This window comes from Furipterus horrens, unplaced genomic scaffold (genome assembly GCF_987537825.1).
Source record: "Furipterus horrens unplaced genomic scaffold, mFurHor1.1.pri manual_scaffold_16, whole genome shotgun sequence".
Taxonomy (NCBI): Eukaryota; Metazoa; Chordata; class Mammalia; order Chiroptera; family Furipteridae; genus Furipterus; species Furipterus horrens.
Genome location: NW_028327186.1, coordinates 6,819,890 through 6,964,068, shown reverse-complemented (window position 1 = coordinate 6,964,068; position 144,179 = coordinate 6,819,890). Strand labels below are relative to the sequence as shown.

Sequence of the window (144,179 nt, the reverse complement as noted above, 5' to 3'; positions counted from 1 at the left end):
GTAGGCTCTCCTTCACTGCTTTGCTACCAGCCACACTGCTTGGAGGAAGGACCAGGGGACTGTATTTATAGGACCAAAGGATTCTATCAAACAGAGCACATTCCTTAAGCCCATGACTGAAGTTTCTTCCTTAAGAATCTAGAAAAGGAAGCAGCACACTGAGTGAAATGGGACTCACCTGGTTAATAGACTCATGACAATTCTTCATTTTTAAGATTTCATTAAATGGTCTGATCTGTGCTAGTCTTCCTACTCTCCAATTAAAATCAAAAAACACAGCAAAAGCCTGTGTGTATATACTGCCTGGAAATGTGTCCTTCAGTGAGGCTGTCATTTCAGGCAGCAAATCCTGTCATTTGCACGATCCCGGCCCCCTTTGTCCCCCGAGGCTCAGCCTGTGAGAAGCTGGACTAAGAGCAGCCTGAGGCCAGCCTTTACTTATCTCAGTGAATTCCTGTCCCGAGGTTGGCCAGCCTCTTTTAGTATTTCTCCTACGAGGAGGTGGGCATAGCGTATTTTAAATAACCCATACGAGAAGCAAATAACACAATTCACTTTCCTTCATTCCTTATCTTCTCTCAAACTCACCTGAAATAAGAGGTTTTGTTTTATTTTAAAACATGAAAAGGTCCATGCGTGCAGAGATTTATTTCCTTAACACCTCTCATCTTTATAAAGAAAAACTGCCTCTGTACAGGATATATAAGTGAAGAAAAACACCTTAAAAAGAAAGAGGGATTAGCTTTAATCCACGGTACATGCAGGTTTTTTAGAAAACACTTTGCTCCTGTGACTCTATAGGAGGGTCAGAGGTGAGAATTTTTTTTATCCTTGAGAAGAGGGTAACCTATCAGTGACACTGGGTGTGTCTAAGGGACCAGGAGGGGGGTCTCGGAGATGCAACTGGGCCTCCTTCATTTTGCAACTGCTCCGTCCCTTCCCGTCACTGCAGCGGCCTTGAGTTTGCCCAGGACACAGCCTCAGTTTACAGGACTTGCTCAGGGAGGGGCGAGGCTTGACTGTGCAGACGGCCGTCCTGCTCTGGCTTGTGCGGGCGTAAGGCAAGCACCGCTCCACAGGGCCCGTGGTTCTCCTTGTCCTTCCTGGCCACGGAGCATGGCGCAGCCAGAGCGCAGAACAGAGGACCACACCTGCCTTCTAAACCCCATGCTCCCCGTACTCGAGAAGAAATACCCCAGCAAGATCCAAAATTTAACCTTAACAATCCTGGCACGTTCCGGTGTGATGGTTAACGTCACCGGTGACATCCTGTGGGGGTCCTGGACCCTCTAGACACGCCAACAGGATGTGGAAATAAAGGTGCTCCACCTCGCCGTACCTTTCCAGAAAAAGAGGCCCCGTTCTAACCAAAAGAAAAACAGCAGGCCATCGTGTGTACGGTACACCTGGCCAAGACTCCTTAAAATTGTCAACATCATGAGCAACAAGGAAACTCCCAGAGCAGAGGAGACTGGAGAGACCTAACAGTGATATAATGTGGGACCCTGGGCTGGGTCCTGGAACCAAAAGAGTCCAGGAATGGAAAAAGTGATGAACTTGAAATAAAATCTGGACTTTAGGTGACAGTAGATACCAGTGCCAGCTTCGTAACTGGGACCAATGTCCCATGGTGTTTTAGGACATCAGCGACGGGGAGCCTGGGTGCTATCTGTCCCCTTCATCACACCCTAACTTCCCTGGGGGGCAGTGTTTTATAGGTTGGGTAGTAGTCTTTGGAATCATTAAATATGAATATAAATAACTCCCAGCTTTCCAGCTCAGTAGCAGAGACACAAGAACATTTCTCTAAGGGACGTTTTAGTAATAACAGTAGGCACTAAGGATTAGTCTCGCTAGGTGGCTAGGAGGACTTCATAGCGTTCAGCACCGTGACAGCGCGTAGGTGCCTGATAGTTGTTCATCTTTTCTCATTAAGGTGCAGAGAAAAAGACGTGCTCCCACGGAAAACTGTGCGCGGTCTAGAACAGAACCGTCCAGGCTGTCTGATTTTAGCCTCTCTCTGCCCTTGAACTAGAACTTGGTAAATTTTAGATGATTGAGAGCGACGCAAAAATAATTCTTGTGTATATTACGCAAATGGAACAAGTTTCCCGTCCACCACCGGAAAAGGCGGTTTTGCATCCATTTGCAAGTTAGCTTCAACCTTTTGGAACTCCTTGGGTGGGGGAGTCATTCAGAGAGTCCACCGGGTGATGCCTGAGCTGGACCCAGGCAGTCAGACTCTCCTTCCCCACCTCCCTGTCCTTGGAATGCAGCTTCTGCCCTCTGGCCCCACGCTGGGAGTCATTTCTGCTTCCGAGGATGCAGCCTTGACAGGACAGTGGGTTGCCGAGTTAAGACCTGCAGTTAAACTCTTAATTAAGATGCTGGTGGGGGGCGGGGGGAGGGGCAGGGGGCTACGCCCAGGGCAGACCTCAGTGAGTTGTTATTTCCTGCTTGTTAAACCTGCCACCCGCCAGTCTAGGATGGCCCGCCTCTTCCTTTGGTCTGGGCTTGTCCTCCACGTACCACGTATGGGGACAAGTGCACTAATACCCACAAAAATGTGTGTGTGTGTGTGTGTGTGAGTTTTGTTTTCTTTTTCTTCTCTTATTGAACTGACAGTAACATCTTAGTAGGGTCCCCTCATTAATAACGAGTAAAATAAAATCTCTGCCAGGGGTTCATCTTACATGTGTGTATGGTGGCCATGATTTGACCACGTTTGGAAAATTATCCTTTAATAAGAACATGCATATTGTTTCCTCCGTCTTTGGGTTCCTTAGGCCTACGCGGATATAAGATGCGTAGTCAGTGGTCAACAAGCTGAACTGCTGCCGGGTTTCAAATGTGTGGGCAGAGAGAGAGGAGAAACCTTGCCATCTGAGATGAAATCCGGCCAAGACGTGGACTCCCTAAGGAACCGCTTCCTAGAGCTGTAGGGAAGGGTGACAGTCTGGTGTAATGCCAGTCCTCTCCTGCGGGGGGCAGCCGGGGCCTGATCCATGAAGGCCAGACCCCGCTGGTCTCTGCTCAGGAGGAGATGCGCTCCTTGGTGGCCACACAGCCCGCAGCCGTCTGCCATTGAAGGGACGCTGCGTTTCAGGGAAGCGTTCCAGGAGGCTTATCAGGAGCCGCGGGAAACTTTAAAGCAAACCTGCTCGCCTCCCAAATGGCCAAAGAGCTCACGCTCCCCCCAAAGGCCTATGAAGAGCGAAGCATTCCCCCCCAAAGTGAGCCTTCACTAACGCACGGACTGCTGCATGTCCAACAACTGCAGGGACAGTGACGTCTTCAGAGAGGTGTGACTTTCAGCTACACGCAGCACGCCCTCCGATTACACTGGGCCCACCTGACTTATTCTTTATCCTCAGACTTCCTGATTTTCCCGTCCTGATGGTCTGTAGTTCTGCCAAGCCAATTTAAATTCCACTGTTCATCCATTGCTTCCCTTTTCATGGTTAATTTCCACCCTTTCGACGTCCAGTCACATTTTTCCTGGTGCTGATGGTTCTGCCACGTTTCATCATTGAGTGACCTTGGAAGTTTCCGGCTACCTGGGGACGCAGCCTCCTGAAGCACACCTTGCTAAAACGTGCCCTTCAGAGCCACAGGCAAGGTGAGCAGGCCACAGGACAGCGGCCCCACTGGCATTACAGACGCTGGCCCTCTGGGCCTCTTCCTGACTCCCAACTCACAGAGAGACGCTTCAACAGCCCTGAAGTTCATGTCCGGTACTTCAAGAGTTTGTTCAGGTGAAGGAACAGGATCGGGGACTTGCTTGAGTCTCAAGAAAAGTGATCAGTTTTCATTACTTGGGGAGAAAGATAAGAGTCTAAGAAATGAAGCTTTAAGACACAGAGCCACAGAATGTTTTCACCTCCTACATCAGTGTGTGACTTGGATTCCTTTCTCCTCTTTTTTGAATCCCTGAGCATGTGTTACTGATGGATGTGCCTGGCAGAGCACACCACTGGGCAGTCTGAGGCTGTGGTTTTCAAATGAGAGGTCCTGGACATAGAGCCACATTCTGCTAATTCATCAATGTCACCAAACACCATCAGGAGGAAGGAGACAGGTCACAAGCCATTCAGAGGGCGGGTGCAGAGATCGTTGTACCAAGTTCGAGATCATGCCCAAATAGTAGTCTGCCATTGAGCGAATCGGCTGAGAAACTCTTCCCTTTAAATGATCTAACATATATTGTGTATTTAACTGAGTAGGGTCTTAGCTTTCCCATTCTTCATTTAAAAAATCAACCTAATAGGAAGTTCAAATGGAGCGAAGTTATTTTTTAAAAGAATAAGTCCTTTATAAAATGTATAATTTCCAGTATAGTTGTTTCCCAATAAGAAAAAAAAAAGATTGAGCACCTGTATACTGGAAATTAAGACAGTCATTTAAATTTAAAGCCACATTCCTTAGTAGCATTTTATTTTTATGTTGAGTGTACATTTTCTTAGGAAGTACCAACAATAGTCATTATAAAGATGTGCCTAAAAAAATCTATAAAACAGCTAATTGTCTAGCATGCCAGCTCAAAAATATTATTATTATGTGCTTAATAAAGCCTCACGTGCTTCCTGACTGATTTTCAGTCCATTAATTAGTGATTCTGTACTTTCTCTGTAGGTCATCATTATAGCCAGTAATTGGAGGCTGGATGAATTCACTTATTCGAATTATATGTCCCAGGCAGTCACAAATATATAGGCTAGAGACTTGAAGTCCAAAATTAGTTAATGTCTTCAACCCAGAGTGCTGTTATTATTTCTGCTTATGCACCTATATTTTAATTTTCTGATCATTTGAGTGAACAATGTATGGAAATCCCACTAAGCGGGCCTGGCTTCACTCTTCAAATGAACCTTCTCCTGCCGGTTGGGGTGCGTTCCCCCCAAGGACTGTCACTGAGGTTTTACCTCTGGTCTCCTTCCTCAGCCTGGGGCTGCGTGCAGTCTGGGTTCCTGCTTGTTTGTTGCCTTGTGTATTTGCCACCTGGTCTCCTGTCCCCACTCTGTATGGCACTGGCTGGGCCCTGCAAATGCCGCTGTGAGATTGTTGTCCTTCCTTGGATGCTCTCTGGTGCTTGCTTGTTTCCAAGTCTTTTCCCTTCACCAAAGTGTGAGCCCCGGGAGGGCAGGAGCTGCCCTAATTCCAGTGTTGACCTTAGAGCTCAGCCGCTTGTTGATTGGGAGACAAAGTGGCCACCTGGCTTCCGGCAACCTGCATTGTTTTGCCAGCACAGAATTCCCAGCGATAGGGGTAATGCCTGGAGGCGGGCATGCCCTCTGCAGTTTGTGAGCCTCTATTTTCTCCTACGTGGTCCCGGTCACACACTCATGTCACAAGCGTGGCCACTGCCGGCGTCCTCATTTGTGGCCTGAGCTGTATAGCTGCTTCGTAGAGTTGTGTGAATCAGTGTGTCAATAAATAGATATCTTAGTGCACAGAGAACTGGTCATTATCCTAAGATTCTAGTCCTGAAAATTCCTTTCATTTCATCGCAGACGTAGGAAAACGAGGCCGTGAAACACAATTCTGTTGCACACTGGACAAAAAAGCATTTCTGAATATTGGACAGAGGTAGGCCACTGGGAGATCATGTCAGCAGTCAAAGAAGAGACAGAAGCCAAGTCACTCATGTTATTTGCAGAAGCCAGAGGGTGCAAACCAACCAGCTTGCCCCGGGAAAGCCTAGATTGGCATTCCTGAGCCACTGAAAACTTCTGCCCGGGCCATGTTACAACAGAGAACAGGATTTTAAAACAATGGCCCTGACCAACATCCCCACTGAGCATGCAACAGCCCGTTTCCCAAGGCTGATCCTAAGGTGTCCCTCACCATGGCCAATGACAACATGCGCATGTGCAATCCAACCAAGGCGATTCTGCGTGGGGCCGTGGCCACGCTGGACAGGCTGAAACACTCCTTTGCACCGGTTGGATCTGGGGGAAGGGTTAGCCATTAGCTAAGTGGGTGGAATGCACGTCACCAGACACAGTGTTGGTGATTAGCAAGTGCCCCTGAGCAAGGTTAAGCTTCCCCTCAACAAGTAAATTCGGATTTGCTTCACCTACCTGATGAGCAGGAAACTACGTCTTTTAAGATTTAGCCTCCCTGTCTCTAATAATTTTCATGTTTTAAATGCAACTATTACCAGATGTTCACCCCAGCCATTGAATTCTTACCCATAAAAGCTATCCTGTCCATAAAAGTGTAACTCTGAGCAACTTACTGTGAACATTTCCAGCTAATTAGCTGATGTTCAATATATGCCCAGGCATGTGAAATAATTTGTTACATGGGATTATAATGAAGACACTGAAATTCTGGTGTTGGTTTCCAAAGAAAGGCTTTAAAGTAAGTTTTCTTTCCAAGTGATTAGAACGTAAAACTCGTTTCCTTTAAGGCAGCTCTTTTGTTCAAGAAACTGAAACCCTACCAACCACCTGCAGGAAAGCCCACAGCTAGTTAAATGGCAGAGTTTGGTTTGGACTGAGTCACTACACCCAATGTCTCCTTTCCTGCTCTGAAAAGGGGATTTGCTTGCTATCATCTCTCATGACAATGATATGATGGGAAAAAACGTGAATAAATATAACCACAAAAACTCTCTGCACTAACAACAAAAGGCATGCAACTGTCTCGGTGCCATTAATTAACACAGTACAAATGCTTCTTTATAACGCCCACCCTCTGGACAATGGACTCCATTTTGTCTGAACCATTCCCACTGGTTTCACACCCTGGTAGGTCTAGATCTATATATTTCCATTTCAGTTGTTTCCCTGCTTCAGTTTGTTTTGGCCCAGAAATGACATGAAGTGCCAGTGAAGGAAAATGGGAGGGATGCTAGGTGCCAAGGCCCACGCCACCGTCAGCAGGGCTCGGAAAGCTTTCTTGTGGGCATTCAAGGGCCCTGGACTCACAGCCTTGCGCTCTCCGATCAGAACCGGCTGGACTGACTCATGGCCGGCTCTGGCGGGATGACACGGGCAGGCCTGTCCTGGTTCCCTAGGAGCAGAGAACAGTCGAGGCCTTCTGTTTTATCAGAGAACCCTCTGCAAGCTGTGCCCGGGCCAAGATTCTGGGTGACTGCAGCCTTTGTAATCCCTCCCATGTAAATAGCTGGGGCCCATTCAGACAGGCACGGTGACATTGCTAGCATGCCTCCACCGCTGCTTGAGTGTGTGACAGGCAGCCTCCGCTGGGACAGCAAAGGGGCACCCCGGATCCACAGGAGGCATGCCTGGCACTGAAACCTCAAAGAACAGGTGAAATTTAAATGAGATCGCCATGCAGCCATGTCACATGTGCTCCAGCACGTAAAAGCAATGGTAGCTGGTAGGTCACTAACACAGGTATGGAGAGAGTGAGGGCCCACCCTCAATCACCACAGTGACCATAGAGCTGGTTTTCAGAGGCCAGTGACCTTGTTGCTTATGTCCATTCAGAAGGCAAGACAGAGAAGACCACCTACTACAAACGCACGTTTTGTTTTTTAAAAAGTAATGATTAAGACCCCACTGGCAGTGTCTGTTCAAAGCTTCATCCCAAACCTAAGTCCAGAAATTCAATGTCAGGACATTTACCAGCCACTCAGGGGCCCAGCCGCCGTTCTGAGTGCTGCCTGTGGTTTTTGCAGGGAAGTTACATTAAAGCAACGGCCCTAGTCCACGATTCCTCGAGGGGCTGAAACATACTAGGAAGAGGCAGGTAACATGTTTGGAAGATTAAAGAAAAAAACCCTGAAGCTGCACAGGGGAGCGTCGGGTGGCAGGGGAAGGACCCGCGACCTTAGCGCTCCTTTCTGTGATGTTTCACTTTCTGTAACATCGAATGGTTGAAAAATACTGTTAGTCAATGTTGACTTGCGGTTGAAACCACAGAACAGGAACTTCGCTGTGGCGGGAGTTAGAAGGAAAAAGGCTTTTTTTTTTTTTTTTTTTTTTTTTTTTGTGGGTTCACATACTATTTTAATTCCCGTTTGTTAGTCAGCTTTAAAGGGACGCTCGCTGTTTCTCCATGCGGCTCTTCCTCTCTCGTCCTTGACACTGGACTTTCTTTTCCCGGGTTCCCCCCTGCTCCGGTTGTTTCCTGCTTTTCCTCCTCTTAAAGCAGGAATACTGCGAACCGTCCCACCGATCCCTGGGAACTGAAACACGACCACGTTGGCTGCCGCCTGCACCCTCAGCGCCCGTTCCGCGGGCTGCCCGGCGCGCGCACCCCTCGCCAGGGGCGGGAGGTGACGATGGAGCCTCGCCTGCTCTCTTACCCCGGATCCTTCCGGGACCCATGGGGGCAAAGGCGCCCTTCCCTGAGGGTCAGCGAAGACATGCTCTTAGGCCATTTGAAGTTGGCGAGCCACACTCGCCTTCCTTCCCGATTGTGAACTAAAACGCGAGCGAACTCAGCTCCCCGGGCACCGCTGGCCCTTTCGGGCGCGTCTTCCTTTTCCCCGGGAGCCCGCCCTGGCTAAGAGGAGCTGTAATAACCTCGACCCCTTGGCCCAGCGAGGCTCCCGGCCCCTAGCGGCCCCGGCTTCCTGCACCGGCCGGAGGTACTGCGGCCGCGCCCACTCTTTAAGGTCCCGGTAGCCTCTCCAAGGTGACGCACGGCGCCGCGTCCTCCCCTGGAAGGCGGAGCCCGCGCGCCGGGCCGAGGAAGTGGGGCGGCCCCTGGCCATGCCCCCGCCCCTAGGCGTCTGAGCTGCTCCCGGCGCCCGCGAGCGGTGGCGACATTGGCTGTAGGTCCCACGCACGTGAGCGGCGGCGGCGGTCCCCTTCGCAGCCCCTGCGACGCGGCCTCGGACAGGTGAGGGCGGTGCCGGGCTCACCTGGCAGTGCGCGCGGGCGCGCACCGGGGTCGCTACCTGCGCTCTCCTGCGGGGGGTTGGGGGGGCTTCTGCTCTCAACCGCAGTGGGGAGTTGAGGACCGGGACCGGGGAGGGAAGTCGCGGGAGCTGTTCCCCGGGAGTTGCTTGTTCGGGGGTCGGACTGTGCTGAGGACGGGAGGCTGAGACCCGAGGAGTGCGGGGCTGGGAGCGCACGGGAGGGGAGGGACGACCTGCTCCTAATTTCTTTGCGTTTGGTAGGACACGTTGGGTCTCCTCGGGGCGCGCTGGAGCTAGCCACGGCCTCTCCCGGGACTCCGTGCGGAGGTCACTTCCTCACTTGGGTGGGATCTGATGCGGTCCCTTCGTGGAGACCCGGAGATTTCCACTTTGCTCAGCGCCGCGAGAGCAGAAAGCCTTACGGTTGCGTAGGTCCAGTGTCTCGTCACATTAAAAAAGAAAAAAAAAAGGTGATGGTGGTGAAATTGAGAAGAAATTGCTTCCGCAATTAGTTCCTCTGCGCACTGCCCATTGTTAAGCCAGTAAGTGCGCCAAGGGCTTTTACCTGTGGTCGCGTTTCTCTAAACTGGGTTAGAACCTCCGAACGCCCTTCTGTGCTGTGTCTGGGGGCTTCAGCCGCGCCCAGGTCCGTACCTGAGTGGGCTCCGAAAGAGACCCCTGCAGCGTCCACTTACAGTTACCAAAGGGCTTACCAGGGAACCTTGGCACCCCGGAAAACCCGCCGCAGTGACACCCTGAATCCCGAACGGGGCTATGCATTATGATTCCATTAGCATTACTTTCCCCTGGGCTCAGCAGCCTTCAGGTGAACAAATATTTAACGTGCGCCTGGGAAGGGGGAACCTCCGGGCGAGCCGCGCTGGTGTGCGCAGGTGTGGACACAAAGGCGGGTTTCAGGGCCCTTGTTCCTCGCTGGTAGGTGTTGAAAGGGAGACCAGTGGCCCATTGTGCTTCTGCTTCCGCCTCTCCTCTGTAATCTCTGGTAATAAGCATTTAAGGGCAGGAGGAAGGATCTCAGGAGAGCGTCAGGAGCCTGGTCTGTCATTCACAGCAGGGAGGCCTTTCCAAACCGCCCTTAAGATAAGGTTGCTAAGAATCAACTCTTTGCCCCGTGCTGGAGCTAAGCACTTAATCTCCTTGCATAAATATGCCAAGTAGATGGAGAAATCGGGGCAGGGAAGAATCTGGCGCTTTGTTCAAGGTACCGGGCGGACCTGGGAATTGAATGTGAATATTTCTGACGGAAGAAGCCGAACTTCTTCACTATTCTGTGCTGCCACGAGACTGTGAATCTGGAAGATTTCACGGAAATAAGAATTTAAATTTACGTTCATAAACCACCCACACCCCGGGCGTTGAAGTAACTGTCATGAATAAAATGAGCGCTGTTTTTATTCTACTTGTGGGGCTCCACTCTGACCAATCTGGGACAAGAAGACGAACAGCTATTTTTAAAATAGAAAACTTCTGTGTTTTTCTTAACATATTTTTAAGGGCCTCATATCCAAGTGAGACAGATTAAACTATGTATGCCTTGTGTATCATACATTGAAGGCACAGCTAATTTTCATATTCTTCACGTGCTTTATAGAATTCACCTTGATTTATGTAATTTACATGAATCAGCTTGATTTCTTCCCATAGCTTCCAGGTGAATAGAGGACAGACAGTGTGATCACCTAGAAAGGACTTTGTGTGTGTGTATAAATCTATAATCGTATGTGAAGAAATATAGCTAATATTTATTGCAAAAGATGCACTGTATCTTTTTTTCCTTAAATCTGTCTCTGGAAGTGTAAAGTACTGCATCGTATTTGGAAAGAAATCCTAAAATTCCTAATTTAGTCTTCGAGTAAAGGAACCATAACAACTCAACTGACAATTTCTTTAAGTGGGTGTAAACCACAAAAGTGATTTTCATATTAACATTATTATACTGTATGGGATGAAAATGAAAAAAGTGCTTCGGATTTTAATTAATATTTCCTGACAGAACCCTTGCCTTTTCAAACCTTCCTTATGGTCATTGGTGACTACTTGCAAAAATTGGGGGGCTTTTGTATTTAAACAAGCATAAGGAATTGAGGGAAGTGTTTCTCGCTGAAGCACGTCCGGATGTCTGTGTTGGGAGGATCAGACAGGATATTCCGCCTGGATCTTGCCTTTGACCGTGACCTTGAGGACATACCTGAAAGTCTCCTTCAGAAGCATTTGAAATCCTGCCTAGAAGGTGTTGATAAAGGTGTAGTTGGGCTGGGTGAAGATGCTGTCATTGGGGGGCAGGTGGGTGATGGATTGAAGAGAACCCCAGAAAAGCCAGAGGGCCAAGGAGCGGAGTATATAGGATGTGAAGCGAGTGGCTCCAGATTTGGTAAGACCGGAAAGGTGAACCCCTCAAACGAATACAAAAATACCATTGAATGTAAACTGCAATTGAAAAACATTTTTTAAAAAGGTGAGCAAATTTGGAATCTTCTCGAAGAATAATACAAGGTTAGTGCTAAAAGCCAATACGTATCGAGAATGAGAAAAAGAAATGACAGCAATTTGCTGGCCAATTCCGCCTCTGCTGAGATCTTCCTGCGCAATTTGCGAGAAAGGGCTCACGAAGCTCGGCTTCCTGATTGCGGCCCGGCTTCCCCTGTCCCCGAGAGCACTCGCCATATCCAGCAGCGTGTCGCACCCATAGGACCCATGCCAGCGAGAGGCCAGGTGCGGAGCTCCACTCCCTTTAAAGACTGAAAGGAGCAGTTGTGGCTGGGAGCCAAAGGACTCGGGGTCCACTGAACACAGAAGAGCCTTCCAGCTGGGGTGGGGGAGGGCCTGGGCTCGAGGGGGCTTGTGCAGTGATGGGTCTGAGCCAGAGGCCCCCGAGCTGGCCTCCAGCGCGCTTGGCTCTCCAGGGATGCCTTGGTTCTCCCAACTTCCATTCATTCTCCGTTTATTGAGGGCTAACTAGGTCTTCGGCTCTGATACATAGAAGTCTGAATTCTAAGAAGCCTTCCAGATGCTTCTGGAGCTACAGCTTGTGAAGTATGTACGGCTCATAGTATTTAGGGGAACGGGGGGCAGGGGCTCCCTTGGGGAGGAAGGAAGGAAGGGGTAAAGGTTCGTACACGGGCTGCTATATCATTGTTCTGTTGTAGTTATAGTTCATATGACCATCACTGACAGTGACTGGGCCAGGCATTGTGGTGAGAATGATGGATTCTTAACACAGTCCTACCAGGCACAGCTATTATCACGTCCATTTCAGTGTGAGGAAACCAAGGCAGAGAGACAGGAAGAGAACTGTCCTAGGATTTAAGGGCAGGCACCACCCCCCCCCCCCCACACACACACACAGCCCCCAGCCTTCAAGATGTCATTGTGGGACAGGCCAGGAAGGCTGGCCCCAGGCTGCTTGGAATGGTCTTATGAAACCAGCAGAGTTAACTGCTGACCACTGGAGAGGAAGGATGTTATTGTCACTCATTCCCACTGCAAATTTTTCAAGTTTCACAAGCAAATGGACGCGATTGCACACACCGGGTTGCATAACAGTGTTGCCTCTCTTCCTGTGTGACTGTGGGCTTGCCTGGATTTCCCCAGTGGGTGGCAGAGGAAGGTGGCCTTGTTTCAGAATGCTGGGGCTTGGCTTCTCTCAGAAGGGCCTGCCCCCTTCCCAGGCCATAGACTTGGAGATACCAGTGTGTCTGGCCAGTATGTCTTGAAGAAACAGTTGTCACCCACAATTCTGGGCGTCTGTCACAGAATAGCCCCATGACGTCAGGCAGTACGAGTAAGAATATACAGCTGTAGACACGAGTGTGTTCATCAGTGTGGGAAAGACGGCTTGCCTTTGGGTGTGAGACTCTGGTCACTGTGACTTGATTTCTCCTTCAGTGACAGATGTGTAGGCCAGCTGTCTCATCCCTGCGTCATTTGTTCACGGGGTCATCTGTTGCTTGCCTCATTGTGCCAAGTGTCGCCGTTAGGCACCCGAAAGTAGCACAGGTGGGGACAGACAGCCGTGATCCCTACAGCCAGGGAAACGCTCGCTCAGCAGTGTTCTGGGTGACTGGCATTCGAGGCCCTGATTCTGGCCGTGAGTCGGCGGGAGAGGAGTTGAGAAACTACCGTAGTTCGGCAGCCAGCTTCTAGGACAGTGGTTCTCAGCCTTCCTGGTGCCGCGACCCTTTAATACAGCTCCTCATGTGTGGTGACCCCCAACCATAAAATTATTTTCGTTGCTACTTCATAGCTGTCATTTTGCTTCTGTTATGAATCGGAATGTAAATATCTGATATGCAGGATGTATTTTCAAGGTTACAAATTGAACGTAATTAAAGCATAGTGATGAATCACAAAAACAATATGTAATTATATATGTGTTTTCTGATGGTCTTAGGTGTCCCCTGTGAAAGGGTCGTTCAACCCCCAAAGGGGTCGTGACCCACAGGTTGAGAACCGCTGCTCTAGGGCTTGGCTGAGGGCGGCAGGGAGGCAGAGGTGTGGAAGGATTTGAGAGCCATCTGGTAGATGGCAGAGGTGACCAAGCCGATGTGGGGGTGCGGGGAGAGGGAATGAGGTTTGCACCTTGGACCCCTGGGTTGGTGGCAGTAACACACGTCAGGACTAGAGGAGAAGACTGTTTTTAGAGAATCATAATGAGCATTGTGGACACTATGAGTTGAAATGTCTGGACGACCCCAGGGTAGAGGTTTGGGGTGCCCTGTTGGCTAGGATAAGAGTGCCGTCCAGGGAAGAGGCTGGCAATGCAGAGGTTTGAGAGAACCGGTCCTCGGGTGCTCACTGAATGTCAGCTGGCTGAGTAACACAGCAGACTTGACAACGGAATAATGGGATGGATTGAAAAGTACCAACAGCTGACGAACGCCGCCTCTCAAGGACCGTAGGTAGGTCACAGAGGAAATGTGGACATTTCTCCTGGCCAGGCAGCAGAGGAACGAGTTTAACGGGATGGGAAAGGTGCAAAGGTTCACTTCCACTCATTCTTCACAGGGAGGAGACGGGTCCTCCTCTCCCTTTGGCCTTCCATTTCTTTGAGAGCCTGAGTTCTCCACGTGCAGAAGCAAACCAGAGCAGGCCGGGGCCAGGACAGTGACAAGGGGCTTGTTGGAAGCTGGCCTGCAGGATTTGAGCCCACATCATTGTCCCAAGGTCAGATGCTTACCATCTACCCTCTCAGTGTATTGCCTTTTATTAAAAACACTCAAGTATGATTTACGTCCGCCGCAAGTGAGTCCTCTTCTTTAATACGTGGTTGACCATGGTTGCTTTTGAGGACCTGAAAGGTTAGGATAGCCTGTTTCAACCTTGCCTATCGAAGCTGCGTGTCTGTGTGGCTGTGACCACGTTCACATCCTAGTTGCGACCTGGGTGACTGCATCAAACAAAAAAGCGAGCCACCAAGAAAACTGAAACCAAACTGAAAACAAACACAAATAATGATTGTGTAATGATTCTCTCTTTTTTTTTTTTTTTTTTTTTTTTTTTGGTGGTGGTGTTTGGGGAACTAGTCTTAGCATTACGTAAGATGTGGGGGGTTAGTGTGAGAACTGAGGTAATATGTCAGAACAGAACACTGAATGACTTGAATTACAATAGCCGATATCACTGTGATCATCGTTGTGCCTAATGTAGAAGATACGACGTGTACAAAGTTAGCTTTGTAGCCTGGAAACGACCTTTGGGGTCCGTCCTTACACTCCTGACGTCCCCTCTCGAACCCGCTGGGCCTCCGAGGTGCTGCAGGCTAGCCCGCCGCCATGTGGCCCTTCGGTCACCCAGCCTGTCCCTAAATGCATCTGCTGTTCCTTCTCTTACAGTGACGCGCTCCTCTGGAATGCTGCCTGTCTGTGGTTGGAACACAGAAGCCTCTCCTTCTCTTTACCTCCGCTGCGCTCCTTGCCTTCCCTCTGGGGTCTGTTAGGCCCTTTTCTTCCTCCCAAGTGTATTTCGGGAACTCAGAAGGAGCCCTCTGCGGCAGCTGCCTTCAGTGTCTCAGGCCTGTCTAAACAGGCAGGGTTCCGCTGGCATGGCTTTTGTTCCCTTCCGTGTCACGTGAGCCGGCACAGAGGCAGGCAGCTGCAGCCAGGAGTGGGAGAGGGGGTCTTAGGAAGCCCCCCGTGTTAATACTGAACCAGAGGACATGCAGAACCGAGAAGGTCTATGGTGAATTGTTTTTAAATATCATGAACTATTTCTGTTGCCAAAAAAAAGAAAAGTTTGAACACATGGGAATGGGCCTGGTCATGCGATAACAGATAGGTATTCAGTTACTTACAAACCACGAGCTTTCCAGCTTCCAGCCTGTGTCAGTGTCAAGCTCGATCCCCGTGAGCTCCTAAGTCACCAATTTATTCCTGAGCCTCTCAGGAACGCCGCTGGGTCAAAGTCACCCCCGTTTTATAGAAAGGAGCGCTGAGGCTCAGAGAAGTGGGGTAACTTGGGCAGGGTCACCTGGTTGAATGGGGTTTTACTTTTTCTTCCCCTGGCCTTTCATTCCAAGCCATCTAGCATCCAACGTTAACCTTCCTGCTTTGCCTTGCTTCCCAGCGAAGGTATTTAACGACAAGACAGGACCATCTCCAAGGCTCATTCCAACTAAGATTCCAGGGATGTCTCTGAGTGCCGGGGCTGGGAGTGGCTGCTCTGTGCACTCCAGGGTTGAAACCCTTCATTGCAGTGGTAATAAACTCTTAAGGCCTCATGGTTGTCTATCTTAATAGAACCTAATGATTCTTCATCTTAAAAAACTCACCGGGCAGTATTTTAGTTCAGTGAAGAGATTTGTTGGGATGGTTCTGATCACTCCAAGCCTCCTCCTCGCTGATCTTCCATGAAATGAGTTGCAGACCGCGTGGCCTGAGAGATGATGGAAAATTGGGGAAGTTCACTTGGGAATGATCAGTTTAAGCCGCTAAGTGCTAGAGTCCACATCCTTGAGTTGTCTCTGCCATTGGTGAAATCCGAGTGGTGGCGGGGAATTGGTACCACCTTTTTAGAAGATAGATGGCTTTAATATTGATTCTTACCTTCTTTGCCTTTTCATTTGAGAGACACTGCTCTACTGGAATACCTAACGGATACTAACGTGCGCTGACGTCCTGCTGATAGTGAGGTGACCCCTTTGCGTGTTTTGCGACAAAAAGGCTTGTGATCTGGGCAAATTGAATGCTTCACCGAGAAGCCTAGAAATAGATTTTTCAAATAAGCCATCTTTCACACGAGCATAGGAAATATTCATTTATCTATTTAAAAAAAAAATCTTTTCTTAACTCACAGGCAAGGAAAGACTGCGTGTGTGGGCGGGGGGGAGTGTGCCATTTTTATCCATTTACAGCAGTTTTCCTCGTTTGATTCGGACATTCGGATCAGTTCAGAGATGACTGAATGCACACAAGTCACTTTCTCATGAATGTATCCTGACAGCCTGGTCTGTTGCCCCTTCTTGGTCGTGACATGCTGGGCTTCACCGGCTACGTCCAGGATTAAAAAGTGTCTCAGTTTACTGAAATGTACGTGTTGCTGGGGAGAGAGGAAAGAGGCTGCGTCTTTGGACCTGGACAGTCAGGCCCAGTTCTAGGGTCCTTCAGTTCTCGCTCAATAGATCAGTTATATGGCTGTCACCCTGCGGGGCAGTTCAAGGGCTTCATTGTCAACTTGTTGACCTTGATTTTGTACGAATGATAAGAGGAGTGGATAAGAGGGGAAAAGCAGAGGGAAAATGCAGGCAGATAAACCATGCTCCCTCCTCACCATGGTTACGCCGGCCTCTAATCCGGCGGTGTGGGGACTGGTCACCGGGACTGATTGAGCATTTTGTAGCCGGTGCATGAAGCTGCTCACACACCTTATCACGGAGCAGTGACTAGAGTACCCCATGCTATTTAGTGAATAATTAAATGTTTGTTAAAGAACTTAGCTGTGAGAATTTTTGGTGGGTGAAATATACTGGTCTCTAGACAGGCTTGGAGTTTTGGTAAATACAGGGTGAGGCCAAAGTCGGTTCACAGTTGTTCGCATGGAGAATAATACAATAATTCAGGAACAGCAATACAAGAATAAACTGTGTTTTGTGTACTCACAACTGTAAGCCTACTTTTGCATCCCCCCCCCTTGTATTCAGTGATAGAAGGCAGGGGAGGGACTTGCCCTCTGAATTTATTCATTCATTCCATCAGAACTCCCCTGCTGTGTGCCAGGTGGTGTTCTAAGTGCTGGCGTGAACCAGGCACATAGAGTCCCAACTTCTCAGAGGACTTCTTGTGGGGGGCTGGGGCGGGAGGGGGGTTGGGGGGACCAAGTGAAAAAGCTAATGAGATGATTTGGACGGTGAAGGCTATAATGACTGTCAGGTGTGACAAGAGACGATGGTGCAGAAGTGCAGCTTTATACGAGAGGATCAGGGTCAAGGTCAAGGTCAAGGCAGTCAGTATCAGGGGTAGATAAGGCTCGATAAGGAAGTATGTTTGACCTGGGACCTGAAAGAACCCGGTGTTTGACCTGCGGGAAGAACAGATTATATAGCTAACACTCCCAGACAAAAACAAACACGGAACCCCCAGACCTTTACCCCAAATGCTTCTGGCACCCATTTCTCCTTGCTTGGGGGCTGCAGCCTGCTCCTTCATTCCGGCATGGCTGTCAGACCTGGTGAGACGGCCTGTCCCCGGGAGGGTGCTTTCTGTAGGCCCCTGAGCCTCCCTCCCTCCACACAACCCACGTCCACTGAGCTTTGCACCTAAAAGCGCTCCTTCTGTTTTCTCTCCAATTATACTGTCCGGGTAGCTGAGCACAGAGGTCGCTGTGACTTCCCTTTCATGCCCCCAACATGTGTAATTCTCCTTGATGGTTTCGGTGTTCTGTAAACGACACACGGGCCTGTCATAGTCTGCCTGGGTCAAGACACCTGCTGGAAATGAGCGCTTCCTCTTCTTCTCAACTCTGGGTTATTTTTAGCCTTTTTCTATCACGTATGAAGTTTGAATCGTTTGGTGTATTTATGGAAAATGAAAAAACGCAGCCAACGAGGCTTTGCAAAGCTGCAAGTATCCGAATCAATAGCTCTTGTTCTCCGTCAGTGGGCCCCTGCCCGCCAGTTATAACCTCCGACGCAGTGGCTGGAGCAGCTTCTGTGCGTTTCTTGTTGATCAGCTCTGCATTAACAGTACAGTTTGGCCCCTTCAGAATACAAAGACATGGTTATACAGAGCTTTACTAGAAAGCAGAGATATACTGAATAAAATGCAGAACCCAGACCTAGATGCTACTGAAGCCCTTGTGTAGAAAGAGGCTTAGAAAGACTGTTCTCCCTCAGGAAGCTTCTGTTCTGTACAAAGACAGTAACCATGAGAGCGGTTTCTTTGCAAATCAGAAGTGTAGCAACTTAATAATAAAACAGGTTAACGCGGTCTGGTGTGACTCCCTGGACCATGCCTGAACCACGGGGGTGCAGTGACTGCATTTTTTTTTTTTTTTGAAGAACTTACTTGTAGAATATTAGCGCTGCACCCTGTGTACACGGGCTTGTCTCTATTGGCTGCTGGACACGCACTCACTGGCTCTTCCATTTTTTGAGTTGCCAAGGCCTCCCTGAGTGGATTGTTCCAAGGAAAGCCCAAGAACACTCTAGGCCCTTTGACAGGATCTGTGGAAAGCCCAAGAACACTCTAGGCCCTTTGACAGGATCTGTGTTTCTGAGAGGAAGGCCGAGACGGAGCTGGCACGTGACTGGAGGAGAGCCCCAGCTCCTCCTCCAAAGCGCAGAGCAGAGCCTCCTGCTCGTGACGACGTGCTTCCCACCCAGCCGCAGGGTCCGTGGCCATAGCAGCTCTCAGGCAGCTGCGAAAATTGATCTGAGCTGGCCATCAGAAATCTAGTTTGTATCCAAGAATATTTTGGATTGGATTTTTCCTTTCTGTTGGAGGAAAGCATACACAGACACAAAATATCACTGCACGCATTACTTTTATGTTTATGGATATTTATGACCCAAACACATTATGTCTGAAAGGAAATAAAATGAAATATTTAGCAAAAAAAAAAAAAAAAAAAAGAAAGAAAAGCAACTGTTCTTTCTTGGAAAATCTGGCCATTAAAATGTTTCCCATGTTCCCTTATATTCTTGTCTATATGTATGCATTATTTTATAGAGCTATAAACATCGTTCAGGTACCATTTTGCGTTTCTGTCATACATTGTTTTCCAGGGGGCTCTAGAGTATCGGAAAATTAAGTTTTAACGGCTGCATTAATGGAGTGTGTGTATCTCTACAGATAATACCTCGCTGAGACAGCGTGCAGTCTGTGGCGCACTTCCTGGTCTTGCAGTGCTTTTATAGTTTACACGAACCCGATCGTCACCTTGGGCAAACTGCGAGACATTCTATTCTTCGCCTGTGATCATGGGGTAATTTAATATTTCGCATGGTGAGCATGTATTGGGAGTTAGTACAGAAGCCTGTGGGCCGTGTGTTTGTGTCTGGATTTTTCTTTAAAATACTCTAAATCTAAAAGGAAAATCACCGGGCTCTCCGAAGAACTAACACCGCGGAAAACCCCTCAAAACAAATTTATCTAGCTTAATTTATGCCTCCCTATGGAGACCGAGAGGTGTGCATTTTTCTTTTTATTAGCGCAGGGAGGGCCTTTGCATTGGTGACGGGAGCTCCACGAGGTGGAATCACTCCAAGGACCATCATAAAGTCAAGAGAAAAGTGACCTGAAATGATACATCTGGGTTTTTATGCTTATTTATAGAATTCAGAATGAAGGGGCAAAGATAGCAAATCGACAGCATAGCGCTGCAAATTTAGTACAAAAATGATCTGTTCCGGGGAGAAAAAAGCTGTCTCCCTTGTATCATCTGAATTGGTGTCAAGTATTTATAGAATGAGAAGCAGTAGAAAATGTCCCCGTAGTCAAAATTCCAGCAAGTATCTAATCCAAACGAGAAGCAATGCATCGATATTTGTATAATGACATACAAAACATGGCTATGGAAATCGATTTGAAAAGAGTGGCCCTTGGGTGACTTTTGTTTGATTGATACTCATGGGTGTACAAATATCTCTTTAAGTTCCTGCTTTCACTTTCTGGGGCATCTACACCCAGAAGTATGATGGCTGAAATATATAGTTATCCCATGTTTAATTTTTGTGAGGAGCCATTACCATGTTTTCCATAATGGCTGCATCTTTTTGCATTTCCACTCCAGCAGCAGTGCACAAGGATTCCAAGTTCTCCAGATCCTCACCAACACATTTTTTAAATAGTGGCCATCCTAAAGGGTGTCAGGTGGTATCTCGTTGTGGTTTTGATTTGTATTTTCCTAATGATCAATGGTGTTGAGTGTGATTTCTTCCTAAAAGTTTGCAAGTACAAGACATGAGCTTTTGGAATACCATTTACAAATGTTGCCTGGAGAGTCAAAATATCTAGATTCTAGCCATGTATTTACCCTAAGTAGCCATGTGACCTTCAGTTCCTCTTAACAAATGTAAACTAGGTCTCTGCTAAGAGTCGATGGCTGCACTGGGTGCCACAGAGAAGAGAAATATAAACCACTTTTTTTTTTTATTCGTATCTCTTGTTTAAATTTTTTTTTTTTTGAAAGTAAAAAAAGAGTTTATGTATTTTCTAATTCTAAACCTTTAAACCTGTAATCTAAGCTTGTAAATGTAATCCAGAGTCTCTTTAGACTAGGTAGGATTACCTGCCATCACAATAAGACATGAAAACTAAAAAACATAGGGGAAAGGCAATTGTGATTTTTTTTTTTCAGGGGGTCTGTGATTAAAATATGAGTCTTACATATTTACTTTTATTTTATGAGTTTGCTTTTGAAAATTTAACCTTTTTTACCCAGATGAGACTGTTTATTATATGTTCACTGGCAGAAGATTACAGAGTAGCTCTCTCCTCTTCACAGCAAAGCTTCTTAAAAGGGTATCTCTTGTCATATCTTGTTTTCCTGCTTCCTCACATCCCTGAATCCTGACTGCTGGGTCTCTACTGCCCTCCCAATAGCCAAAAACAATGGATGAGCCTTAGCCTTCTTCAGGCAGCTTCTCTGGAGGATTTGAAATGATTGCTCCCTCGTTGAAACTTGTTGCTCCTCAGCTTTCTTGATCTTACCCCCTGGTCCTCCTTCATTCTCCTGCTGCCCATCAGGAAGCCTTAGACACCTGCCTTTGCCTCAACCTACCTTCCCAACACATATCATCACTAGATTACATAATGCACCTCATCTCCATTCTGGGAGCTATTTCCTTGTCTAGGCTCTTAACCATGATAAGGTGATAAATCTTGTATGTATCCCATTAGGGGCTCATTCATAACAGCTCCCTGGGCTGTATTGGGATGGCTTTGTTATCTCTCTCCTACTGAACCTTGAGATCCTCAGGAGAAGGGATGTTGTGTATTTTATTCCTTGAGCTAATACCTAGGGGGGAAAAAAGTCATACCTGTATTGCTATTTATAAGGATGTTAACCACACAAAAACATGAGCAGCACAAAAGTCCCTTGACTTTTCATGTCATAGATCTAGTTCGATTACAATATTCCTACACTTGCAACCATAAACGTCCAAGGGTGGAAAATGAAAGCATTCTCAGCAGCTTAAAAAAATAATCTGGGACTGTTATAGCTCACTGGTAGGCTGAAATCAACTTCTGCTTGAACATGGTTCTTATGGTCCAAAGGACACTGTTCACTGTCACCTTCAGTGACTCAGGTTTCAAACTTGACTCCAGTTTCAAACTGTATAAATCAAGGTGGCTCGCGTGTGCAGAGAGGATCGGGCAGTGGAGGGTGACGTGATAGAAAGCCGTGGACGCTTCGATGGCAGGTTGGTAAAAACAGATGCTTTCTTCATAGCATTTCGATGTTCCTGTAATTATTCTCATTGCTTCTGCGTTTCATTGGCACTTACTCTACAGAATATTTAAATCCCATTAATATTTAATTAGCCTTTGTAATCTTCTATACTGTTTCCCCCTCTAATGCAGCAATAATTATGTCATGCAAACAGTGTCATTCTGGGTTTTTTAAAGAGAGATTGGGTGATCTCCAGCTCGGGATGGACATGTAGATTAAGGCATAAGCACAGGATTTGTGGTTAGAAGCTGCCTCAATTCCTGACGTGTTAGAGTGTCCAGAGTAATTTTTGACATAGGGTAGAAATTAAATACAGCCTTTCCCCACGTCTACTGAATGCATACCGGTTTCTGTTAATGACATATTTAACTTGGTCCTGAAGCTGTTCTCCTGCCCAGTACGGGGGTCCTTTCAGACAGAATTGGAAGTCCCAGTCAGTACTTGGAAAAATTCGCATGGTGTTACTGAGATTGGGAGGCGATTATAATGTTAGTAAGTGGCTTTCGGGAAGGCAAACTGCCTCAGGGATTGGTGTCCCTTCTGGGGGTGTGATTCCCAGCTAAGCGAAGGACCTTTATGAAAGGAAGGGTAACTTTCTTTTGTTCTCCCTTCCTGAGTGGCTACTGTGAGAAGGATACAGGCCTCGGTAGTTGCAGCAGTGCAGTCGGGCCTCTTCAGTGAAATCTGAATAGCCAGAAAGCTAACAACCAGAAAGCAGATAGCACATTGAAGAACCTTTGATCATCCCCTCACCCTTAGCTGGTCTTGCTCTTCCGACTCTTGCTCCCTGGGGGACACATCCTCCTCTGCAGCCAACGGGATCCTTAAAATACGCAGCAAAGCAGATCCATCTTCTGACCAGACTTCCCCTCCCCATTCCTCCTGCTGCCACGGCTACCCAGCTGTCTTAAAGTAAAACCTCAAGTCTGTGCTTGTCCCAGCTCCTCCTCCAACCGCATCCCTTCCTCCTGCCCACTGGATCACACAGGTGTGGCTATATGGACCACTTTGCTGTTCCCACGGTCCAGGGAGCATGCTCTGGCTGGGCGTGCTCGGCGTGGACTCTTTTCTCTGTCTGGAGTCCTTTTGCCCAACTAGCTGGTATTTCCCCCTTCTTGTCACCTAGGTCTCTTCTCCTGTGATGACTGTTCCTCTTTGCGATGGCTGTTTGTCCCTCTGCACACATATATATCCCCTTTGGAACACAAGCCTCAAGAGGGCATGGCCCCTGTGCGATCTGGCTGCCGAATGGGAGACTATTACAGGAGGTCCCCCTGGCTTGGTAGGCTGATCCCGGGAGTTCATTCACGAGAGGAACTCGCAGAGTTTGTGATGAATCGGCCTGACGCAGCCTTGTCCCCATGCATTTTGCAGCGGCAGCACTGTGTGCACTAACTGCCGTGACCTGGGAGCGCTGAAAAGAAAAGCCATTTTGTTTCTAGAAACATTGCCACTTAAAGGATATTTATGGTCATTTCTGCAGAGTGACCTTCCGTTGCGCTGCCGTCTCCTGAGCGTTCCTGGTCCCCGCGTGTTATTGACGATGACACAGCCAAACCAAGGCTTCAGGTTCACCAGATAAATGGGTTCATCTTCATGTTCTGAGTTTGGGTTCCTGCTCTAATTATGAGTGATTCCTGGCTCAGAGGAGATGCAAATCTCTTCTTTCCCTACCTTTGCCTCGTCACCTGGGTGCCCAGAAAGTCCTCTGTGTCTGCTCTTGAAAATGCAAATTCAGGGAGCGGGGACTGGCGGAAGCACAAGGAAGCGTAATGTAGTTTGTACATACCAGCGTAAACCCGAGACGTAGGAGATCATTTGCTGAATGAATGCTTAATGAGGTCCCCAGGAGAAGCCCCCTGCAGCGGAGGTGACAGCACCATGTTTACCGAAAACCCCATTTCCATCATGTTTGCAAACCAGCATCTTGCCTATTCCAGCGGGTCTGGTTCGTATTATACGCTCTGCCTGGTACTTCTTTCTGGAAGAGGAGACACAGTTCTGAAAACATTCATTGCCTGAAGGGGAAACGCAAATTCTTTTCGTGGTAGTGCCGGTTATTTATATTTTTATTTTTCATCAGATTAAAGGGTGTAATTGTTCGGGTGTTTCTGAAGTGTTTTCTCTCTTCTTTTTTCATACTGCGTCCTGCCAACAGGCACACCCAGCATAAGTTTACATGTTTACTCATACATTATGCACGTGTACTGTGGTGCCGATATTACATACATTATTAAACGGACACAAAAATGGAAATCGAAAGGACACCTCAGAGCAGTCTGAATGGAAGTTCTAGTATTTGCATCCCCCATGGTGTCCTGGCCACTCCTTGGCACCCGCTCAGTCCGCTCTGGGGACACGCTCCCCCAGCCTGGAGCACCTCGTGGGTTTGCGGGGTCTCGATGCCAATGCACCGTGACACGGTGCCTGTGCTCAGCTCAGGGAGGCCGGAGGGAGTATGATTTGCCGAACAGGCCCACGGAATGCTTCGTTTTCCACCTTCACGGCAAGATGCCTGGTGGGGCGTCTTGGTCCGGAAGCAGAGACTGGTGTTCTCTGTCTCTTTCTGTGGCTCTTCTGTCACGTCTGTGGCTACTGCCGCTTTCTAAACCTCATCCGGAATTTCCGAATTCAAAAACCTCCGAAAATGGGAAGCTTTCTTTCCTTCTTTCTTTTTTCTTTTTTCTTTTGTGTACCTGCCCTGATTTGGCCCCTTGTACCCAGATTGTCATTTAAACCTCGACACCTACTGGATGGAGCGACAGGTGGGACAGGAGGTGACGGCTGTCTAACCCTTCTGCAGCCCAGTCCCCTTTGCGCGGCAGGATAGTTACCTGCTCCCGTTTCCATATGTGGAGCAACGATCCTTCTGATCTAACCCGTTCTTTATCTTCTCAGCTCCTCCGTTCCCCGTTGCCTATCCGCCCGCTAGGCCGTTGGCTTTCTCTCAGGAGCATATGTACCTGTAGACGAGACTCCCCAAAGCCTTGCTGGACTGGTATTTATATCTTTGTTGTTTTCTTGGAACGAATCCATGCCAGGGTCAGTGTTTACCATTACGCATAACTTTGGACGGAGCATCCCATTTAAACCAGCGTGGTCCCTGTGAGATTGCATTGCTTTGTTATTAGGAAAGAATGTTTATTTCAGGGATTTTGAAAAAACATAATTTCTTATAGGTATCAATTAGCTAAATTAGATGAATATTTAATTACTCTTGGGAAACTAATAAGCCCTTATTTTATTTTCTTCCCCTCTACCATCATCAGACATTTTAATCCAGGAATATAGTCCTCTGTATTCTTTTTCTCTGGGTAATTTAGCTTCTTTTAAAAGATAGAAAGTAAATGATCCTTAACGGTCATTTGCTTGAAGTCATATAAAAATATTGTAGTGCTATTAGGTAGCAATAAGTGAAACTTTATAATATTCTTATTGTATAATTACCATTAAATACATTATTTCATGACACTTTATATTTGCTGAGGTTCATTTGAAAAGAATTGTTTGGAGATTGCAGTTTTCATTTGTGCTTCGTGTGTGTGTGTGAGAGAGAGATTTTATTGGGTACCACCCACAAAACATAGTTGCACATACATGCAGTCTTTTTTTTTTTTTAAGCTCCTTAGGACATGAACTGTGTCTTGGAGATGACTAGGAAATTGCTGGTTAGCATATTGGCCAGTATCGTTTATCAAGATCAGGGGTCTACAAAAAATCGCTTTTCATTTTAACTTTATTTGTTAAAGCCGATCCGACAAGGACTGCAAGATTTATGGCGAGTGATGGGTAGCAGGTTTATTTGGTATGCACTTAAAATATTCCTTGCTCTTCAAAGCATACTTCAGAAGGTTTGTATTATGTTCTTCAGTTGCAGGATGAATTGGGATTATAACTCCTACATGCGGGAAAAAGTTCTAGGTTATTATTTCTTCTTTGTGGTACAGCATGGACTCCTGACTTCAGTCGTTGTGACCATTGGAATTTTGGCTGAGTTTTTACTTAAAAGCACAGTCTGGCACATAAGCCCACAAGTAAGGAACTCCATTATCCATATTCAACTTCCCTTTTTATTTTTCTTAAGGGTTTTATTATGCACCACCAACAGAACAAAACTCTCCGAAAAAAAGTTAAGGGATTAACGTGAAAAGTTCTCAGGTATGAAAAGGTGAGCATGAGGTCATGTTAAAACAAACTACGAAGTTAGGGACGTACAAGCTCTCCATTTGGCCTTGAGGGCCAACCAGTCCGAAAGAAGAAAAGCTTGATTCCCACTCTCTTTGAGGTAAAAGCAATTGGTTGTGAAGTGCGCAGCTCCTTTTGGAACGGAGTAATTTTTATACTTATTTCTTCATAGGATACCTTGATATTCAGATGCCTGTTAGGTTGAATTATAATGTGTTCGTGCCTATGTGTGTCTGTCATTCAACCTGTAGTCTTGGAGGCTGTGCATTATCTCATTGCCCTTCAGATCTGCAGATCTAGCAACAAGGCACTAACTCTGCTGAGGATTCCTTGCTTCTCATGATGTGATTGCCAACACACTCATCTCTCCAAGAACTGTGTGCCTTCTCTCCTGATTGTATCAGGGACCATGCATGCAGAGTTCCCAGTGCAGAAGAAGGCGCTGGGTGTTCTCTGACGATTGTGAAGGCAGCAGAGATGCATAAAGGAACCGAGCACAGTGGGGCTTATCAAAAGGGGCACATAGGCCTGTGGGGGCGTTATGGCTGGGTTCATAGAGCCTTAGTCCCCATCCCTTAATTTGTGCTCCGCTATTATTAAATAATTTTAAACATACCCCATTTGTCTGCATTACCTGGAGATTGCATGTACATGGTCAGAACCAGGATAATAGGTCCCTTATAATTTGCATTAAGACAACAGTGTTGAAAAGAAAGGGTGACTGGTATAAAAGGATTGTGGAGGTAGTTGCATAGCTCAGAAAAATAAAAATTAGCATTCAGTTACACACGTGAAATGGGTCAATTTTAGGTTCCATAAGTTATGCATTAATGAAGATTTAAAAGGGAAGGATGAGGTGGAGATGGAATGAACAGTATATATGTAAACATTTAAAAACCTGTTATAAGTATTAAAAACCTTTTGTTCTTGTCCAATTTATTAGTAATCAGATACTCATTATTACTAAGGCAGTGTGATGAACCACGTCCTCATTAATACTTTTAATGACTTGTGTTTTTTAAGCCCGTCTAGGACTATAATCCCCGCTCTTGAATACTTTGCTCCTTTTTCATTATTAAGGATTATCTTTGGTCTGTAGTTTCTTTGCCAGACTCTCTTTCAGTGAAACCAGATAACATCTTTAAATCTCTTCAGCCAGGCATGCGGGCACACACACATGCACCCTCATATACACACACGCGTGTGCACACACATGCACGCTCTCCCTCTCCCGGAGGACAGCACCCCTGGGTGACCCTGCACGCACGTGGCCTGGGACCCGCCTCGCTGTGCTGTGCAGCTTCCATTTTGCCCTTCGAGGAGCTGAAAACAGCTTGTGCTTGGCTGAGGAGTTCCCTTCGCTGGCTTTCTGTTTCTTCATTAGCAGCTCTTACTGTGGCTTGTGTCTATTCTGGTGACTTGTTTGTATTTTTGTCGCAATTCTTTTTTATCCATCCCCTCCTCCAACATATATGCTCCCCGACTTCAGGGTCTTTGTTTTATAGGGTCAGCCTTGAGAAAAGTTACTATTTTTTAAAAAGGTGCATATATGAAATCATTTTGTTTACAGATGTTATTGGTAGTTTTTTTTTTTTTTTTTTTTTTAGAACCTTACAGAGGCATAGTTGCCGGCTTTTCAGTTCCGAATCAGGGATGAGTTGGCAGAACAGTTATTAATATTGTTGTTTAAGCTATTAGTATAGAAACGTCAACATTTCCAGCTACCTTGCTCTATCAATCTATAGATAGATAGATAGATAGATAGATAGATAGATAGATAGATAGATAGATTTTATACTTTGTTTCTTCAAAATGATTCTTCCATCCCTTCTAATTGAGGAAAAGCATGACCCTTTTATTTTTAGATGGGACCGTCTTAAGGGGCATCATGATGTGATTATCTTTGAGTATGTGTTTGGAAACCTGGTGCAGGTCTCCAGAGGCCGTCAGTAAAATGATCTATCGCACATTAGAATTCTTGAGTTTTCCTGTCTGCTTGGAGGAGGTGTGATTTTTCTTTGGCTGGACAATAGGCGTTTGCTTGGGAAATGCTCCAGAAGAGCACTTTGTAAAAGGGGCTTCTGACTTGGTGTTTTGAAAGTAGAGGAATAATAAACGGTATGAGATGCTTATTTGAAACATAGGTATTTGCATGTAAAATTTCCCTTGTGCTTTTGGCAGGTGCACCCGTTTCTCTGAATGATTTTGCTTTGTATTGAAAAACGTGGCTTAATTTAGTGGCTCACGGATAGACTATTGGACATGCTCTGTCGTGCACAGCAGAAATTGTGTAGGGAGCTACGTGTAAGGTTTTTGTTGTTCTATGCTAACATGTCTAACTTTTCCACTGCATTCCATCACCTAAAATAGCGTCGGCAGTCTGCAGGTGGAATAAGATTTTTACTGCAAGTTAAGAGCTTCCCCTCTCTGTTGGGGGAAGTCCTAAAGATACTTCACACATTCTGTTTCTGCAGGTAATTGCTGGCCAAGGAAACCCTTGAATGTGTCGGTAATGTCAGGGCAGGGCATTTGAGGTCTGGCAGTTGCTTCCTAATGTAGGAGCTGGTTAAGAGCCCTGTGTGAGCGGCTTACTGGGGGGGCCGTTACGTGCGATTATGCGAAGACGTGAGTTGCCTTCTCTTCTAGTTGGTGTGTGTTGATGGGCTTGTTTATTGCACTGTGGCTGGTTTTCAAAACTTGGGTCTGTAGTTGCATGGCAGGTAATAAATATTCTGATGAAGGGATCAAGAAAGTATGTGTGTGTGTGTGTGTGTGTGTGTGTGTGTGTTGGCAAGTGGTCGGTAGCAATTTAGTCAAGGAGTTATTGGTTGAGCACTGCCATCAGAGAAGCTGATGTCTGCAGCATTTAGAGGATGGCATTTGTCTGACTTAAACCACCATCACATCCCGTCAACGTGACCAACCAACTTCCCTCTTCTCCTTGGGGCCCCATTGTGTGAAAGTCCTCTCATCTGTTGCCTCCATTTCTTCTTGTCCCCCTCCCTTCTGGACCTGTTTCAGCCAGGCTTCCTACCCCCTGAGGCCCCCCAAACCAGTCATACCGAGATTACCAGCAGTCTCTCCTGTGCTGTACTGGTGGGCTCCGGACTGCTGGTAACTAACCTGTGGGAGCGTGGGAGGTTCTTGACCACTTCCTCTGCAAAGCGGCCTTCCTTTGTCTTCTGGCTTTTGAGTTCTGTTTGTCATAAGGTGACATCATACCTTCCCCATTCCCCACCCTTACGGCCTCTGGTTTTTCTTTTTCTTCTCCTTTGCAAGTTTTTCGCGCTCCAACAGAGCATCCCGTGCTGGGGTCCCTGAAAGCTCAGTTTTATCCTCCTCTTGGCAGTCTGGTCATCACCATGCCTCCAATTATCATCTGCATGCCCCCCTTCCAAAGTCTGTCTCTAGCCCTGACCCCCTCTCTCTCAGCCTCGCTATCCCGTGCCCTGATGCCAACTTGGTTTCTCCACGTGAGCTTCTCAGACACCAAGAAGCCAGCACCGAGTTCAGAAAACCCCTTACAATCCGGCCTTCTGAGGGGATGGCCCTAGAGCTCTTCAACTGGGCTGGGCTCAGTCCTGGCGTTTCCCTCTTTCTCCCTCTCTTGACGGAGTTCTGTCAACCAGGACATAGATCTCGCCAAGCACAGGCAGTCACTTCCAGCTAACGGCCATACAGCTGCAGAATGAACTGTCAACTGTGCGTAAAGAAAGCCTCCAACTGCGGAGGAATGAAAACCTAGGACATTTTCTTCTGACTTAAGCCTTAGGAATTAAGCCAGAGGTTCAAACACAAAGATAAGAAAATCCCACATGGTTTAGAAATTAAGCACTAGACTTCCAAAAACTCCTCTGTGTCCGGAACAACTCAAAATGGGACGTAGGAAATATTTTTAATTGAATGGCCATGAAACTGTGACATCACATTTGCACGAAAGGAGGACGTGGAGAAAAGGACCACATGAGCCTGTCACTGAAGAGCTCAAATACACGTAACAATAGCTTACCCCGTCGTTACTTGCAGACCTCTGTTCTCTTTTGCATTTCTTATCCAGATAGTGGTTGCGGTCCAAGGTCAATCAGAGACATTTCGGGCTGGCATTTAAAAGGTTTGCTCTTTTCCCGTTTGGCCCATTGGTAGCAACTGGCTGGGGAGGGCATCTGGTCTAAAACCATAAAAATGGAAACTTGCATGAGGCTCCTTGGCTTGGGGCCGTTTCCTGTAAAGAACTTGTCCTGCCCTTCGTGGTTTGAAGAAGCAGGATGTTTCTTTTCCTTCAATAAATGAAAGCCGGGCAGCGTAGATTTCTTGTTTTTTCAAAAAGAGATTCTGCTTCGAGTGGAGAACAGAATCCTTGTATGGTGTTGGTGGGAATATAAATTGGTGTAGTTATTAAAAACTGTAAGGAGTTTATTCAAAACATTAAAAAGTAGATCTGAGCCCTGGCTGCTGTGGCTCAGTGGATTGAGTGTCATCCTGCGAACCAAGTGTCGCCGGTTCGATCCCCAGTCAGGGCACATGACTAGGTTGCACGTCAGGTCCCCAGTTGGGGGCACGTGAGAGGCAACCACACAGTGATGTTTCTCTCCCTCTCTTTTCTCCTCCCCCCCCCCTAAAAACAGATAAATAAATAAATAAATAAATTGGGGAAAAAAAAGTAGATCTGTCATATATTCCAGATATCATCCTATTTCCAAAGGAAATGAAATCAGTATCTCAGAGCAACACCTGCACGCCCTTGTCCATGACAGCATTATTTACAGTAGCCCGGACACAGAAACAGCCTAAGTGCCCATCGAGGGATGGGTGGATAAAGAGTCTGTGGCACCTATACAGGGGAGGGGACAAAAGTAGGTTAGGGTTACGGTTGTTTGTATGGAAAATAATACATTCATAAATAACAAAACAAGAATAAACTCTGTGTTTTGCATACTCACAACTGGAGACTTACTTTTGCCCCGCTCTCTCTGTGTGTGTGTGTGTGTGTGTGTATGCGCACCGTGGAATATTATTTAGCCATAAAAAAGGAAATGCCTTCATTTGCAACCGCCTTTATCAGGCCGGAGGACAAAATGATGAGAACCATAACCCAGAGACAGCACGCTTCCTGTGAATCATTTTTTTTTTCACATGTCAACCTCAGAGTTTCATTCATTGCTGTAACTTTTCCATAACTACTTTAATTTTTTTTAAAAAATCTTTAAAACTCCAGGGCTTTAAATAAGCTTTTCCTGATAGTAGACATGACCAATTGCGTGTTTCAGTCTTGATCACTCACTGGAAACTGCAGTTTTTGAGTCACGTTTTACAATTTGACGGGCCCTGACTCAGAGCAGCTTCATGATCTTTCTTTTTATATTCTGGTTTCCAGGACTCTCCAGCGTCTTCAGAGCAGGCGGTCTCTTTCGCAGAACGACTTCTGGGGTCTTGATGCAGCCATGGATCTGGATAAACCATCTGTGTGGGGCTCATTCAAGCAGCGGACCAGGCCCTTGTTACTCAACCTGAGCAAGAAGAAGGCGAAGAAGAGCCCACACAAACCCCTAGGCTTACGGGAAACACATCACCTGGATCGCCGCCTCAGCCTGTCTGTCCCGGACTTGCTGGAGGCCAAGGCCTTGGCCCCGGAGGGCCGGCCTTACCCTGGGGCCCAGTCTTCCTACACCTCCGTGCCCAGCAGCCTGTCCACGGCCGGGATCGTTCCCAAGAGTAGCAGTAGCTCCCTGAAACAGTCTGAAGAGGACTTGGACTGGAGCCAGGAAGAAGCAGGCCCAGCCCACGGGGCGGATACAGACCCCGAGGAGACCTTCGCCTCTCCTGCCGAGGACAGGAGGGCTTCCAGCAACGGCCTCTTCGACCTACTCCAGAAGGCTCCCCTGGGAGAGGAGGCTCTGGAAGAGCCAGAGGTGAGGCTTGCTTGCTTCTTTTTAATTGCATCGAGTGCCCTTGGAAACTTTGATTAGGAGTTATTTTTGTGGTGAGCTGGGATGGAGAGAGTGTCGTTCTAGAGAATTTAAACGAAGGGAGTATTGATTGCTCTGAGTGTTCCCACCAGTTTTGGGGTTGACCTCTGTGTATTTTTAAACTAGTACAAGAAACCTTTGTAGGACTCTTGAAGCCATTAAGAGCCCTATTGGATGAGTTTTCCTTTTCCCATCTCCTGGCAAAGAAAAGAAGAGCTTAATTTTCCTTCTAAGTTTGCTTAAGCGTGTGTCTGTCTCTCTGTTCCTAGATATCTTTATTTGCCCAGTCCTACCATAGACAAAACATGCATAGTACTGGTCCTAAGAAATGTATGAATGTATGTCCCCTTTGCCTTCCCAAGGGTCTGAACTTCCTTCTATTTCATACATGTGTATATGCACGTGAAGTCATGCACGTGTGTGTTTGCACTTAACCTGTGGCCAACTTCACTTGCATTTATTAAAAAAAAAACAAAACGTAAAGGAAACAAATTCTTATCAGCATGGTGATTTTACAAAGCTTTAGAATTTCAGTGCTAAAACAGCCAGCTATAATTATGGGACAAATCTTATATTTCTCAGAAGAGTTTAGTTTAAATCCAGTCACCAGATTATTAGGTCATGACTTGAGGATTTGTTTCATCAGATTTTAAAAAATTCCTCCATTAATGGCGTTGAAGTAGGTTGCAGTGTTGAGGAACGCGGTTGGTTTTTCTATACTATAGTCAAGGTTAGTGTGATCATTGCATCGAAAGCTGGTCATTCAGCTGGGATTTTTGGTTCTCTTTGGAAACCAAAGCCCATTACTTATGTCGTATATTTCAGTTTAATTGGGGACGGGCATCGTGGCTGTCCTGAGGGTGTGGTTGGTCAGATTCTTTGGGAAGCGATACTGTGTTGAGACATTACTACCCATTCAATGACCTTACTTAACTATTTTTCATTGCCATGAACATTTATGAAATCCTTTCTGTAACAACTTTATGATTTTTTGCTGTATTTACACATTTGAAATATGTCTCCCCCAATCAAGATATAAATTAAGTGACTCATTAAACTAGTTCATTATGAAGGGGGTGACATGTTGAATAATTGACCTACGTGAGTCTTCACTTCTTTTTACGTATTAACTAATGAGAACAAATGAGTGGGCTTCTTGGCTTCGACAGACTTACGCTCTCAAGTTAGAAGTCAGAGTTGGCGATCTAACACAGTTGATCATCAGAAGAAGATACGTATTTCTGTGTGTCCACTGCGCCCTTTGAGAAGCAAGGATAATTACAGTGCTCGGATGGCCTTCTCACCGCCCATAACTGATAATCCCGAATGGAAGGATTGTTACCTCGCCCTCTGCCTGTCCTCTCACCGTGGGGCACGTCCTTCGCTGACGTTTTATTTGGCCGTTGGGGGTTTTAAACAACTCGCTTGGGTGCTAGCTTTCTGTGGATGAGTTGAGCGGTTTAGAAAAGAATCCTGTGGGGATATTTCTAGAAGCTGCTTGGCAACCACAGAGCTGCAGCTTAGGGACCGCAGAGAAGCAAACCGGCAAACCGCAGGGGAGAAGAGACAGCCTGCAGCTTCCCGAATGGAGCGGGTGCGTCGGCTGCTCCCTGCATCAATGCTGTGTTCTTCTACTATTTTTGTTTCATCTCAGAAAATCCTTATTCAGCACCGTGGTGTAACTGAGACGAGTGCGGCCATATTCCCAGGTTCCTTGGAGGGCGTGGCCTCTTTTTCTTTCCCTCCTTCCCTCCCTCCCAACTGTTGAGCACCTACTATGTGCCGATCCTGTTCTCAGCATCAGAAACCCAGCAGTCAAGAAAGCAGACAAAAATCCACTGTCTCCTGGAGATCCTGTTTTGAAAGTGATCCGTTTGACGGAGGACAAATAACGCAGAAAAGGAGCTTGGCAGTGCTGGGGCGGAGGTGTTCCGCTTTTAACAGAACGGTCGGGGAAGGCTTTTTCTGAGATGATAAGATTTAAAGAGAGAGCTACAGGGAAGAGGGAGCAAGTTGCATGCCTCTCTGGTGACAACGCGTTTCTGCAGGGAACACAGCCAGCCTGAAGGCTGCAGGCAGGCAGGACATGCCTGGGGGCGTCTGAGGAAGGGCAAGCAGAGGAGGGGCCGAGGGGCAGTGGGGATGCCAGTTACTTCCGGGGCCGCATCATATCTGCCTTCCCATCCTGCCGGGCGAGTCTGCTGGACTCTAGCGATGACCTGGGATACGGACTGAGCCCGTGGTGCCCACAGGCCGGGCGGAATGGGTACAAAGGGGCTTCATCAGCCAGGTCTCCATCCCTGTCCTGGTGACCGCGTTGGTGGGGAAGGGGCAGTCAGAAAGGGAAGCGCTTGTGTTGCTGACCCCCTTCATGGAGTTTATATTTTTCCTTCTCCTCAAACATGTCCACTCTCTTAATCACAAAACAATAGTGACAATATTAATAATAATAGAATAGCAACACCAATCTAATACCACATACCGCGAGCTAATGTAGAAGGACCTCTGCTAAGTGTGGCATAAATGTTACCACATTTGACTACATCTATTTGGTTCACTCTAAACACAGCCTAGTACAGCATCTGGCCGAGAGAAGGTCCTCTGCAGGTATCCTCTGAATGAATTAATTTTTCTCCTGACACTTGTAAGTATCTCATTGGCCCCTTTTAGAGACGGTCCCAGGTCATGGACTTCAAGTCAGTCTTTCAAGGACTCAAAGCTAGGAAGTAGCAGAGGTGGGATTCAAACCCAGATCTTCCTGACTCCAGAGCTTTGTCTGCTGCTCCGCAGTGCCGCCTCTCGGTATGCCGGGCAAGGTGTCCATGAGTGGAGTGCCCGGTTCCGGGCACAGCTGTGGCCCCGGAAGAAGCGTGGGCACCCAGGGAACTCCGGCGAAAGGCCCTCTTGCTTCCCTTTGGCAGCCATATTAACCTCTTCGCTCCGGCTCCTTTATGTGTAAATTGATGACACTAATCACAGTCCATGGACCCCCTTGCAAGAAGTTAATAAAAGCGTATATTTGTAAATCATCAAGTTGTAAACAGATGTTAAGGGAGCCGTTACTTTTTAAAGTATCTACTGCTAAGAAGCATGAAAAAATTCATGGGTAAATATTACTAACTACGGAAAGAAAAGTTGATGATACTGGGTGTTGGCACACTTTTCCTTAAAGGGCAGATAACATGCATCTCCAGCTTTGTAGCCCGTCAGGACTCTCAGCTGCAGCTTCTGAACTGGGTGTCGTGGCGGGAAATCAGCCACAGACTATATACATACAAATCGCTGGGGCTGTGTTTTGCCTATAAAAACAAGTGTTGGGCTGTCATTGGCTGACCACTGTTTTATAGCATTACATGCCCGAGTAGGGTGTATGTACACTCACAGGCACACACGTGCACACATGTACACACACGGCTTATGTTTTGTATATTAGATGGTATTCTAGGGAAATCACCGTACGAGAACAATCTTGGGGATAGGGGAAAAGGAAACATGTAATATGATTAATACCCTCCCAAAAAGTTGCATAAAAACTCAAGTATGAGCAGACGCAGCCTGAATTTTTCTGAACAGACATTCCAATTTTGACCTCTAATTGGGTTGTTTTGATTCTTTTTGCTGCCTGCAGGCATTGCTGGATGGTCTGTCTAGACATCTGATTCTCTTTACTCACTTTGTTACTTCCTTTGCCCTGTAGATATTCATGTTCGTGACACAAAGTATTCGTATTCTCAAGGACCTAGATGGCGGTCAAGTCATTAAGTCAGTATATATGTTCCATATCTGGTTTGCTGCCCTCGCATACTTCAATGGAGTCTTTTGTAAAGACTTTCTTTGTAAGTGATCTTCTCAGCCAGCTTTTCACTCTTGCTCAGCTTTCCTGGATGTGGGTTTCTGTCTCTTGCCACTGACATGCAGGCAGCCTCTGGGGAGTTAGCTTGTTTACCATTTGGCTTCCTGTGTGTACTTCATGGTGAGAGCCTTCAGCCAGAGGGGTGGTTGTGTTTGCACAAGATCACATTTAGTGTACACAAAGGGAAAATGTTTATTCACATCCGTGTCTATCTCTTAAGGTCCTTGGTGACGAGGAGAGGATTTTTTTTTTTTTTAATGATCTATCTATTCTATCTCTCCATATCCTGCTGAATTTTAATAAATTTGTATTCTTGCAGTAGGGTATTCTAATCAAAACAGAATGCAAAAAGTATGTATTACCTGCCCATAAGCGTCAGTTTAGCAAAGTAGAATGGAAATCCCAATGCAAACTCACTATCATTAAACACACACCCCCCCCACTTACCGGGAGGGCAGTGAGGAGAGCTGTGCGAGAGATGACTAACTTCCTACCAGTTGTCACTCCAAGATGTCAGTGCTGCGTATCTAAATACAGTTTGCCATAGTAAGGCTGCTTAGCAGCGATGATATTCAGAATTATTTGTCTTCGCCTGATGATGTCCTTGCAAACACTTTGTCTGAAGTTACCAAAACCAGTGCTTCATGGGTAAACAAACTCTGCCACACTCATAGGATGGAATACTACGCAGCAGTGAAAAGGAACAGGCTGTTTACGCAGAAGACACCTTGGATGCATTTCCAGGCCGTTGTGCCGAGGGAGAGGCTCCAGTGTCGGGAATGTGTGTACCGTATGGATCTATTTATAGGATCCTCTGGAAGAGGCGACACTGTCCTGTTGATAACAGATCGCTGGGCACCGTGGGTCAGGGGGTAGGACTGACCACAGTGGGATAGCACGAAGGGGTTTTGGGGTTGACAGAACTGTTCTGGGTCATGATTGTGGTGCTGGTAACACAAAGGCACACGTGGTAAAAGTCACAGTGCTATACCTGCATGCAAGAAACAATTCTATCATGTTTTATTTTTAAGTAAAAAAAAAAAAAAAAGACCCAGGGTGCTCTATTTTGCTTAGTTACAACAGAACATAACCAAAAAACCTTCTAATGATAGTGGCATACCGGGGACTCCTGATGAGAAAAGTATTTACTACCCTGTTTTTAACGAAAACTCACTGATGGGAGTTCCCAGGTTTACAAGGAGGATGACAGTGAGGACCCTGTTCCCCAGCGGGTGAGCCCCGAGGCTTTGCGCCGAGTGTAGGGGGACGTTCAGGTGCGTGTCCCCCAGCGGCCATAACCCGGGCCTCCTGCGCCTGCGTGCGTTTTTGTTCTTCTTTACCGTGACCGCTTCCCTTCCTCGGTGTGTAAATACGGCGTGTGACAGTTACGGTGGCTGGGGGAACCATAACTTTAAGTTCTGTGACTTTTCCGTGCGTAAAACCAGCCATAATGTTGAATTAATGTCATTCCTCACATTTAATCTCCATGTTGTCGGAAGGGGAAGACGTACTGCGTGTTTGAGTAAAAGCTCTGCATTCATTTTTGAGAGCATTGGCGCGCTGGCGGTTATAGGGACTAATTTAGCCACTTAATTAGCGTCATCATCTAGCGCAGCGAGGCTAAGTTGGGAGAACGCAGAGGGCGGGCCAGGCGGAGGGGCACTGCTGTCTGTAGTCACCCAGCCACCGTGGCCCCTGGCTAATAGCCATTCACTCAGAGCAGGAACGCTGATCCCAGCAGCGGTAGTTTTGTGAAATTCCTTCCAGCGGGTTTGGTGAAGTCAAACATCGACTCGTTTAATAAAACTGGAGACACCGATGGGGCTGCGCCGGCTTCAGGGGACCGGACAGCAGAGGGTCGCGTTGGCTGCGCACGTGGAGGCACGGCCGGGCTTTTCCGGTTTCGATGACCAGGCAGAAGAAGAGGAATCGCTCAGCTCCCAGGAAGTAGTGGTGTGTGGCGTCAGAGGCACGGGGACTCTTTGACATTGGAGGCGTTGGATAAGGTTCTGCTTGTCATCATAAAGCGGCCTTTAGACGGTTCTGTCCGGCCACGTGGGTGCCTTGTTACAACAACGCAGATAGGAGATACTAAGGCCCGGGATCAGGGCGTGTTCCGCAAAGGCCCTGCTACCCCCCCATGGAGAGCAAAGGCTCTTTTCCTGGCCGGCCACTGCGGTTCCTCCAGAGCCAGGATGCTCCAGCGACTGAAGAGCCGGGAAGGGTCGCAGGCTCCCAGCTCACCCATGAGCCTGTGTCAGTTCATCTGAGTGAAATGAGATGCGCTCATCGTCCCAGGCATTGGGCCTGGGCCTGGGTGAGAAACAGGCAGATGTGAAGAACTTTGGGGCCTCTCTTCTTCCCAGCGAGGGTGTGGGGGCCCCCCAGCCGACTTGGGGTCTGGGCTCCGTCCTGCCTGGTTGCAGCATTCCGTGCCACCACTGCGTGCGGAGGAGGGAGACCGGAGAGTCCTGTTTGTTTGCAGCCCGGCCCCATCCCTCTCGGGGGCTGAGGAATTGCCCTCCTGCGTGGGAACCCAGGTTCTGCCGCTGCCCGAAGCTCCGTCGGAGACCCAGGCGGGATCTCTGACTTGGGCAGCGACCTCCCTGATGGGAGAGACCAAAGACCACGGTGCCTCCGGCCCCCCCACTCCTACCCCTAAATGTGAGGAGCACCTGCTGGCCTGCTGTTTCGTGCCTCTCACTGCGCCCGTCCCTTTGGAGCGACCCAGCCTTCTTTGGAGAGAGAAGTCGCTTATTTTTCATACAAGAAATCCACGCTGGCCAATGAGGGGGAGAAACCAGAACGTAACCAAAATGCTGGGAGGACACTTGCTCACTTCCCTTCCTCGCCGCAGCAGCCGTTCCCCTTCAGTTCCTGCCCAGAAACCCCCCAACTCCCAGGGCGCCGTGGACCCCGCATTTGTGCGGTTAAACCTGAACCAGTGGAGACGTCTGCTGGGTCCCACGCTCACCACTGAGGCATGCGCGTTTCATCGCCCCATGGGGTCGGTTCCTGAGCCTCCGAGGAACATTTAAATGAGGAAGCTTAGACCCTCTGAGGTCATTTGTGCAGGATACACGTTCCCCACCTTTCGGCTGGTGATCGTCCGTAGGCTACCCTGGTGAAAGTGCGGTTGGAGGAAGACCTTGCAGATCCCGTTTTGAAATGTTCTCTGTGTCATTAAGAAGCTTGGTTCTCTGGTCCCTGAGCTGCCGTCTCTGGGCGATGTCTGGGCGCCAGGCTGGCCCAGCCTGGGAGGGACCCAGCGAGGTGGCCCTGCTGCTCCCGAGAAGCATTTGGTGAGCAGCCTTGGCCTTATCTGTGCCGTGATCAGTGACTCAGACAGCAGAGGCCAGGTGGCCTCCACTGAGTCACCTTTAATTGCCGAGACTTGCCACACAGGCAGGAAGACAGCCCGCACGCCTGAAACCGAGTATGCAGATGACAGGTTCCCAGAGGGAAAGGCCTGCTATAGGATTTTCTTGTAGGCTGATTTTTTTTTAAGGGGTTTTTTTTTTCTTTTTATTACAGAAGCTATGTGGAAGTGGTGATCTCAATGCTTCTATGACATCCCAACATTTTGAAGAACAGTCTGTGAGTGACATTCCTTTAAAACAAATCAACACAGAAGTCAGTCAATATTATAAATACTTCTTACTACCTGCTCAGACCTCGTTTGCCTCATCTATTTCTAAAGAATGCCCAACTATATCCACTTAACAAAGGCAGGCCTTGCCAGTTTTTAGCTGGAAAAGATTAATTCAGTGTCTATTGATTTGTGAGCCCGGGATAGATTCTTCTAAAAATAAAGGGAAGCTATAAAATCGAGTGATATAGCAAAGGAAACAAAGCCATTTTGAAGTACTTTGAAACGTGGATTGGGAAACTTTCAAAAGAAGCCCGTCAGGGCTGACTTAGCCACAGGATCAATGAACTTGAATGTCAAATAGGTGAACAAGACATTATTTCGTCGGTCCTTCCTCTGTGGGATGACGAACATTTGAACGAGTGTGAACCTCTAGTCCCAAACTTCAATTGAATTCACTTAATAAACATCCAGAAATAGCCTTGAATTGGGCATGGTGGCATCTAGACATTGATGAATTTCTGGTGGGGGAAGGGAGCTGTGTTGGGGGGAAGGTGAGACTGTGAGGGTAGGTCTAAGAGACACCACAGTGGGGGCCAGGGAGGGAAAAGGAATATATGTATAAGGGGGGGACATAGACAAAGTGTGTCCCATGGGGACACAGACGAGGGCCAGGTACTGGATGGGCACGCGGGCTCAGTAGGCTGTCAGCTGAGTGGTTACGTACTGAAATGTTTTTCTTACGCATGAAGAAGGTATATGCATGAAGGAGGTGTTCCAGAGCTGATGGGGATCGGTGAGAAGCAGGGAGAAGAGGGGGACATTTGACATCTGAGTTTGGAAGTGTGGACACGTGTGGGTGGGAACCCGCCCCTCAGCTGCCCCTCGGCACAGCGCGGAGCTCCGCCATGAGTGAGAGGGTAAAGAATCCCACCCTCAGTGAATGATGTTGCGGGTGATGCTGGTGCCGGCATGGCGCCTCCCTGGTTCTTCTCGGGCAGTTCACATGGTGACGATATCACCCTGATTGCCTCTGAGTTCCGATAGAACCCCACTGGGGAGCAACGTGAAGAGCACGTTGGGGGGCCCGCGACCACTGACTTTCTTTCTTCCTCTGTGCAGACCCTCGGGGAAGCCGGCGATGGCCTGAGTAACCTCCCCAGCCCTTTCGCCTACCTCCTCACCATCCACCTGAAGGAGGGCCGGAACCTGGTCATCCGAGATCGCTGCGGTAAGGCTGCCAACCTTTTCCTCTCACCTCTTGTACCGAAGCGGCGAGCCCGCCGTTCCTGTCTCAGCCTGATCTGCAGCGGACAGGACCGCAGATCCGAGCTTCTCTAGGAATCAAGGCATTTGCAGCAAATTACTTAAACACACCGAACCTTACTGTCTTGTACTATTACTAAATTAATATAATAATAATAATAATAATAATAATAATGGTAATCATCACCACATGAAGTTGTTTTAAGTGAACTAAAGCTACTGTAATAACTTAATGCTCAGCGTATAGCAGCTGCTCAAGACAGTGTACCACGCTGGTATGTTTATAGCAGACGCATCATAGATGATCCGACAACTTAGCTGGTGATGAAGAAGCCATTGTACACATCAAAAAAGGACCAAAACAAGGTGGTTTATGTGCATTGCTTTGTATCATGCTGTTTTAGGGCCAAAGGAGAGACCAAAGTCTGTGTTCTAGTTCCAACCATAGTCACCTCTTGTCAGGGTTCACACATAGGACAATTTGGCTTTATCTTGTGTAAACCTGATATAATCCAAGTATAAATACAGAGTTTAGGTCGTAAACTGTGCTATTCTAGCACCTGTTTCTTTTATAACCAGTAATGATTATTCCTGTCACTTTCCTTTTATTTATTGGGAGGATTAATCTTGGGATCGACTAAGGAAATACCCCTCTCCCAGCAAGTTCTTTTTCTATATGTTGGGGTGTGTGGCAGGTCTTCTTAAGCTGTGACGGTTAATTTCTGCTTGATTCCCATGAGTATGAGGTTGGTGATCAGGGTAGGTTTGAGGACTCACTGTCGTCGTAGGCAGGGACTGATGCGGCTTATCAGTACAGCACTACTTTCTGTGGGACCCAACCCAGGCTCTGAGTTTTCTCCGACCCAGTCCTTTGGAGCAGTAGTTACCAGACCTGAGCGAGCATCAGAGCAAACCAGCCGGACTTTGAAAATGCGTGTTGCCCACGCCCAGAGTTTCTGATTCAGTAGGTCTGGGGTGGGGCCCCAGAATTTTCATGGCTGACAGTTTTCCAGGTGTTGCTGTCATGTTCAGATAACGAGCCTTCCCTGCGTGCTACGAGCTGTCCAGACGCTGCGTGGAGCTCCGCTTCTTGAGCCATCCCTGGGAGGACGACCTCTTTCTGCTCTCTGTTGGGTGCTGCCTACTGCCTGTCTGTGGGTCTCTGTCCCCGGGTCTCTGTCCCTTTCTTCCTGCCACCTTATTGCCCTTTGCTCTCTTCTTCTCCTCCCCTGTCCCTCATTCCAATGTCTTCCTTTTACTCTTCGTCCTTCCCCATTTCCTTTTCACTCTTCCCTAGGAGTCTGCAAGAGGGACTGTTTTGCATCAGGCAAGACAGACACACACCGGCTTTCAGTCCTTGATCTGGCCTTGTCTGGCAACTCTTGGGCCTCCTGCATTTTGACATTGGTCAACCAGAAGGCGTCTGATATGACCAATCGAGTTTAAGTCCACCTGCTTCATAAGTGGGCTGATGATAGTGGGAGCTGAGCCCTGGCTCACTTTCCCCGCAGAAGGGAATGTGTCTTCGAGCTGCCCTGTGTTCTAGGCCTGAGGTAGGCAGGCCTCTTGTTCTGGGACTAATGCTTAGCTCCCCTGAAATCCTAGCGCATTAATTCCCGGGAAACGGGAGCCCCTTCATTGGCTTCCTGTGTCGTTTCCCTTATTGTTAGGGCAGTTCAGAGCGCCGCGCCCTGCGCTGGGCCCGTGGAAGCCTGTGTGGCCGGCACCCTCTGTTGGCCACTTCGCAGTATTGCAGAAGGGAAAGAAGAGTCCCTGAAGTTCAAGGCCTCATCGCTAGGGCCAGAAACATCACAGCGGCTGTCGCGGGGAAGGCAGAGGGTTGGTACGAGTTTTTAGGCAATGACAACTCCAGACCCGTTCTTCTAGTAAACTGTTCTCCCTCTGCATTCCCAGCGCAGGTAGGCAGCTGACCTTTGCTTTCAGAACACAGTACAGGGAGAATGAATGCATTTATCGGAGGAAGTCATTTTCTTATTTGGAAAGAATGGTTCATACGAAAGATGTGAAGATCTCCCACCAGGGCAAGACATCTGCCATGGAGCAGGTATTTAGTAAATGACTGAACTGCTCCAGAAAGGCTGGAACGTCAGGTACCTCTGGTTTCAGACCTCTTTTCCTTTTTCCTATTTGATAGGCTAGTTTTTACGATTATACGATTATACGTTTTTTCTTTAAAAAGAAAAGATACTCTCGTATCGGACCTAGAGGGAGACATAGTTTCTTTCTTGTAGCGGTCAAGGAAAGAATGTTCAAATCTATAGAAAAGTTTTACAGGAGTTTATTTGAGCCCAAAGTTTGAGGACATGCCAGGAAGCAAAAATCTCAACAGGCTGAAAAAAATGCTCTAGAGAAGGGCAGTTTTGCTGTTTCTTTGATGCATTTAGAATAAGGAGAAGACCTAAGAAATGTGTGGAATCCATCCGCGGTAAGGTTCGGAGTTGGGAGAAAGCAAAGGGCAGACGTCTCGAAGGCTGCACAAGAGGCAGAGTGGAGAAACACATACTTACTTGCCTTACATCGGTGGACCCAGGATAGTCAGTAATTCACATCGATGGCCCGTAGAGATTTATTCAGGGAGCAGGATGACAGTGAGGGTCCTGTGGCCTCGTGTTCTGACGCCTGGGGCTGTGCCTTCCTGGAGTCTGGAAAAGGAAATTACTCTGACCTTCCAACAGTATGTTGTCCTAGATGCGTAAGAGCAAGGACAGGGCTCGCTGAAGGCGAGGGGCTGACCTTTGCTGAGGATGCTACAGCCCTGGGATGTGACTGCCCGCCATGGCCTGCTGAGTTAGGGACTTACGATCAAGCCACTCTGTGTGTTGGCTTTGGTCACTGAGATTTTCAGGCCTGCCATGTGGTCCCCATGGAGCCAGTCAGGCGTGTTATTACACAGAGGTAATCGAGGTATAGGTGGGGTGTTTCTAGAACTCCCTGCTCTGCACGGAAAAGCAGCCATACAGCTTCTCCGCAGGCGGGGTGTGAAGGGCATGGACTGAGGGATCCATCCCTGGCCTTCAGGGTAGCTCTGTCGCGCTCGGACCAGCCTGTCCTCAGTCTCTCCCACTCACCCTGCTGTGTCTAACAAAAACGGTCACTATTTTTTGTGCCGTGATGTGAAGTTATTGGGGAGCCCTGGACAACAGGTGAGGCTCATAGACTCCGAACTCAGACCACCCAGGTTTGAATTCCAGCTCAGGTATCATCTAGGGGTGATTGTGACGATTAGCCTGGTGTGTGTGCTTGGGGGGACGAGGGGACTCGTGAGGAGGACGTGTGTGGGGTGAGGGGTAACATGGTAATATACAATATTTTTGTTTATAATGTTTCTGTTGCAGATAACTTTTCAAGTCTTGCAACTCTGTTCTAGAGAGTTTCTTCCTTTGTTTTCATACCCAGAAAGGCCTTTTCTGTCCTGAGAGAGATGCCCATGAACCTATATTTATTCTCTGTTCTGTGCGGTTTGACATTTTTCATATATCTCTTTGATCTGCTCAAGTTTATTTTGATTCCTGGCCCAGAGTAGGACCTTAGTTTTACCTTTTGCCAAATGGCCATTTAATTAACGAGGACTCAACTTTCCTCTCCCTGATGATTTCAATGCCACTTTAAAATTGCGTATTAAAATGCAGCGCACGTTAGGGCCTGCTTCTTGGATTTCTCTTTGATTCCTACGGGTGTGTTGTTTTGTTCACGGGCCAGTTTTAGGGTATCTCAAGGTCACCATCGCCACTTTATTTCGCAAAAAAACTGGCGTTTGCTTCACATTGGAGTATGATCTCTGAACACCAGATGGCGCGAGATCATTGAATGTGTGAGGAAGCAGCAGAGAAGCATCCAGCCAATGTACCAAAAGATTGTGAGCTCGAACCTCTCCAAAATGCAGACGCTCCTCCTGAAACAAGGCGGTGGTTGGTTTTCCTCCACTCATTGAGTCTTGGCAGCCTGCTTGGGGTTCACAGCAAGCAAGGGGAGCTGGGTTTGAAAACCGGTTCTTTTTATTCCCTTCCTGTTCTGATACATATTGTTGTCAGTCAGCCCTGTTAATCTTAATAGCCGTACATGTGTTCCCACGACTGGGCTCTTTCCTCTGGAGATTTTTGTGGCTGGGTTTTGCTTTGAGACTGGGCATCCTTGTGGGCTGATGAGAAGGTCCCGAAGTTCTGTCGCTTTATGGAGTCAATGACCTCTTCCCGCAGAGGGGTTTATTTCAGTTCCTATGAAGTACCCTGGAGCAAACGTGTCCCGTGTCCCATGTCCGCCACACAAAGCAGATCACCTTGTGCCCGACCCAGGGTTACTGACCTGAATTTAATGAATCGTGGCTTCCAGTTGGGTGAATGGCACTTCTCTGTCGCGGGGGTTTTTATCAGCTGTCCTGTGCCAATAAACTGGTGTCCTGTGTTCCAAATAGTTCTTCCTACTTACTGTGTCTCATTGTGTGTGATGTCGACGCGGTGCGTTCTGCCTGGGGTGGGCGCGTGTTTCACGCGGGGGTGAAATACACAAGGGGTGAATTTATGTATTTCCGGCTTCGTTTTGGTTTTCGCTACAGCCCTGGGCAGCACGTGCCATCCTGCCCTCGCGCCTTAGACACTCGCACCGTGCCAAGTTTGAGGCCGGTCCTGCAGGGATTGGCCGACTGGCTTATTCTCGTCTTACTTCCCTTTCCCCCATAACCCTTTCTCGTTTCTTTCTATTTCTGTATCAAGTTCCTGACTAGGTCAGCCAGGATTGTGGCAAGTGGCAAAACGGGGAGCGAGCCCCGTAGACAGTTACGGAGAAACACTGTTCTGTAGCTGGGAACAAGAAAGAGCGGCTGGAAGCCATTGCCACCGTGCGCAGGAGGAGGGGCCCGGGAGAACCGGGAAGCCCGGCTTGACATTCTGCAAGGCTCGAACCTCCTGTTCTCTTCAGACATATAGATTTTGCTCTACAGAGAAAAACGTCGTTTCTTCTTTCCCATGTGACGGAGGAAAGATCCTCTCTCAGTGTCCGGAATGCCCATGTGGGTTTCGGAAGAGGTCAGTGAGGATGCTGCAAAGCCCTTGGCCGCTCCTTGAGCTGCAAATCCCGCGCTGGTCGCTAGAGGGCAGCAGGGGCTGCTCAGAAATCTCCACTGGCTCCTTCTCTGGAATGAGGTCCGGCTCTCTGATTGTAGCCAGTGGCCAGGAAAGCCTGAGCTGGTGGATCCCACGTCAAAACAGCTCAGGTGTCGTTTGCTTTCTGGCAAAAAGCAACAGTTTGAACTATGTGTGTGTACTGAGAAGATTCTAAATGTACGTGTATGAGACCAAGGAGAAGCAAAAAGTCAACATGCATGCCTTTCATATGTTTCCAAATCCTGTTCATGGAGGATGTGTTTCTCTGCATATAGGTCTGTTTCCCCAAAGACTTGGTAAATAACCGTTGACTTGAATCTGAACTCTTTTAAGCTCTCCTGACAAGAGTTATCAGATATTACAGAATGTGAACTCCGTATAAAAATATGGAGATAATTTCCTTTCATGAACAAACAACTACTCTGAGAAATGAGTTTAATTAGAAAATTCTTCTAGGCGAGGATGACCTTTCGTCGGGAGAGACTGTTATGGTCAGTGTCTTACTGGACAGAAGAGCTTTGCTGATGGCAGATGAATAGGGTCTGTCTATAGGGACTCCGTTTGCATTCAAGAGAGTGGATTTTTAGTTTAAGTGAAGAATGCTATTAAAAAAACTATCATGTAGTAAGTTTTCCTATATATGGATAAATACACGTAAATGACCATTAAACTGGTTTGTAGAAGGATATCTGTGGGCAGGTAAGGAGGCTGCTGTGTTAGTCACTGACGAAAGCAAGTAAAAAGAGACAATATGAAGGCTGATTTTTTGTGTGTGAAAAGTGTGTGTGTGTGTGATGTCTAAGTACTTGTTGACATTAAATTGATAGATGGTGGTCTTTTCCTTTTATTTTTAGTGTACCTTGACTTTCTACTTTTTCTAACATTGCTATGAGTTGTTATATTAGAAAAAGCAAAGAGACGTTATTTGTCATTAGAGCTCAATTACAATTGATTGAATTTGCATATGAGAATGGTTTTTGAGCCGGTCGAGGTGATATTGTTGGTTCTATTTACCGCTGATCCCGTTGCTACTGGCTGTTTTTTTCCCCTTAACACTCTCAATGTGCTAACAGCCTTTCAAGATGATAAATAAAATACCAAGAGGAGAGCACAGTTGTCCAGTAATACAGTTCTTCACCACTCTCCTGGTGATAGATTTGAATTGTCCTGTGTCCTTCTCTCTGGGCTGCCTGTTATTTTCATCAGATTTTACCTGTAAAGTGCTCAGACGTCCTCAGTGAATAACCATAGGATTGTAGTAAAGCGGTAGCCAGGAGTGATGGAGACTTAGTTATTTTTAGTTTTAAAATATCCCTTTCTTTCCAGGACAGCTCAGATGGTTGCACGGAAAGTCTCCCCAGCCAGATGGGATCCTTGTTAGGAGTGTTTAAAATCAGGAATTCCCTATTCAATTTATGAAGAGTGAAGGTCATACAAATTTCACTGGCAATAGCAGGGATATTAGAGAGGCACATTGTCAGTACATACATACTCTCCGGCGGCCAACATAAAAGCGAATAAATATTTAAATATGGCTGTGTCTATGGTTATACACTCTCCCCATTTAACTTCATTGAATAGTAATGCTCAAAATAGGAGCACTTACCATGGGATTTTCTCAGTTCGTGCCGGACCCGCTTTCATGGATGTGTGTGTTGGTTCATTCAGTCTCAGCGAAATTCTTTGGGGTTGGAATTTTCCATCCTGTAGGTGAGGACCGCAGGCATAAGGACGTAAAGTTGCCCAAAGCAATACACTTACTGACAATAAGGTCTGGGGTTTAAACTCACCACGCCCATCTTAGTCCAAAGTCGACTCACTCACTTACCACTGATTTATAACACATCTACTGTGCCTACAAGGTAATTCTGCACATAAATTTGACCTCCCAGCGCTTTGACTTGGAGGAGTTTAGTATTATGTTCAGAGGTGTTCCAAGTCAAATGTTTTCTGTGTTAAAACAATCAGTATTTTACTCTGTAATGTGAAGTTCGAAGTAAGGAGCTGTTCTCTGGTTTTGGTGACATACCCTTTCAGTCCACGGAGCATCTCCTGAGACGGATGTTCCGAGGATCACGCTTGTGAAACTCTGGACTTTTACTTCTTATGGGCGGGGGGCAGCTTTCTTCCAAGTCCTCAATGCCCCGGCACTGCGTTATCTCAGCTACCAGGTTTGCCTGCGTTAGCCCGTCTCTTCTGCCTGCTAAATTATAAGCTGCCGCCAGATTTATATTTCTCAAGCTTGGCTCTGATCGTTTTACTCTTCTGCTCAGAAGCGAACCTGAATTTCCTTCCCTCCGCACACTAAAATAATTCCAGATGGACCAAAGGCCTAAGTGTAAAAAACGAAACTCTACAAAATCTGTGGAAGAAAACAGAGCTGAACTAATTTAAAATCTCAGAGTGAATAAATTTATTCTAAGCAGAATGTTAAACTACAAAACCATACATTTGACTAAAATTTGGTAAATTTGACTAAATAAAAATTAAAATTATTTATTGTAAGAAATACCAAGTTTAAGCAAATTATGAGAAGATGTATAGCCAATGGCTGATTGTCTTAATTAAGGAACCATTCAAATCCATAAGCAAATGATAAACCGTGAACCCACAGAGAAGGGGGAAAAGGATATGAACAAGAATTTTCTTAACAAAGAAACAGAAATGTAGGTCCCTAAAATATAATTTACTCAAATGTTATCAGTAGAGAAAAATGGAGATACCATGTTCCATCTGACATTGGTTTTTGAAAAGGTTTATGACATCCAATATTGGTGAGCATGTAGAGAAAAAAAGTAAAAATAAACATACACTCTTGGTGGGAATATACATTCGACAGACTTTGGAAGAAGAACGTGACAATGTCTGTCAGAACCAGGAAAGGCACATATCAATTTGTCAGGCAGTTCCAGTGTTAAACATTTCTTTTATTTATTTATTTTTTTAAATATTTTATTTATTTTTAGAGAGAGGGGAAGGGAGAGAGAAAGAGAGGGAGAGAAGCATCAATATGTGGCTGTCTCTCACATACCCCCAACTGGGGACCTGGCCCGCTACGCAGGCATGCGCCCTGACTGGGAATCGAACCAGGGACCTTTTGGTTCACAGACCCGCACTCAATCCACAGAGCCACACCAGCCAGGGCTAAACATTTCTTTTAAATGGAACGGCTTACGAACCCAAGATCGTCATACAAGATGCATATGGTAGTAGTGTCTGTACTAATTTAAAAAAAAAGAAAAAGGAAGTGATATAAATGTCTATTATTTGGAGAAGAGGGGTACTGGGCAGAGGAGAGCAAAGGGGGGAAAAATATTGGGACGACTGTAACAACATAATAAAAAAAATGCCCTTTAAGAAAAGTGCACTAACACATTGATAACGCATGCAGTTATTGCATACCAACCAAAAATGAGTGAATCTGTATTGGCATGGGCCGGGCCCCAAGGTACTTTAATTGCGAAAGTCAAAGCACAGAGTCCCGCGTGTATAATGTGATCAAAAGCAGTTCTTGGTGTCCTTTTTCTTTCTTTTCTGTAAAACACCCAAGGAATGGGTACCTGCCAGGCCTGGGGGTAAGGAAAGGTTAAGAGGGCAGAGACTTTATTTTTCATTTCGTACCTTTCAGAGTTGCGTGCCTGCCTTACACTTGTTAAAAAATTAAAAAGAAAGAGGACAGAAGAAACAAAACCACTGTGTATATCTTACAGAACAAAAGCGAAACTCCTTTTTTTGTTGTTGTTATTTTAGGACACTTCGGTCTCTGACTCAAATCTGCCTTTTATGCTTTATTTTTGATTCCATTGTTACCCTTACGTCCTGGATACATTGACATACTTGCCTGGCACCATACGAAGCTCGTCCCTTTGGTCTCGGCCCCCTCCTGCCCTTTCAGTGCCAGCCCTGCCCACTCCGATGACCTGAGCGCTTCTCTGCAGGTCCAGTCACCCACATCCCAGCTCCTGCCTGTCTCGGCCTCCGCTGGCACCACGGCCAGACTGCTGTCCCCTGACCGTGAACGAGCATCGCTTCAAGTCCAATTCTGTTGGGACACTTACCTCTGGGGCTATATTTACAGTCTGCCTGCTGCCTGCCGGGTGCAGGAGAGCAGCATCTGGGGTTAATTTTCCTTTGTCACCCCCTCCTGGTGCCGGGCACTGAACCATGCCCTGTCACCTGTACAGGTTTGGGGCACATGAGCAATGTCAGCAGGCCTGATAGGTAAGGGACCCAGGGGGACTTGATGGTCTCTGGTGTCACCGAGCAGGAGCAGGAACGAGGACTGTCGCACATGTTGTCAGGAGTATAAATTGCTGAGACAGTTTTGGGGGACCGATGAATGGCTGTTAGTCCACCCAAGCCGCGATAGAACCTTAGCGTGTTTGGGATGGAGCGGGAAACATGGCCCGTGATGCCGAAGGCCTTGATACTCCACATGTGTGGTTGGGTCACCCCGTGGGCCCACAGGGCAGAATCGGCCGCGCCCCTCCCCCGAGTACCACCCTGCCTCTTTATTCCAAAGAGCCCCATTGTTTCCGAAGCTCCCAGTGGAAAAGGTCAAAGTCCACCCATTGAGATGTCATCTCGTCATTTGTATAATCTGGGCGTCGTGTTTCTGAGCGGCCGACCTCTTTTCAGAGCCTGCCTAGTTGAGACATCACATCCCTGACAGTAAGACACTTGGGCTCCGAGAGAGAAGTCACCCTGGGCTCCCCCCGCCCCCCCTTCTCAGATTTTCCCGAACAATTAACGCGGTGCTAACTTGACACCCTCTTCCCTTGTTTGGCTGCGGCAGCCCTGGCCCCCTTTCGCTATTAATTCCAGACATTAATATTTGCTTTCACGCAACTGCCGCCATTCACCCGTGAAACAGTTTGAACATTATGGAGCTGTCAGGAGGCCTGGGGATTACCCAGCATGCTTTGCCTGTGAGAAAGTGACAGCACCGGGGCCCGGGCTTGAGATGTTTATTTTGAGAGGACGCTGACAAGCATGAAGCCCTGATCCCAGAGTGGCAATTTCATTTAATTAAAGGCCTCTTTTTATTATAGCATTTCCTCGATTTTTTTTTTTTTTTTTTTTTTTTTTTGTATACATATACATATCAGGATGGTTGTTCAAGTCTGGCCAGGGGCATGGTAGGCGCGTTGCGTCCTCGCTGCTGAGGGTCCCACGCAGTGGCTGTGGACACGCTCGTTTTTACCGTCCCACTCCGAGCTGCCCCTTAACCCGGCATGTGCGCGCGTGTCCCCAAGTTCCAACTGAAGACGGCCGGGCTTCGGCCCCCACGTTGCCAGGCGTACAATGGGAGAGCTGAATACGTATCTGTGTATCTTTGCAGTTTAATGTCTTTGTTTCCAAGGAAGTATACCCAGGAAGGCTCCCCAAAATTTTACCTCGGCTCATCTGTGAAGACTTTTAAATGGTGCGTGATATCTTGCTGGACCGTGAAGTGGTTTTCAGTGAAAAGAGTTGGGAAGTGTATCGCCTTCGTTTTCAGTAATTTTTAGTTCTGCAGAGCTATAAAAAGTAAAAGATTCAAGTAATGACGGTGGGTTTTAACGATTTGGTCCGTGTTAGTACAGAGTAGCCTAATGAATTTTTAATTCAATATTCTTAGACTCTTTGGTCTTGACGTTACTATCAAGAATTCAGTTCGGTACATATGCGGGGTCTGTGCTGGGCTCTGTCCAAGGCACCTGGGATAAGTCAGTGAACAAAACAGACAGTTGATCTTTGTGTACTAATTTGGAGTCCTGTGTTTTACAACCCATTATCCTAGTATACCTCCCCAAATTAGATTTTTCCTTCTTGGTAGCAAAATCAGCTAGCTGCTCCTTTGTGACTTCTTTATTCCTCCTTCACTAGGCAATAATGCACAGGAATGTGTGTGCTAGTCACTTGTGTGTCCCAAGTATGATGGCACATGCTCATGCATGTAACACACGCATCACACATAATCCATGTATTCTGTTTGTAGGCATTTTTTTCCCCCTCTCAGTTGATCTGAAAGTGTGGAGGAGGGTCTGACTGTCATGGCTCTTTTTTCTGCTTTGGACATCGTGGCTGGAGGGACCTTATTCATTTGTTTTGGCGTCTGTTTCAAAGCTCCGCAGGAGGAGCCGGCAGGTCAGGGGTGTCGCCCCGGGGCCAGCCAAGGGCCTGGCTGATGTGGCGTTCAGCTGGCCGGGGTGAAACAGTGTTCCCTGCTTTTCTGCAGGTGGGGAAGGCAGCAAAGAATGGCAACTTTGTCCGTTTAATCTCGACGCCCTGCTTCCAGTCTTAGTCCCCTCGCCCCATCTTTTGAGCTGGTGGTTCCAGAGATTGATTGATTTATTATGATTATATTCTAAAGTACAGGGTTCTGTTGAGTCAGCCATCTGGCCAAATGCTTGAAAACTTTTTTTTTTTTTTTTTTTCCCTTTTCACTGACTCGCTGCCATTCTTCAGAGGGGTGGGCTTCTCCCCAGGACTCCTGACACTCCGGTGCCAGTGGGTTTTATTTCTTGAAGCCTATTTATGCTCCTCCACTCAAGGCAAAGGAGAATCACTTACACCCAAGTTGTTACATGTGTCTCTCCTCTCTACCTGCGGGGCCTTCAGTCTCTGCCCCGGGGAGAGATTTGTTCTGGGTGCATCCATGAAATGCTCTGAGCCTGCAGGGTGTGGGAAAGCATCTTTACCTAATGGGGAGATCCTAGGTTCCCATATATTTGAAAAACCTGTCTTGCCCTCTTTCTCTTCTAAAGGCACAAGCGACCCCTACGTGAAGTTTAAGCTGAATGGGAAGACGCTGTACAAAAGTAAAGTCATATATAAGAACTTGAACCCGGTTTGGGACGAGATAGTGGTCTTGCCGATACAAAGCCTTGATCAAAAGCTACGTGTGAAGGTAATCACAGATGCCTTTCAGTTCCGCTCTTTTATTAAAAAAAAATATTTATTTTTCAGCCGTCTTTGCCCTCTTAAACCGGAACCTCCTTGAATTAATTTCATGTTGCTCTCCTTAAGCACTGGGTTAAAAATATCAGTATGGAAAGAATTCTTTAGACGCTTTGTTGAAATTATATATTTCTTTCAGATCAGTGAGATAGACTCTACAGAAAATCAGAGTGAAAAAAAAAATATCATCGATTGTATTTAAACCTACTGAATGTGGAAGAATTATTGCCGCTAGTTCAGTAGTGACGAGTACTAAAGACTTTCTCATTAGGAAAAACTTTATCCTTCAATAGAGCTTCAAGCTACTGGTTGTAAGCATTAATTACTCTAACATCTGGGTTACAACTGCATGAGTTGAGTGCAAGATGAGATTGCTATAAGAATATTTAACAAATTTCTATTTAATTGACAGACCTGCTTACCGTGGAAAATACTAAATTTTAATGAGAGCCCATTTAAACTGCGGAGAGGAGGCCATTGTGCATAACATCTGAATGCCATGGGTCCTGCCTGGAAAATGCCTTCTGCTGCTGTTTGGGGCGCAGTGGGCAGAATGGACGAGTTTGAATAATTTTGTTTTCTCCGTCAGCTTGGCTAAACTCCTCTTAAACTGTACTGTGGAAATTATATTTAGATCTCGAAGTCTGAATGTAAAGTTCTCAGCCTGTTAGGTTTGTTAATGACTTGATACACTCAGTGTGCCCCACTAAGGTGCGCTGCTGGCCCTCTTTGCAGGTGTACGACCGAGATCTAACTACGTCTGACTTCATGGGGTCTGCGTTTGTCCTTCTCAGCGATCTGGAGCTTAACAGGTATTGTATTTCTACCTTCTAGCAGCCATTAAAGCCTTTTAGAGGCAACGCAAGATCATGTTAGCTGGAATTTGTGTAGCTCCAGTGACAGAAAAATCCGAATAAATGAAAGAGTGCTTTCACATGTAACTCTTCAGTGATTTCTGCTTCTTAGCTCCCAAATGTCCTTGTCAGAGAGTAAAGCCTCCATCACGTGTGGGAAAATGTGTGTGGAATTTTGTACTCTCGTGTGTTAATGTTTCTTTTAACCTGCCTAACTTAGCATGAAAGCAAGTATTTACATTGTATTTGGGGGGAGTAGGTGAGAAGAATCAGTTGACCGACTACCCTGAAGAGGGTTGGTTTATTTTCTGAATTTCATGTTGCTGTGACTGGTACCTAACCCTTCTTCAGAGGCAGGAGACTTCTGCCATACGCTTCCGATGCATTATAAGGATACAGTCCTGCCAGTAAGTGCTAACAATACTTGTTGTCTTTTTGCTCATAGAACGACGGAACATATCTTAAAATTGGAAGATCCTAACAGTTTGGAAGATGACATGGGGGTGATTGTGTTGAATTTGAACCTAGTAGTAAAACAGGGGGATTTCAAGAGACATGTAAGTATCACCGTTTTGTCCCTTTTAAAATCCTTCATTGCAATTGTCTTTTGATTCTGGGCTACCGGTTGACTGTTCTTTTTGTAATTATTGTGAGGGGAAAACTAATTTGATAGAGACTTTTAAAGAACCTGTCTGTGCTTATGTGTGTCCTCTCTTTTGGAAATCTGGAAGTAAAATCAATTTAGAATTCTCTCTGTCACTAGGGAGATGGATAGATAGTCCTGCTGTGATTCAAATGTACAGGTTGCTTATGATTTGCTTGTAACATGTCATCTGAAATGTGCTTTTACTAAGTGTGAAGGTCTTTATTTACAATTTTCTTAGGTACTAGATTACTTGGGCATCGTTCAGTTATCACAAGCAGTTTCCAGGATTTAATTATTGCATTGTGCATTAATTATTAAGGTGATCAAATATATATTTGAAGCATTTCGGTTTCTTCTTTTTTCTTTTAGCTGGCAAGTTCTCTGTTGAGTGTACTTTCGGGAAGATTCAGACTTTAATGTTCTCTGGTCTGTTATATAGAAATTTCTGGTTAATGCACAACCTCTAGTGCAGATTCCTGTAACATCAACGAAGCATTGGTTTTTGTGATGATGTGACTGGGATTTTGTTATTATGTGCAAATATGTGAATGCAAATAATAATCTCATTTTATAATCAGAGATTATAATTAAATTCCAAGAATTAAAATAAGGACAAAAAAGCATCTTTGATTGTAACTTATTTGAAAGGTATTTCTAAAACCAGCTAAAATACCTACCGGAAAAAGGACTAGATGTGTTAAAATGTAGCATGTTTCGGCTCTGGCATGAAAATGGAAGCCTGTTTATAAATTAGGCCTCCAATAATGCTTCTTGAATTGAGTCACTGGGGTCGGTAAGGAGAGTATTCTTCATTTTGACATCATCTTTGCTTGTAGTTGTAATTTATTTTCATGATGAAAATCATGACTGATTTACTAGTAAACTCAGAAAATGGCTGAAAGAAGCAGGAAAACTACACAGTGACTTTTCAAATGCCAGGCAGTCAACTAAATAGTTGCTATTTTTAATTCAAAATCTTTTGAGTTTTTAATTTGATAATAACTGAAAAAGTATACACCCTTCACCAATTGTTTAAAAAGTGTCAGTGTTAAAACATGGGGTCTCTATAGAGCTGATATTTTGATGTTGAAACGTCTTAAACGGACGTTGAAAAAAATTATTTTTCTCTCTAACGTAACGAAGAAGGGATTTTCTGTAGCTTCTCTTAGTCTTGACAGGATTTCCCTGGAATCCATCCCGATGGGAACAGTAGGTGACCAGTTACTTGATCTGGACTCCAGGTTGAAATAACATGCAGTGTAAATAAGTATCATTTGCCACATGGTTGAGCAATTGCTCGCTGCTGTGTGCTAATAATTTCTTACATAGTTACGTGGGGCTGGTCAAGGTGGACACTTTCCCCAGGAAAACACTTGCATCTTTGAGCTGCATCATAGCTGCTTATTGATTCCCTGCGTGCATTTTTCTGTGATGCTTGGATTCTGTTTAGCAGCGACACCAACACTTAAAAGCTATTTCAGTGTTGCCAAGATTTGGAGTTTTAAAGTCACGCTCTCTTCGTTAAAAATGTATTTCGAATCGCAGAGAAGTTAATATTAGACGCAGCTTGAGTTTGTTTTTGTAAAGCATCCCGAGGAACCGCTCCCAGAGTCCTAAACGCGGCCACGCTTGTCCCCGTGTTTGGTTTGGCCTCCTTCTCTCTGTGCCCCGTCCCCACTTCCTGTTTTGGAGATTTTTTTTCAGGATGGAATGTGCTTTCTCACTTTCTTTGCTCTTTGCTGGTCTAGCAGGGGTCTAGTGTGCAATCTCTTTATTTCCTATATACTTTACGTGGGTATTATACTCTAGAAAACCCTGCCTGATCGCCTCTGTTGCAGTTGGTAGTTTTATTTTTTGGTGTCTATCCTCGATCAAAGTAAACCCCAGGAAGGAATCATTTCTCCTGGGCTGTGTGGAGCTATGCACCTCATAGCTCCTATCAGGAGCCTTTTGGCTGTGATATGTATCAGGAAATGTCTGGGCAATTTTTTTTTTAAACTGAATTTAAGTTAATATTTAAGTCTTCTTATATTGGGCTTTTTAAAAAAAAAATTATTTATTTATAGAGAGAGAGAGGAAAGGAGAAAGAGAGGGAGAGAAACATCACTGTGCGGTTGCCTCTGACTCGCGCCCATAACTGGGGACGTGACGTGTAACCTAGTCATGTGCCCTGACTGGGAATCAAACCAGCGACACTTGGTTCGCAGGCCGACGCTCAATCCACTGAGCCACAGCAGCCAGGGCTTTATATTGGGTATTTAAATGGGAATAACTAACACTCGAGACTGGGACGACAATGGTCTAATGACAGTGAATGACTTGTTTATAAATTTCTGCTTTAATGTGAATTCTGATGGAGAGATTTCCTTTTGAATTCCCAGCGTTGTACCCATATTTCTGACTGCCGTCACTGAGGCAGCCTTTGTTGCTTTAGAACCAAGCTGGCAAAAATCTTCTTGCGTGTGAAATGTCTCTGAACGGACCCGCATGCACGGATTTATGTGTGTATGCATGGGCAGGGGACAGTTAGAAAGTAAGGTGGTGGCTTGAAGGTGACAGACCAGACCTGACATCGTTTTCTTTCCCTTGGCAAAAATAGGCGTGTAGTTAGAATTCCGGGCTCTGTCCTCGGTCGGCCTGGGCTGGCATCCCAGCTCTGGTGCGGTCTGGTTTTGAGAAGTGATCAGGGCCAATTCACAGAACAGCCTCGCCCCTCTTTGCGACAACGTCCTCATGAGTGAAATGTGGATGGAAAAGGTTGCCTGGTTTACAGAATCGTGAAGTTGACATGATCGAATATAGAGCCAGGCGTGGGATGGGTAGTCGCTCAATCTATGGCCGCTCTTTGTGTTACAGTAAGCAGACAGTAGTGGTCATTTTTTATTAGTCTCCGTATCCATTTTATTTATCTTTTAAGATTGTTATAAAATCAAAGGAATTATATGTCTAAAGGCCCTCAACGGCCTTGCGTACCTGTAAGACGGTCACTAATTTTGGTGTTTGTACTGGGCTGAAGGGTTTGCGACTATGGTATTGAGAAAATGCAAGAAGATCTGATTTCAGTACCTTAGTGCCCAGTTTGTAAGGAGCTACAACTCCGCGTGCCACGCTGAATGTTGAACTCACAATTTCATCAGGGGAAATGTTTTTAATAAAAAAAATCTTCTCAAGCCATTCCTGTACCAATATTTCTAGCTGCTGGTCCCCGGAATGTAAGTGGGTTTTCCCCAAAGACTATTTATTTCCCGGTTTCTAATTTATTGGGAAGATGTATGAGCAGGGTGGGTAGGTCATTTGCCTAAAGGTATTTTTTCCTTAAGCATAATAGTGAATGTGGTCTGCTCAATTAGATTCATAATTGAGTTATAATCTCCCAAATTTATCTGACTCTGAACATCCAGTTAGCTGGTTAACCAGCCTGAGGAGAGCTTCACAGTCCCGGACAGGGATGGCGGGGAAGGAGAGGATTTCACGGGGAGAGAATTTTAATTGTAAATGAAATTCGGCAGCCTCAGCGTGACAGACAAGAGCCCTGAAGAGAACAGTGCCGAAGTTGCTTGCTGTCCAGAAAGACTTTTCTTCCCTCCCTCAGCCTGTAGCAGCCTATTTTCCTTCATTGTGTAGGACTGACTCGGATTTTTTTTTCCTATTGTTTGAAAACGGAGATTTAATCAGTGGAAGTAAATGGAATTACTGTTCTAGTATCTGAAACTATGAAAATTGAAACATGCACTAATAATATTGCCCATGAATTTCTTAAATATTTTCAAAATACTATCTGAATACTTCAAGTAGTAAAAATAGCCCTTTCCACTGTGCTTTTAGATGTGAAATGATCATGTTTTAAAGCAATTCAAAACATAAATGGACTTCTACGGGCTGAGCAGTATTTACATATCTTCGTACTTTCATTGTGGAAAGCACTGTGAGAAAATAATGTAACAACCACAGAAGTGGGATTTTTCTGTGTTTCTAACTGTCTTCTTGTTCAAACATGTTTTCTCTGTGACCTCAGAGAAGGGCTGGCTGTTTGTCGTTTGAATGCGGTCTGCATCAGCTAAGCAATATGATAATATTTCTATTGTTACTGATTCTATTTCTCTCTTTCGTTTTGCCATTTTTCACCATTCCATGGACTCCCTCCCTCCCTCAGCGGTGGTCAAATCGGAAGCGATTAAGTGCCAGCAAGGTAAATATTATTGCTGCTTTTTATTTATTTATTTATTTTTTTGAGATTTACATCACTTGGTTGAAAGTTCATCTCTGTAGCAAACAGAAATGTCTACGTGACGGCTCCAGAGCGCCCTTGCGTGGAGCGGACTTCCGTTCCTCCTGGTGCTGTTATGCACTAGGGCACAGCCTGCCTTCTAAAATTCCCTTTGCCAAGGGCACAGCCACACGTAGGAGTCTGCACTGCTGCCGTGGTGACGCCTTACACGTACCGGCTGTGGCAGAACGCCCCGCTTCGTTAAGCTGAGGTTGTGGGGAGTGGAGTGCGGCTGCACTTAGTCTTTCAGGACGTTATTCACCATTAGATAGAAACTAGCTTTGGGGTCATAGGGACAGGGAAAAAAAAAATAATTGAAAGCATTTTATGGTGTATTTTAAAAATATGTTCCATAACTTCTGGGAAAGCCATTTATTGCTTCGTTAGGTGAGTTTCTTTTGCCATTTCTTCATGACGTCCTGCGGATTTGTCACATGTTAATATCTTCTTAAAAAAGTATATCCACTGCTGTCGATTTGTTGGTGGACCGAGGTAGAAACGCAGTATAAGTCATCAGGTTATTAAATTAGCATGTTGGAACTTCAGTGCCGAAATGTCTAAATGAGTGTAAAAAGAAGCCAGTAAAACGTTTTTAAAAATGGTACCTTAACTGAACAGCTTGGCCGCTTTGTTAAGGAGAATCACCAGTGTGGCGGCAGCTGTGGTGTGCGTGTCGTACAGGGAGGGGCTGTCAGCAGTGTCTTTATGTGCGTGTATTCACACACACACACACACACACACACACACCTGTGCACAGATATTTGACAGCTCTAATTTCTGACCTCACTGTGCTTCAGCTGTTCACTTCTCTGTAATAAGGGGCTTGAAACAAAGATTTTTGTGGATTTGTGAGAGAGAGAGAGAGAGAGAGAGAGAGAGAGAGGGAAAGATTTATAACCCGACTGGCCCCAGTCTCTTAGGAAAACAGGCCAACTTTAGAAACCTTGTCTTTCAAAATTCAAAGGAATCACCGTTCTGACTCTCACTAAAAGGAACATCCTTTGCATTGTGAACACGTCACTGTATAGCTACGCTAAGGGGTTTTGCTATCCTTCCAGTTCGCTTGGTTTCCAAGACTTCTGGCTCTTTTGAGAAATTAAGGGACAATGCAAAGGCGGAGCTGTCTCAGAAATCCCTCTGCCTTTTGTCTTATTCTGTTCTAGTCACTAGAGGGTAGAAGAACATCACTTCTCGCCACAGAAGGGAGCCCGGCTCCCGCGCTCCCGCATTAAGAGTCTCTGTAACCATGCGAGGCAGTAAAGCTTCCCGGCATGCTTTGGGGAAACCTGACAAAGCAGTATTTTCTTGTTTATTGATTCGGCCGCTGCACTAAAACACTGGTCCTGGACATCAATAACCATCTTTAGTTAGGGAGCTCTGGCCTGTGGAAGAGCACTGGCAGTTTGTGGAAGAACATAAAGGCTGGAAAGAAAAATTGTGAGCTTGGGGAATATTGTAGCATAGGGAGGATGGGAGAGGTTACGGAAGAACGGCCCGAGGAATGAAGAGGGAGCTGACGGCCTGGATGGAGAGATCAAAAATATGGAGGGAGCCGGGGATCCGGGGGGCAGTATTTATATCTACACCACAGAGTTGTGTCTTCCCACCGAGTGCTGCGGTTTGGTTTCTGTTTTTCCCCCCATCGTGGTAGTTTCTAGAATTCTGACTTCAGCACCCTGGACTCGGAGACATAAAAGCCCAAGCCTTGTACTTGTGTTTAATAAGACCTTAGATGAACTGAGCTTATTGAGAGCTATTTATGATCTTCTATGAGAGAGGCAATTTATATATTGGTGAAGAATTTCAAGCGTTAGGTCGACTCTGATACTCAGAGTTTGCAGGTTTGGAGAGGTTCATGGGACGGCTTGCGATGTGGCTTATGAAAACCAGTTCCCTGGAAAGTCTACAGATGCCGTGATTAACTCTGTGTTAAGAGTTATTAAAATATCCTGATCCACCTATCTTGGTATTTTTAAGCTACAGTTATAAGCTTCTTTTTTAGCATTTTCATGTTATGTTTAAAAATTAGGTAGCAGGAGTTTGGGCAAAGGTTATTCCTCAGCTGTGAGTATCTAAAATGTTGCCAATTCCAGGTAAAGTGTAGCCTAGAAAATGTCGTGAACTTTTTCACCTCCATTATATTCTTATGATAATTTAACCTTATTTAGGTGCTTCGCTCCTTAAATACGTACCTTTCTAAGTTTGCATCATCCAGAGGAGCCCAGAATGGCAGAGTGTTTTTAGAGTCTCTTTAAAGTGTTTCCTTCTTACATTAACCTTGATTTTTAATATACTAAATATAGAAATTGCCTTCAAATATACGTTTAGGTTTTATCCGTAGCCTTTGTTTATATTGGAATGAACACTTTAAAGTGAGAATTGAGAATTTGATTTAAAAGGGTCTGAACCAGATAACTATGTTTTACATTTACTATATATAATCTCTGCTGAGAAGAAAAATCGGTTTCTAAACCTTACTTCTCTCTGTGTAAAAATGTACGCAGCAGTTACAGAGATAAAAAAAATTAACAGCATTTACTTCTTGGACATCACACGGTCTAATGGGGAAAATGCAGTTATAAAACCATGGAACTGATGCATTACGGAGGATATTCAGAAATCTATGTGTGCACACACTCACACCTGCCGTCATTAGAGTGTGTTACAGGTGTGACGGCCGAGCGGTCGTTATGGATTTTCTTTACTTCCGATTAATTCACACCGAGACGAGCATGCATTCTTACATAGCTCCTCTCTGACCCGCTGCTTCATGCAGTCCTGTCAGCAACCCCAGGTAAAAGACCTGAAGCACCTAAGATAAGAGATATGTCCCATTCTGTTACAATTTTTGTTTCCTGTATAAATTAGTTGACGTGCAGTGCCAATTTCTATCCTGTTGGAGCTTCAGATCCTTTTATCTCTGTTCCTCTATTGTTGCAGAGGCTGATCTCTGCAAGATATATTTTCAAGGTCCCCTGTCAGCTGGCCTCCAGCTGGCTTGATCCAGGAGAGGAATTGGCAGGATACTCGAGAAGGGGGGAGAGGAGGGGAGGGGAGAGGTTGGGTGTGTCTGCATTTTGCATCTTCCATTAGCCAGACCAGCTGTGCTTTCAGCTTCTACCAGGTGACCTTGACCCTAGTATTTATTGTTTTTGTCTCTGCGGCCCAGGGGTCGTGGAACGTCAGTGTGAGGGCCAGATCCAGCCCTGTGTCTGTTTCCCCAAATAAGTTTTATCGGAACACAGCTGCACCCATATGTGTATAAATTGTCTCTGGCTGACAGCGGCGGTGTCGTGTCTTTGGACCAGAGACCTAGTGACCCACAGCCCTCCTTGCTTACTGTCTGGGCCTTTGCAGGAAAAGGGTGCCCTCCCCAGGCCCAGCACTATTGCTCACCGACATCGGCAGGACTACGGCCGGGGCCCCCACATCAGACCTCCTGAATTAGAGCCTCCAGGGAGGGGAGCGAGCCATGCCTTAGCAAGCCTCCCAGGTGAGGCCGCAGCCCGGGCAGGGGTCAGAACCCCAGGGTGGGCTGGGGCGCCCAGCGGCAGGTGCACGAGGGCGGGACTCGCCGGCCGTTGGCTGCGCTGCGGAGCCGTAGGCAGGGCTGGGATTAGCGTGAGGCGGAGAGGTGCCCAGCAGGTGCCCAGCGCAGGAAGCAGAAGACGGCACTCGGGGCCCAGGTCCCAGGGTGATGCGGGTGAATGAGGGAGTCCGTGGTGATGACCGGCAGAGCGCATTGTCGCGCGTGACCTCCATTTTATTTCCCTTTCATGTCTTAAACACATTAGGAGCATTTTCCTGGTTCCAAATCCTGAGAGTCATTGGCTCTTTATAGACTTTACCATTTTTTAAAAATTCTCTTCTTAATCTAATTTTTATTTTTAAGTACAACAATTGACTGGCAATATTCCCTCATAATTAAAAACAAATATTAAACCGAATATAAAACTTTTATAGCTAATAGCTCTGTACACACAGATTAGTCTTAGCCTCGGGACTGTGTTCTTCATCTGCAGATATAAATCTCATCTTCCGTGTCCACGTGGGGCATTTAAAAGGCTTCCTTTCTGTTCTTCCGCAGAGATTTTAGTGTAGTTCCAGGGGAATTTATGCCTGCAGGATCCTCTTCAGAAGATAGAAGGCCCTGCCGGTGGGAGGTTTGCTGGGAGCCTGCAGCAGGGACGTATGGGTTTTCTCATGTCACGCTGTAAAGACTGTTGACAATGAGCAGTAGTTTTACATGTTGCAAACGCTTGAAAGGAATATTTCAGGGGAACCTTTTATGGACCCAAGCCTCTCCCTCAGCTTTGCTAAGTAGTGCCGACATAGTTGCTGTCTTGCTTTACTTACAAAGTTAATTTTTTTTTTCATGCATGTGTTTTCAGTGACTCCCTGCATTTTTACAACGACATAGAAAAAAGAACGAATGGGAATCAAAATAAGATGCATGGGCGACATTGGGGGGGGGGGGTGTCCACTTTCTGTTTCCATAACTGAGATGCTATAAAAAGTACCCATAGAGTATTTGGCGCCTACTAGGTATGTCCTACCTGAAGACTCTTGTGAAAATATCTTCTCACTGTCCCCGTTTTAAATTGTTATGATAAATTTTTTTTTTTTTTTTAGTATTTTATTACACCCAAGGGATGCTTTAGAATAATTACCCCATGATAGTGGTCAGGCTAGGATCCCAGGCATGGCAATCCATTCGCTGTTTTGAGAGTCCGTTCCTCGATCAGAAACTCCTAAGGATGCCCTGCCCGTGGGAAGTGAGCTGCAGCCCCTCAGCTTATCCTTCCAGCCCACCCTGTCCTTTCACTCCGCTCTTATCTGGGACATTTGCACGACCCGGAAGGACGTTAATGGTTTTGAAGCGGATGCATTTTTATGAAATGCAGTGTGCTTCTAAGTTAAATATCCCACCGTGTTTTCACTGGTAATAACTAACGTGTGTGTTTCAGATGGAACTCACTTTGTTTAGAAGATCGCTGTAGATTTGGGGGGGTGGAGCCGGGGAGGGATGCTGAGGGAGAGCAAGCCCATGAATGAATCAACACAGAAATAGTAAAAGGTTCTGCTCCTTGGGGAGGAAGGAGAAACATAACAAAACCCCGATGCACTATATTTTATCCGTTATGTCTGCTGAGAAATTAGGGTCAGGACCCAGAAACTTTGCTCTATCTCTGGGTGTTTGTGTCAGCTCAGGTGGGGTGCACTTCTGCTTTGAAGGGTCATTTCCTTTTCTCCTTTCACATTCCAAGCTGCATTAAGATGACAAATCTCCCTTACAGGCTCAGGCCCAGACAGGAAGACCCGAGCCGAGCTGTGGAGCTCACCAAGTGAGTGCAGAGGAGTCGATTTATTGTGGGGGAAAAGGGAGTGTTGGAAGTCCCCAGAAGAATTTGAGAGCCCGGCCCTGCATCAGAGCTTGCACGGGATGGCCAGACTCTGCTCTTAAGCCTCGTCCCAACTCTCCAGGGTGGGGGACAAGTGTTAAATTAATTAAGGAGCATTTTTAAAAAGCCTGTGCACATATCCCAGAATACGTCGCTGGCAGATGAAACTTTCTTCGGACATAACCTTATAGGGGTCTTGGCAGAAGTTTTGAGGGTGAAAGAAGCAGAATAAAGGTCTTCGGTGCTTTTCTATCTGTGGGTTGTGCAATGCATCCTTCTCTTTTCCTGTCCTGCCTTTACTAAGGAGGCAATAAATCTTGGACAGCAGAGGGCCGGTCCGTCACATCAAACATGACTGTGTTAAAAACGAAAACGTTCAAAGTCCGCCTGCAATAGATAAAGGCTTTGATGGGAAGAGGATATTTCCCAGGGACATTACAAGCAATAATCCAGATGTTGCGGTGTAATGCAACGAGTGTCCGTGGATAGATCAGGAGCGCCAGCCAAGCCGCGCCTGGTGGAGGCGGCCGTCTCGCCCTCCCATGCTGTTCCACCATATGGAACCTATCTCTCGGCCCCCGTAATGACCAGCTTTGGATCCCGCGTTCACAGAGCTCACAAGTGGGGCTCTTTTATGGACGAGTTAGATAGAAGCCTTTCCAAGATAAACATCCAATTTGAAATTAGGACAGACCGGGCCACAAAATTATTTTAGGGCATATTTCATGGAAGCAGTGCCATTTTTCTTAGGCAATTGCCAGACTGGAGGATGGCCTTTGATCTCTTGTGGACATTACTCCCTTTTTTATAAAAAGGATTTTGAAATAGTTGCAGTGTTTAGGGAGGAATATATCTGTCGGGACTTTGAAGCATGGCCATGGGACAGGTCATGCATTAACTTGTTGGTTGGCAAGTCAAACTTTAAGGAGAAAAAAAACTTAAAAAAGGAAATTGCAGCAGGATCTATGAATCAAAATCTCATTTTCTTTTTAAAAGTAGACGTTTTCAGCCTGTGCGCTTAAAAAACTCTAGAATGTATTAAGTGTATCTCTGTGGAAGCATATAGCTGTGGAAACACATACACATTTATACACATGTATGTCTAGTCTATATACTGTGACAGGGTGTGTTGTTGTTAACAAGTAGGAAATTGCTTAACATGAGCTATTTCATAAACTTCCGTTACGGAGTATATCCAGTCCACAGCCCGACGGCAGATAGAAGTTACGAAAGAATGTTTATGTTTTCCAGAGAAGAGGGTTTTTTCTTCTTTTTAAAATTAATTTTTTCCTTATCTTCCTTCCCTTTTCTGTCTCAACACCTCCAAAGGCCCTGTGTGTGTGTGTGTGTGTGTGTGTGTGTGTGTGCATTTTAAGGGAAAAGTGGCATGTGTATGAAGTTCGGGAGTATAGATTTCCTTCAGTGTTGAAGGTGACTATAAAATGACCAGCTGAAGGCTTGGTGTGGCCCTGCCGCACCGTTTATTCAGAGTGGCGGAGTGACGTGCGTTGCATGAGGTAAGCTGGTAGATAATTAATATGGGACTGATGTACCATTTGTGGTGATAGATTGGGACTCACTGGTGTCCGAGCAAATTGGTGTCTAAACGGTCCTGAAGATATATTGAGCAGATGACAGGAAGAATATAGAGTGTTAGAAATTCATTGCTTTACTATGATACTCGGTGCCATTTACATTCTCCAGTCCATTTATTTCGCCTTCAAATCAAGCGTCTGTGCTCGCGCCGTCCCACGTATTGAGCGGAGAACAGAAATGAACTCCGCCGACTAAATGCAGCGTGTGCGTCACATCGGGCTCCTCACTCAGACAAAATAACCATAAAAAGACGTTGTCGAGACCGCCAGGGAAACGTAAATATGTTCTGGGTATTTAACGAGCGTAAGGGAGTTCTGGCTACTCTTTGCGGAGCATGATCTTAGCATGGTGCTTCTGTAAAACCAGATACGGCCTTTGCTTTCCAGTATTTCAGCTGGGAGAAGATAGTGACAGGTCAGATGAAAGAAGATTGGCAAACCGTTGAATAAGTTCCATGGAGATTTCGTATATTATTAAATTTTTGTCTCTATTTTAAAATTGGCATAATGGAAATTAAAAATAAAATGTGCTTGTCCTCTTTATGACTTAGTAATAGGGGCTGTTTGCCTTTGTCTATATTCTGTTTAAGGTGTGTGTGCGTGGGGAGGGGTAACATAATTTAGAAAAGGAAAAAAAAAATTAAGTTGACAGTTACTGACCCGGACTGGGTTCCAGGCACTATGCTAAGTCCTTTACACGTCCTTCCCTCCCCCGGAGCCGCATAGCTCGTGTGGCTGGCTGGGTGCAGGCTCTGTCTGGAGTTGTGAATTTTGCCACGGCATGAGCTTTTTAGCAGGAGCCCAAGGAATAAAGGGAAGTGGGGGCAGATTCAGGTGTGAAGGATAAACTCAAAACCATTATTTCTGTATGCCCAGAGCTATTCTGTTTCCTTGCAAAGCAATGCCTTCTTGCATGTATCTCTGTTTCCCAGAATGCCTTTGTTCCCCTCCTACTATGAGAATAGCCAAAGGCCCAGGTGAAGGATTCCTACCCCAGAGCCGGGTGGGAGGACAGGCCCATGCCAAATGCCGGGGTTGCTCACAGTCACCCTTCCCTAGATCAGCACAAGTCCCGCTCCAGAGAAGGAACCCCATTACTGTGATCGCAGGTTTGCATAACCAGTGGAGAGGGGGTAACACTTCCACCAGGCAGGGAGTGCTCTTTGTAATCAAATATCGCAAGCTGAAGTGCCTGTGATCACCCAGGTTGCACTTGAGAATTATCAGCAAGTTGATCTCCCGTCTTTATTTTTGGCTGTAGTCTTCCCTGATACGGAGCCTACGACTCTCAGAGGCCTTGAGAAAGAACCAGCTCTGGAATGGGATTATCAGTATAACCTTGTTGGAAGGGAAAAATGTCTCGGGAGGAAACATGGCAGAGATGTTCGTCCTGTTAAAACTGGGAGATCAGAGGTATAAAAGCAAGGTAAGTTCTGTCAATTCCTCAAGGAGAACGATACTTCTAAAAATAAAATAAAATAACGTTAAAAATGTTTTCCCACTCTCCATTTCATAAAAATGGAAGTAATTTATTTTTAACCCTCTGAACTGTATTAGGATCATTTCATAAAAGATTGTATAGATGCAGTCAATTTCAATTAATACGGGTCTTTCATTGCTGAATATAGTTTATTTTCATCCAGTAACTAGAGCGAGGGAAAGTTTATTAAGCAATAGATTTGAATGCGTGATTTTTGTTCTGAAAATAAGCAAAGCTATTTCATAGAATGCAGGAAAATGATAACTCACTGTTCTCGGAGTCTAACCAAAAACAGTCGTATATGTTATATTTGGGTGACGGTGATTGTGACAACTAAAATATTTTCCAGGTTACATAGTTTTCTTTCTCTTGTTAGTATTTACACACACACAAATACAGTTTGAGTGCTGCTGGGTTTTGCTCTGATTAAAAAAAAAAAAAGTTTTAAAAGTGATATGTTTTAAATAAAAATAATGACATTTTTAACTGTTTTTAAAAATCAGTCATTCTTATTTTGTTGATCCCAATTCCATTTAGTTTTCAATCTTAGTAATTTGGTGTGGTTTTTATTTCAAAAGCCTATCGTCTCCAGGCCATGGTAATTAATTAGTTTTGCATAACTGTCAGACAGAATGTTTTCTGTGTTTTATGGATGGAGGGAGCTGGGGTCCTTGAGAGAGGAGCCACTTGCCAAAAGCCACATAAGAAAAAAACATCAGGGGGAGATTTTGAAAATCGACCCGAGGATGTTTGCCATTCGGCTGCCCCACATAGAAGACATAACAGATGCAGACACGTTGCAAAAATGATTTGGGGCGGCTAGAGGCCGTCTCTGCGGCACATGTCCCAGTGCAAAATCAAACAGTAAATGTCACCTACCCCAGCGCAGGGGCTAGAGAATCAAAGTTCATGTTGACAAATCGTTTATTTTTTTTTTTAAATGTGAAAAACTGACAGCGAGGTATGGCAGAAATAGGCAGATAAGTGTTTTACCCCGATCGTGTGAGGCCGAACTTCCCCGGGCATGTAACCAGGGAGTCCCCGCTCGGATTCCCTTAGCCAGCTAAGGACGGGTGGAGGATTTACAGGAGAATTAATCATCACTAGGCACACTTGGCCCTTCGGACGGAGGCGAAGTGCAGAATTAGTCCAATAGCTGCTACATTCCCCCTGGAGAGATATTGCATTTAATTTGTGGTCTGATAGGGTTTTTTTTCCACTTCTTCATGGTTTCTAAATTCCATGATCTGCTCTGTTAAGTCCAAAGTGAAAACCAGCTTATGCGCTGTGCCGTGCGCCGCTGGCGGCAGCTGAGGCCTGACTCGCCCTGTCTGGGCGTCTGTGACATCATCGCGGGCGCTGAGATTTAAGAGTGGCCTCTCTGGCGTTCGGGCCTGACCATCATTTATGCTCCCTGTTCAGTCACACATTGAATCTCTCTGCAAATGAGACAACAGAAATGAACGTCCCCACCAGGGACTCAGACACACAGGCAGTTTGGAATGACTCTCGGGGAAACACAACAGCACAGTGGTAGCGTTTTCAAACCACGCTTGTTTGTTTTTAAATGTGGCTGCGGTTTGGAATATTCTAGTCTTTCTCTCACTCTAGTGACTGGGGGGTCAGTGAACTGGTATTTAAAAATAGACAGCCATGTACAAGTTAAGGGTTTCTTGTGTCATGCATCCGACAGGTTTAATCAAGACCCCGAACTGTGAATTTATGTAGTTCTTAAGCCAGTGCTGAATGACTGGGCCAATAAAAACGATTTGATTAACCAATTAATAGTATTTGCTGTGAGACTGAAGCACTATCTAAAATGCCCATTGAGGTATGCCGTATGGACGTGTGTGTATAAAGTTATGGTCTCTTGTGGGCTAACAGTATTCTTTCTGACTTGGTGGATAAATTATTGAATCTGGGGGTCAGCTAGAAGAGGGGTGATGTTGTCCCAGTTCCCCAAACCTCCAAGTCCCTTTCCTTCCAAAAGGGAGAGTTCGACTTTGTAAGGGACAGACAGGGACACCCTCGCGACCCCCTGCCGTTGAGAAATGCAATGAATGTGTAGCTGCTGTCGCAACGAATGGCATTTTGAAGAAAATAAATCCTGTAACTGCATGTTTTCTAGACACTGTGTAAGAGTGCAAATCCGCAGTGGCGGGAAGAGTTTGACTTTCACTACTTCTCTGACAGGATGGGCATCTTGGACATTGAAGTCTGGGGAAAGGACGGCAAAAAGCACGGGGAGCGGTTGGGCACGTGAGTTCGCTCTGTTTTCTCGGGGGCGGGGGGGGGAGGGGCCGTGCGGCTGCTCTTTCTCTGCTGGGCGTCGGGTCAGACCTCATGCCCCCTCCCCAGGGAGCCAGGGGTAAGCTGGACCCTAGCCGGGGAAAGGTTTTTGTTGTTTGTTTCTTTTAAATTAGTAAATACCGCTCTGTAGTGTTGAAAACAGAAGAGAGTAAGTCGTCTGTGTCAGGAATCCCGTAAAGAAAGATAACGCACCGTGTCAGGCTATTTGGGAAATATTTACATACATGGCCTGTATCCACCCTAATTGTGGTTTTGCTAGTTAGTGACCCACGGTATAATTTAGCAAAAACACGACACCCAGTGTCCCCAAGAGGCGGGAAAATGTTCTGGGTGAACCTTGTGGCAAACCGTAAGGCAGTCTGTTGAGGCCAGGGCTGTTTTCTTTTCTTCTTTTGGAACTCTCTCAGCTTAATTGATTCAATACGTGACATAGCTTCCTTGCAGGGTGGAAATAACAGTACAGTCATCCCTCACGTATCACGGGTATTGCGTTCTAGACGCCCCCGCGATAGGTGACAATCCGCGAAGTAGGAACCTTACGTTTATTTTAGTATTTACTGTACAGTACCGCAACATCCCGCGATCTAGCGAAAAACCCGCAATAAAGAATTAAATATAATATTTTTAAAAATCCTGCGAGACAGTGAGGCCGCGATAAGGGAACCGCGATACAGAGAGGGACCCCGCTGCACAACGAAGGGCGATCGCACCCGTGCCATGGCTGATGCATAGTCAGCGTGGGGGTGATGCTGGCGGAAGCGTCGCCAGCTCTGATCTTCCAACAGCCTGCCTGTTAGTGGCACTGTCCCCCTTTTACAGACAGGGCGGGGGACTGCAGGACCCTCACAGGCGACCCGGGCCGCAGGGCAGTGGGTGCCAGCGTCCAGATTCCACGTTTCTTCAACTCCAAGTTCTTTTCCACCCATTTGCTGCCTTTTGCTTATCTCATATGCATATGATTTTTCCACAAATTATTTTGAAAAATAATTTTAGTTTTCCATTACAGTTGACATACACTATTATATATGTTAGTTTCAGGGGTACGGTGTAGTGATGAAACATTTATATCACTTACAAAGTGGTCGCCCTGGGGTACCACATAGTGATAAGACATTTATGTAAGTGACCAAGTCATCGCCCTGGTGAACCTACTTACCCTTCAGTATTTGTTCACAAATCTTAAACGCAGAAACTCAGCATTGAAAGGGCTTTCGGCAAATGTTGGTCATCTTTGTCAAACCAAGTTCTCCGTACCCTGATTTCAGGGAGATGCCTTGGGGTCACCCCTTGGAGATTAAGGGGGGGGTCTCCTAAAATTCTTCCCTGGAGCCAGAGCATCTGGGGTTCCCTTGGCAGGAAGAGTTTTATTGTGGACAACTAAAGACCAAAATCCACTCATCTAGTATAATCTCTTCATTTTGCAGACAAGCAAATACACAGACCCAGGAAAGTGAATTTGTTTTTTTCCATCAGCAGAGAATTTAGAGGCAGAACTGGTCTGAGCCCCCACGGACCCAATACCTTGTGCAGTGCTTTTTCTATGTAAAATACTTAGCACGGTGACAGGTGCCCAAACTGTTCGCTCTTCCTGCTCCATCACCCATCCCACCTCTGTGACGCACACTGAGGTGGGTCCCGCCACACGCTCTGGCTCATGCAGAAGGTCTGAGTGTGGCCCAGCCTTTCCCAGCTCAGCTGGTCAGACGTCTGGTCTGGTCCCATCTCCCCCTCCTCTACCGACTCAGGGTAACAGAGACCCCTGAGGCACTTGTCACTGCCTCTGACGGTTGTCACCACCGTGACATACCAGTACCCTGCCAACACCCCGAGTGGAGGGATCAGAAACCTCACGCTGGCCCATGCAGCCAGGATAAGTTCCATCAATGTGCAGACGCGGAGAACTCTGTGTCCCGAAGCGCTATCTGAACAGTGGGAATGGGGGCCTCCCGTGATGAATGGCCCGCGCGTTATTTTCGTAGGCACAGTGAGTAATGGACGCCCCGTCCTGCACATGTCATTGTGCTCTCATGCCCCCCTCGCCCCCCGTAATAGGAAACGCTTTTCCCGACAAGTGTTAACTTTCTTCACAGACACAAAAACTAATTTAAGATGTCCCTTTCATTCCGTGTTTTGTCATTTGGGGCTTTATTTATTATTTTAGCCATTTCCTGTTTGTAACTTGGATGTGTACCTGCCCCAGTGGCCACGCTGTTCTTTCTCTTCATGGATTTCACAGCTTTTTTTTTGGTATCCTTTTCCTTTTTCCTCTTCTGCGGCACAAAAGATAACAAAAGCGTCTCTTGGGAGCCGGTTACACAGTGTTACCCGGCAGCGAACTTGCAGGTGGGAGAGCCGGAGCCTAAAATACATACTGACCCTGCTGGTTAGGGAGGGATTGTGCTACCCTGTGCACACCACCGACCTGGTCCCTTATTGCTTCCTTCCTCCTGCAGAGTTCGCACTTTTTCTCATTTTATTTCCGTTGTCGTCGTCATTCTGAGGCTCAGTGATTCGATCTCCCAAACGTTGGGAAATGCCTTTTTGCACCCGGAGTCCCTCTGACAGTGTGTGTGAGTCCTGTGCGCCTCCTCAGGCCTCTCTGCCCCCAAGTTTGTGTTTGAATGACACCCCGATGCTAGTAATTTAAAACTCTGATGGCCTCGCTGAGGAAATCCCTGTCAGTACAGCTTCCCCTTGTAGGCGCCTTGACACGAAGGAAGGAACACCAGCCTTTGAGCGGGACATCCTGGGCTCGCTGGGAGCCGTAGCCTTCGTAGCTCGGTGACCTTGGGCAATGAACTTGCTTGTGGCATCTGGTCCCCTATCTGTGCAGTGGGGCCGCTGGCCAACTCACAGGGTCATCACGATGACCGGCAACGCTGTTGATGGGATCCTCAGGGCTTCTTGAGCACTGACTATGGTAGATAATTTGCTATTGATCTTGAGATTTTTCTGTATGGCAACTACAGTTACAACATTTGCGACTCAAACTATGCAGTCTAAGTACATGAAACATGATGAGTAAAATTCAGCATATAATATCGCGGTTCCCTTATCGCAGCCTCACTGTCTCGCGGGATTTTTAAAAATATTATATTTAATTATTGATCATGGATTTTCCGCTATATCGCGGGATGTTGCGGTACTGTACAGTAAATACTAAAATAAATGTAAGGGTCCTACTTCGTCGATTTTCACCTATCGCGTCGGGCGTCTAGAACGTAATACCTGTGATAAGTGAGGGATCACTGTATTTTTTTGTTTTTTCAAAAACAGTACAGTTTCCATTTATTTTGTAGAAGTGAGCGGTGGGTTGCTCCAAGGACATGGGGACGTGGACATTTGTTGGCTGAGGGATGGGACAGTGTAAAGGAATCTGAACAATCCTGGGGTGTGTAGCGCTGAATAAGAAGCTGGGGTGCCGGGCGGGTGTGTCCAGAGAAATCGCATTGGCCTCGGTGGGCTGCTAGCGTGGGGACGATGAAACCACGGGTCTGCCAGTCGCCCAGCTCCCTCTGGGCTCTCCTGAGCCACGCGGAGCTGTCTGGAACCCTGTCGTGCGGTGGTGCACCTGCAGGCTTCCCCTGAGCCTCAAGTGACTCCCGGGGAGGGCGGTGTTGGTCGCTGGTGAGGCGAAGGAGCCTGGGAAGTTCCCCTGAAATGAGATTTATTCATAGGCAACGAAAAAAAAAGAACGACCGCCTTTGATCCCAGAGTCCATCAGCGGTCCAGAGCGAGTGAAGTTTTAGGGGGAGTTAGAACCGAAGCTGAGTTTAACCTGCCTCAACTTTTAAAACAAAATGGCAAGAAAAGAGATGATAGACCCTCCCGTTGTAACGCTGTCCCGTTTCAAACTAACCAGATCATTTTCTGAATGCGTACGTTACGTATCAACGTACAGAGAATAACTTGTCATAGAATCTTGAGCTCTTAATTTAGCTTGGAAAACGTAAGGAGAATGCTGAAGCCCATCCTCCCCCGGCCGCACCCTCAGCCGCCCACGGTGCCTGCAAGCCGGGCTCTGACTCTCTGCCGGTTTATTAGCGACTCCGGTGCCGGGGGAAATCAGGGCTGGCATATTTCGGTGGACAAATTGCCTCCCACGTCGTTGATCTGCTTTTACAGCCGCGCTTGACACATTCCCCGTTTTCTTCCTGCTCACCCCCTTCCTCGGCCTCTGAGATTTACAGCTTTTAAAACTACGGCACTCTTTTCTGCCCCTTGCATTTAAGTGAAAAGCTGACCGGTCTGTAATATAAAACAGAATTATGGTAATGAATAAGAGGTTAAAAGCTATCATGGCAAGGGAAACTTGAGCAGGTTGAGCTGACTGATATGGTTAAATTATGTGTTGAATTAAAACATTAAAATGCTGTGGGATTAATGGAGAAAGACATGAACAGGAGGTCAGAAACAATGCTATATCAGCACATTAACTGCCTGTTGGCTGCAGAGGATGTCTTTAATATATGCCCGTTGCAGAGGGGAAAAAAGCAATTTAGCCTTGTTTTCTTCAGGCGAATAGAACGGTGGATTTTTCTGTCTGGGAGGAGCCTAGTGAAAATCTGTCTTTCTATTCCTTCCTTATACAGGGGAGGAACTAGGGCCTGCCGAAGATTTTGTTGGTTAACAAAAAACACGGACTTTATGATTTGGTGATTTTGACTTTTGTTACGCCACTGGCATTTAATTTTCTGTTTGTTCGTTGAATAGGGTCCACCGTGGATCAGGTAGCTTGCAAAGTGCTGAGGGGTTCCTGGGAAATGGTAGGGGTTTAGATCAGCCTTTAGTCATTTTTGGGCCACACGATTAAGCAGGCAGTGGCTCGGGGGTGGCAAGAGTCAACTTTCTGGAAGAAAAGAGGTGGACACACTGAGACCTGTTTGATGGGAGGCCATTAGCCCAACGAGGAGGTTGGAGAAGAACTTTGTGGCAACGTGAGAGAGCCTGGGCAAAAGCCTAGAGAGAAGGGGGACACATTCTAAGACTTTTGAATGGAATGGGAGGGGTGGGCGGCGTCACCAGGCAAGACTGCAGAGCAGGAGTGACGTCACCGCGCCCCCGGCTGCCGGCTGCTACAGATGAACCATGGCAGCTCCTGTCTAGGCGCAGACTCATTGGTGACTCTATTTTTTTTCTTCCTATAATGTAAAGCTTGTTATCATGGCGGAGCTGTTATTGACTCAATATTCTAAGATCTGACTTTGGAACGAAATTTCCCGGTCACCTAAGGTCCCGTGTGTACACCTCCTGAATGATGGTCAGACATGGTCACGCCGCTTGCGTGTGAACTCACACCGATGCCACTGGACACACTTCATTTGCCAGTGCTAATGAATCACTTTTTTATTTTTTTTTTTAATGTAATGCTCTGAGTATGCGGTTTCCACATCGATCTTTCAGGTAGAAGAACGATTTCATTAAGTTTTATTGCTTGATCATTTTTTTATGCACATACACGTATTTGAATAGGTTGGCCAGAATTTCTTGGGCTGTGGTGAGTTAAAAGTTATTTAAAAAAAATTCTTAGGTCAGTATCTCTGATACCTTTATCAGTGTGTTTATTCTGTCAGCAACTAATGTTGTAAATTTTTAAAATACTTCCGTTGGTGTCATGCAGTACAGCTAAATTATTAGCATTTTTCTAGGGTAGGCATCAGCCAACGAGGGCCCATGGGCCACGTCCAGATGGCTCCCTGTTTTGCGAATAAAGTTTTATTGGAAAGCAGCAGCTGTTCATTCTTTTCTGCTGTCTTTTACCACTTTCGTGGTCCATGCGGAGGGTTGAGTAGTTGCAGCAAAGACCATGGTGCAGACCCATCCTGTAGTTTGCTCCTTCGAGTCCCTGAGAAGTTAATAGAATGTTTTGGCTGAATTCACTGATTCATTAACTGAGATTGCAAATTCCATTCAGTTTGTACTGAAACCCCCAAGCTGTTGTTTATCAGGCTCTTTTATCTACAAAATAGACCTGCTTTCACACAGGTGTGCTTTCTCATTGTCTCAATAATCTTTAAAAACGAGGGGGGTGCAGACGTCTCCCAATGTGTCATTTCTGGGAAGAAACTCAGTATTTGCTTTGCGTTTTGTCTGGTACACGATTCAGCATTTGTTTAAAATAATAAACGTCCCCGTTCAAGTACGTTGGGGCTTTACACCATCACTAGGAGAGTTGACAAAGTTATTGTAAATACGCTAATAGGGCTCACAGTCTTCTTAGATGACTTTTTAGGGTTAATATCATGTCCATGTTGAATTATCTACCAACATTTTTATTATTGCCTCATTACACATCATTTTAACTCTCACACATCAGTTGATCTCTGAGCTCTTATCTCTGAATAACTCTCGGTTGTTAAAAAACCAGCAAAACTACCACCATAACAAAATGGTTAGCTTAGGACAAAAATAAATTTCCATTAGTAACGATATTAAAATTAATTGTTATAAATAGGTTATTGCTAATTTGGGCTAAAGAGTGATCACTAGAGAACATTCTCCCAAATTTGGATCATTCATTTTTCCCTAGTAAGGAGTTTTATTAAATGGAAGGGTCTGTAAAAATGTAAAATAATGCTCACCCAAGCATTCCTGCTGGATGTACTACCGCTGTATTGTAAGAGTGTGGGGGTACTTAGTTTTGTAGGCATGGCATAGTTAAAACGCTTGAACTTTCTCGCCAAGCAAAATTAATTCCTCACTTTTACATCCTTGCTTATTAAATAAAAAATATAACCCCTCCTTTCACCATAGTAAGCTTGAACTTTAAAGAAGCTCCAGAAAAAAGAATGGTTTGGATTCAAACCATAGAGGATTATTTTAAAAGACATCTTTTTCTGTAATGTGTCTTTAGTAGAAATACGTGATGAATTTATTACAAGCAAAAACTCTTAATTGCTGCCTCTTCTCATAACAGGAATCACTTGTGCTAATTAGAAAATACCCACATACTGTATATTTAATTTTATCCATACATGTCAGTATTAAAATACTTCTTATTCTCTAGGAAAAACTGGTATAGACTTTCAATACTATGGGTATTTTTCCTTTTAATTGGGAAGGTTGCAAGCTTACATTCAAATTTATGAAACTGAAGCTTTCTACCTATCCGTATGGCTCATAATTGTCATTGCTTTATAGTATATTAGGTAAGTTTGCTATTTCTAACGATCTGCAAACATACAAAGTCCTTGTCACACATTGTAGGAAGGGCAGGGCTTTCATCCTTTTATAAAGTCTTCGGTGTTCATCCGATTTCATAACTTAGGAGGGCAAGGGAGGATTGTACACACAATACACACACACACACACACAAAATACACACACACACACACACACACACACACTCCTCTCCTCCACCCTTCTGTGCATAAACAAAGCAGGTGTGGTCCAGACAAATCCAGTTTTTCAGTTTGAAAGCAAATAAGTGCTCAGCGCCTCAGCACCCCCTTTTGGTGTTTGCGCCTGTATTTAAATGTGTTTGAGGTTTCAACATCCCAGAACGCTGGCTGTTAAGAGGCGGAAAACATGCAATTTATAGCAGATGGGGACAGCCCTTCCTAGTAGGGCTGCTGAAGTGGGGTCCATCAACGGCACTTCACGCTCCATTTGTCCAAAAAGAAATCCACCTGGGGGAAACCCCATGGAACTGGACCTATTAGGAAAACACCTTAACACGCTTCTTTAAGTAAAAACTCGGCAGTTGGCATTAATCTGGAAGAAAATGATTTTTCTATTTAACCCTCTCCCACTTACATTTCTCTTGTCTTTTCTCATTTTATTTATTTTTTTTTGTGAACGCTTCAGTCTCTTTGCTGGAAAAAGCACAGTTGCAGAGAAGCCATATAGAGCTGTAATGCTTAAACTTGGAAACTTGATTTCTCCCTAAAGTCTTTAATATTTTTATGTATTCATTTTTAGAGAGAGGGAGAAAGGGAGGGAGGAAAGAGGGAGGGGGAGAGAAAGAGAGAGAAAGACATCGATTTGCTGTCCCGCTTACTGATGCCTCATCGGTTGATTCTTGTATGTGCCCAGACCAGGGATCGAACCCGCGACCTTGGTCTATGGGGAAGACACTCTCACCATTGAGCTACCCGTCCAGGGCTTCTCCCTAATTCTTGCTATCAGTGATTTTCAGCAGACCTTATTTGTCAAGGCTCTGACTCTTTTTATTAGCATTTTCTTTCTTTCTTTCTTTCTTTTTTTTTTTTTTTTTTACCTCTTCTTCATTTGAGATCGTGTTAGGCTGGGAGTATTACGAGCCCCTGCGACCTTCCCTGCCCAGTAAACCCAGGCCCAGGGCGCTGCGCGGGCGGGAGGCACACACGGGGGCTTCGGAGGTTCCCACGCGGCCGCGACTTAACCACCGCTCTTTCTCGGTTGTCTCCTTCTCCAGATGCAAAGTGGACATCGCGGCCCTCCCGCTCAAGCAGAGCACCTGCTTGGAGCTGCCCCTGGACAGCGGCCCGGGCGCGCTCCTGCTGCTGATCACGCTGACTCCCTGCGCGGGGGTGTCCGTCTCCGACCTGTGCGTCTGCCCCCTGGCGGACCCCGGCGAGAGGGCGCAGATCGCCCGGCGCTATGTGAGTGCGTTGCCTGGGGTCCCCTTCCCACTCCCTCTGCCGCTCTCCGGGCGCCCCGAAGTCTGCGCGTTCCCAAACCGCACAGACAGAGAGCTTTGCCCGGAGCGTAACGGTCCGTCCCATAGACCTCAGGCCTGGCGTGGGGCGCACTCGTGAGAAGGCAGAAGCGGACGCGCGTTCTCCCTCTTGCGCGTACACGAGCCAGCAGAAGGGTCTGAGTTTGTAGCTTTAGGTCTTCTTTGGAGGAAATCGCAGTCCCCGAGGAGGCGCACCGTTGTTTAGCGTGTCTGCCTGTGTGAACAGGAGCGTTAATCCAGGTTCACAAACGTGGTTACTGGTAAGCAGCCATTCATGTCTGCGATGTTATGGCTGCTTTTCCGGACCCACGTGTGTGTCTTCTACAGCCAGGCCAGGCCTTGGCAGGCCCAGAGGACTTGTTCTGTCCCCCTCGGGGTAATATTGGCAGTTGGAGATTTTTGTGCACGTCCTGCAATGTGCTCAAAGGTCCACTCAGCACTTTTAAATCAAATGGCTTTGTCCTCTTTGCTTTTTTTTTTTTTTTTTCCCGTACTCTAGCTTTCTAGGTGTCTTTATTTGCATTCCATTTTTATCACGTCTTCTGTGCAAATCAATATGTTTATTTTATTGCCCCACATGAAAGACGTGCTTTAGGAAAGTGGCATAAAAATGAAGCAAAGATGAATCTTTATTTAATGGGAATGTTATTCTCAGCATAAACTCTTCTGCCTCCTAAGCTTTCCCTGGGCAGGTGTATTGATTAATTGAAAAAAATCTCTTCTCTCCAGGAGTACGGAACCTCGCCACACATTTTACTGTTAACACAAATTCTGCATGTGAGGTTCGCGTCCTCCAGAGACATTTTGACAGAATACACCGTTCATAGTTTTCTGGTGACTTTAGTTAAAAGCAAACAGAAAGATGATGATGAGAAGTAAAACTTTTCTCCCTGTTTTCCAGGGGATAAATGGGACATTTCACCAAGTTCAAGAGGGAGTGCCATGTTATTTGTCGAGTAGCATGAAACAAGATGAGCAGGGATGCTTCAAATAATGCCTCAGGGTTGGCAGAGTCCTAACTGAAAAGAGATTTGAAAAGACTAATCAAAATAGAAATAGCAAGTGTGTTTGTTTGTATTTTTTAGAGCTAGCAAGCTGGCCAGCATGCGAGAGGAAAACTACGCTCCGTTACAAGACACGCATTTCAGATGTCTGGATTTGTTTTTTAGGTTGTAAGAACAGACAATCTTCTGAGGCGTTTCCACTTCTGAGTGGAAAAATATTTTACTTAAAATGTTTTCATTTACACTGAAACACGAGTTTTTTTTTGTTTGTTTTTGTTTTTGTTTTTTGGTTATTTTTTAGGTTGAAAATACAGAGCAGAAACAACTTTTCTGAAGTTCTTAGGAATGCTGCCTATTAGGTTAAGCAAACCGTAACGATTATGAAGCTTTTATGATTTTACCCTGAAATGCCTCAATAGTAAGGATTTTTCTATCCTTCCATAAACCCCCAGGGTCTGCTTATCACAGGTTTTTCATTATTTAATGATCGCAGAAAAACTGTTATCCTGAGTGGCATCTTTTTTAGTGCATGTATTCTAAAAGCATCTAAAGAGAGTTTATCTGCTTTTATCTCTTCTGTCTCGATTTTTGAAGGATATAAAATACATAGACATCTAAAGATTGCTCTGCATCCTTAAGAATTAGGAGATATATTGAATATATATCTGCTAATTCAATATATACAGGGGTAAGGCAAAAACAGGCATATAGTTGTTCATGTCAAAAATAATATAATATTTAATAAATAATAATACAAGAATAAACTTTCGTGTACTCACAACTGTAAATCTACTCTTGCCTCACCCTGTATTGATACTTTGGCTCCTGTAAACTGAAAATTAAAATCAGTGTGAATACAGGGCGATACTTGGCGCTCAACTCTCCAGCTTAATGCACCAGCTGTAAAGCATGGACCAGAAAATTCACTCATTTCCATCCCTACTCTCTTACCAGCACACATAAGTATCTACGAAGGGTCCAAGTTTAGTCCTCTGGCATCCATAATGTTTGCACAAACTAGGTCAGAATCATGGTGCCTTTCTGGGTGATTTAAACGTTTCATTAACGTGAAAGAGGGGGAAAAAGAGCGTGAATATGGTTCCACCCATATTTCCCCGGCGGGACGTGTGTGCTGTCTGTCACCAGGGGGCGATGGTAAAAGTCGATGGTATGTGTTCGTCATGTGTTCCTGCTGAAGCTGGAGTTAATTAATTCTCAGCCACTTGTAATCTGGTTGGTGGCACAGCCTAACTGTCCTGTCGACTGAGATGATGCACTTGGCAGTGTTTCTACACCTTACGTGCGAAAGGTGGCAGTCGATTTCTTTAGGCCTCTCTGTCATTGAAAGGTTTATTAGAAAGCTGTTTTCACTTGGGATCCACGTTTCTTTCCCCCAGAGCTTGCAGAACTCCCTGAGAGATATGAAGGACATCGGCCTTTTACAAGTGAAGGTTTTAAAGGCGGTGGACCTCTTAGCTGCAGACTTCTCAGGTACCAAAGATTTTCATTCACTTTTTATTTTTATTTTTACTTCTCTCCCTCTTTGAGGTGATCCGTGGCAAAGCAAAATGTTTTAATAAGCCAATGCATGTACACAGCAATCATGCTGTTCCAAATGGAGCAGCGATTTTCAAACGTCTTCGTCCCACGGGACGCCTAGCGAATGACTGAAATTCTGCAGTACTCCCCAAATTATGTTGTAATTTTGCCAATCTGACCAAAAAATAGGTATAATTTTGATTGATTTGCAGAAAAAAAGAGTAATTACGTACCCTTTTTGCTTCAAAGTGACCTTTTAAAAAAGCAGGTGCCTATATTTGTATAGAAAGATTTCTGGTCTCAAGAATTATTTTGATGATGCATATAAAACAGTGTCAACAACGAAGTGGTCCCATGGCCAGGATTTTGGTTCCTGTTATAGAGAAGTGCCTGCCACATGAGCCTGCAGACTCAGCCTTTGCAGCTGACCCTGTTTTCCACAAAGCTTCTCTGGGCGCTTCACGACCCTGAACTTTTAGACCTTGGCTGGAGTAGACACACTTAGTGCTGAATTACACTGGACTGTGATTCAGGGAGAGTAACTCGGACCTTCCAGTGTCTGATTGGGGGGTAACCCTCCATCCATTGCCCAGTCACCCCCTGTCCTGACCGACGACTTAGACCCCTACATGACAGATGCTAATTACCACCTCGGTCGGTGAATACAAAGAGCATTCTACAGCGTGGTCTATTGAACGATATTGCATGTGTTTTTTTTTTTTTTTAATCTCGTACTTTTAGAATGTGGTCCCTCTTCCTCCAGCAGAAACAATTATACTGAATTTGGGTAACCTCTGAACTTTTGCTACTGACTTTGAGGAAGGTCAAACTTTGGAAAAGAGAATTTCAGTTTAAGCACTTTATATTACAGAAATGATGGAAAATGGGAACTTTTTTGTTTCAGAAGAAAAGTTCTCCCTTTCCCTCAGAAAATATAACTGTGGAAATTACTATTCTAAAAGCCCCACATAAGATGATCTTGATCTTAAGGAAATACCCAGTGAGGAAAAAAAAAATGTTGGGCCAATACTAATGTGTAATTTCTCAGGGTTGTTGACCAAACACTGAAATGATTACTTCTGATAGTCATTAGTTGCAAGTGCTTATAGTATCATACTGATCTATGAAAACACTTAATTCAAACATTTTGCATGTGCCTTTGGTATTAGTAATTTTGTCATCACTAAAGCACATTTCGAGTTATCTTCCAGCTTTCCAGAGCAAATTATTTTTGCTTCTGTCTGAAGTATGTAGCTATAGCACTTTTTAAACCTGCAATTGCTGATCTCTCAGGAGATTTTATCTGAAGTCTGTCTATTATCTATCTGTCTGTTAATAAATCCAAGGCTCTGATCTATCCCTACCTCATTTCTGCTACAGCCAAATCAGGTCCCTCCTAACTTTGCTTAAAATCCACCTCCACTGTGAATTCTATGTGGACTTGAACCAACCAAATTCAATGTCCTTGCACTTGAGTTTCCTCTTCTTCACCAACAGCCCTTACCCCCGAGAGGACTGACAGAGGACCTGCATAAAGCAGGGTTTCTTGCACAGAGTGGGAGGAGCATGGCCCCTCTAGCCAACGCCCATCCCCTGGTGGCCTGTGTCACTGGCCCACAGCACGCTTCATGGGGGCCGTAGGGGCACATATATGTTGGGTTTTCCTGCATTGGACCCTTTCCATAAAATATAGGACTCAGTATGGAACGGAAATGCACAAATGGGGACTATAAGAGCCATGAGGAAGTAGACAGACAGAGATCAAAGATGGCAGCACTCACTCCACTGGTGGGGTCCACGAGGGAAGTTTTCATGGAAAAGGTGACATTTGCTGAAACAGCAGAGATTATCATGAGAACTCCATCAAGGGAATGACCCGGTGGCGTGTGTCCATCAGGGCCTGGTTCAGTGCCAGGAGCAGGGTGTGTGCTTAATAAATACCGGTCAGATGAACGTTATGACCTCTAAAGTACATTTATTGCTTGCCATTCAACTTCTGGAACTCCTATAAAGGTAGAATTATTTAAATGAGAAACCTCTACTTGCCGTTCAAGGAATGTAAATGAATTTTAAAGTGGTGTCGGAAGTCGCGAAGGCTGTTGAGTACAAGGTGCTAAAACACTGTGAAACTCATTCGCCGGTGGCGTGACCGTGTCAAGGTGACATGGCTTCAGGATGAAGAAAAGGTCATCGAGATGTTTTACCTGCAGAAATAGGCGGAGCAAAGGGGAGGAGTACAGTCCGAAGCGTGTATATGGCAGTTAGCTCAGTGCCATTGGGGAACATTTGGGCATTCCATTTATCATGGGGAATCGTTTTTACTCTAAGTAAAAATGTTTGTTATTTAAAATTTATGGTAAGGTCCTATATACTTGGAACCTTTTCAGGGAAAGAAATCAATCCCTAAAGTATCCATTAAGTTGTTCTGTAAATGCCGAAATGTCTTTGTTCCTCCTCCTCTCTGCCTGTTTGTTCTGTGATGTTAATACACGTGGCATTTTAATGAGCTTTGACGGCATTATCTTCAGAGAACTGGTGCCGGGTGTTCCGGGGAGACACGTAGGTGAAGTGCCCAGGTCCTGGAAGGAGGAGGCCTGTTCCCCGTTAGCTGGGCCCGCTGAGCGCGCGGGGGGCCACGGCCGGCCGCCTGAACCCCGCGGCTTTCCCTCAGAGTGTCAGGCGGCTTCCCCAGCTGCAACGTCACACTGGGGTCTCTGGCTGAGCAGCGCGGCCACCTACTAACGGCCTCTGACAAACGGCGAAGTGGCCGCCTCGTCGCGGCCCGAGGGATCCGGTTTCATGTGCCCGAGCATTAGGCCAAGAGCGCGTGCTCTGTCACGGTCACGGTCGTCGAAGGGACAGCGTGTGCTTTAACACGGGCAGTTCCTCCCTGCCCCGTGCCCTGCAGGTCGCTCCCAGAGTGCAGCGGTCTCTGTACAAGCAGGAACTTCACAAGATGCACTTTTGTGCCGTTTTGATTTGGACTGTCTAGCATTTGAAGCCCCTTCTAGGACGGGGCGATTCCCGCGGGGCGTTTTGGGGCAGCGACCGGGGCCCATTTGTGCTCACGGAAGCTAACAAGCCGGCCCCCCCTTTCGGAGCGCTGGCCACCTGGCTGGGCAGAAGCCATCCGGATCTTCCTCTGCGGCCTTTACCTCTCTGTCAGGAGGGGCAGAGGCGGAAACGGAGGCTTCCTAGTGGAGGCAGCATGCCCGGGGTCTGAGGACGCGAGTGCCCGTGGGGTCTGTTCTCCTGGGACGCAGAGGCCACAGCCGGCATTTTCTGCTGTGACAGTGACCGAGAGTCTGGTGCCTGTGTCTTCCTAAGGATTCCTCGGTGTCCAGTGCTTTCTCAGGCCGGATTTGGCAACGTTTGCAAAGATTCTGAGAGCCGTTCCGTATTATTCTAACCAATGCTCTGCTACTTTTAGACAGGGGCCATTTTCACTGTTTGTCACTGGCCACACCAACTCGTCTGCGCATGTCCGCGGCTTGGTCACTGCCGACTGGCCGCCGAGATAATAGCACTGAGTCAGACACTGTCCAGGCCTCCAGTCCGCTGTATGGAATCTCCTGTTTAATACGGACCCTTCGCCATGTATCTGCTCTTCTCTCTCTCTCTCTCTCTCTCTCTCTCTCTCTCTCCTTTTTAAAAAATTTAATCTTCGTGCAGGCCCCTGCACATGTCAGGGTATTGATGTGCAGTATCTTCTGGTTATTAAGTGAATTAGATGTAAGTTCAGTGACCTGAATGGGAGGCCAGCAGATCAAGAGGCCTGCGCACTCCCTGCATTAGGCCCTGGCCTGGCCTTCCTTGGCCATTTGTTGGAGGAGCATCTGTCCTTCTGCCCCCAATTAATTTAGCACGCACTGCTTTATAAATGGCCCGTGTGCTGCGGCGCAGGTCATGTGTTCCCGTCGTACGGACGTTACAGATCCATTCATTCTTCCCCTGACAGCTGCAGTGCTGGGCCCTCCTGGCAAACCCAGCAGAAAGGGGGCAGGGTTTTCACACGGTAACTTTCTGGGTTCCGCTGTTGGGTGTTGGATTTCCTAACCTTGTTTTATTTTTTATTTTTCTTTTGGAAGCTGTGTGAGATAGGATAAAATAAAAAGGTCAGGTGGGAAAAGTAAGGGTTAAACTTTTTTTTTTTTTTTTAAGGTAAAAACTTTGAACTGACTTTCTGGCCTTATAACTCCGGCCTGTTTGTGAGCACCAACAACGCAGCCTATGTTCTCACAATGTACTACACATACAGGATCATACGTGTTTGTGGCCACTCACTCCAAAGCAGTTTTAACTCCTAAATAGCCGTGTTGATACTTTTCCTCACGTCTCTCACACCCTGCGCAAGCCTGTAAGGTAGCATAGGCTTCAAGTTAGGGGAGAGCAAGGATCTGTATTAACCCAAAGAGGATCCAGGAAGGAAACGGACGTGAACTTCTGTTTTCAAGCCAAACACGAAAGTGTAATTTCACACAGGACAGATGAACCCCTGCTGCTGTGATCCCTGTGTGGTCACGGGAGCTCAGGGCCGCCCCTGGGTTGAGGGTCGGTCCCCATCTACCTTAAAGTTCCAACACTTACAAGACCCGTCCATGCCCTGAGTTCCCACCCAGGGCTTCCCTGTGGCTCGCCGGACAGGAGCTGGCCTCCATCCTTCCAGCCAGCACGGTTCTGTTGTTAGAGAGGCACGTGACCTTTGTCCACGTGGCCGCTGTCCCTCCGGAGATCCATTTGTCTGAGCCGTCCCTGCGTTCTCGTTCCAGGGAAGAGCGATCCTTTCTGCTTGTTGGAGTTGGGCAATGACCAGCTTCAGACACATACCATTTACAAGACCCTCAACCCCGAGTGGAACAAAGTTTTTACATTGTAAGTGTTTTCGCCTCTGGAATATGTCGGGGCTGGAGGGGGGGTGGCTTTAATTTAGAGACCAATTCTCTCTGATACGTTTGGGGCAGCCTGGGGCTCTTGAGTGGAACTTTCTGTCCATTTTTATGTGCCAAGAATGGATTTTATTGTTTTTTTTCCTTCTGCAGACCTCTTATCCTTTTGTTTTTATAGACTTGAGTGTTAATAATAGAAGAGACCATTTGGAGCTGCATGGGATTGTTAAAGGAGGCAGATAAAGTTGACGTTTTAGTAACTAAATTAATCTGGGAGTAAAAGGAAGCTACCCTATATCCAGACGAATTCATCCCTGGGTTAGAGAAAATTTCACATGCAGACCTGCCTTAAATTCAAGGAGCTTATACGTTATATCATCGTTTTAATGCCTGAAGGCTTATATTCTGCCAGAGTCTTTTGAAAAAAAAAAAAAAAATCCAGATTATCTGTGATTCCTCAAAGATTTCCGGAGATTCCTTGTCTTCCCGCTAATCCGAATGCCCTGCTCCATAGCGAGGCCTCCAAACTGAGGCCTTCCTAGTTTGCTTTCGATTCCGAGGCACCTGACCATCAAGGGGAGGCCCCTGTTGAATTGGGGTGCACTAGTGCCTTCATAAGATTGAGGAACTGCTCTGTCTGTGCTCGTAACTGAGAGAGTCAAGTTCATTTTCAGCAGCGTTGACAGCTCTCAAGTAGGTAGTTCCCAAGGATCTGTGAGACGTGGATGAACTCGGCTATAAGCAGTTCCACAAATGGGCTCATGCAAGAATCTCTTGTTTGCCGGAGACATTGCCCGTGACCATGGCTCCATCTTGTCGTATAGCCAATGTTAGGCTTCTGGTAAACCCAAAAAACATCTCTGAATACGATGGGATTTTTAGCACGTTGTTTTTCAATAATAGGAAGCTTTCTCAGCAAATAGTGATGTTGACCACTTTTTTTTTTTAGAGTAAATTCTTCATTAATTTAAATGCATCCTTAGTTTTGTTCTTCTCATTGGGAAGCTACCCTGAAATCACTGTCCCTTTTGTCCCATTCTCTGTTCCTCCTGTTTTTTAATACAGAGACATGGAAAATGTCACATAGAAAAGAAGTTGCCTTTTTTCATATGGATGACTGGGTCTTCTATGATGGAAGGTTTGGGAATATAGTCAGTTTGATTTAATTTTTGGAGTTTAATTAAATGGTAGTTTTATACTCTAAGGACATACAGACTTAATTAGCGAAACTGTGTTTTCAGATCGTCACGGTGCCGACTTCACACGTGTGTTTTTGTGTGTAATACATGGTGTGTTTCTTGTTTCAGCCCTGTTAAAGATATCCACGATGCTTTGGAAGTGACCGTGTTTGATGAAGACGGAGATAAACCCCCTGATTTTCTCGGGAAAGTTTCCATTCCCTTACTGTCCGTAAGTTGCATTTGCTAATACGCAGCTTGTGTGTCATTTTATAGTTGACAAGTTTCCGTTGTCTAGCGTTGCTTTGTCTTTGTCCGTTTGGGTAAGCAATGCTCCTTCCAGCTCTAGCAAGAAACAACTGTTTCATTCCTGTTCCTTCTCAAGTATTTTCAGTAGTTTCAGATAGAAGTAACATAATTTTCTGCGTCAGTCGAATATGGTTGGACCAACCAAAACGCGTTGACCGGTCATTGAGTTCACTCTCAATCTGTCCCATCTTACGATGGGAGTTGCTCTTTGGTTTCAAGGAAGACAGACCTGTGACTGATTTTCCATTTGTCAATAGAAACATATTTATATTTCTTTATGGCCTCCTGACTGCCCGTTTCATCAAAGATGGGTTGGCAGGAGCTCCGCAGTTCTCAGTTCTACCAAGGGACACTTTCTCAAAAGTTCTGTTTGTCTTTTTAGTCATCATGTTTCTTTCGGCCTCAAACAATGCTTTGGGGAAGAAAGCCGAGAGCCTCTCTCGGAAAAAGAGGGCTGTTTCCAAAGTCCAGCTAAAAACCAGCATGCCAGAGAGAGCTAAGAACTGGGAGCGAGGGGGGGATGGGCAGAGGAGGGCAAAGGGAAGAAGTGGGACAGCTGTAACAGAACGAACAAGAACAAAAAGTTCAGAGGACAAAGCACCAAATGACGACGTTATGTGGGCAAGGAAGGAAAATTTGGATCTGAACTCATGTTTATACCACATGCATGCTTCTGGAAGACAGAATTTCAGGTTCCCGTCCAGTCACTGATACAATTGGTTGCAGCGTCCTTATGGTCTCACCAGTCAACAGGACTTAATTTATTTCCTCCCGAAGATTTATTGTCCCAGAGCTGTTACTGCATTATCGTGGCTGGGACAGTCTCGTAATTTAACCACGAGATTAGGCTAGCTCACTGATTTTTACAGGGGGGGCAGGGAGGGGCAATGCCAAACCTCTCTACGTCTCTTCTGTTTTCGATCCCTTGGTTAATTTCTCCCCAAGTTCCCGTAGCCCTGATGTTACGGAAGAGAGGGGTGAAGCAGCCAGCTCCTGCCAAATGCTCTGGGCCGCCGGCAGCAGGCCCCGCCGACTCGCAGGGAAAAGAGGCCAACCTGGGATTTCCTCCTTTTTTATCACAACTCTGTCAGTTATTCCGAAAAGAATCCATGCCACGGGGACATGGAGCACAGCTTTGGAGCGGTCTAAAGGGACGAGAAGCACAGACTGTCCTTTATAATTATTTCCTCTTTCTCTCCTATACATACTTCTGGCATTTCTCGTCTTGTTTTTATGGGCAAATCTTTAGCAGCATACTTTACACCTTACTGGGTGAACACTACGTCATGTCTTATTCTTTTAGCCTCCCTCTACTTTGCCTATGAAAGCTCCGTGTCTTTGGTCTTCCTATAACACCAAGAAGCTGACCAACTTTGTTCTTCCCCTGCCTCGTACAATATCTGCGTGCTGTTGAGTTGACCTAAGAAATTACCTCCGGCTACATCAGGTTGAGGGTTTCTCAGCCTTAGCGCTGTGGTCGTTTTTGGATGGATTATTTTTCGTTGTGGGGCTGCCCTTGGCATCATAGGAGGCTTAGCAGCATGCCTGGTCTCTACCCACTAGAGGTCAGGAGCATCCGCCCGCCCGCCACTGTTAGGACAACCGAGGAGTTCTGCAGACATTGCCCGAAGCCCTGAGGGGGGCAAAGTCACCCCTAGTGGAGAGCCACTGGCCTCAATCCATGCAGCTTTCAAACTATACCCTTTAAAATACGAGATGTTACAGAATGGTTTGTGAAAGACTTGGTGAATTTGGGCAGTCCCCTGCCCCCTCAGCTGTTTCCAGGTTGTTGATCAGCGGACCCGCAATCTGTGCATTCGTTTTGTTGGGTAGGTTTCTGTCCGGGGTCCAGGTTGTGCCAGGCATTGTCTTTAGATAATAATGCTCTAACGATGGCTACCGTGAAGCTGTCTCCTCTCTTGGAACTTCGATTTTGCTTGCAGGAGGCAACATACAAACTAAAACCAAACAAGCAAACCCCAAACCAATACACAGGACGTAAGATGCTCTGCAGAATGTAAAGCGGGGGAACGGAACGCCAGGAGTGTGTGTGTGTGTGTGTGTGTGTGTGTGTGTGTGTGTGTGTGTGTGTGTGTGTGTGTGTGTGTGTGTGTGTGTGTGTGTGTGTGTGTGTGTGTGTGTGTGTGTGTGTGTGTGTGTGTGTGTGTGTGTGTGTGTGTGTCTGTGGCGGGGGGCGGGGAGGCAGTTTATCCTGGGCTGCCCAGGGATGACCTCACGGAAAAGGGGCCTTTGGAGGGAGAACTTAAGGAGGTAAGAGAGAAAGCCATGGGGACATCTGGAGAAACTTCCAGACAGGAGATCTTCAAGTTCAAAGGGCTCCAGTTTACGGCCTTGACTGACCAATTCCAGGAATTAGCGCGGCGGACGGAGCGGGTGGCGCGGAGCGAGCCAGGCGGATAGCAGTGAACATGGGACAGAAGGACACCAGGACAGGGTGGCCTGGGAGAGGAGTGTGTGAGATCTGGTAGCCTGAAGTGTGAAGGACGCTGGCCCTTGTTTAGTGGTGAGGGAGAACTCCCCGAGGTTGTAAGCCGTGCAGAGATCGACGTGATGTACAGTGTTTGTTTCTGATATCACAGGACCGGGGCACACGGAGAAACCAGCCCCGATCTGCAGGCTCTCTAGTGGGGAACAGCAGCGTGGCCCGGGCCACGTGGCCCGTTCAGGACTCTTGGCCTGAATAAGGCGCTTTAGAGGCCATCGTTCCGTGCAGCTGTTTAATCCAGATTAATTTCCGATTCCGTGGCCGGTACTTTAGGAGAGCGGTCAGCTCTTTCAGAGCGTCTGTGTGGGCTGTCCTGCAGCAGGCACCCCCAGAGGAACTGATTCTCTACCTGACGTGTAGGCGCCGATGCGGTATAGAAAACACCAAAGCGCCAAGTATCTATAACGGGAAAACATTTAAGTTGATCATTTGAAATTCAAATAATTCTATCTTGTGATTTAGAAGGTATTTTAAAATGCACTTCTTTAGATCTAATTTCTAAAAACTTAGTATCTATCGATTGATATTTAACTAGCAATCTCTGTGCTGTGCACCAATTCTATATTAAATCATAAATTCTCTGACAGCTTAAGGAGGCGTGTGTTGTTATTAGGAGCATCTACAAATGAGGAAACTGAGGCACAAAAAGGCTTCTGTAGGTAACAGAGGCTGGGGTTGAATTAGGCAGTGCCCTGCCAGCCTTAGCTCCTAAGAGGATGTTCTATCACCATATTAAAATTGGTTGAAACTTCAGAAATAAACATTAGAAAGATAACGCATAGATTCTGTGTTCGGTGCCTCTTAGAAGAAAGATTTATTTCTCTTTTTAATTATGAGAGAAAATCATAAGAATGGATTCTTCAGTGCTTCAATATTATGTCTATTGGGTATGGAACAGTATCTGATTATATCTTACTTTATATTTAAAAACAAAAATTACATTTCTTGGAAAAAAGTGTGAATAATTTTTATGATAATACAGTTTAAAAACCTAGTCATAAACTAAAACTCAAATTATACTTTTAGCGAAAATGCAAACTACATTTTTAAATGCCTAAGCATAAAATACAGAATATTCTTCAACTTTGAATCTCTCTCAAAATGGTAATGTGCTAAGTGCCTTTCAGTCCGTTAGATAAGGGGCCTGTTGTGAATTCACTGTATCTTTTAATCAGGGTGACTGGCTGAATATTGGCTCATTTAAAATCCTTATTCTAAAATCAGCTCCTCTATTCATGGCGGTGGATTGTCCAGAGCATATGTGTGTGCTTACATGTACATCAGAAAGGAAAGAATCCAGGCCAGTGAGCTATCCTTGTATATATTTAATTTCTGTTCAACTTTTTAAAATTTTTTTAAAATAACTATGTAGATATGAAAATGCTTTTATACATAATTAAAAGCAGCAAGAAAATGCGATGAGGATGAATTATTGCTGAAGACATCTAATATTTCAGAGAAGGAAAACTCTGACTCCAAAAAACCTCCGCTGCCTTGCGGCATACCTCTTCAGGGGAAAGGCTAAGGGAGTAAACCCTGACAGAAAATCCGGAGCCGGAGTCCCTAAGGCGGTTTGACGTTGTAGTCAACACCGGCAACTCCTGCGGCGCACCTGAAGCCAAGCTGTATTGACTCCGTCTTTCCCTTGGACCCTTCAGCTGCGAAGAGAGGGGGGGTCTGCTGCATGGGCAACAGCAGACCCTCCATATCACCCTGCCCAGGCTCTGTAGCTTCAGCGTCATCACAAGATGTCGATTCAACACGGGAGGAGACAGATACCATGTCACTCCCGAGTCGGACTGCACAGCCATTCTCGGCGGTGCAGATAGACTCTTAAGAAGCTACACCATCGTCTCTCGAGACGGACGGCTGCCGACGACGACGAAATACAAGAAAAAATTGCAAAATTAGAATCACAGGGTGAAAATCTATATGATCTATTCAGCTTTAAAAATATCAGTAACCGAAAGTAAAGAAGGCTGTACTATTTCTTGAAGGCACAAATGTCCGACAGTCCAAGTTGCCCAGAGTGTCTGTTACTAGTCAAAAGTCCCACACACCTTCCCCCAGCTGCCAAATTTCTGGGGATGGCCCATGCGATCTTTTTTGAGCAAGTTCTTAGATAAATTTTGGGCATACCAAAGTGATGGTTCTCAAACTTTAGAGAATAAGCAATAAGCTTGATCAGTCTGTGTGTGTGCATACACACATGTAAATATAGAAAATACTATGTTCAAATATCCACTTAACATATTCACGTATGAAGCATGTTGGGAGTCCAGAATGCCTCAATAGATTCCGCAATGGCAGAAACTTGACTGTGATGACAGTACTATGAAAATAAAAATTAGTAACAAAAATGAAACAAGTATTAAAACACTTGGTTGAAAAAAAAATCCCAAGCAGCTAATGTAGATACCAAAACTTCAGTTATAGAAATTAACAATAAAATAGTATACATAAAAACTGTGGATAAGGGCCAAAAGTATTATTCAGAGGAAATTCCTAACCTGAATGTTTTTATAATTAAACAACAAAGGTTGAAAATCATTTAAGCCTCTCAACAAAAGGAGCTAAAACAAGATAGAGCTAAGAAAATTAGGAATTGATGAAGATAAAATTAGCGATAACATGGAAGATGGATAAACCGTGTATTTGATAAATCTAGGAACTAGTTCTGTGAAAAGTAATTAAACAAGCAAATGGATAATATCATTAACAGTAAGGAAAAGACATGCCAACCTAGCAGAAAAGTTAAACGAATAAATCATATGGATGGTTCATGCTCATTCACACATAATTATGATTATCAAGAGTATAGATGATGGAGCCAAAACGCTTGGGTTTAGCAGTGCCTTTTTCCTTAACTGGCTGTGTGATTTTCAGTAAGTCACTAAACCTCTCTGTTTCTACTTCCTCCTTGATGACATGAAGATAATTATCATAATGCCTACAGTGGAGGCCCGCAGTGAGGATTTACATGACTTGGCAGATGTAAAATGATTCCAGTGTAGCACATAGTAAGTACTTACAGGGCAAGCTGTCATACTTATCACCTTTACTTTAGTAACTTAAATTATTAAATGGTTTTAAGCAATTGGATTAATAAACAGAATAAAAGATTTTTCATTAACAGTGATGACTAAGTGCAGAAAAGGGACTCTCTCAAACACTGTTGGGGAGAGTAGGACTTGGAACAAGCCTTGTGGGAGGGACCTTAATAAAATGGATTAAAATTTAATCCACACATATCTTTGAGCATTTATATTTTAGATGTCTGTTTCAGAGAGTCAGCTGAGACTCCAGGAGATACAGGCATTACCCACAGTCACACAGATGCTAAATGCCAGAAATGGGAATTGAATCTAAGTCTGGCTGGTCTCACAATCCTACCGTGGCCCACGGTTAATAAACATATGAGAGAAAATGTTCAGTCTCATTAGTTATTAAAAAAAGCACATATTAAAACAACCTGAGGCCATTTTACTCCTATGAAATTGCTGTATATTAAACAAAAATGCCTACAGTTGGCAGAGTTGCAAGAAAATGGATGAGCTTATTCACAGAGGCTAGGAGTATAAATTAATACAACATTGTAGGAGGGAAAAAACCATCAAAATATGTAGATCCTGTGACTGAATTTTCTTTTGCCTGTGTTTTAATTGTCTTGTTTAATGGAGTTTTAAAAATTATGAAGTGATAGAAAATAATTTTCTGATTCCTCAGTATAAAAAACAATTCTTGACAAGAAAATAATGTTTTGCATTTATTTCCTATTACAGAATGCTCACCTATAGGAATTTGGCAAGTTGGGATTTTACAGTAGTTTTAACCCTATTTTCTGGTGTTTGAAGTTCAGTTACATAACGATTGTGGAAACTACAATAAAGATTAAATTTAAAACAAGATTGTGGCATATGAAACATTTTAAATTTTTTTTCTTGTTGGTTACCATTTCAGTGTTTAATTACGATACTAAATATTAAATACACCGATCTGTTCTTGAACCAAATGTATTTCACATACAAAGTAGTATATTCCTCTTTCCTTTAAATTCTTTAGCCTTTCCTAAAAGATAGTCCTGAGAGCAGACAGACTGGAAAAGTGGAATCAACCAATGTTCATCAACAGGAAAACTCACAAATTGTGATTTATTTATATTTTGAATATTATATAGCAGTTTTAAGAAATGAGAGATCTATATGCTCATACAACTTATCAACTATGAACTCATATTGATAGATACAAAATGAAGGGGCAAAGTGCATACGATTGGACACGTAGACCAGAAATTTAAAACCTTTTTTTCAAGAATATATTTACGAATATAAATTCTCAATAAAAATTTAAGAAGGATACATACCAAATTTCTAATTTCCATCCAGAGGGGAGGAATTGTGATATGTATGGACGTTCTAAGGGACTTTAATCTTTTTCTGTCATTTTTTTCCCAAACATTTAACATTTTTTTAAACTTGTACCTTATGTATTTTAAGATACTATCATATCAAAGTGCCGAACCCGAATAGCCCTAATTGCATCTGCATCTTTAATGGCTCCTTTCGTGTCCCTAGGTGGGTTCCGAGGTTTGCTGACACAATACTAGGGCATTGAGAAAGGAAACGATCATTTACCAATTAAAAAAAAACCAAAACGCACACACCCAGGACAACACCACTTCTTTTACTATAAAATAGTTCTTTTTCTACTGACACCTCTTGTTCTTCTGTTGACCTTCCCTCACCCTGAAGAAATCATGGAAATTTTAAGATAACAGTACAATGCCTCTGGATGGAAGCTGAGCGAAATTGGACGCAAGTCAGCCTGGCACACTGTCATGCTGTTTTTATATTTATTTCTTTCAACTTTAACACCCACAATTTATTAAGTGAGACTGTGGATAAAAGAGGAAGCTCCGAATCCTGTTTGGACACCGTTTAGGAAGGAAACCAGGTCTTTATGGGCCCCCTCCCCGCCTTCCTTTTAGCCACTGGCCAGGAAAACCATCTTTCTGTTGAAGACCTATTCAATCTCGAGAGGCGGGGCGGCTTTGGGAAGGAAGGTGACCTCTCCCTTGTAAAGTGAAAAGGCTCTGTTCCCTGTGTGTGTGTGTGTGTGTGTGTGTGTGTGTGTGTGTGTGTGTGTCCCCCCCCCCCGTGACTTATTCAACTCGCTTTCACCGCTGTTTATACAAACGCTTGTGCTAAATTCTCCTAGTGACAAGCAATAGCCCTTTAAAATATGGCTCAAATTTCATGGCCTCAACTTTCCTACGTTATTTCAAATCTGGGATCGTTGGCCGTCCCCCCATGGGGCCTTTGGGCGGCTCCGATTTTGGGAGTTAACGCGGATGCCTCCTGCACGCCCGAAGTTTCCTCAGTACATACATGACCACTGTGTGCCCTGAAAGCATCCCCGCTCTCCGTTCTGCACGGCAGGCGCCTTCAGGGGAGCCACGTTGTTCCCAAAAGGACGCAGGAAGGTGTTTTTCTTAGATGCCTATGTGCTGGGGTCCGCAGCTAGATGAGTGTGCGGAGCTGATGTGACATGCTGGCCCAGAGAGGCTCCCAGAGATACTTGTTTATTTTGAAGGTTTGTCAACAATTTGTCCATTTTCCATGTCTCTGGATTTGCGGACCTCCACGTTGGTTGGCCACCGATGTACTTAATTTGCATTCCCCCCCTGGCTGTGAAACACTGATCATGTCCTTAAACTTGGTTCCTTTATTTTAAAGACATATTTTAATTAAAAAAAAAAAAAAATTTGGAATACTTTTTGATGTACAGAAAAGTTGCCGAGATGATAGGGAGTTCCCATAGACCACTCCCATGTCAAAACTTAAAAAATAAAATAAGGCCAAACCAAAACCTGACAGTACACACTGCGGTTAACTAAACGCTGCTCTTGACTTGAATGTCACCAACTTTTCCAGTGATGTGCTTTGTCCGTTGCAGGACCCAGCCAGGCACCCACCAGCCTGCATTTCCTTCTCTTATCTCCTTCGTCTTCTGATCGGTGGCAGTTTCCCCGTTTCCCCCTTTCCCATGACCTGAGCTGTCTTGAGGAGTACTGGCCAGGAATTGTGAAGAATATTTATCTTTTTAAAAATAAATAAAAATGGCTGACCTCTGAGATTTTTGAAGGCACGTCCGTGTGGATGTAGGAATTATTTTTACCCCTGATTTTCCATTAATATAATCAGTTCCAGCCTGGTAATTGTTACTTTAACTTCTTATCAGTTATGTAATAACAGCACTCTAGAATGAAAAGCTGATTTAAGCCGATTTTAATGTCTGCGGAATATGTGTTGCATCTGTGTTGGCGTTCTGCGTTTTCAGCTTTGTCAGTGTGTTTAATTTAAACCCCATTGAGAGTTTGTATTGTGTCTATTGCTTATGACAGATTCGAGATGGACAAACAAATTGTTACGTATTGAAGAATAAAGATTTAGAACAAGCTTTTAAAGGAGTTATTTACTTGGAGATGGACCTCATCTATAATCCGGTGAGTCTAGTTGGGCCTTATATCCCAGTTTCTCTCTACCTAACATGGAAGGTGACCAGTCTGGAGAAACTCAGATCAGTGTAAAGTGTCTCAGAAGTCCTGCAGAGAGGAAGAGGGAGGGGCTCCGGGAGAGACCTGCTTATGGGGGCGGGTAGAGAAAGAGAATTGTTTTAAAACTCAGCCATCAAATCAGTGCTGGACACTTGGTATTAATCCTGTTTTTCAGGATCATTGAGGCAAAATGAGATTATCTGTACAAAAGGTGTTTTTATAAGTGGAAAGCAGATTTTCGCATGCAATATATTTTTGGTGAGAAAGGAGTTCAAAAGTTTCATGTGAAGTTTTCCTTTTTGGACACTTCCGTTTGAGAACTTCATGAGCCCAGTCTCTGCAGTGGTTTAAAACAGCCTCCATTGAGCCCTGGCTGGTGTGGCTCAGTGGATTGAGCATCGGCCTGTGAACCACAGAGTCAGCGGTTCGATTCCCAGTCAGGGCACAGGCCTGGGTTACCAGCCAGGTCTCCAGTTGCGGGCACGGGAGAGGCCATACACATTAGTGTTTCTTTCTCTCTCTCTTCCCCTCTCTCTAAAAATAAATTTTAAATATGTTTTTAAAAATAAAATAAAATACCTCCCTTGATTTGCAAACATTCTGGAGTCTTCCAGATCCAGGCTGACCCACGCGAGTGAAGCTCATGCGTGAGACCCCCAGAAACACACGCAGGGCGCGGGGGTGGCCACCATTCCTCTGCCTCCCGCCCAGGGCCTTAGGGTCAGAAGGTATTGGTGTCCACATTCCTCCCAGTCATTAAGAAGAAAAGAGGAAAAATGAAATCCACAGAAATGCCTCTTTTTTTTTTTTTTAAACAATGATGTCTTTCCAGATCAAAGCAAGTATCAGGACCTTCACTCCCAGGGAAAAGCGCTTTGTAGAAGACGGCCGCAAGCTGTCCAAAAAGGTAGGTCTATGGGAGGCCGGCTCGTTGGTGCACCCCGCTTCCAGGACCTGCAGTCCTCTTTGTCATCACCTGCTGGCGCGTCCCCTTCCCGCTCTCCTTTTCCCTCTTCCTCCTCCTCCTCCTCACTCCTCTCCCAGCACAGAGACTGACGTCAGCTCCGTAAGAAGGGCGAGCCTTAAACCATCTCTGTTGGATAAAACAGGGGTCCGCCGTCCGTTCGTCTGCAGAACCATCCTATAAACCTCCGGTCTCTGTCCGCGTCCCCCCCGGAACCCCCTTGCCTGCCTGCTCTCCTTTTATCACGGCCATTTCTGTCTCTGTCCTTCAAAGCCTCAGGGAGGTACTCTGTCCATTTGGGGCTCTTTTCGAGATGCCGAGCCTCGGACTCACACAGCTTCTCCCGCCACATCTCTGTTGTCTTAAGTTTGGGGTGTGTTGGCACTGGGCCACGTTTCGAATGGCTGGTCTCACTCTAGGCCTGTTGCCCTGAATTCCTGTTTTCATTTCGGCCAGAAGGGAAGGTCTGAGCTCAGTAGGGGAAGTTTCACATTTTTTTTTTAAAACATGACTTTTACATTTCTTTTCAGACCCTGCCCTGTCCTGTTCAGGATTTCACTCTGTCCCTATTGTCCCTCTTGAGTTCTGTAACAAAGGACAAAGTGTCCCCTTTTGAAAGTGTTTATTACTTCCACCACTTCCTGTGGGGTGTGCAGCTGTGGGTGCCATGCAGCAGTTAAATATAAAGGTGTCTTAGCATCCCTTTGTTTCCCGTGAACTTCTGGGCGCGTGTAAACGTCTTCTGGAGGGAGCATCCCTGTGTTTTGCTTTGGTCTGCAATAACATTAAGTGTAATATTTACTTTGTGTAATGGGAGTAAACCTCGTATTTTTTTTTCTACTATTATTATTGCCTTTGCTCTGTTTACTTGAAAGTTAAAACCTAAGCTGAGGTAGGTGGGGTAGCCGCTTTGCAAACAAATTGAAATGAATCTGCCTACAACTGGGACAAAAGACATTTCCTTTGCCAAAAACAGACCTCCTGGCCGGCTGGGTGGCTTTGGGCTGGAGAGCACCAGGGGGTTTGGGGCTGGCATCCTGGGACACGTCAGGGTCCTTCCCACATGCCCTTCCCACTCAGTGTCCCCCATACGAGGTGTCCCCTCATTTGCATAAAATTAAAACTTGTGCTCATGGTGCAAATACTTCAGAGCACCTACTACGTGACAAGCACTAGTCCGAGCGCTTTAAGTCGCTCCCCAGTCTTCAAGGTCGGTGCTGATATCAATCCCAGTGTGTAACAGACGTGAAGACGCTGGCCCAAGCTCACACCGCTGGGAGATGGGAGAACTGGGTTCCCTTCCCAGAGCTCTCCTTTCTTAGAGACTCTTCTTCTGGACACGATGAGTTAGAACACCTGTACGCTTCTACTGTGAATTATCCGTCGTCTTCTAAACTAGACAAGGTGGACGCTTCTTCCCGTCGCTCTGCCTCTCTGCTTTTCTCTGTCTCTCAAACACACACACACGCACATACACACACACACATATACACACACACACGCCCTCACACGGGCCATACTCCTGGCTTCTATATCTTTTACCAGCTCAGTTTTGCATTGACCGTTACTGAGGCAGGTTATTCTCTACCAAAGGTGCTGGGAAATACATTGCATTTCCCTTTCCTCTACGGATGAGGGTATTTTAAAAAGGGTTTTAGAGGAAGCATGAGGACTTCTTCCTTTCTATTTCTTAACTGGCAGCAATATGAAGTACAATTTAAATGACCAGGCTGCCTGATCTACAGAGAATATTTGGGGTCTTCAAATCTGGTTCTCGGTTTTCCGTTTCTTTTGGTCAGATCCTATCCAGAGATGTGGACCGTGTGAAAAGAATCACCATGGCGATATGGAATACAATACAGTTCCTTAAAAGCTGCTTCCAGTGGGAGTCCACACTGCGGAGTGCGGTGGCCTTTGTGGTAAGCTTCCTTTCTCTATGCTCAGAGTGCTGGCGTCTGAGCCCTGAATCCAGATGCAGACGGGCCTTATTTTACTGACACGAAGCAGAATGGTACCCAGCCATCCTCGCCGCAGGTCACGCAGTACGGGAACATACGCATCAGCAGCATCCATTGCTCTTTCTAAGGGCCAATGTTCTGTATAGTTTTAAATGTTTGGTGGTAGGGTTCTAACCATGTTGGTGGGGTCCCTGCATTGTGTGTGTCTCTGCCCTTTTGTTCCAGTGAATATGCCAGTGTGTTTTGGAAAATGGCCATTGAGAAACCACGACTAACTTACACAGGAATTGTTGTAATTTTTGTTTTAAGTAAACCGCTCACTGACTTCGATATAAACATCACTTATTCATATCACCTGCCTTGAGAAATAACTGATAACGACATGTTCCAAGTTGCGCCAACCCCACAAGCGAGAACCACTCGTGTGTGTGAGGTGCACTTCTCGCTGATGTCAGTGGCCCGTCCCTCTAAACGTAATGAAATCACAGAACCTCAGGGCTGCCCGAGATCTTAACACCCCCCTAGTCAGCCCCTGAGAGGCCAAGAAGCAGGAGGGCTTGAAAGTTGGCACCGTGCACTCACTTGGCACCGCTGGGCATCCCGCTTCGTTTATAAAGGGACTTGTCTTCGGTCAGATGGGTCGTCGGGTCAGACACGGGAGGAGAAACCAATGTCCAGTCTTGGACGTTCTGTGTTGCCCATTGGTTTCCGTCTTGTGCAGAGATCTCAGTAGGGCCTCCTATAGCGTGTGAGTGGTTGAGTCATGATACCAGGTCATGAACATGGTCATTCTGACTCCTGTACTCTATTGTCAAGGCTGTCTCCTGCCTCAAAGTCACACCCTCATTAAAAAAAGAAACAAAAAAGCTCAGGGTATCTGTGGGTTCAAGGTCACTCCAGCCGTTAAGGTTCCTACCTATGGAGCAAGTACATCAGCTCTTTCGGAGGCTTTGTCCTCGTCGTTGGAGAGCATTTTGCTCGGTTTAGTTAATTTTAGTTCTTTATTGCTTCGGGATGTGGAGGGCCTATGCTGGCTGCGGCCTTGACCTTTAATAAACTTTTCCTTCGGTCTGGAGTTGGGGAAAACGATTGGCCTTCATAAAGTCATCACTGAGGCTGCTATGACTCCATGTCTGTCTCGGCCTCGGCGTTTATCCATCCGTCCCCCTTTCTCACACTCTCCACGGAGGCCTCACGTGGTGGGTTCCTCTCAGCCTCTCTTCCTCCACCTCCTGCCTGAGTTCTCTCACAAACTTGCCATGGAACGTTCGGCGCGACTCTGGGCGGAAGAGGAAAGCCGTCCACAGTCGGGTGGCTTCTTCCAGGCAGCAGCCCGGGCCAGCCTCTGCAAGGAGGATAGGCTTTTCCCTTTCTCGAGCTTACTTCTGGCGCTGTGATTTTTAGAAAAACAGATCCGTTGCCCTGGGTTATGTAGGAGAATGACAGAAATGATTAATGGGCTGCCTGCCTGATCTGAAGAAAGATTACAACAAATGAATAGGAATAGGTTGTCTTAGTGGGGGTTTCCGATCGGTAAGGGGGCTTTGGCAGGGCGGCCACGTCTGCCCTGCCTGGTCCCTCTGCCAGGCGCTCGCTCTTTGTCTCTCTCTGTCTCTCTCTGTCTCTCTGTCTCTGTCTCTGACTCTCTCTCTGTCTCTGTCTCTCTGTCTCTCTCTGTCTCATCTGTCTCTGACTCTCTCTGTCTCTCTCTCTGTCTCTGTCTCTCTGTCTCTCTCTGTCTCTGTCTCTCTCTCTCTCTCTCTCTCTCTCTGTCTCTCTCTCTCTCTCTCTCTCGTCCCGAAGGTACTGGAACAAAGAGCACAACTTGTTGGGTTTTCAGTTTTAATTTGAAACTCTGCGTTTGTCTTGCACTTACATGGAACACCGTGGTGGACCTCATCTCCTGCGGCTCCAGAGGGGTGCTCGCCTCCCTAAGCTGATGAAGTATAATTTTATCAGAGAATGTTTTCGTAATGACGTTCCTGATGGGTCATTCCAGAACTCTTTCTGCTCTTAAAACGAGCACAGAAGAAAATGCATTTAAGCTCCCTTATTTTATTAAATAATTTTAAGTACGATTGTGTGTAAGCCAGACCTTTATATTTTTGGACAACATTTTGCTTTCATGGATCTCGCGTATAGACTTATGCTAGCTGCTTGTAGCTGACATAGTTGGTATTGTAGAACTAATCATATCTATGGATTTTTTGTTTTTGTTTTTATGTTTTTTATTGGGTACTTATATTTTATAAACCCCAATGTTATCTATAAAAAGACCCAAAGTTGTATTGTGGCCTAAGTGCATTAATTTTTTTCGTGTGACAGTAAGACTTTTGCTTGACAGATGTCATCATCAGAAGATTATTTTAAATAGCAAAGGTCTCCTAATGCTGTAAAAAAGGATTATGTTTATGAAGCTTGGATTTTCCACCAATCTCTCAGGCACTGTACACCTAGTGCATCAAGGGAGGCCCGTCTGTGGGGCATTGATGGATTCCTTATTTTATTAAATTTTTTTCTTGGACGTTTGATGTTAAAAGTAATCTAAATCCACCATATATCAGTGGGCATCTTCATAAAGCTATGATTTTCACATCTGTGCATTTTCTCCTGAAATATTTTTGCGTGTAGAAAAAAATGGAGAATTTATTCTTCAGAGTTGACAGGGCCTGCAATATGATACATAATTTAAAGCATCAATCAGCCTCCCCACCCCAAGAAGGTTAAAAATGCAATTCTCCACTTTCTTAGTGACGTCCCATATTTAACATATATAAACTTCTTCGTGTTTAGAGATCCTGGAGTTTTGAGAAATGATTTTATATGAAACTTCAAAGCAACAGCAGCAGTAATAGAACGGACCCTTCTAACACACACACACACACACACACACACACACGTCAAAGGCATTTGGGAAACAAAAAATTTCTCTGCTGAACATTTTGTGAGGACAGTTTAGGAACAATTTATATGAGATTCTGAGGATTGCTTCTGTCTCTGATCCCTTCTGTGGACCGAAGAACATTCAGATTGGATTTATGTTGGTACAAAGGACAACCACAATGAAAATTTGTTTTCAGATTTATTATTAACATAGTGCTGGTCAAATGGGTTTTTGAAGCTTTAGATATTTATGTGTTTGCTATTCCTAAAAGGTTAACTTTTTCTTTAAGTTCTATCACCAGTTTATTCACACCTAGATAGACCTGCCATTGATTAAACTTTCAGGGGCTGTGTCTCCATTCACTGGGAGTCAAAACCGCACGTGCAGAGCAGACCTCGCTGCCTGTTTGGTAGCTGTTTGTGCAGTTGTGACTCAGAGATTAACAGTATTTCCCTAAAGCTGGAAAAAGTCCACGGTTGCAATAATCATTTTGCCTGGAGAAGATAATTTTTAAACATCTTAAATGCCCATATAGAGATATAGATATAGATATGTAGATATAGATATATATATATATATACTAATATGTAAAATGTATAAATACATAAAATGCTCCAAATAGTTGACAGTTTATTATTTGGTTTATTTAACATTTAAGATGATTTCCCAAATCCTCCTGTCCACAGAGGACTACATAATATACTTTAAATAATCTGCAACATTTTTTAAAAAATAAGAACAATCCATTATTGCAAATTGTGATTATAATTTTTACAACATAATTGCACCTTCTATTGACAACTTCTCAGGCATTAACTAATTATTCCACGTAATAGAATTACAGTAATTGCATTCAACGATTATCTGCTAAAAACGTAAAAGGACAGCCTTAACTATTTTAGCAAATTTTCATGTTTATCATCTCAACTTTATCATTGAGTTTTCCTTCCGGACAAAATCGTGGCCGCGCTGGCTAAAATCACTTGGCATTTTGGGGGTGTCCCACGTTGACCAGTGAGCATTAGATCTTTAGTTTTTAAGTCCCAGGTGCGATGCCAACCTTCCCATGGCCCTGTTTGGTGGGTGAACACCCTTACTGCTTACGGCAGCGCTGGGGACACAGCCGGCATCTAATCAGTGCACCCGGAAGAGCCCTAAAATCTTGTGCAAACCATCTGTTGCTTCTTTCCTTTTTACCCCCGCTCCCCCTCCGACCGTGACAGCCTGTGGAGCCCCCCAGAGGGCCACTTCCATATGCAGCCAGGCCACTTCGTCCTCACTGTGGCCCGGGTGCCTTTTTCTCGCCTTTTCTTGATCCTGCCTGCCCAGGGGGTGGCGCTAACGAGCAAGATGGCCAATGGCACCCATCGTCTGGAGACCTGGTCCTGGTGGGGGGAGGGGGAGGGACCTAGCGAATCTCTAACCCCGAACAACAGGCCTGGAATCTGGGGAGATTTAATTTTTGATTTTTTATGGAGCTGAGTATTTCTCTGCCTTTTCATCTGTTTCTATAGGTGACACCTGGATGTGCCAGCGTTTTTGTGCGATGCAAAAGAGGTGGCGGAGTGGGAGGAGGGCCACAGAGGGGGCGGGGGGCGGAGAGAGGGAGAGAGAGAGAGAGAGAGAGAGAGAGAGAGAGAGAGAGCGCTGGTGTGTGTGAACAGTTACAGCCAATTTCCCGCTTCAGCTTTGACCTGTGGGAGAACCATGCCCAGTGCCCACCTCTCTGGCTAATTTGACACTGCCTTTCTTTTTTTTGCGGTCCGAGCTTTGTCATTTGTACGGGAGCTGTCATTTTATTAGCCTATCTGCCTGATCTTTGGGGCTCCCCATCAGGAGGCCTGTGCTCTCCTTGTCTGGCTGGGCTTGGCAAGCTGACGGCCCTTTTATTGCCCAGCGACTGAAGGCGTGCCTGCAGGGGCAGCCTGTAATTAGACCCCCTACAGGTGACAGTTACAAGGGGGCCTGGCGATCATTCCAGCTGCCAGGCCTGATGTTTATGGAGAGAAGCCTTCTTTGTGGTCTAGTTAGGGCTTACTCTGCTGGGTCGTACTCTGCCCCTTGATTTACGATTTAGGAAGGTGTGTTCTGCTATTTCTCCTCCTATCCTGGAATTGTGTCCTTGGCTTTTTAAATGATAGAGCTAATTTTGGGGGGAGAAATATTTCACTGGCCTGATATTCCAGCTGTCGCTTTTATAAACAAAAAAAGACACAGAGACAAATTAGAATCTGACTTCATGTCACCATCTAAGCCATGTTTCTTCAGTGTTTACTGACTTAATCTCACTGGAATTTTCTTCAATCCCCAAATCATATATGTTTCTTGACCCTTTAAAATGACTTTTCTATTTCTGCCCAAGCTTTAAAAAAAAATTTGTTTTAACTCATTGCCTGAGATGCTTCATTTTGTCAAGGGAAAAAAAATAAAAATAAAAATAAAGAAATACACATCTTTGCTCAAGTGATGTTAAAGCCAGACCCCCATGGCTATTGACTTAAGTCTGGAAATGCATGGAGGTATAAGAATGTCACCTCGGAGGGTCTTTCATGTTCATCCGTAAGGGGACAAACCGAAGGCCTCTCGGCTTGTTCCAGCAGAAGGGTCTCGGCCCCTACCCAGTACCTGCAGGGCGTGACTTTGGTGGCCTCCAACTTTGAAACCGTGGTTTTAGTTTGTGAGTTTGAGCTGCACATACACAGTATCCGTGGATTTCGTTATTAAATTTTTAAAAAGTGTCCCTTAAGTCTTTCATTTGGAAAATATGCATCTGTAGAATTGCTGCAACGGAGGGAGAAAAATCAGTGTTGTTCAGTCAGGTGCCTGACCCATCTCTTTTTAAAGCGACTGGAGCTGCCCATCAACCTTCATGGTGATATTGATGATGATGGTGATACTGTAATCAGTTTTCTTGTGACACGTGTAGTGAAATAATATCTTACATTTGCGTGTTGTTTAAAGAGACAGGGACATCCTAAGTATGAAGTTGCTGATAGCAGCATATTTTTTCTGCTCTGGTATAAGCCAGGGACATGCAATTATAAACTTTTTTTTTTTTTTTTTTTGTAAACTCTTCCATCGCCAAAGCTGTTTTCCTGGGAAAACATTTCCTGGGGGTGGTGGTGGGGGCAAATGTCTGCAGGCCAGTTCCCTCCTCAGAATCATGCTTTGCAAAGTGCGCATTGTGATGTTAAAATACTAGCTTCCTGTGGCCCAACTACACTTTTTTCAGGAAGTTTCGTGTTGCACTTCATTGGCGATTTTTAAACTTTTACTGATTTACATGTTTTCAAAAGAAAACAAGTGATTTTCTGGAAATTTAGCACGCGTGCACACACACGCGCACACACACACATACATGAGGCGAAAAAGGAAGAAGAGGAAGGGAAAGGGAAAAATAAAGAATAGAGCAGACAGCCTGACCATTGCTCAAGTTCACCTAAAGATAGTCCTGCAGGTGGCGATAGAAACTCATAAATGATGAAACCCCAAAGGTGAATGTCTGTGCACTCCTTGGGGGTTTCAAGTTCAGCCATTTGTTTTTAATTCAATAGTCTTCTACCTGCAGACATCATTGCATTAGTAAAAAAAGGAAATTTTTTACATTGTGTAATCTCTGTTTTGATGATAATCTTCTCAGATGTTCTATGGTGTGTTCATCTTTATGGACAAGGGACCTGACCCAGTACCTTGCTGAGTGGGTACAGATTCCTTGTGACAAATTACCATGTAAGCCTGTTTTTTCTTTTATTATTTTATTGTTACTTATGACACGTGTGCCGTTGGCGGGGTTTATAAAGTCCTTTGCTGTTGAGTTTAAATTGCGCAGGCGTCACGCGGTGTGCATGTGTGTGTCTGTGTGTGTGTGTGTGTCCACAGACACATAAGCAAACCAGAGCATCAAATCTAGTTGCTTCCAAGAGGACATCGCTTTCTTTAGCTCATTGTGGAAGGTCGGCTTTAATTTGAGCCGGATTACAAATGTCTTGAAAGCTATTTTCCCCAGATATTAAAGCACAGCCTCAACAATGTCCTTGAAAACATTAGAAAATGCATAGTGGATAGGATACCATTTTATTCAATTATTTCTGTCATTTTGTTGCGGACATTACATGTTGTCCAGGCGAACGGGAGGCGTTCAGTAGATCTTTCTGTCCTGCTAGTTAAGGTTCAAAAGTTCTTAAATTGCTTTTTGTGAATACATATTTTCACTTGCCTTTTTTTTTTTTTTTCTTTTTTAAGTTTGGGTCTGAAAATGCTCACACCAAAGTGATTTGCTTAGACATAAAGCTAATTCCCAACTGTCCTCTTGCAGTCTGATTTTAAAAATCTCTGCAGTGCACATTTGCAAGGGGAACTGTCTTGATTCTAAGAAAATGTTATTATTTTGGTTTCAGTGCTTTAGGTTTTAGAAACTGAGTGTCATCAACAGACAACCCTGAGGGTCTGGGGCAAATGATGTCAGTCTGGTCTCTCTTCTGACATTTCACTAAGTCTCATGATGAAGTTCAAAAGCAATAAGGTCTTGTGTACCATAGTGTTGGATACAGAATTTCTTAGGACACGAGAGAGGGGAAAAGAAAAAAATAAATGAAAGAAACCTACTAGCCTTCTCACGTTCGGTTTCAATTGCTATTCCAATTACTCACAAGGGAGAAAAGTAGAAAGCAAGTCAGGCCCGCGGAAAACCTATTTTGCCACCTTCGTAGAAAGAATATTCAGTTCTCTGCTCTGTTAGCAGCTGACCAAAATCTCATCCATTAAAAAAAAACCATGTATTGTGGTAAGCAATTCTCGAAACTGTTTATAATGAATGGTAAAAGCCCAGCTTCCACTGTGGGATGAACAGTTGGGACAGGATATGCTCTTCAGGAAATCGGTTACGGCCTGACCAGAGCGTCCTGCAGGTTGCGAGGAGTTTATTTAACTTCCCCGCTTTGCTTTCTTCTGTATATTCAAGCCTCATCTATCACACAAGGTTATTTTCCTCAATGACTCTATTACGGAGTTCCTTTGATAGACAAAAGGCATCCTGTGTCTTGAAGATACACCCACACCCCAGGTCCCTTGCTCATCAAATGACCTCTGCATATTAATGTAAGTAATTGACTTGAACAGTATGGACATTGTCGCTTGAAAAAAAAATACGAAGAGAATCGTGAAAAGAAAAGACCGAGTTGCAGAAGTCCAGACTCACTCTCACTCTCATCTTAAAGATACCAGAGCTACCGCTGAAGGTGGTAGTGCTTTTTCTGCTTTGTTTTGGTTGCGTTGCACCCTCAGAGCCAGTGACGGCAGTGCGTATGCATAGTGCCTTCTAGGAGGACGGTACCTATAGGAGCGCAGAGTGACTAAGAGATCAAATGCACTGGCGAAAAAGCCTTAGGGAAGCATTATGTGTCTGAGGTCTGATCTATTGTCGGGGAGGTCGGAGAGTGTTAATGCACTCTGAAAAGATTACACTCCCTCTCTAATTGCTCCGGCACTTCCTTAAAGGATTTAAACAGTCAGGAGCAGTGACACTCCTTGTCAATTTTTGTCTTCAGCCTGCTGTTGGAAGTTTATCTGTCTTCCCACGGAGACCACTCGATCAAGTCACCCGGCCCGTATCAAAGGCATGAACTCGGAATGGGGAGTGAAAGCAGTGGGAGATGTTATTTACAGCTCCGTTAGTACTTGCTCTTTAAATGCTTTGCATTCCACTCCGGTGTTTATATTGTGAAAAGGACAGCCTATCTGTGTTCCAAAGTGGGGTGTCAGGGGGTGTGGGGGTGGGCTGCAGCGTGGGTGCTGAAAAGAGTCCAAGACTTCACTTGGGCTTTTGATCAGATTTGTTCTTATTATTTTTTTTCTGAACACTGTCAGGCCCAGTGTGGTGTTTTGCATTTAGGTTATTTTGGTTAAAGACTTTGGGAATAGTGGACTTGAAGCATTTTCCTCTCTGCGGCTTCCCCACCGACTGACTCTCTCTCTCTCTCTCTCTCTCTCTCTCTCTCTCTCTCTCTCTCTCTCTCTCTCTCTCTCTCTCTCTCTGTCTCTCTCTCTCACACACACACACTCATTCACACACTCACACACACACTCGTCACTCCATTCTGAAATGTTTATCCTGAATTAGGTAGGTACAAGACTGACCCACCTGGAGGGCCTGATAACTTTCTCCAGACCGTCTCCGTACATTTCAAATGCTTTGCAAACACATCTTTAAAAGCTCTCTTCTTTGCGTTAGAGAATGCTAACTGGATCCCGTGTGTCCCGAGATGGTGTCGTCATTTTCTCAGATTCTGTATCTCTTACCTTTGCTTTGATTATAAGTCAGAATTTCTAAAGGACACTGAAAAGCTTCCAGGGAGGTTTGCTATTCTCTCACCATGGCAGTTTAGGAAATATTGGGGGACCTGTCTGTCTGAGAGTCTTTTGAACCCTTTGAATTCATAGTCTCCATTGCTGTAGGAGTGGGGAAAGCAAGCTTGCATTCTGCCCTATGAATTTTCTACCCACCATGAGAGGTATGAGCTCCTCCTAGACTGGTTCAAATTGCTAATATACCTGGCCTTGACCCTGCAATATAATATTTATGTAGCTTTCTTGGGAGGATTTCCTGTAATTCAAGATGGTAGTCTGAATGATGGGTGTAGAAGGATTTTTTTTTTTTTTTTTTTTTAAAGAAATCCTTTGTCCCATGGGATTTTCACACTTTCCAACTGATGGCACTGTGTTTTACTCATGCTGTATAGAGCTATCAGTGTATTTGTTACACGTGTCTCCTGCAGACTGAGCAGATGACAGGGACAATTGCTAGAGGCGGGAACGCACATTGGAATCCACATCTTCAGGAGAGAATTCCGCTGGTGTCTTCTGTCCCTGCTCCTGCATGGACTGGCCCTCCTTACACTTTTCCTGGTGGCACGGTCCCCTCACACCGTCGGTCGATTAGAGCGAATGTTTCATCTGTATATAAAAATTAAAAATTCAAACAAAAATCTGGCCCACATGAAGAACAGGCCCTTTGGGCATATGGTTCATTATGCATATTCGTTTAATTACTAAAACACTCGGGATGGCTTTCCTGCCCTTGCTTTCAACTTGCAAAGTTGGATTTCTTCTCTTACGCAGAAAATGTAGCCCAGAATTCTGTTCTGAAGGAGAAAAAGAAAAGGGGGGGGGGGAGAAAAAGAACCTTTCAAGAAATTATTGGAATTCACCAAAAGGAGGTATGATTCTCAGTATGAGACCAATGGGAACAGGGATGTCTCTCCTTCTCTTTCCTTTTCCCGTTTGGTCTCCTTCCCCTCCCGTTTCTCCCACGGCCCCGCAGGCTCGTTTTACTGTGGTTAGTTTATATGAGTGCAAGCGGGGCCGGAATGTGAGACCTAGGATTTAGATTTCAAGTACATTTCTTCTGAGTGCCTGAAGTCTCGGGACGAGGCTCAGTTTTATTGGCTAGAAAGGGACTTGCTATCAAAGTGTGACTTTAATTGATTTTTCAGGGCTAACAGGTGGTGATAGTTTAGACATGTCCCAGCCTTGGTGCCACTCCTAATTTGGGGCTGCACATATACTAGCTTTATTAAAATAAACAATTTCCTGGCGTCGCTGTTACCTGAACATCTGCCTCTTGGGTTTGAAAGGGCCTTTTCAGATATTTTCACTCTGTGCTTAAATGGATCAGATCCTAAGAAAAGCTGAGGGGGGGCTCTCTTTTCCTCTCTGTGTCATCAAACGTACCGTTTTTTGTGTTTGCAATTAGATGTAAACATGGTTGTTTCAGGAATTTGACTTGGTGGTGGTGGTTTTGAGCGCATTTATTTACATGATGGCACCGATTTTGAACCTAACAGGCCCAAAATTGAGTGTATGGTTGCTGGGTTTGGATTTGAACTTTTATTTTGGTGATCCAATGATGCTTTAAGTGAAGGAGTCCACGCGTGCGTGTGTGCGCGCGCGCGTGTGTGCACTCACGCTCATGTACACGCTTAAAGACTGTCTTTGGGATTTCTTCCTGGTCTGCAGTTGTCTCTCACCATTGTGGGGTTGCTTTTGGGACTCACCTTGATTACAAAAAGTCCAGGGCCCCTCGATGCAACTTTAGGGAAGGGACGGTCCCCACTTTGGCATCGTTATTATTCCTCGTGGCAAGTAGAGAAGACTCTGTTACACAATTTTTTCATTATGCACATAGGTAGTCTCTCTGAGTAATGGGAGGCCATCTGAGACATTCTTGATCTGACTCCTAAAGGAATTGTACTTTGTCACAAATAACATCACTCACTCATCGCTACTGGAGCATTCCCGAGTTAAAGTCCCTCCGTTGGGTCCGAGCGCATTGAGTAGGCCTAGAGCCATTGCGGGCTGAATGTGAACTTGCTGCGACCCCCGCGTCTTTTAGTGCCAGAAATAAAGCTGTAAGTGGAGTAACTTAATACAGGGAACCGCTCTATTCTGTTACCGCACTAATGCTAATTAGATACACTTGCTTTATTACCCGAAGCGCTTTCGCTCCATTCATTCTGATCCAATCTTTCTACGAACGCGGAGGAGCAAGTCCTAAGCGTTAAGCCAAAGCTTTTAGCCGCAACTGCGGCCAATGCTCATGTGGCCGAAGTCGGGGGACCCTTTCAGAGCCTGTGATGTCCACTTAGAGTACAATGAGAGCCCCGTCGTACTTCTAACGCGGAGGGCGCGCACAGGGCCGACAGTTAGCTTCGGAAATGAGCGAGACACTTACCGGTACATCTAATGCGATTTTTTTCTTGACCTCGGCGAGATACCCAGCTTTGGGGGGAAGACATAAGTGGGTGAGCATTCTTTTCTCCCTTCCTTTAATCAGAGCAGAGAACTTGCTGATGGCTCTGAAAGGTGTATTTATCCAAATCAGACTTCCAACTGCTCGATGGCCAGCTTTGGCAAAAACACATAATGAGAAACTTATTGTCTGATTCTTGACCCAGAATTATGAGCATTTGAGGGGGAAAAGCCAATAGTTGCAGCAAATTTGATGCCTGCTTTCTTTCGCTTAGTTTAGAGCCTTTCTACTTTTAAAACTGACTGTTCTGCCTTGATGAGTGGCGTGGGATTTTTATTGGGCCAAAGATGAGCATTATTTTTTCCATTTACATAACGTCATCAGGAAATGTAAGGTGTCGTGTGGCTAGTAGTGTGATGCAAACCATGGGATTTTAATACATGTTCCATGTGAAAAAGAGAATAAAGATTAAGTATTTAGTAAAATTTAGTATTTTTTAAACTCCTATAATACATTCAAAAGTCAACAAAAGCTCCATGTCTAGCCCTGGCTGGTATGGCTCAGTAGACTGAGCGCCGGCCTGTGAACCTAAAGGTCACAGGTTCGATTCCCCATCAGCGCACGTGCCTGGGTTGCAGGCCAAGTCTCCACTTGGGGGCGTGCGAGAGGCACCCGATTGATGTTTCCCTCCCTCTCCTCCTTCCCTTCCCCTCTCTCGAAAAATAAGTAAATAAAAATCTTAAAAAATAATAAAATAAAAGCTCCATGTCTAGAAGAATACAGTCCAAAAGGCTCTATATTTAATATTAGGATTATATGGACTTTTTCTGGATAGACTTTTTTCTGAAATCCGAATGTAATCAGCTGCATTCTTTATAGAAACATTCACGATAGTGTTATGGTGAAACTGGCAGTTGGAAAATTATATACCTTGTTTATTTAAACAGTCACAGAGGATAATAAAAGTGAAAAACACATAATCCAGGTGTCTCTCTGCAAAAGCACTGGGAATAAACTATCAGTTGGGTCCTTCCCACACAGAGCTAGAGCTTATGGGTGGATTTGGTCTCTTAAGAGACACGGGAAGGCACCCAGTTGGACCCACCCCCCACCCCCACGAACCCACCAAGTCATTCTGTGTCATGTAGAATGGTCAATACCAATGCCAAATAAACACCCGAAATGCTGTGTTTTTATGCACCCGGGTCTCAAGAAGACAGACAGTTTGAAAACTAGATATCACGGCAACCAGAACATGACTTCGAGGAGCAGGGTGAACTAGGAAGGTTTTTGTTGGAGGAAGGAGGGAAAAGTGAGGGTTAGGACGGGGGCAGGCATGTCAGTTCTGGGCTTGATCTGAGTTGAGGGTTGTCAACACCTTTCTTCCGCGACGGGCGTCTTTATATCCCCTTTTACCTCTTTCTCGCTGGAGACTGGACCCTTCAAAATTCTCCTGTGTGGGCTCACTCCTTTCACATATCCTCCTTTATTAGTTTTCTCTCTCTGCAGTAACACAGGGCCACACAAGTAAGTGGCTTACGACCACACAAGTCTATTATCTCAGACGCGAAGGTCAGGAGTCCACCGCAGGTCTCGCTGGACTACAACCAAGGTGTCAGGAGGGCTGTGTTTCTTTCTGGTGGTTCTGGAGCATCTGTTCCCTTTGCTTCCCCAGCTGGTAGAGGCTGCCCTCACTCCTTGGCTCCTGGCCCTGGTTTCCATGCTCACATCCGGCCGGGGCCCATTGTTGGGTTCTCCCAGGGCACCGCCCTGGGCTTGCTCCTGCCCTCCCAGCTTTTCCTGACTTCCTTTTTCTGCCCACATTCTCTTGTGATCACATTGGATTCAGCAGATAATCCATGACGGTCAGGCTCCTAGCAACCTTAACTCCACCGGTAAACTCAGTCCTCCTTTGCGATGTAACATAAGAATCCATGGTGTTTCCCTGCAGTTAATCAAAATCCAACGTGTTTCAAGAACCGACAAAGAGCTCTATTTCTTGTAAAACATCCCTTAGCCTCCCAGACCAAAGTGGCCTGGCTTTCTTCTTTCTATGGTAGTTTCTTCCTAAAATGCTTCTCAGATTCTCATGTCCTTACCCTTTGCCACAAATTAAGGGCACTTAGCTACCAGCATTTCTAGCCACATATCTGATCCTATTATTTCCCTGTTTAAAAATCCATAAAGGACTTCCCGTTTAGTTTATAATTACATCTTCAACTGACCACCGTGACGTACAGGTCTTGGCCACGAACTGACTCTGCTTAGTTCCCCAGCCTCATATCCAGCCCCAGCACCCTTTTTAGGATCCAGTCCTGCTGAACATTTTTCTATCTGTGAAGCCTTTTAAAATTTTTCCCACCGTCATGTACGGTTATACGTCCTTTCTCCTCCTACACGGTTCGTCTAGTCTAAGCTCTGCCAACCTCTAGCATCAGGCCAACCAAAGTAATAGCCAAGCAGATGTCTTCTCATTGGACCAACGAATGGCCTGAGTGCTTTTCACCAGGAGAAACTGGGGGAGTAGAGACCAGACCGACTTTATCTTCCAACTGGTTTCCTTCATGCTGATATCACCGCCCACTGGGCGTGGACAGGGTCGATGGGTGTGTCTCTCACATGCAGCGTTTCATAGGCTAATATATGTGATAAAAGAAATGGTGTCCTATTCTCAGGTTAATTGAGGAAACTATATGTCAATTGATAGGACTTGAAAGAGGTTTTTTTGATGGTTCGTTTGTTTTTTTTAATTGGGATTTAGAGAGTTGTGCAGATCTCAAGGTGTTGGGGGCAATTTCCGTGTACTTGAACTTGGTGTCTTATGCTTTCTTACTAGTAAGAGAGGAGGCATGTTTTCAAAACGGGCACTAGAAGAATTTTAATTAAATTCAGGAATCAGACACCGATATCCCTCTCAACAGTTTTATTTAACAGTGCTTTGTGAGCAGAAATAAAATTAAGAATAAAAAAGCAAGTTGCAGATATTAGAGAAGAGGAACCAGAAGCAGATGATGTGGCTTATGTGACTCTCAGAACCCCAAAAGAGTGAAATGAAAAGTTAGTTGAAACAATGAGGAAATTAAGTCAAGCGACGAACTAAAACATAATATATACAAATTGCTAGCTGCTGTGGGCCAGCATTGACCAATTTGAAAAATATGGTGAAATAAATGATTGCATTTACAATAGAAACCACAAATTAACAATAAATATGTCATACCTGTAATTTTTTTAAATGGTAGAGAAAGTGTGTAGTAACAGCTAAAACAATGCTGCTTCTGGAAAGGAAGTTTCAATAATTAAGGTGCATTCATTTGCCTCTCCTAAGTTGGTAAGTTATAAGAGCAACTTCTTTTAGTACTTACTATGAACGGACACCTGGGAATCTCACGTTATTTTATCGCACCTTCTGGACTATGAGGGATTTGGAAAAAAAGTGAGGCTTCCGTCTTAGAAGAATTCACCCAAGATTTCACTCCTGCCTCATGAACTAATGACCACGTGTTCTTTTCCTATTCGTCCCAGTAAGTGGTGTGTTCCTTGGAAGGAGGGATGTATCTTATTTGCCTGTATGTCTCCTGTGACTGCTGTAGCCATAGACACTTAGGCTCCAATCCAAGCACCTGCTTGTCCTTTTTATGGTGGGGGTCACAGACTCAAGGCTGATAGAAATCGGGCAGGTCACAGACATACCTTGTCTAGTGGAGACAGTTCTAGCTCATTGTTTTCTTGAGTCCATCCAACCTCAACCTCGGAAAGTTTTAAGATTTTTTAAAGAGATTTTGGAAACCTTACATTTTTTTTTTTCATCTGAAATATTTGGATTTTTTAACATATTGGCAGCCAGTTTAAAAAAGTAATCCTTTTCTTCAGTCGAGATAAATCTTCGTGTTGGGAAAATTTGGTCTGTGGCCTGCCTCTTCGAGGCCTTGGATTTTTTACGTATTACTTTGCTTGCCTCCTGGTACCGTAAATCTAGGAGCAAGAAAGTAAATAGAGCTGAGAGGATAATGGGGTTTCCAGATATGGGGCTCCTGTATCTGTCTATTCCAGAGTGTGAGTGACCAGTTCATTTCTTCCTCATTCTTCCCGTTCTCAAGCTGGTTACTCCGTGCGCACGTGGACGCATGAGGGTGCGTTAACCTTGTTTGAAACTGTTTATAAAAGATACTGTAGAGGGCAAGTTCTGAGTTTAATTTCTGAAGTCAACGAGTAGGAATTGAAGATTGTTCTCATTCATACTTTCTTCCCGAGAATTGATCTGGTCTTGTCTTCCAATCAGGTGTTCCTGGTCACTGTCTGGAACTTTGAGCTGTACATGGTCCCACTGGCGTTCCTGCTGCTCTTTGTCTATAACGTCCTCACGCCCCCAAAAGGGAAGGTCGGCAGCATCCAGGACAGGCAGGTGAGCCAAGATTCCAGTGACTTTGATGTTTAACTAGGAAAACCAAGTGTCAACAATGGCACGTCCCCACCGCAGCCGGCACCACCTCCAAAGCGTGGCTCCAGCCTGTTTGGTTCAAGACTGGAGGAGCCCCCAGCACGTCCGTCCGTGTTCTAGTACAGATCAAGTGTTAGGTGTTGTCTGGGGTCCTCCTTCTCTGGCATCTTGTGTTTTTGAGTCTTGCTCTGTTTCCTCAGCGTGGAGAGAGACCTCTGGTCCTTGGTCATCTTTTCTGTGCCAGCAGCACGTGTCGGCGGGCACAGGCGATGCTCAGGACGGTGACGGTGAAGGGCATTCTCAGCGCTAGAGAAAAGCCTCTGGGGGCCCTCTGAGTTCCTTCAGGGGACACAGAGCAGCTGGGGGGCTGCCTGCCTGCAGCCTCTCTACCCCGGCACTCCGTGCAATGCTCACCTCCGGCCTGAAGGCGCAGGGGATTCTGGGAGGCTTGCCACCTCCCTGGGAAACAGGAGCGGCGGGGGGCTGTGTGTATCCCTCTGCTGGTGCGTGCCCACGTGTTTGTTGTGACTCTCACACTCCCTGTGGGGCTGAAGGAAGGCTCAGCGAGGCCTCTTCTCAAAGACACCCAGCCTCCGCTCGCTCTCCTTCTTTGCTCCGTCTCCTCCCCTCTGCCTCCTATCCCAGCTCAGAGAGTTTTTCCTGCCCCGAGTGAGCAGGAACTCATTGGCAGGCTTGCTTTATGGTAGCATCTTGGCATTCCGGATTCAAGAACCCAGTTTTTTCAACAAACATAATAAGGTTTTGAGACTGGTTAACAGATCAGCTTCACACTGGGTTTTTCCAGACTCAAAGGTGACTGTCTTCACATTTTTCCCTTATAATGTTCTCGCTATTTAAAAAAATCACCCCTGAAATGACGGATGTTAAAGGAATACTTCTGGTGTCCTTTGGAATATAAGAGAAGTCGGGAAATGAGTATTCTGGCAGGGACTAGAACCTCAAGCAGATTCAAAATTCTGTTCTGTTGGAGTTTGGATTGTTTACTGGAGTAGGTATGGGCATCGACCAGTAATAAAGGGCCTGAAGATGCTAGAATCATCCAATAAAATATCTTTAAATTACAGGTTCTTTTAAGAACTAAATTTCACAGGGGTACAGATGAGGGAAATTTTTACTGAAAAACATCTATAATAAAAATACTGTCAACTAACATTTTTACAACTTTCAGTCATTTTTTTTCTAGCTATGTATATGATGTGTATGTTTATAGCATGTATATATGTCTGTCTATATTTGGACATGGTGTATACAAACATATACATGGGTACATGAGTATAATTGCATGTGTGTATGTGTATAACAGCTTTTTAATTTGTAAAACATTTTCATGTTCATCGCCTGATTGAATCTTGATAACATACCCATGATAGAGACAAGCGTGACTCTTTATTTCATGCTTAATGAAACTGAGGCCCAGAGTGCCGAAGTGCTTTGCCGGAAGTCACACCGCAAACAGAGCTTGAGCCGTGTCTCACGCTAAAGACTGTCTCAAGCTGAAGACTTCTGAGTCCTAATTACAATGTTTTTTTATCCCATAAAATCTTTTCGTTACATTTGTTTTTATCCATTTGCTTTCATGAACACTGCTTGCCGCCATAGCGAATAGGGTAATTCTCCAGCATCAGTGAGAGTCACACAACCTGCTGGTTCACGCTCATGGGTAGGCTGACTGCTCAGTGGCTTTAGTGGAGTATAGCAGAGTATGCTCTCTGGATACTTCAGAGCGACTCCCTCTTAAGAGCATAATATTGACAAATTATTGTTTCATGGGAACAATGACATTGAAACAGCCCGCCTGACCTTGGCAAGGTTACGTAGGAAGGTAGGTAGGTGGTCCAGCTGAAAATACCCCCTGGTTTTCCAGGATCTAGCACGAGCTACTGAGCCCATTTGATTGTGAACCAACATGTGTTAGCTTTGAAATAGTGCAGTGAGATGACTGAAATGTATCTCTTAGATGGATGAGATATTAAAACTAATCTACACCGACCTGTGCCCATCACCGCTGGTGCTGCGACTCCTGAACTAAAGCCAGGCACCCTTCAGTCCAGATCAGGCCCTTGTTTCCTGCCCTCACCTGCCCCCTGCCCAAGGAAAACCAAGGAACCGAAGCCCAAGGAAAACCATAACACCATATAGGAGCCTGTAACTTACTCTTGAGATTGATTATATTCAGACTAATGCATTTTCTGCTGTCTAATGTTTCAGTAATGGCCCCAAAGGAAAAGAGAAATCATTATAACAACAAGCCTAGCGCAAACGGAATATGGTATTCTCAGCCTCAACGTAGCCGTTGGTTCATTTGTCAGAATAAGAACAAAACTGTTTACAGAAAGTACAACTCAGTGATGCATTTTTAAAGCTGGGTGCCTTCAAAGGCCACTCGCCCGATTGCTTTATTAATAGTTAAGTTCTATAAAGATTATGCATATTATTTATACTTTGGCCACAGGGTTCCTGAACTTTAAAAGTGTTATTTTTAATAATATTTTTAAAATCTGGTGTTTAGAAAATATTAGTGCTTAAATTATGTAGAAAAAAAAATTTTTTTTAATGTGAATGAGTTTACTTTGCATTTGGTAATTTCCGTAGATATTTTATTAACAGACTGTGGGGCTTCCTTTCAGGAGAGCACAGACGTAGATGACGAGGAGGATGAAGATGACAAGGTGAGTGTGACAATAAACAAACATGAAAGGCAGGGCATTGATGCCCTGGCGGATCGCTCTCTTCCACGTGGAGTCAAACGCAATTTCTTTCGGTACTCTAGGGTGACCAATATATTAATATTTTTGTAATTTCCGAAAAGCTATCCCTTTTTAAGATATATTTGTTATGTGTTTCTCATTCATTTTTAAAAGGGAGGATGAAAAGGGGCAGAATGTAAGGGATAACTGAAATAGTACGGAAGGCATACCTGTAAGGGGCCTGCCGAGGGATGGCCCGCCTTCTCCTTGGCGCGTGCGAGGTAGACGGAAGAGGGCCGAGGACATCCCAGTAAACTGAGCGGGATCGCTCTGCCTTCAGGTTCATGTCTGCGCTCTGGGGGGCGGTCACCCGCCGCAAAGCCTGTCACTTCCCCAGCTGTTGCTGGCAGCGTTTTCCGCTACATGTCTGCGTACATCTGTCCTTTTCCTTCTCTTGGGAGAAGCTCTCAAATCTGCTGCTTTTGTTGTCATTATGCTTTCAGACAAACCTTCTGGAATAAAATGAAAAAAAAAAGGGAAATGCCGCATGTGATGCTACTAGTTTAATGGACTTCCAGTCCCCCCACCCCACCCGGAACCTTCGGGTATATGGGGCGCATGGTGGCAGAATATGGGGTGCCTGAGGGGGAGGGAAGGGACAAAGGGGGGATCTGAAGCGGTAGTACCCAATATAAAACGCCCAGGAAATAGAAATGAATTTAAAAACTCTGGCTACATGACACAAAGAGCCTTACAATTCATCAGGAGAGCGAGATGGTTTTGCCCGTTTGTAGCAAACTGAGGGGATTGCAAAGTAAATCTCATTTGCTGTGTGAAAATGATCATCCATGGCAAAATAATAAAGTAGTAAGATATATATTTCCTAAAGCGAACCCCCCTTTCTCAGAGTAAGGGTCATGCCAGTGCAGCTTCCTTCTTGGGGAGTTGATGCGCGTGGCCTCTGAGTGATGCTGCTCTTTGAGCGTCAGAAAAAGTCGCAGCCCAGCTAACATGCATGATGGGATGTTTGACCAAAGGCAACACGGTCTGAATGAAATCATTTTAAACCCATACTAGGGAAACCTCTTAAATTTCATTAACCAAGGCTTGGGAGTGAGGAAGATTTCTTTCCGTTTGGCCAATGCTTTTCAAATGAGCCACCCATGGGTGCGATAATAAACTGCCCGTGAGAGACCATTGGGACCACGTGGCTTCGTCCCCGCTGGTAAAGGAGAGCGTCTCACAAGAAGGCGGTGAAGGGAAAGGCGGTGTTCAGTCCCCCGGCAGCCGACAAATTCGGGTCGTGGACTCTAGATCGGTGGTTGTCAACGTCCGACCTGGCACTGGGCGTCCCCAAGGCAAGGCTGAGCCTCGGAGCTCTGACGTTCTTCCAGCCCAGCCCACCGCCCGGCAGGTGCGTCCGCCCAGCCCACACGGAGGGCCGTGGTCCGGGACCTCCCCCCACTTCCTCCAGGGCAGTTGTGTCCCTGAGCTGCTTTGCTTGTGGTGCTTTCTCGAGTCCTTTAACAGCCACAGCGCCACCATGTTAGTTTCGCTCCCGCGCTTTTGTATTTCCGCGGACTCTCCTGGAGGAAGAAGTCCAAAGTGAACGTGTGACTTCTACTGAAGCCTCTTCTGCTGAGCACAACCCTCCTATCGTCGGGGGGATTCCGGCCCACCCGACAGTCCTCCTCCGTATCTTCCCACGCTCCCGTTTTGGAGAGGTTTGTCATTAGAGGGATTTTCAACGTGAAGGCTCCTGGAGCGCCCGTCCTGCAGGGACGCATTGCAGCTCTCCGTGTACAGCCCACGGGGGCCCCGGGCCCCCGCCCCCTGCCGTGTGCGCTCCCCGGGCCTTACCCACACGGCCCTTCTGGCTTCTGTTGCGTGTTAGACATGACAGACCACGCTTCTGGGAAGTGTAACACGCCCAGCAAGACAGGAACTGTTTACAAATTATAAACACACAGTCGTTTCCTCCCCAACCAGCCCACGAGGGGGGAACTCCTTTCTATCCAAACTATCCGTCTTGAAAGTGACATCCCGTAACCACCAGCGCCCCATTCCCTCCGCAGAGCGGCCCAGAGAACGGGGGAGATGAAAGCGTGCCGGGGCCCCGGGCACAGCTTTCCCAGGAGACGGACGCTTTCCCATATCCCGCCTGTCTCCGACGCACAGACCAGGACAGGGTCTGGGCTCTGTCATCGTTTTATTGTCTGGAGCAGGGATTGTTGTAAAATGACATCACTGCAGCCTCTCGCTCCCTTCGCATTGTTAGAAGTCCGTGGTGGCGACCTGCATCAGAAGCCAAGTTAGACTCCCCCATTTCGCCTGCCGTTCCTTTCTGGGCTGTCCGTTCTAACAGGGAACTTCTAGGTAACTAGTCCTGCGGCTTTTAGGAACCTAAACGTGCAAACTAAACTTTGAAGAGAGGGAACTTTTTTTTTTTTTTTTTTCCCATTTCTTATACATGATGGGCCACACGAGAAATTACTCGTTACAAGTATAGTTTGTTAGGGATCCCAGAACACAGATAATGACTGAGTTCAGCCGAGAGCCATCAGCTGACATTTTCTATGTGTATTAGATTCCATATGTGGAATTCTTCCTTGTGGACCTTATTTGTACGGATGGATTACAATGAAAATTGCATTAATTTTCTACACAGTAAAGGTCAGTAATTGAAGCATGAACCAAGAAACTATTGTGTCAAATGCTATATTCCATACTTAGGAAAGGTCATGTCTAGCACTAATACCTTGTTTTCATTGTGGAAGGGATAAATACTCACATTCGGGTTTCTTTCTTTTTCCAGCCCAAGAATTACTTACATAAAGTATTTTTAGCATTTACTTATTAAGATCGGGAAGGAAAAATCATAGGAGCATGTAATAATAATTTTAAAAATCCTGCTTATTGCTATCATGAAGAAACTACACCACGGTGCGTGCATTGTGGGTTGGTTGGTTTTCAGCTCAGCTGTCAGAATAGGACTTGGGTGATTTTTTGTGTGTATGTTTTTGTTTCGGATGATCAGTGAGTTTACAATTGCTTTACAGTGTTTAGGGGGAGAAAATTAACCTTTTTAAATTAATTATGGATGAAAAACAGATATAGGTGTTTTCCTTTAAGAAAATAAGGAACATCCTAATACTTTTTTTTTTTTTTTGGTCCATTGTGGAACATTTTATAATGAAAGGATACAAGTAAATGTACCGTATCTCCTTTTCACAAGTTAGGATGTTGTCATGAAAATTCAAGTACTTCTTAAACCATCAGTTTTGGTGTTTAAAATGATTTTCATGCTCCAGACTGGTTAGTCCACTCCTCACTACCCAGGGAGGGCGTCCTTAGAGATAGAAGCCCCTGGCACCTGAATGCAGGAGGAATTCCTGCTGTAGGTTAATCTTCATAGTCCTTTGCATGAGTTGGGCAGGTCCATCGTGTCTCATGCTCTGTGTTCTCGTCTTTCCAGAGAGAGCAGGGTGTCTGTAGTATCCCAGCCAGGGCAGACTCTCGTTCTTGAAGGACGTCTCCTTACAATCTAATAGTGAGCGTAGTCTTACTTACGATTCCTTTGTGACTTAAGAATACCCCAAACACAGGAAGTTAGTTTCATTAGTGATTGGTTTAAAGTATTGACTGAGCAGTGGTACGTTACTATGATGAGGTATTTTTAGGAAAATAAAAAGTCAAAGAATACCTTTAAAAGGTTAGCCACAGTTGAATGTATTCACACACATTGTAGAGCCGATGCAAACTATATCCAGGGCATATTGTAGAGGCCCCGCTGATGGATAATTTTCAGGGGAATAAAGTAAATGGCCGTTGTGATTTAACTGCTTTTAATTTGATTTAATATGAATTTTAGTGATGAAGGAATTTAATTGCTAACATTTCTACCATACCATCTTAGTTTTGAGATTTCAATATTAAAATGGATTCCAGCCAATTCTTAATGATCAGTTTATGCGTGTTTGAGTGGGAGGGGATTGGCTTTCCTTACTTCCTGCCATCTTTTCTCTGACACGTTGACTAGCTCAGGTTTTCCTTTTAAACATGAAATCTCCATTCTTAACAATGTTTTGGCTTCATTACGTTTAGAAGTAATCCAGAAATGTTATCAATCTGACCTTTGGAGGCATTAGTCATCCTACTTACTATCAGGCTTACTAATCCTAGTACTTGTGGATTTGCTTTGAGATTTCTACTCTAAGGATTATACTTGTTATGTTACTCCCAAATATTGTGAAATATGATACACCAGACTCTAAATTAGGTGGATCACCTATCCTTCTACCAACTAATGTGCGCTAACAGAATGCAGTCAGAGGCTCTGATTTTATAGAGCATAATGCATTTAGATATTTAAATTCCCATTGCCTGGAAATTTGACATCATGCTAACGGAGACTACATTGGACATTGTATCTCCATTGCCCAGAAGTCACGGTTTTCCTGAGGGTAGTAGCTGCTCTTCATGTTTTTTCTGATGAAGCCCCTTGTTTCAGTGTGGTTTGCACCAAGCCCCAATTACCCAATGAGTTGAAAATAACTGATAGGTAATTTACAATATCATTAATAGAAAGCTAAGGGGCACCACCTTTTTCCTCCCTCAAGGGACAAGTAATAGCTTACTTTGTAAGTAATAAATGACACAGAAGGAATACCTTAAAACAAGATCTTTTGGAGTGAGACTTCGTTTTAAATAATTAGATTTAAAAATATTAATATTTGTACAGTATGATTTCCACGCTGTTTTTATGTGTTTTAGCTCATTCAGTACTCACAATAAACTATTAAATTCGCTATTATTTCCCCCATCTACAAATGAACAAACCCAAATTAAGGGAAATGACCTTGATACGATCGTACCAAGCCTGAAAGCCAGCTCTTCGGACATAAATCACAGTTATGTTTTGACCACGCCACACTGTGATGGAGGAAACCTATCGTTAATTTGTGGGTTCCATCGTATGCATGATTACACATTTCTGGAGTGTGTTCTCTGTGTGAGAGCCTCTGCAGGTACAAAGATAGCAACTCTAAGCAAGGTGCTCCCAGGAGATCATCAGAGTGTAGTGTGATCGAGGTTCGCACCTTGTGCTGGGCAGCGGGGGTGGAGTGGGTGGGTGAACTGGAAACGCGAGAGGAATGAGTGTTTGAGCCTCATCTTAGACTCAAGTACTAAGAATTACTTGTTGCATTGTTTGGTTACATAACTGTTCTTTCTTCCACGCTCCTCACTCTCCCACCTCAAAGGAAAGGAGAGGGCTCACAGCCCGGTCAGCAGCTCTCCCCCACTGTGCTTTGACCCCCAATAGTTACAGTCAGAGAAGACCGTAAGCTCCGCCCGCCCTGTGGCCGCGGGCATGGCATCTCTCCGTCGGCTCACAGAAACTTGTAATGAAACGCTGAAGCCCCCAAAACATGTTCGTAGATACCTGTCAGAGTGGAAGTGCGGTACGTAATGAACAGATAGAGCAGTTTAAAACCACTTAGGAATTATATCGATTCATAATCCAAACAGTCTGTTTTATGTTCCTTTCCCAAAGCAAAGCAAAAGTACTGCTGGTGAGGGAAGCGCCCTCCAGAGAGAGTACTGATTTTCTTTCCCTCACTGAAATGGGCCGCACCATGGACTTGAGTGTGTGTGTGTGTGTGTGTGTGTGTGTGTGTGTCTGTGTCTGTGTCTGTGTTTCTGTCTGTCTGTCTGTCTTTCTGTTCCCCTGTCCCCTTGCATGCACAACACATCTCACAGAAAGAAGTCCTAAAGACAGTTCCCAGTACAGTAAGCCAGGATTCCCAAAGAACAGTTTTGATCTTGTATATCAGAAATACTGCTTCTTGTTCTTTGTTAGGACAGATGTTGAGAGTTGGTTTTTTTTGTTTTTTTTTTCCTCATGCTAAATGCCACTCAGTCTATTTCTGATGTTTACAGTTTTTTCAAGTTTTCAAATTGCAGGCTTTTAATATTCAGTGGGATGAAACGGACCAAACATACTCCCGTTTGCAGTCTAAAGTTATATTTTTGCATCTTTGCTCTAGAAGGCTGAAGTTACTAGGAAGATCTTGAGGTAGAACTATCGCAGCGATGCCTTTTGGGAGTCCTGGGCAGCCTCTGACAACTACTGCTCGATTTTTAAGCATGTACGGCCAATTTTCAGGACTGTGCGTCTGGTTTTGGTTAGGTAATTAAAGAGAAAGGAGAATTTTTTTTTCTAAATCAGAACAGGTAGAAAAGATTTAAAGTGGTTATATAATTAATTCTTCACTGTAAATTCAGATGGTATTAATTCTCTCCCAGAGGCCCGAAGCTAGTTTATTGTACCACGTCCTGTACTCACTGGAGACTTGGAGAAGGCAACAGGGCCTCGAAGGAGCACATGTTGCTTCTTGATTGATTTCATTTTTGCTTTTAAAGAAAGAACAATTCTGTTACCACACAGGTACATTATTTGTTCTTAATTCAACAGCTTACAAAACTTAGCCGAAAGACGCAAGTTTTTTTTTTTTTAATCTTTTTGACATTTTAGGAGCAAATGAACAATGAAAAAGTAGTGTTCTTGCCTTCATATAATACACGTGTTTGGGTTACAGCGTTGGAGTTGTCATGATTTTTCTTACAACAAGGGTCCCTCTTTCTTTAGAGAGTATATAAAACGGGAACGTTATGAAATTTGCATTCTGGATCTGGAAAGTTCCATGCTTTCATTTCTTCCCTTCTGTGGTGATACAGGCAGGGCTCAGAAAGTCGACCCTCAATTGTGTTTTCAAATTTGTAATCAGTCAAGTCCGTTCTGTCTCAAAATCTAAAAATACGTTGTTAGCCGCAACGATGTTGTCTGTTTAATCTCAGCAGTGGCTCTCATTATTTTTATTACTCAATTCCCTCCAATAATTGGAAGCCTCTTGTATTCAGGACAAACATAGGCCCATGTGAAGGCAGTTCTTCCTTTCTGAATGGATCGTCGCTGCTCTTCCTTGGGCATTCGGCAGCGGCAGCAGAGGCGATGTTGTGTCTGCTAAACTGTGTTACCGCCACATTCCCTGGTTCCATCTGAAATGTGTAAATAAAGCCAGCATGTTGCAGATGGAACTGTAAGATAATCTCACATAACACAGGGTAGCATGCGAAGACTTGTCCTGCAAGACCGTGGCGTTTGAGACTTCAATCAGCCTCGGCACTTTTTTGACTAGACCCAACACTGGCTGTTCGTCCCTTTCTCTGTGTGCCTTCTGGGAGGGAAGGGACTTTAATGCGTGTGAAGCGCCTGGAGTGTACCAAGTGCTTTACAGACGACATGATACGTAATTCTCCGAAGACTTTCTACCATCTCCCTCCTCTAGATAACAAAGTCGAGCCTCAGAAAGGGCAAGGGACTGGCCATGATCGCTGAGCAAGTGGGACCCAGTGGGGCCCAGTTGTTTCTGACTCCATAACCTGTTATTTACCAAACAGGCCCGTGGAGTGGGGACCTCTCACGGTGTATTTGTTTGTTTCCTCCCGTCACCAAATTCATGAAGAAGGAACAGAATGTTGTGAGAATCACTTATTATTTTTTTTTTTTTTACAATTTATTTATTTATGTATGTATTTATTTATTTATTTATTTTGAGAGAGGGGAAAGGAGAAAGAGAGAGGGAGAGAAACATCCCTGCACTTATTCTTTTGCTGTGCTAACTCATGCCTTCTTTACGGCCAGGATATCAGCCTTTGGGCGTTTTTGTCAGGGAAACAAATACAGTCAGGTAACTGAAATAGGAAATTTTTAGGAAATGGAGCTGCATGGGAATCTGGGGTGTTCTCCAAAAAATTGTTTTGACCTCAACTCTGTGCTGCTGAGAAGAGGAAGCCACGCTGGCCCTTTGGGTCAAATCCCCCGATGCGTTGAAATCCCCCTTTATGAACATGAACGCTGATGTGGCCAACAGAGATGGGCTTTCACCACTGTGCCCGTGGGCCGCTGGGCATAAGCTGGGTCGCTGTGGTAGGCGATCTAATTTATAATGCACACTGCTTAAAGAGTTACGAGTTAATAAGAGAGCAAGGGGAATAAGGACTTTAAAATTAGGGTGGAAACGTAAAAATGTCTTGCAAGTTTGACGTTGCAAGAGGAAACAGGGAGGCCGACTTTTCTTTCTGTGCTGAACGGATGGAAAGAGGACTACAGACCAGATGGTAGGAAGGTATTCAGACCCTCCCCGCACACTTCACGAAAGACCTTCGCCCCTCTCTTTGGTCTGTTTCAGCCAAGAAGCTTCATAAACAAGGGCAGATGCAGAGAGCAAAGCTTGTGCTTTTGGACATTTCTCCCATGTTGCTGCTCTTACCCACAACCCCTAGGGCGGTGGGTTCCTCGTCGCTCCATCCACGGGTCCAGGTCGATGGAACAGAAAGGACAAGATGAGAATGAATTTTTTTCTCTTGTAGCACACAAGGTTATTACAGAAGGGGTCTCTTAAATTTAGGCACTTTTGCTCAGTGATTTAGTGCAATTTCAACCCAAGTAAAATACTATATATGAAAAAGAAAGTGAGGTGTCATATATTAGATGTAGCAACTACAATGGCCCAGAGTGCAGAAGATACTTGATGAATGCTAGGAACAGTAGATTTCATAAGCTAGAACATGGTAGCAAATATTACAGACAATATAAAAAATCCCACTCTTTAGGGAGTCTTCTTTTCTCCATTTGGGTAATTTCTACATTATTTATATAAGCATTCGCTACTTAACACGGTCAGTCACGTTTACGTTTTCCTATAAGCCAAGTAAGGGTAATATCCTTAGAAAGCTGAAATTAATTTCACATGAAGAATTGTAGACTGAGGGAGATGGACTTATATTTGCTTCCAATTCCATGAAGGAAAAAATAATCAATTGTTGGGCATCCTTCCTAGAAAGCCCCTAGGTTGGATACAGTCCTTGGCAGTGGGCTCTCCAGTGACTTTGTGGCCCGCCTCTTGACTCTGCTTCTGAGGTGGTTGCCAGAGGGTGATTGAAATGGTCGTCAGGCCTGCAGTGGATTTAAAACATGATTAAACGTGCAGCAGCGTTTGGCTCAGAAGCCACAGCGTGAGGAAACCGCAGCATCTGAATATCCAGTAGTACCTGCCGGAACCCCTGCAGCAGTACTGTGAGGGGGGGGGGGGGGCTGCCAGATTACCTGGTGAAGACAAAGAGGGAATCGGGGTCAGCCAGACAGAAGGAACTGAACGGTCCTCTGGCAGAAGCATCTGCCTCGATAGGGAAGTGAATGAAGCTCTTGGTTTATGGGGATCCCGTTCATCACGATAGCAGGCGAGGCTCCCACGGGAAGAACGGTTGCCTCTGAATGAGAGGGCAGGGATTTGGGATGAGTCAATACCTATTTATGTCGTGAAAGATATGCCATTTCTTAGAATTACTCTGTTGCTAATAACCGTGCTATTACACCACAGTAGACTAATTTCTAGAGTGGAACAGTAGCAATATAGTAACTGAGTTAAATCTTTCTTTTATGTGTCTTAGGAATCTGAGAAAAAGGGCCTAATTGAAAGAATCTACATGGTACAGGATATTATCTCAACAGTTCAAAACATCTTGGAGGAAGTAGCTTCCTTTGGAGAAAGAATTAAAAAGTAAGTTCTACATTTGCATTGTGATATTGGAATTAGGGCCACGCCATCCACCAGGACGGGTGGGGGTGGGGGGTGAGGGCAGAAAATACAAAGGCCCAAATCAAAAGCAACGGTGTCAGGCAAAGCCCATTCACTTGGGTCGGTTTGCTCCCTGGGCTCGTCACTCACCGCTGGGCCGTGGCTCAGGCTGGGGTGACCAGATGGCCCTCCTTCCACCCGTCGTCCCAGTATAATTATTAATAGTGCTCCCTTTCACTATGAAAAATATCCTGAATTAGCTGATAAACTAGATTTAAAAACATAGCATATTCACAAATGAAAAGGAAAGCAAATATGCTTGAAAGGAGTCAAAGACCTTCTTTACAGAAATTGGGTGAGTTTACATACTGTTATTCCCGTTATCAATGTCGTAGGAGAAGAAAAATTAAACGCTAGTAGAACTTTTGCTTATGTATGTCAGTCTACTTTATTCCTCTGTTTCATATATATTGACAAATCATTCCTGAATTTATCTCCAAAATTGTTTAAGAAAAACATAGGCCACAGTAGAAAATAGAGACACGAGGAGAAGGGACTTGTAATTGTTCATTTATTCACTCATTCAACTCTCAGTTATTGAGTTTCAGGCACTGACTTGGTCTGGGAATGAAAAATGCATCCATAACAATGATAATAGCAGTATTAACTGATGCGATGTGCTTCTTAATATCCCCATTTTACGGAGTAATTAACCAGGTAGCCCAAGGTCACCTAACTAGTAGCCGTGGAGCTTGGACTTGAACCTGGCCTTCTCCCTACAGCACTTGATGTCATTATCCTCTGGGATCAATTTTCCAGTGAGGGAGGAGAACAGTCATAAAACAAGCAGAATTCAGGAGCAGTGATGCGAGGTAGAGGGAAGATGTTGGGGCTGTTGTGGGAGGTCTGACCAGCCCAGAAAGAGGGCAGTTCTAACAAAGTAACAAGTTATCAGCTTTTCTGAGAATGGAAAGAGGTGTCTGGTCATAGAATTGATGACAGGGGGCTTCCATGCGTGCGAACCATTGTGCCAAGGCACAAAGCCCAAGACTGGGGGTGAGGCAGGTCCTTCAGGGACTTGAGTGGGTGAAAAAGCCAATGGGAAAAAAAATGGCATGAGGGACGCATTGGCCGCAAGGAGGATGAGCAGCTATGATGTGGGGGCAAGACCGAGGAAGGAAGGCCATGTCTTCCGTAGAACCGTCCCCGTGCCTCCAAGTCTGTAACAGACAAATGTGGCCGTTGTGTGTGCTTGATAATGATCAAGGAAATGTGTCTGACGGGAGGAGAGGGCAGAGTGATTTAAACAGCCCCCCTTCCCACTCTCCAGTGCTTCTGAGGGCCGGCTGTGCCCAGCACAGCTGTGGTGGCCACAGCGGAGACGTATTTTCAGCCATGAACAGGGCACTGTTCTGCCCGGCTGCAACACAGGAAGGCCCGGCTCCCATTCATTCTTTGGCCATTCATTATGACAGTGACCTTAATGTTCCTGCTGGGCATTCAAGTGGGATGTCATGTGTAACTTGGTTGGAATTCCATTGTAATTCAGTGCTTAAGGACCAGGAAAAGTTGTATCCAACTATTGGCAGCGAGCAAATAAAGAGACTTACATAAAACCCTAGAGCAGTGGTTCTCAACCTTCCCAATGCCGCAACCCTTTAATATAGTTCCTCATGCTGTGGTGACCCCCAACCATAAAATTATTTTCGTTGCTACTTCATAGCTGTCATTTTGCTACTGTTATGAATCGGAATGTAAATATCTGATATGCAGGATGTATTTTCATGGTTACAAATTGAACATAATTAAAGCATAGTGATGAATCACAAAAACAATAGGTAATTCTATATGTGTTTTCCGATGGTCTTAGGCGACCCCTGTGAAAGGGTCGTTCAAGCCCCAAAGGGGTGACCGCCCACAGGTTGAGAACCGCTGTCTTAGAGCAAGGCTTCTCTGTTATGGACGGAGCGGACCCCGTTGGCATGGCATTTATATGGAAGGAACTGTGTTTTTTCCCACCTACTCTAATATTGCACAGATTTCAAAGGTACAGCTATATCAGGCTAAAACATGAATCACCGTTTTGCATTTATATTATCCCGGGCAGCGGGCTGGGTGTCAGAAGAGTGATTTATATGTCCTCTCAGGATGGAGTGGCGGCTCTCCCCCTTGTGCCACTAAGCCAGCGGGGACATCTCCACCAAGAAGATAATGATATTAAGGCAGACCTAGAATAGCAAAGTCACCCCTGGGAATGTTGCGGAGTAAGGCTTCAAAGGTGCATCCTCAGGAACTGGGACTGTTCTGACTTGGATGTGATGCTAAGCAATACTCTGCAGTGACGCTACGATGGCAGGTTAAGTGCATTTTGAATTTGGGTGAGGACCTGGGAATGATTGGTGAATATGTCTTGTGTTTAATCGAAGAGGGACATGTTGAAAGGGACCAAGAATAAAGACAGAAAAAACACAGAGAGAGAGAGAGCCAGAAACCAACCTGTGAGGAGAGAATTCACAATTTCGTTGTGACAGCCACACTTGTACGTTACAAAGGAATCATCTACAGGATTATAAATTAGGGGTCTCAGCTTCTCCGGGCAGGAGAGCGAGAGGACTTCATTCATCCAAGCCTGGAAAAGGAGGGAAAGAGCGATTCTGTGAACACAAAGATCCAACAGTGGGGCAGCCTGTTTGGTGAGGACTAAGACGAGACAGGGCAGTCATGCCTGCCTTACCGGAGGTGGCCACATCCTTCTTACCGTGTTCTGAAAGTTTGAAAATGTTATTTTTAAGACATGCTAGTAAACCCCAATGGTTGAATGACTGAAAGGAATTCATTAATTTTATTTTTTTTTTCACTACTTGGAAGATTTGGCTCATTTGTCTCATTACTGCCCAAATCAGGGATTCCCTCCTTAGAACTTAGGGAGCTCCCAAGTCAGGAAAATTGGGGCAGTCTTTGAAAACGTTGAACAGGGTTGTTTGATTTCAGAATGGAAAGCTTTGATTGACTGGGATGTCTGACCTTGGGTGCTCTGTGGAAGTGCTGACTACAGCGGTCCCTCTCTATATTGTGGTTCACTTATCGCGGCCTTACTGTATCGCGGGGATTTTTAAAAATATTATATTTAATTATTTATCGCGGATTTTTCGCTATATCACGTGATTTTGCAGAACTGTATGCATATGTTGTTAAAGTGATGTAGGTTTAAGAGTGTAGAATATGTTTAAGAACATGAGTAGTGTTTATAAAAGTGTGGGAAAGGTTAATAAGGGACTGGGAATGGTTTGTAAGTGTGTGGGAAGGGTTTATAAAGCCTTAAAATATATATAAATACTAAAATAAATGTAAGGTTCCTAGTTCGCGGATTTTCACCTATCGTGGGAAGTCTAGAACGTAATACCTGCGATAAGTGAGGGAAGACTGTATATTCAATTTCACGTTCCATCTTCAAGACCTCCATTCCCACACCAGTCAAAGGGGCCGTAGATACAGTAACAGGGGCCAGAGGCCCCATGAAAACGTGTGATAGTTTCGCCTCCATTCTCTGTGGGTGCGTGACATAATGGTTTACAGTCAAAGGCTCCCCGACCCGTGTCAGGGCACTAGGCAGCTTCTGTTGTAAAGGAGTCTGGAACTTCTAAATGTGTGATTAGAAAACACAAACGCACTGAAGCACTGTAATACGGTATCCCCTCACTTATCACGTGTATTACATTCCAGACCCCCCACGAAGTAGGAACCTTGCATTTATTCTACACTCTTAAACCTACGTGACTTTAACAACATACATATACAGTACTGCAACATCCTGCAATTTAGCGAAAAACCCGCGATAAATAATTAAATATAATATTTTTTAAAATCCCATGATGCAGGGAGGCCGTGATATAGAGAGGGGACTACTGTAATATCCTTCCCTTCCTAAATACTTACTGGCGGCCATGGGTTGAGAGAAACAGTGACTTCGAAGTGACCTAAAAAACCTTTGGTTTTGAAGATCTCCACGCATGGAGCCGTGGTGACAGTATTGCCGTGTTTAATCACTTTTGACAGCGGAAGTCCCCTTTGGAACTGTCGGTTCTGGGAAGGTCAATGGCCGTCGGTCTGGGGACCTTCTCCTGAGGAATGTTTTTCCAGTGCCCAGTCGTTCTGGCAGACATTCCTCTCCAGATTCCCAAAGAAACCTTCCCCATAGACCATGTTCATTCGTGTAACTAAGAAATAAATGTGAGCGATGCCGCTGTTTGAACCTCAGAGGAAGTGACATTTGTGTGGTTTCGTCTGCAGCACGTTTAACTGGACGGTCCCGTTTCTTTCCCTCCTGGCCTGTCTGATCCTGGCTGTTGCTACCATCGCGTTGTATTTCATTCCCCTCCGGTACATCGTTTTAATCTGGGGTAAGTTCCGCGCGGCCCTGTGGCTAGCAAGCAATTCCAGGTAAGAACCTATGACTCCTCTTTAAAGAGTGACTATAAACTTTAAATGTGCTCCTGTTGGCAATTACACGTGAGATTGGGGGAAGCGTGTACGGAACCCAGGCTCCCAGGACCTCCCTGCAAAGGCCCGTTGCGGGAACGATCTGCCCAGCTCTTGAAAGGCCTGTTGCGTAACTGCGATCAAATAAAAACGGGATCGTGCGTGCGATTTCCCCTTGGCTTTCGTAGCCATAAATTCTTTTGAATAATATATTGCGGCGGCCCAGTAACGTCCAGGATACACTGTGACTCCAACAACACGCCAACACCTGGACCTGGCACGTTGTGTTATGTCAGAGTAGCCAGGTCGCTCCTGATACTTCATCTCTCCTGGAGAAACAAATAATCCAAGCCGATACTTACACCCAGCAGCCGCGGGGGCAAGAGGAGAGCTCCCAGCGACTTCCCTAATCAGTGCCAGAAAGCAGCGGAAGCTATCATTTACCAGGGGAAATGGGGTGCCTTTATACCGTTTAGCGGCTTTAAAAGCGTAGAAACACAAACGGCAAGCTTGAAATGCATTCCATGACTTGATTTACTGCTCCGGCCGGCAGTCGGATAAACTACGAGGAGCGCTCCGTGAATATTTGTGGTTGTCGCTGGGTGGGCTCAGGGTGAAACAAGGGGAGTGCATTGCAGGAAATTGATTGTTGGAGAAACGCTCCACGTTTCTGCGCCCCGGTTTCCCATTACCTGTCTCCCGTGGCGGCGGCTGGGCTGTCAGTCATCGTCGCTGCTCGGGATCTTCCGTATTAAGCTATTCAGAGACGTCTCAAATGCAAGAGATCGGGATGAGCTGCCTTCATCTTCAAGCAAAAGCCAAGCGCCCCCCCAAGGCAGGATGAAGCTACGACCTTTCTAAAAAGAGAACCCACAAAGGTCGAATCCTGAGGTCAAAGGAAGCCAAACCCAGACATACAGAATTCATTTGACACTGGTGGGCTCATTCCACTCCACTGGACTGTCCTATCTGTGTTCCGAGACCCTGAAACAATAGTGTCTTTCCCAAAGTATCCCTTGTACCTGGATCCCTTTTTTTTTTTTTTTTTTTTAATTTGGCTAAAAAAATAAATATTCACAGCAGATAGGCCTTCTGTTCATCTGTATTGTTTAGGTTAAAAATCGAAAACGTTGGATGTGTGATCACATGCCTAGCAGTGTAAAGGCGCCCCTCCCGCTCCTTTTTTTGAGTTCTTGGCTTCTTGCTGTCCGCAGTAACACGGGCACCTGCCTCCGCTGCTGTGGGGTCTCAAGATGACAGCGTCCTCTGGCCCGCGTTGTCCAGCGTGAGTCTCCCATCCGCCGAGGAGCCTGTGGAGGGCTGGGCCTTATTATTCACACAGCAAGGTCAAGTGATTTGTCTGGAGTCACACAGCTAATGCACAGTGACGTCAGACTCGGGGCCCAGTGTTATTCCTGCTCCACAACCCTCGTTCCTTGCCCCTTAAAGGTGACCAGGAGGGTTCGTGATCCTTTGTTGCCACTTGGGCTCCCACAGTAGATGATACGATGGAATGACTGGCATTTGAGCCTGTGACGCCTTAAAAAAAATAAGATGTGTGTTTTTGTTGTGTTTTTTAAAATTTTTTTAAAGATTTTATTTATTTTTAGAGAGAGGGGAAGGGAGGGAGTAAAAGGGGGAGAGAAACATTGATGTGTGGTTGCCTCGCGCGCGCCCCCCAACCGGGGACCTGGCCCGCAACCCAGGCACGTGCCCCGACGGGGAATCGAACCAGCGACCTTTTGGTTTGTAGGCCAGGGCTCAATCCACTGAGCCACAGCAGCCGGGGCAATAAGGCGTGTTTTAGAAGCATGCAACCTGAGTGCCTTATACTTTTTGTGCTAAATTTTGCAAACACAGACCGTCTCCATGCGTGGTGGACGACTACTGCCCTCGTTGGCGCATTGGAGCTACTGTGCAGGTTCATAATCTCAGGAACTAAGAATGTGGTGTTTGGATCGGCTGGGATATTATCCCTGCCTTGCTGTGCATTGTGAAGACTCCAGATGTGCACACTGTATATAATTCACAATAGAAGATACATCTCTCCGCATGCTTTGTCTCCCTTTATCATTTTGCCTTGTCTGTTTTCTTTTGCCAAAAAGCCCACGCTACAATTAATGTCTTTAGAATAAAACAGCGAGTGTATTTTAGTTTAAAGCAACGGTGGGGGGAATTTTAGCTAGAAACCTGAAGCGTGCCTTGGGGGTAGAGGAAGGGAAGACAGTGCAGCTTTGACTTGGGAGAACGGGGCTCACGTGCAAGAAGAGTCTTCCCCAGCCCACCCACCAAGCTCCCAGCTACCGGCGAACCATGGCCGGCTGCCACTTGCAAACGCTCTCTAAGGAAATGACTGGAGGCTGGCACTGTGTCAGGTACGATGCCATCCGGGAAGCCCTGTCCTCAGAGGAAAGCAAAAGAACAGTTAATGAAAAGAGAAAAGCATCAAACACTAAGTGTGAGGAACCATTAAACAACTGAACATCATCTTGGCTGTGGGACTGGAGCCAGTCGAGATCCATACACCTCAGGAGGCGAGAATTCATTTAGCATCCTTGGCATTAACAGGACCTGCAGAATAACCCTTGATAAACAAGCTCTCTGTGGCCAAACTTCAGCAGGCCCCCTCGTCATTCTGCATGAAAAGGGGCTGACATTTGGTGAAAAGAATACAGTCTATAAGGACCGGGCATAGGCAAGGGGCAGAGAAGGGGACAGACGGGGGTCAGAGGGGCTCCCCTCTGAAGAGGAAACTGTGGACGGAGCCCCAACATGGCAGTAAATGCTGAACCCCTCGCTAGGCGTCCTTATCCCCGGCCGCAGTTAGCACGGGCCGCCTTGCCTAGACAAACCCACACACCAGTCTTCTGGTCCATAAATTAAGTTAGCAACCACAGGAAGATAATTTTCCAATAATAACTTTTCACAGTTTCCTGCGGCCTCCCAAGTACAATCAACATGTCAAGTTCTGTTCTGCAGGAGGAGAGGAGAAACCTGTGAAAATGAGTTGGAAGGGGTGGAGGGGGGGATAGATTTCTGCAGCTTCTTTTTAAACAGCAACAACAAAGAAAAAACAGCTCCGGCCCCACGCCGCCCACTGCTACCGTCGGTCCAGGGCGCCCAAGCCGAGACTTGTTTGGGCTAATGAAGGTCTTTTCCCATCTGGGACGCTGGTTTCCCTGGCAGAGGAGGGGCTGTTAATCAGAGGAGCCCCAAAACCACCAGTGAGCGCTGCAGTTGTCCTTGCGCTTCTGCGGCCCTGCTGCTGGGATCGTAATGGGGTCTTCACAGCTGAAGAAGGCAGAGCCCCTCTACGGCAGTCCCCCTTCCTCCCTGCCTTCAAGAACAGGCGTTTCTGAATGATTCCACATGACAGCAGCGTGGCTATGGCTTGGGGTCTCATAATTGTTTTCAGACAAATTTTCACTTGTGAGTGCCCCTCCTCCGCCCGCCAGGCACGTTTTAATAATAGACGGATAGGTAGACAGACAGACAAAGAGAGCTCCCCATGTTTCTGTTTTTCAGGCATCAATAAATTTACTAAGAAGCTTCGAAATCCCTACGCCATCGACAATAATGAGCTGCTAGACTTCCTCTCCAGGGTACCGTCTGATGTTCAAAAGGTATGTAATGAACAGTCACCGCCCACGGGGGGCCCCCCGCACGGCAGCCGGCCCAGCCCCAGAGCCAGGGGAGCAGGAGGCCGTGCTCCCAGGAGCCATTCCGATAACGGATCAGAAAATCCCTCAAGAGGCCTGGCTTGTGGGGAGGCAAGAAAACCTTTGTCCCAAGCATGAGATGATTGGGGACAATTATCCTGAAAAAGAGCTCCTTAAGAATGATCTGGAGCTCCCACTGCGCGGCTCTCATGCGATGGTGTTTGTCCCGTTTTGATTGCGTGCCTTCCCCCCCAAAGAGGATGAGATGTGCCCAGTGAGTGGCTGAGTCTGAGGTCCCCAACTCGTGGGGGCTGGCTCATTTTTCTGCTCTTCCGGGTGGCAGGCGTTTTATGGGAAATGGGGGGGGAGGGATTAGTCTCTTTATTCTTGTTCGCTCCGATGATCTCCTGGGCCTCCCTTCTATGTCTTTCCCTCTAAAGAGGCAGGGATGCGTGGGGCCAAGCCCCCACTTACTCTAACACGCAGAGAGGCAGAGGCGGCGTGAGATAATCTGAGATCAATCTGAAGTATTATTCGCAGGTAATGGTCACTTAGTCCAGCGGCATGGCGCCTCTGTGGCAGCACAGAGATTAACCGAGGCCGCCGGACCCCCAAGCCCCATGCAGGGGCCTGATGAGGCTGCCGCAAACCCAGGGGGCAGGCAGTGCTTTCTGTAACGGAGAACAGGGCTCACAGAATCAATAGACGGGCGACAGTGTCAGGAAATAGCATCACGGTGATCAAAGACAGCGTTCTTTATTACCTGAGAGAATCCCAAATCCCATGTCGATTTTTATCATCGGGCCACGGTGACATAATGGTTCTCTGGAACTCTGGGAGGATTTTAGGAGCAGGGCTGAAAGGCCCTAGAGGGTTTTTGTTCCCTTCTTTCCAAATTCTGGAGATTAATATAGACTGGGATGCCATAGGCCGTTAACTTTCATTTTGATATAATTACCTAGTAAAATGTATTCTATCAATATGATCTTACTTGTTCACACTTGCATGACATGATTATAAAATAGTCACCTGGCCCTCGTTGGCTTTGCATGGAAGAGGGACAAGGGACCCCCACACAACACTCTGAGGACAGCGAGCTTTTTTTTCCACATACCTGCTTTTGACCCAGTGTCGCTCAGCTGATGTGATGGGTCCTGAAGTCCTGGGGAGTTTGGCACAAATGCTCAAAGGAGGGAGCACATGTGGTCGGCAATACAACCCTGTGAATAAAGCCATCCCACCGTCTGCCTGTCAGAGCTCCCACCCCCAAGCGACAGGCTGGCCGCACGCTGTGGCTCGCGTGGCAGTGTGAGTTCACGCCTGCGTCATGGCAGAATGCAGATTGCATTTGGGCACGTCGAGGATTGTCTGCAGAGTTCAGGGACCAGCCCTCAGAGCGGCCCTGCAGTTGGAGCTGGCGTGAATGCAGAGGAATACCCAAGGAGCCTCCCAGAGAGGTGCACCGTAGGCCGGGGAGATCCTCTGGGCAAGGAGCACTTTCTAACAACACGATAGACCCTTTGCCACTGGGGGCTCCCTGGGGGCTCATATTTGTCACAGACGTTTTAGCCATTCCCTTGGAAATGAAACTCATTGTTAAGACAGAGCTAAGTCTGGGGCCAGTGTCCATTTCACCATTATTTTCCCCAATTTGCAGAGAAGTTTTCCCCAAGATTGTAGATATTTTTAAGTGAATAATTCTTAGTACGCGTCCGTATCATATACTTAGACAAACATTCCCCAGAGGCTGTTATTAAGTTTACGTACGGTGGGAAAGGAGCACACACACAACGAAAATCCTCCAGCGGTGCCCAGAGCAGGTAGACCCCCGTGCAGCTCATTAGAAAAATCTGCTTCTAATATTTTGGTTTCAAGAAATGATGCATGACTTCTCAAATCCTTCCTGTAATTAATCCCTCCATGTTCCTGTGTTTCGAAAATGATTCATTACCTTTGAACTTTCCTTCCTTTGCCTTGGTTTGTCCTTGGGGAGCCATTAACACACACTGTGGCGAGCTAGGGTTACCTCACCGCCGGCGTCACGTCTGTTTGTTTTCACAGGTGCAGTACACGGAGCTGCAGCCCTGCAGCAGCCAGAGCCCCGTTCGGAAGAAGCGCAGCGTGCCCTAGGACGCCCTGACCGGGGACAGCAGCGCCCGATTCTGGGTTTGGGTGATTAGACCAATACTATCTGTCAGGGGGTACCCGCGGTGTCATTTGGACATGCGTGTTGCGTGGCACCCTCTCTGCATTCTCCTCCTTCTTCAAGCGCACAGATGCCCACGTGCACGCGGGCACACGCACACGCATGGGTGTCCTGGCTGCACAGCGGCTCAGCCTCGCAGAAGGAGGTGATCCAGAGACTGGGGAAGACTAGCCTCCCTCCTCATAGAGGACAAGGCTGCCTCGGGTCTGAACACACTCCCCGAGAACAGCCACTTGGATTCGAGAATGACTTTGAACTTGTTTGCACACCTCCGGCAGATTCTCATTAAGATTCAGTTAGTTTCACTCCGCACCCCACACTCCTTTTCAGATGACTGTTCATGGGAGTGAGTTTTGTTCTCTGAGCTAACAAGTCTTTGATAGACATCACCTACCCACGTAATGTATCTACGAAACACATTGTTTTAAATGATTGCCAGGATCAGCCTGCACCGTTGGGAATCGTTCAGCCGTGATTAGTGAAGACCTCTATGTAAAATTTCAGTGGCGGGGGGGCCAGCCTGCACTCAGGCCCGTCGCTGGCAATGGATGCCCCAAGGAGGTCCAGAGAGCACACGCCTGAAAAAGGGAGGGGCTCCTGAAAGCATTTGGGTGTCTTAAAACACCATTTCTTCCACTTTTACCGTTTGCTGATTTCCAAAATAAAATGTCCACCTGATAGCTTCAGAAGCAGGGAGGGAACGAAGGAGTGAATCTGAGGGTATTTAGAAAGGTAAAGACCGAGGACGAAGGGGCTAGTACATGTGGCCGCTTCCCTGACCGGCACAATCTCTTCACTTGCCCACCTTTTTGAAGCAGAAAGTAAAACCACTTGAGCAGTCCAGATCGATCCTCTGTTCCTCTTATGGGTAAAGTAAGCCACCCATAATAAAATATATCTCAGCGGCCCTTTCCTAGCAAAGTCCCCCTTCCTTTCGGAGTATGTGATTCCTGCAGGCCCCACCATCTCACCCTCAAGTAAAAATTCCAATTTGGGGCACCTACACAGTGTATGAAAATTTCTTTCCAAGTGACCTGTGAGTTATAGACTGTATTTTGCTGACACATACTTTGTATGTGCAGTTATATATATATATAATATAAATGTGTATTGTAAAGGAAAGTTGAGGGAAAAAGATCTGATTTAATAGTGAGTTTTACTATGTTTCTTTTTCCCCCCTCTCTCTGGGTTGTAATTTAATAATCTTCAAACAAAATGTTTATGAAAAATGCCAAAGATTCTAAACCTTATCATCCCGTGTCTGTTTTTCTTCATATTATATCTTCCTGGGTTGTTCTCTGGCTGAGCCAGATTTCTGCATGATTTGATTTACTTCAAGTTAATGAAGCTGGCTGGGAAGAGTCTTGCAGAAATTATAAAAGCTCCAGTAAATCTCTTAGTTGTACATACAATAGATACCGAAGAACCTCTTTTGTGAAACCCGTTACTCAATCTTCTGAGTAAACAATGCTTCATTGTCTTGCTCCACGGGATCATCTAGTTTATCATAGTCTATCATTTTGTAAAGACCCAAGTCAGACATTTTTAAACAGACATGTGAGATCGGATCAGTCACTTGAATGAAAACTCCCAGCAGCAAAACAACCCCCTTATTTATTTAAAAGTGGAGCCAATACTTCATTGTTGTTCTTCTTCTATAGAATTTCAAAATGAAATAATTCTCCTGACAAGAAGGCATCATTAGTTAGACGTATGTCCTTGGCAGCCCGCCTGAAACTCTCAGCATTAAGTTGAGGCCGCAAAGAGGAGTTGGGTTGCTGGAGTGGGACCGAATCAACCTTGAATAAGCCGTCTATGAAAAACAGTTGTGAATGGGTTCAGTACCCACTGGACGTTAGAACTGAATGTCAGTTGTAGGTGAAACGTGACGGTCTGTGCAGGTCATCAGACGCTTGGAGGGGGGATTCCAGAAGGCTTTAGATAACATGTATGGATTGTGGATTCATGGTGTGATAATTGAAGATCATTTAGCAGGTAAGCTGACGTATGGCACCGCCTTCCTCACTCTCTCCTGAAGCCTCACATGTCTGTCCCCTGCGCTGCCCTGGATGTCTTACATGCAGCTGTACCTCCGCGGGGCAGAAACTCAGCGTGCCCTCTCCGTCCCTGTCTTCAGGACCCCCTAACCTTGTCATCTCATTCCAGCTCTTGATGTTTCCTCATTGGCACTGAAATCTTCCGGGCTGGGAGGCCCTGGGCGCTCCCTGTTTTGTTTCTCAAAACCAGGTACATTCAGTGCTGACGTATCATCTCACTCATTTCTACCTCGTCCATTTCCAGTTGCCACCGTCCTAGCTGAGGGGTCCGGAACCTCTGACATGTCATGGCAGTGGCTTCAATCACATTATCCCAGGCCAATCCTTGTATAGACTCTTCTTTTCCCTCGGAATACTTTCTTCTCTGTTTCTGTCTAAATAACTTCTGCCTTCCTTCAAAACTTTCAGATATTTCCTGGCCCAGACAGGCTTCCTTGGTTCCTTGGCTGGATGAGAGTCCACCCTTCTCCTTGTAACCCCTTATATACTTTTCCGGCACCTGCCCTATTCTGCCATCGCTCCTGGTGGCCGGAAGCCTGGCTCTCTCTGTCCTCAGCTGGTTAGCCTGCCCTATCTGGTATCTAATAGTCTGTAAATACAGAGTGAACTGACTAGATCATAGAGGACTTTTCTTTCTGTACCCTTTCATGTGTGGCTCTCAGGACACAGGGCTGAGCTGGCTAGATGGCTAGATTAGCGTGGTCTATCCCAGGAAATAATTTCTTGATTAAATCCAAAGCTTATATTGTGATATTATTTATAAGCGCTGGCAGTAATATCTGTGGGCCATCGGAACAATTTTTTATTCCTTTTCTTGTCATTTATCACTGATGGTCTAGCTGAACAAAACAGGCCGCATTCCCTTACTTGAACCAAACATTATGCAGATGCTTCTGAACAGCAGCATGACATCCTGAAGTTTTAGAAAGAAAATTCTGGCTGCGGATGGGCAGTGAGGGATGTTCGGGGAAGAGCCGATGGTAGAACTCCTGATCATTGGTGGTAGCCAGGACTTTCAAGTAGTGGCATCGGAAACAGGAAAAATAAAATGGAAGTGAGATGGGGAGATGGTTGGGGGGGTAAAGCAAGCAGGACTTAGCAGCAGCTTGACCGGGGGTGAGGGAGAGAGTCAAGCCACGGGCGACTCTCGGTTTTCTCTCCCGGTCTAGGAAGATGGCGCTGCCCTTGGCTAAGGGAGAGAAGGACAGGACCAGCCAGGGAGGACTGCAGGAGCCGAGCTTTAAATGGTGCCTGCGAAGCCTCTAAATGGGGACGTCCCGAGGTAAATGTGTGTGTACATATCAGAGAACAAACGCACTGTCCTTAAGAGAGACACTTTTAAGGGCCAGGAGTCACAAGAAATGATGGAAGCCACATGTCTGAAGAGTTTTAAACTCAACAGTCAAAGACCCACGGAGACAGAGGAGGCAGCTAAGACTGTAGATAGAACCAGAATTAGAGGAGGAAAAGCTGGTGTGACCCCCAGCATTCAATTTCACTGACAACACACAGGTTGAGGACAGCCTGATGACCTTGAGTTCATAACACGGCAATTTGGGGGACCTTGGGAACAAGTCATTTCAGTGGGATAGTAGAACTGGAAACCGGATTTGGGGTGCAAAGTGGTTAGGTGTCGGAACATGGAGACTCTGAATGGAGGTGACTCTTGAGATGTTCCACAGGGAGGAGAGGGGAGAAACAGGGCAGGGTCTGGGAATGAAAGAAGGTCCGTGGGCTGATACTGACTAGTAAGGAAGGACATGACATGTGTCAAAGCTCCGTGCACGCCTCTTAGCTACAAAATATTCTTCAGGGGCATGAGGTAGAGTTAACCCCATTTGTGACTTAAAACCATCCTCAGTCAGAGACCCACATCACCTCTATATTAATAGAACTTTTATAGCAGCAGAATGGTTGAAAAACTGAAATAGACTATCCTCTGAAATATTATGAATAGTCAATAGATAACGGAATGAAAATTGAAATTTGGCTTCTAAAGAAGGGCTTCACGCTCATTACCTCTCTCTGTAAGTTTCTTTTTACAAAGCCTGCCTCTTGGTTCTGGCACTTTAATATGATGATTTACATGGGGAAAACGGATAGCCAAGCCTATAAGAATAGTTAACATTTTATAACACTTATCAGATGCCAGGTACTTTCTAAGTGCTGTGGATGTAATTTAATAATTTAATCATAAAAATATGAAATTCCTCTAAATATTTATGGAATAAAACCCCAATCTTATACAAACTCTAAAAAAAGCTAACACTGTTCTGCATGTTTTATGAGGCCCATATAATCCTCATGTCAAAACCCAACCAGGTGATACAAGAATGGAAAATTACTTACCAAAATTCCTTATGAATATAGATGTAAAATTATGAAAGATATATAAGCCTCCACCCTGGAAAAAATAATGAGAGAAAGGAGATAAATAAATGAAGGGATTCATGGATTAGAAGATTCAATATATTAAGATGTCAATAGATTGACTGTAAGCCTAATAAAAACCATAAGGCTATTTTTGCAGGAATGAACCAGCCGATTCTAAAATGTATATGGAATTACAAGAGTTCAAGAATAGCTAAAGCAATCTTGCAGATGATTAACACTAGCACATATCAGGATGTATTATAAAACTATTGTAACTAAGATAATGTGGTATTAGAGGAGAAGTAGAAAAGACCAGCAGCAGACCCACACCTATTTGGTGGAACCTCTGACCTAAGTTATGTCCAAGGTAATGAATTTGTAGTATATAGGAAAGGAAAAATTTGCAGATCCAGAAGTGGAAGGCAAAATAAAGATTTCAGAAAATGCCATGGGAAAATGATTTCACATGTACGTGTTAGAGATTTCTTTAGGCTAGAGACAAGATGCTAATCATACAGGGAAAGTATTGCTAAATTGGAGAGCATTAAAAGTAATCTTTCCTCAAAAAATATTAAGAAAGTGGAAAGATAAAGCACAGAATGGGAGAAGATTTGTCATCTCTGTATGCAATCTCACAAAGTATTCGGATCTAGAATACATAAACTATTTCTACAATGAAAACCCAGTAGAAAAATGGCTTAACGCCTTGAACAAGCACTTTACGTAAAGAGCCTATCCCAGTGGCCAGTAATAAGAATATAAAAAAGATGCTCAGCATCATTAGTCAACAGCCAGAGGCAAACTGAATCCACAAAGCCACACACATACATAGAGCCTGAATGGCTAACATGGAAAATTGAATATCAGGTGTCATCAAAGATATGGGAAAAATAACTCTCATGCGCTCCTGGTGGGTGGAGATGTATATCGGTATAACCACTTTGCAGAACTGGCAGAATCTCTTAAAGGCAACCATATGCATAGCGTATAAGCCCTCCCACTATTTCACCCGTAGGGATATAGCCAACAGATCATGTGCCTATGTTCAGTGAAAGACATGCCCAAGAATATTCATAGCAGCACTGCTTGTATAATTCCAAACTGGGAACAGTGTATACCCATCAATATCTGCATTGATCAATAAGTTGTGATTCTGCGATGGAATACCGTGCAGAAATGACATGAAACACTAATGTTATATGCAACGACATGGTTAGATTTCACGAACCGTGTCAAGCACATGACCTAAGACACACGCACAGAAAACTCCAATGCATGATTTCATTTATGGACATTGGTAAAGCAGGCAAATATAACCGACGGTGTTAGAAGTCAGGAGGCTGGCGGTCTAGCCTGAAAGGGGTCAGGAGTGGGCTCCTGGGACGATGCGAATGTTCTGTCATTTTAGTCTGGACTCTGGTTACCATGAACTTGCCCACTTTGTGAAACTCGCAGAGCTGTAAACTTAGGGCTTGTGTAATTTTCTGCATGTTTACTACAAAAAAAAAAAGAAGAAAAAGGAAAAACTATGAAGCATGACAGTTTTATCCCTAATTTAGAATAAAAGAAACCGTGGCCAACACCAGTAAATAGTTTCAACATGAAAAGTGAGAACCAACTCAAATAAACATTTCGAATTGGGTCAGAGCTGGGAGTCATTTTTAATCATTGTATTGCATGTGAAATTCGGTTTTATTTGAGCCCAAACCCAGCATCAGTTTTTACATAACTTTGTTATCAGGAGTATTAAAAATGACTTCCCCTCACTGATCACCTACGGTCGCATGAAAAAGGCTTATACCCTGTCTTAGCAGGTGAGAAAAGGAGGGGAAAGGCACTTAAAACAGGAAGAGAAATGGCTTCTCAGGAGGGGAAGCAGGGACAGGTGACTTTTAAGGAAAATAGACCGGCGGTATCTCTTTAGGTACTTCTCATGGTCTCAGGTAGGGAGAGTCGATCTTCCCAGGACGCCCCTGGGAGGGAGTTTAAAACAACTGAGTGCTTTTGGGAGGCTCTGCTTTTATTCAGATCAAGTTCAGGGGGGAAAAACACTTAATCTATTGGTTCTCAAATGCTTTCAGCTCAAAATAATTTCATGCCACAGTGGCGTATTCTGGACTCCCTCCCTCAATAGGCCTATGTATATAGGTATACACATATATTCATACATTTTTGTGAAATTACGTGTATCTCTAACAATGGTCCCATA

At 45.4% G+C, this 144,179-nt stretch overlaps 1 protein-coding gene across 1 annotated transcript; it reads left to right on the top strand.

Annotated features, from left to right (window-relative positions):
- The first annotated feature begins 31,307 nt into the window (after nucleotides 1-31,307).
- MCTP2 (multiple C2 and transmembrane domain containing 2) lies at nucleotides 31,308-137,771 on the top strand. The gene is made up of 22 exons (XM_090263627.1): nucleotides 31,308-31,836; nucleotides 39,281-39,343; nucleotides 40,458-40,566; nucleotides 52,471-52,613; nucleotides 53,399-53,475; nucleotides 53,963-54,074; nucleotides 58,317-58,352; nucleotides 66,689-66,853; nucleotides 69,036-69,166; nucleotides 77,613-77,799; nucleotides 80,278-80,371; nucleotides 85,189-85,291; nucleotides 86,613-86,715; nucleotides 95,702-95,803; nucleotides 96,687-96,761; nucleotides 98,618-98,737; nucleotides 114,689-114,811; nucleotides 117,496-117,537; nucleotides 127,069-127,178; nucleotides 131,487-131,596; nucleotides 135,201-135,298; nucleotides 137,396-137,771. Exons 1-22 carry the CDS (start codon nucleotides 31,369-31,371, stop codon nucleotides 137,462-137,464), a joined length of 2,640 nt encoding a protein of 879 aa, XP_090119753.1. The 5' UTR covers nucleotides 31,308-31,368; the 3' UTR covers nucleotides 137,465-137,771.
- Nucleotides 137,772-144,179: the final 6,408 nt, after the last annotated feature.

Bases quoted from the DNA above. Each gene is read 5' to 3' on its own strand.
- MCTP2 (XM_090263627.1), top strand. From the start codon at position 31,369: ATGGATCTGGATAAACCATCTGTGTGGGGCTCATTCAAGCAGCGGACC. The intron at 69,167-77,612 runs GTGAGTTCGCTC...CTCCTTCTCCAG, and splicing joins CACGGGGAGCGGTTGGGCAC to ATGCAAAGTGGACATCGCGG. The intron at 135,299-137,395 runs GTATGTAATGAA...TTGTTTTCACAG, and splicing joins TACCGTCTGATGTTCAAAAG to GTGCAGTACACGGAGCTGCA.